This window comes from Tasmannia lanceolata, unplaced genomic scaffold (genome assembly GCF_043159265.1).
Source record: "Tasmannia lanceolata isolate RefF3 unplaced genomic scaffold, GAP_Taslan_0.1 ptg000018l, whole genome shotgun sequence".
NCBI lineage: Eukaryota > Viridiplantae > Streptophyta > Magnoliopsida > Canellales > Winteraceae > Tasmannia > Tasmannia lanceolata.
The window spans coordinates 54,907,790-55,046,768 of NW_027518695.1; the positions used below are offsets into that span (position 1 = coordinate 54,907,790).

General features: G+C 37.3%; 2 protein-coding genes, 1 long non-coding RNA gene and 1 pseudogene across 11 annotated transcripts; 2 read left to right on the plus strand and 2 right to left on the minus strand.

Annotated features, from left to right (window-relative positions):
* Positions 1–26,614: 26,614 nt before the first annotated feature.
* Positions 26,615–113,269, plus strand: LOC143850941 (putative disease resistance protein RGA3). Of its 6 annotated transcripts, none has more exons than XM_077360232.1 (4): positions 26,615–30,558; positions 33,378–33,475; positions 34,219–34,347; positions 35,497–35,787. In XM_077360232.1, the coding sequence occupies exon 1, from the start codon at positions 26,741–26,743 to the stop codon at positions 30,539–30,541; it is 3,801 nt and encodes a 1,266-aa protein (XP_077216347.1). In that variant the 5' UTR covers positions 26,615–26,740; the 3' UTR covers positions 30,542–30,558; positions 33,378–33,475; positions 34,219–34,347; positions 35,497–35,787. The 6 variants fall into 6 exon arrangements, 4 of the variants coding, with proteins under 4 accessions (XP_077216347.1, XP_077216348.1, XP_077216345.1 ...); XM_077360233.1 differs by having other exon boundaries at positions 34,230–34,347; XM_077360230.1 differs by lacking the exons at positions 33,378–33,475; positions 34,219–34,347; positions 35,497–35,787 and adding exons at positions 111,406–111,498; positions 112,975–113,269.
* LOC143850475 (uncharacterized) lies at positions 62,876–66,363 on the plus strand. Its single transcript, XM_077359724.1, has 4 exons — positions 62,876–63,067; positions 63,127–63,586; positions 63,740–64,810; positions 65,729–66,363. Exons 1-4 carry the CDS (start codon positions 62,876–62,878, stop codon positions 66,361–66,363), a joined length of 2,358 nt encoding a protein of 785 aa, XP_077215839.1.
* On the minus strand, positions 80,066–80,536 carry LOC143850476 (putative mitochondrial protein AtMg00860 pseudogene; annotated as a pseudogene).
* A 1,902-nt stretch (positions 113,270–115,171) lies between the features above and the next one.
* Positions 115,172–117,239, minus strand: LOC143851346 (uncharacterized). 4 transcript variants are annotated; one of them, XR_013236296.1, is made up of 6 exons: positions 116,975–117,239; positions 116,723–116,807; positions 116,490–116,625; positions 116,257–116,401; positions 115,512–115,627; positions 115,172–115,389 (listed from the first exon to the last, which is right to left on the minus strand). It is a non-coding gene; the product is annotated as an uncharacterized LOC143851346 (long non-coding RNA). The 4 variants fall into 4 exon arrangements; XR_013236295.1 differs by having other exon boundaries at positions 116,511–116,625; positions 116,975–117,235; XR_013236294.1 differs by having other exon boundaries at positions 116,552–116,625; positions 116,975–117,226.
* Positions 117,240–138,979: the final 21,740 nt, after the last annotated feature.

Genomic DNA, 138,979 nt, shown 5'->3' on the forward strand with positions numbered 1-138,979 from the left:
ATATGTAGAATAACTGTGGTAGAACAAGTCTACTCACCTGTGGTACTTGTTTGATTTGTCTCCCACGAACAAGGTCTTTTAAATCACTGTGTAGTATCACCTATAGTCCATATTAATCACCAATTAACGTTTTGGATCAATATTTATGTCCTCCAGGACAGATCTGTGCCCTCGAAACTTATTGGAAAAATCTTCAAAAATCAACCCTTCCTGGTGCGTTCGGGCGTCCGAACCGAGCGTTCGTGGACCCCCCTTCGGGTGTCCGAGCCACCCCCTCGGGCGCCTCTGAGATTTTTCTCCTCTCGGATACCTCTCGGGTATTCGTATTCCGGCGCCCGACCCTTGCCCTTCGGGCGTCCGAACCTTGCGATCTGAGTTTTTCTAAAACCTGTGAGAACACAAGTTTTCTTTCAGATTTTCTACCCAAAAACCCTACTTTCTTATTCCTTTAAACATGCCACATACGTTAACAAGTTATTTATTAATCTCTTTAATTGATTAAGGCATCTAACGCGAAAGAACGAGAAAATCTTCGAGGAAAAACTAATTCTCCTCCACCATAATCAATGGTTCTTCAATCGAAGAACACACGGCTTGATTTAATCACCATAAATATACTATAATCTTTATTCTATTTGAATCTCTTTAGAGAATAAAAATAAACCACAACTATATTTACATACCTCCTAGAAGATAGATTCCCCAAGCTTTTCTTGATCTCCTCTCCCAAAAGCTCCACACACTTTTTCTCCTTAGGGTTTAGAGTTCCAAAAATCTGTAGCCTTAAAAGTTTATTTATAGACTCTTGCTTTTAAGAGTCCTAATTTAACAGGCTTTTGGAAACCCTAACTCATTCTGACTAGGAAACTAACTTGTTTCTAATTTAATTTAATATTTTATAATTTAATATTCCGGGACTAAAATACCCTCTCCCCCTAAACGTTTCCACGTTTGGGGACGTTTGGGGTATTTCAAGAAACCCTAGCAGAGAGCAAAATTCCCAAATCTGAAACCCTAACCCTCATTCTCCATTTTTTCCGGCGAGAACTCTTCTTCTCTGGTGAGCTCCGGCCGCCATATTTCCGCCCTACTTATGCTTATTTTCATCTAGATCCCTGGTTTCCACCTTGATTCATCAATTTTTTTAAGATCAGCTCTTTCTTATTAGATCTCTCAAGTTCAAACCCTACCTTTCCTTAAACCATAGATCTGTGATTTTTTTTTGAGGTTAAGAGGCTTTAGATTTATTGCAATTTCGAGTCTGTCTGCGATTTCAGATCCAAGCTTTTAAACTTTAGATTTCTAGCTCAAAGTTTCCGATCAGCTGCAGAAATCAATTGCATTAACAAGGATAATAAGAAAGAAAAATCATCTTCGGAATTCGCATAAAAGGTATTTCTTATTTCAATTGATTAGACTTTAGATTTGTTTGTTTAAAGTGTTCTGAATGAAATATTAAGTTGTAGATTTCAATTAACTAGTTTATTTTTAAATGATAAAGTTTACTTTTGTTGTGATTTGCTTATTTCAAGTATTTAATATCGATCTAATCTATACACATCTGTTTGTCTTGTATGCGTTCATGAAAGATTTTTATTTTTGATTTGATTTTGGTTTGCTTTTATTATTCTCATTTTTTTTCGATTTTAGATGGATGAGACCTATGAAGCTTTTGTTTTTTTTATATACTCTGTTCTTATGATCGAGTGATGGTTCAATGATCAGGATTTCCTTATATTCTCAGCTCCAGTTGAGTGATTATACTATTTTTTTTTTGTCTACATCTGGAAGAAAATATAGTGCCTGAACTGATATATTGGATGGCTAATTGCACTCATGTTTCAATTGTTTTGAATTCATCTCTTCTTTAGATTGAATAAGTCACAATCTTTATTTTAAAAAATCAAAATAATTTGAAATGATTTTTTTAATTACAGATAATGGGAGCTGGTGTGTTTTTATATATAATAACATTAGGGAATTAATATTTGTATTATTGAATCATGGCAAAGATGTTACTAATGATATTATAAAGAAGATGATGTTTAAAATGAATATAGTAGTATAAATGGGAATCTTTTTTACAGTTTTCATTTGTTTGTTGCATTAAAACTGGTTGTTTCCAAAAGTTATCCTAAGGTTTGCACAAAGGATTTTAATAAAAAAAGAGGGGCGGTGGGGGGGGGGGGGGGGGGCTGTAAAATGATTTTGAATGATTCATTGAATGGTAGCAGATTACTATTGATCATTATTTAGGTATTTCTTTTGGCACTCGGTTATATTTATCACATAAATTTGTGAAAAATGAAAATGGAACACACTTTATACTTGTAACTATATAGAAAAGTGTCTGCTCCATTATGAACTTTAGATTTTTTCAAGTCATGTTTTATAGAACAAGAAGGAACTGTTGTCTTAATAAGATTATTTTAAAATTGGATTACTTAAGGCTGTTAATAGTATAGGCTGAAATGATCTTTAATGTATTCAAATCATGAACTTACTAATGCATTATGTTACTGTTGTGGTTATCATTGAATTCTGGTTAAAGAACAGGTTTGATTCAGTTTTCTTTATACTTTGCTTTGACTCCTAGTAAATAAGTTGGTCAAAAGGAGAAGAATTATTGTTGCTATTTTTTTATGACTTCCCTCTAAACTATAATGTTTAGGATGTACATAGTATTTTGGTACTCTTATTTTCATTTTTTTTGGGATCATTTGCAGCTCCAGAAAGGCTTTTCTCGTGCTTCGATTGAAGGATATTGTAAAGTGAAGATTTCAGTAGTTATTGACTTTAATTGCTTAGTGGACGATATTCTATATTTCCTACATTTTTTATTTCATCCTAGCAACTAACCGATAAGAACAATGCTTTAAGGGCATTAAATAAGGCTGAGGAAATAAAGTTGATTTTTTTTAATAGCTTTGAAGTATTCATATAATTTGTGTTTGGAGGTTGAATGTTGATATTTCAATAATTCAGTCTACCTGGTCTGAAGTGTCTTTTAGCAAAGTGATTTGAATTTATTTATTGAATAATGATGCTTCAGGATGGTGTTTTTCATGTACAAGTGAATATAGGATACCAAAGTGATGTAATCTGTTTGGAAATTAACCCATTTTAATACATTTTATAATGGTCTGTTTGTTTTGAGAAGTTAATGACGTTTGTCCTGTAGAAATTGATTCTTTTAAGAAATGCCCTGTAGCAAGATTACAACATCACAATTCTTTGAAAATGAATCTGTTATTTGGAATGCATGACATGTTTGTAATATCAAGGTGCTTATTTCTGGCTTGAATATCATCACTATGATATCATGTTTAAACGCTCATATTATGATGGATTTCTTCTCAATTTTCACTTACTTAGCTCTGCTTATCCTCTGTTCTTGATTGTCATAATTCTGATTATCTTTTGAGGTTTTCAATAATACTATGCAATTTTTACTTTTGTTCTATAAGCTCTATTGCTTGGAAGTTGTTTATTTTTTGGGAGATTAAAGCAATAGGGACAGAGTTAGCACAATTCTAGTATAAGTAGATTATCAGTGCTATCATGACCCTGTTTTGATGGTATTAACAACTGTTTCTGATGGCACTAAATAAATGAAAAAGTGTAGGCTGAATAGTTGTTGAATATTTTTCATGGTAAACATCAGGTTTTAGGAGGCAAGAATATATAGACATATATTTTCATCTGAGAGTCCAGAATAGTGCCGCAATTTTTCCTCATGTTCTAATGATCATATTTCATTTCCTTTAGCCCTGCATTGTTATAATATATAAGTTTGTCAGGCTCCAAAGTTAAGAGTATTTTTTTTTAGATTAGCTAAGGTGATGGTAGTAGTTTTTTTTAATGCACTTATCATATTATCCTTACTTAGAAGATTAAAAAAAAAATGATGAGAGACTTGTCCAAAAAACTGTGATGAGTTGGTCCAAATCTTAGAGATATTGAATTGTGATTTTGGAAAGTTCTCCTCTTGAAGAATGGTAGAGAAAAAAAATTATTGGTTGGTTAACTTGTTTAAAGAAGAGAGAGGTTCTTGTTTCACTTAAAATTCCCATTGTCACAGATAAAGAAGCTATTATACTTGATATTTTAAGACTCTTTCAGGGTCTGATATTCATGTATTTACATTTTGGGGGCAGCATTTACCTTGGAAATTCTTAGTGTTGATATTCTTTCACATTTTTTCCCTTCCAGTAAGGGCTATGATGGCGCTAGCTGGAGCCTCCCCTCTTAGGAGACATGCTTTGTCTCTTTAGTTAGATTTCCACCATTAAGAGACCATCTTGGTCTTATTAGAGAGTCATCCTATATGATGCATGCCTTGCCTCGTTTATAGAGCCCTCTCTAAGTTGTACCCCCTACTTAGTAGAAGACTAACTTAGTGTTAGTTGTCTTATCCCTATTTATCATTGCAAGGGAATTGATAAGGATACTTGGAGCCCACTTTTGTGTGTAGGAGACTTGCTCAGCCTCACTAGCACCCTTGTTTATTTTCTTCTAGTAGACAGCCTTTGACTTATTTTCCCCCATTTTGGTAGCGTTATTAGCAAGTCTTTGACTTATTTGCCTCTATTTTTGTAGTGTTATTAGAGAATCTTTGACTTATTTACCCTTACTTTGGTAGCGTTATTAGAGAGAGTCTTTGACTTATTTACCCTTTGGTAGCATTATTAAGAGAGAGTCTTTGACTTATTTGCCCCCACCTTTAGTAGCATTTTTAAAGAGTATTTGACTTATTTATCCCTCCTCTTTAGAGTTGGTTGCTTAAGAGTCCATCTTATAGATTTTTAGTTTGCCCTATAGCTATAGGGTTTGTTTTTAGATAGTAGTTTGTCCTTTAATCTTGTTGTCACTTCTCTTTGTTAGGGACTAACTCGGTCTTATTAAAGCTTACCTACCTGAGATCTTAGATCATTTTTGTTAACTAACCAACTTCTCCAAAAGCATAAGCTATTGGAGAAAGGCAGTATTTATCTTTTATACTTTAACACTCCCCCGCACGTGTGGCCCACTTGGCAAACACGTGGCACATGTGGTCCCACTTTTGGCCGACCATCGTATGTGAATTTTTGCTATCCGGGAGGTTTGAACTCGAGACCTTTGGCTTTGATACCATGTTAACTAACCAAATTCTCCAAAAGCTTGGAGAAAGGCAGTATTTATCTTTTATACTTTAACGATTTTTACTTTCCTTGGGACACTAGTTTACTTGTTTTAGGATTTCCTCTCTTGCCCTAAGGTTTTACCCTCGGAGTGTTGCTTTGTATGTTCCCTTTGGTCTTTGACCAAAAGGGTGAAAACATTTTAAAACTCAAAAACAACAGAAATTTAAAACACCAAAAACATTTGAAAACCAGAAAATATTAAAACATCAGAAAATTTGAAATTCAAACAACATTGAAATATTTAAAAAAATTTAAGAGTTTTAGGAGCGTACTAGGAAAGTTTATTTCCGAACTACGTTGGCTTGATCCTCTTCCACGAGGTATGTAGGCAGCTTGGGATCTTTATCCCAAGTCTAGTAAAACTTTATAAATAAAATATTTAAAATCTTTTAAACCTTTTTAATAAACTATTTTCGAAAAGATCTTCCTTTAGAGTTAGAAGTTTGTCCTAAATGTCTAGAGAGTGTTTTAGAGTTAGGAGTTTGTCATAGAGTTAGGAGAGTCCTAGAGTTAGGAGCCCCTATGCGGTCAGTTTTGACTATGCAGTTTCGTACAGTTGACTGGTGGCTAGATTTAGGATTCACTTAGTGAGCCTATTGATTTTCCTATGACACAACCGAGTTGCACGTAGGATGTAAGGCCCACCTGTATTAGTTTAGGGCTAATTTGCATTTAGTTAGGGCATATAGGAAGTCTTAAAATCCACAATTCACTTCAACTTAACTAATCGTATTCAAGAAGCTTTACAAACTAGTCCGGTCTTTTGGGTCGAGTCTAGTTCAGTGGTCTAGGCACAATAGGCATTGTAGCTTAGAATAGGCCACAGAACTACATAAGCCTTGATTCCGAAAAGAGGCTTGGATACGTAGGCAGCTTGGATGGCTGGTCATCCAAGTCCAGGGGATACTATTGTCACATTTTTTATTTGTTTAGAGTTTTAGGAGTTAGTTGATTGGTATGTGTTATTATTGATTGCATAGGGACATGCTAGTGTGTTTATTCATTTCTTCTGATTATCTTTATTTCTTGCATTGCCTCACATGATTACACACACTTAGCTGTAGTGTTGAGTTGTTTCTTTATTGCTCTTCGCATATATAGCTGTAGTGTACTTATTCTTTTACTGTTTTCCTTACTGCTTATCCACATGTTTAGCTGTAGCATTTTTATTTCTTTATTATCTTACTTGCTTACTCACATGTTTAGCTGTAACATTTTATTTACTGCTTATCTTATTCATCTGCTTAGCTGTAGTTCTTTTACTACTTTTCCTGCTTATTCTAGCTTACCATATTTACTCATTATCCTGTTTAGTTGTAGCTATGCATGTGATTGTTTACTGCTTTCGTAGATGTGTTGAGTTAGGATTAGATGTGATGAGTTAGGACTTGGCTGTTTATTTTTCTTTTACCCATCCCCGGGACATGCATGTTTAGGTAGACGTATTCTCGGCGATATTTGTTCTCATTTCACATAATTTTTGCCCAAAACTCTTCAAAGTTAATAAAAAATTGCATAAGAGACCGAGTGCTCGGGCGAGTTGGATGCCTAACACCTTCCCAGCTCGTAATCAGGCACGAACCCTTTCTTCTCTGGTTATCCGTTGAAAACAGAGTATATTTGTTTTTGTTTCCATGGCCTATCCATGGATGGTGACTCTTGTCAGTTTTAGGTATGTCTTGGTTTTGAGCCCTGGCTCCGGATCAAGGGGTATCTCATTTATTGCCATACGGCGCTTTATTTCGAGAGTTCCTTAGTAGAGCTCTCCTTCATGTGGAGATCCAAAGGATGAGGGGATACTCGTTCCCTCGCCGCTCCTCGGATCAGGGTCCACACCATGCGAACAACGCCTGGCAAAATGGCCCCATGACACAAGGCATGATCAGGATTCAAATTTTTTGCAAAAAGATCGAAAAAGAAGAAAAACAATGAGATCGGTAAGTTTTCTTTGTACATATATTTCTTTTCATTTTTCATGTCAAAATCTACTAGAATTTCAAATTTTATGAATGGAAAAGCAAGAAAAAATGAATCTAAGAAAACCAGTCCAATCTGGTTTGATTTCCTAGGCATCTAAAAATGAGCTTCGAAGATCAAACACACTTGCACCAGCCACCTGCATCAGTGGCCTTCCTCGGGGCACTATTACCTGTTAGATTGTTAGAAGTGCAATCATTCTGCTGCAGTTGCATCATTGCTTCAATGCCTACCTGCCTACCGGCAACAAAAACATCTAGCAGATCTCGGTCAAACAGTTAAGTAATCTTTAGCATTTCATAGTATCTGAAGCTTCTTCACTTATTAATCTCGCTATCACACATCTTCTTGATGATGACTTACATATTTTCTCTTCAATTGTTCCTTATTTTGGTTTCCGCAGAAGATTCATGGGTGATGGGTATTCTCATCCCGTACTCATTTTAGTCTTGCCCTTATTTGTTCTTCCATTAGATCTCTTCATATTTCTTATTTTATGCTATTCATAGTATCCAAAAAGTTACTGTTTGTACCTTAGTTTAACTCACAAATTCCCTATTAATTAGACTTTTCTCCTTGAGTTCTTGTGTTGTATTTGTGTATGGGGAGGCTTACTGTCAAAGTAGTGACTACATAAGCTAGCTTTCAATTCCTAGTGGAAGAAAACGGTCACCCGAAGAACAATCCTTTTGTGCACTTGACAAGAGAGAGAGAGAGGAGGAAGAATGGTAAGAGGGTACCCGTGAAACCCTAGAAATAAATCAGTTTTGTTTACTTCAACTCTTAAAAGATAACATCGATATGCAAAACCTGATAAAAAAAAGTCCCCAAATCATCCATCAGATAGCTTATTTTATTTTTATATCTGAGGTATCCCTTAGATAGCTTATTTGAGCTAGCGACTAGAAATAGGACATCAACCCATCTTGTTTGAGTCATCCAATGCATTCATTCCTGTAACGACCCGGATTTTTTGATAACTCTAAACCCGGACCGTTAACAAAAGACATCAATTTTTTTTCTTAAAAAAAACTCAATTAAAAGCTTACTAAAGAGTCTAACAAGAGGATTTGACATAATAACCAAAAACAAAAACAAACTAAGAATAAGATGCATAGCTGCCAAGGCCACACGGCCACACCAATTACTCTATCTTCGCTCTTGCACACCCCTTTTTATTCTCGATTTCCTCATTAGCATTTGTCTCAATGTCATCAATTGTAGCAAAACCTGTGGGGAATTTTTGGTGTTAGTTCAAAGAACTATATAGATTCATTCAGTAATAAACATACACACTTAAACAACTTTTGAATTTAAAGCATACAACTGAATTCATTAGGTGTGCACGTAACAACAATTATCTCTAATGAAAGCCTGAAACATTAAGGGATCATGCTATGGCATTTAAACAATGTGAAACAGTTATTCTAGCAAGGCAAACAACGTTTTACAAGTAAGAAACTTCTGTTTGTTATTATTATTTGTGATGCATGAGACGACTCATCCAAGACAATCAAGCTCCCTTAGCTTACTGTCCCACCCCTAATACGTTCCACTACCCTCGTCTACGGGTAGTGGGCATGAGGGACTTTTTATGACGTGCTTAATAGCCACTCCGGCTCCTGACATCATGGTCTAAGAGGATGCATTTACCGCTAAGGGGGTGCGCTAAAACCCAAGGCCGGTACGGAATTTCATTATTCCTGGACGACTCATACCACCGCCCAATCCACCAAATCATATTTCTCAATGCCATTTATTTCATTTATTTATTACCAGTTTTTCTGGTATGTCATCCATTTCCAATATCCTTAAGATATTCATTAGCAATTTTCTTGCTTTCAAAGTATTTTTCTTTAACAAGGAATCATAGTATTCCATCATTTGTGAGCATTAGCATCTCATTATTTATGGGCATAGCATCATTATTAAATTGATTGCATGCTACTAATATGGAAAAACATGAGAGGAAAATATATATCATTTAACAACAGTTATGTATACAAGTCATTATCATGAACCACTAAGAATCTTCATTGCATACGATTAAATTAATCATTGTCCAAGAGTGTGAGTTTAGAGTACCGTCACCTACCTATTATTTGTGATGCGAGAGAGTGAGAAATCCTTAATGTCAGAGTCGAATGTGCTACCAAATCTGAAATAAAAATCATATACGCACAATAAGTTTCCTGTTAAATTATACTTTAACTCGACCCTAGGATAGTTGGAGAGTCATAACTTTTTAGGTTTTGTTCTTTAAATTCTATTCCCAAAGATTTCAGTGTCATACATCTAAAAGATACACTCATGGGTATTAATACCTATGCGTAATTCATATACTGATCAGATTCTAAATTATTTGCATCATATATATATATATATATATATATATATGTTTGTATGTATATATGTACTTGGGAAACAATTTATACAAACAATAGGTCTTTCTTCGAAAGAAAAATAATTATATGATTTATCAAGCATATCTCCTACAGGCTGATTTTTGAAGGACATGATTTTTACATCAAATAAATCACACTGTTTGGAAGAAAAATAATTGCTATTTCATATTCAAATCACACACATACTTTGATATATACTTAACTTAACTCAACAAAGCCTTTGTCCCAAGCTATTTGGGGTCGGCTAAATGAATCCTTTAAAAAAAAATTCACGAAGAAGGTAAAAGGGATCTACCCGGCTCTAATCCTAGTTCTAGTTGGGTTCTTCTACGTGGATCATTTTCTTCCATTCTATCCTATCCAAGGTTATGTTCTTGTTATGTTCCTAGCTATCAAGTCTTTCTTCATTGTTTCTACTCATGTTATTTTCGGTCTTTCCTCATTTTCTTCCATTGTTTCCTACATACTTTGATATATGTAGGAAACAATTCTTTAGTGTATATATATATATATATATATATATAGCATGCAAATGATGAAATTTGTGGAAAACCAAAGCTTCTATTATATTTATATCATATGTATATAGTAATGCAAGTAGGGACCCCTGGTCCCCAATGTAATTTTCATAGTATCAATGAAATTGTCAATTTTCAAAAAAAATATCATAAGTATATATATATATATATATATATATATATATATATATATATATCTGATTTTAAAAGAACATCTTTACTACATGATACTCATTATAGGCATGCTGATTTTATGAAAAAACAGCCATAGGGCTTAATATAGGACACACATGATCTGATTTTTATAAAAAAAATCATATATATATATATATATATATATATATATATATATATATTTATACACACTACGGATCATGCACATGAATTGTGTTCCAAGAAAATCGTCTTTTACATATAAAGATCATAAGAAAATCTTGATTTGAAGGAAAAACAGCTTTGAACCCTAATTCGAAAGAGATTTAACGAATAAAAAATCAAACACCATGAATCACAAGCAAAAAACACAGAGAGAAAGATTTTAGGCACTTACTCGAAACAAGATTATGGTTTGAAGATCAATCCCTATTCTCCTTTTCCTTTTCTTTTCTTCTTTTTTCTCTCTTCTTTCTCTCTCTCTGTCTCGGTTTTTTTGACGTGCACAAGTAGGGTTGCAAAATCCCATGTTTTGGGTTTTTAATAGCTAATAAGTTTTGTGCTTAAAGTGGGTTTCCCAATTAGATTTAATGTTAAAGGTTAGTTTCTTAATCCAAGTCTTCTACAATTAGCAAGAGTCCATCTTTATTAAACTCTCTATGGGTGTACTTATCAAATTTAACAAGTAAACTAAAGTTTTTAAATAAAAATAAAAACCCAAAAGTTTTCTAATAAGACAAAACTCGTAACTATGCCTAACCCTGGCAGAAAAAGGGTTATAACTTGCTCAAATCACGTCCGAATCACTGAATCTTGGAGCTTCAAGAGAATGATTCGGAGTTCTTGCAGAGTGGAACCATGCAGTACCAGACACGAGATAGATCTTCCAAAGAACAAAGCTTTTTTCGAATAAGCCAATTCATTTGGGTCCGTTAGATAGGTATTCGAAAATACCCATCTACTGGGACCAAAATCATGTCGAACGGACAAGATTTGATGCCCCAAAAATTGGTTCTATTAAAAAAATGAAAATACACTATGATTTTTGGTCGGGGATCTATGGTCCAGATTTAATTAAGGTTATTAACCTTTTAGGCCCGTGTGGGGCTGGGTCTTTACAATTCCATAGGACCTAACATGGATAGGGTGTTCCTAAAAAATAGATAGGATCATCCTAACCATTCGCTTTGTAGAGGCACAAAATGGACCATTTTATATCCGTCCCGTTTAAACCTCCACAAATCAGGGGTTAGCGTCATCCTATGACATTATTTTCCAGGAAGACCCTATCTATGTTAGGTCCTATGGAATCAATACCTAGCATCACCCAAACGACATAGGCACCTACCCTATTTCCGAGCGTAGCTCAAATAAGCTATCTGAGGGATACATCAGATAATTTTATCTAATATTTTATATATATATATATATATATATTTAAATTTTTTATTTTATTTAATAAAAATTACCGAATCCACGGATCTTACTTTTTGGGGTTTGCCGAATCTGATACCTCGAATCCTTGTCGGATCCCAACATGCGAATCTGAATCCATGCAACATATATTGTAAGCATCATCAATCAACTTTTCTAGCATTTCTCAAGGAAAATGGTACTTTATGGTGATCTTGTTGATGACTCAGCTTTCAAAGCACACCCTTCATGTGCTGTGACTACCGTCCTTCTTGGGTACCAACAAAGCAGGCACGACACACACACACAAATTGATGCTTTCACCAATATACTCCTTGTCAATCAAATCTTCTACTTGCCTCCACCATTCTTCATCTTCTTTAGGCGACATTTGGTATTATTGCTTGTCTGGAAACAAGACATCGAGATTGAGATCCATTTTATGCTATATATCTCACCGTAGGTAAACCCAATTGCAATCCATTTGGAAATACGCCTGAAAACTCTTCCACGATGGGCTTAGCATACTCCGAAACACTAGAAATGCCATCACCACTTTTTTATTGCGTTTAGACACTAGAGCGAATACAACATCATTGCCTTTCAGGGATTGTTCGAACTCAAGGCGAGACAAAGCACCATACTTAAGGCACTTTCTAGTCACCTTTAAATGGCACTTATATGAACTTCTTTTGATATATTAGAATAAAGGATTCAATGACGATTTCTTAATTTGGAATAGCATTATAATTTGTTTGAACGTCCTTCATTGCCTAGATATTCCATCAATTTTCTTAGTATCCGAAATACCTTTTTAGATTGTTGCAGGTGGTTCTTCCGGGTAATTCCACTAGTTGATAAGCCCCTCTTGTTTGGGTTGCTCCTGTTACTTCGAGATGTCAATATAATTGATTGAACCTGACTGACTCACTGGGTCTACTAGTTTCAGAACTGGAGCTGTTTGTGCTAGAGATTGTCAGCCATTTTTTTGTGATTTCATTGTACTCTCTTTTTCAAAATATGGCGTATAGTTGAGAGATCAATCACTGTTCACTCGTTGGCAGTTCCGATGAGGATGTGAGTTTAGTGTGTGGCACATCCTTGGAGGTTTTCTGCTAAATGATCAGTGGAAAATAAAGACATGAATATTGCACTGAAGGGGGCATTTCTGAAACTTAAACAGTTATGAAAACCATGTTTTTAAATGAAAAAAATCAAGTGACATGGAATTTATGGTCTATTTTTATCTAATTTTGATGTGCAAAGTTGGTGGATGTTAAAAGTTCTGAAATGGATGCTGGTGGATGTTAAAGGACACTACTATTTTTATCTATTTTGAGAAGCTTGATATCTTGCTATGAAAGAACAAAGAAACTTATAAAGATTATACCCATTTCTGAACTAGTTTTACACTTTTGCTGGATATAGCCTATACTCTCTAGCAAATTTCATCAGCATCCATTTCAGAAGTTTTTTGAGAAACAAAGGAATTCATAAAATTAATAGCATTTTCGTTTTTGTTCAATTAATTGAAGAAGAAAATGTTTTTTCTTGGAAATGCAAGAAGTGTTTGAAGGTTTCATATGCTACTTGAATTGAAAAAAAAAAAGATAATACACAAACATGCTGTATCTTAAACTATGATTCTGATTTTGAAAGAAAGATATACAGAAACAGATGAATTTATGCCAGTCTTTTACTATTTTATCTGTCAGAGAATTCCAAATCTGAGCCTTCTCAATAGGCCACCCTTCCATTGTCTTATACTTAAACTTCTACCAGGATTTAGCTAATGCACTTTGCTCACATTGAAGAACACAGCTACTACATTATGACATGTGCATTTAATAGAAACGGGTTCAGGCTAATAAACAGAGATGTTCTATCATGGATGTAAAATATAAAAGCTGTTCTCCATTGCTGGAAGAGAAAATCCACAAAATTCAAATACTAAAACTCTCCTTTTAAAGAGGGTGAAAGTGTGTACCATTTGGATCATAGTTTTAAATCTACACGGTCATCTTCAACTGCCCAGTCGACTCTCTTTTTCTATGGCCGTGTTCTTGTTCGAGTCAATCTTTTGCCCTACAAATTAAATTAAAACTTCTTTCAGTCTCTCCAGTTATGACCAGGTCAATCAGTGCATCAACCGGGTACTCGACTGCTTGACTAGATTTACTTTGGCAATGTTTTGACTCTCATGTGCATTTTAAAACACTGGTTTGAATTGTTCTTAGCAAAGATATTGTTACCCTTTATCGATTTCCTTGTGTAACTGATGTGGACTATGTCCCCGATCAAAGTGATTGGGTATTGGTAGCAAAGGTAGTCATAGTACTTTTTGTTATAGCGGGGGCATTCTTGTAATTTTGTTAATAATAGTGTAGCAATTAGGGGCTACTATGGTAATTATAGAGAATAATGAAGGGGAAATTGTAGTGACATTTTATTGTAATATGGAATAGGAAAGAAGTGAATTGTACAAAGAAGAGGACCACAAAGGAAAGGCCCATACTCTTCAAGCATGACACATGCCCACTTGGGGACCACTTGTGTAACTAACCACCCATGTGATTGGGTGATAAATGTCCTTGGGACCACTTACAAGTGGCAACCAAGGAAGATATAATCTCTCTCATTATGCCAAGTGTCCTAGGGACCACAAGAAAGAAGAGGACAAGTTTCAACACTTATTTGGCTACTAGTCCAACCCTCTCCCCATAAGGGTCTACTTTCCCACTCTATTTTACTAGTAGGTCGAAGTAGTTAGTTGATCTTTCTTTGAATTCTCCTAGTAAAGCTTAGGAAATCAACTAACAAATATCGAATAGGTTATTCTCAGAAATGCTAAGCTGGAAATTCCCGTGTGGATACCTCGTAGATTATAGATTCAACTAGATCTTAGATCTAGCTAGATCTGCAGTCAATATAAGTTTTCTGTCACTGTTGCATTCAAGAGTGACTCCACTCAATAAGTTCCCCACTGAGAAACTGGTTAGCTTCTAGAATTACAGCAAAACCTATTGATCATTTCTCTTCAACAGTTCCTCTCTGTAAACTGGTTAAAGCCAAAGATCTCAGCCACTGAAGTACCTTAATTCACTGATCCAAAGACTGAAGATAGATGATTTGTTTTCTTTAACAAGTTACTGTAACTTCCATCAGCTTCATCATTGAGCGTTGTTCAAAATCTGACGAAACTCGTCTACAGCTTTTCTCCTTTCTGTTAGTTTGATTTTCGTGTGCCTCTCAATTATTAGCCTACCAGGATCAGTGTCAAGAAGAATTGAATCTTTTGAAACCTGCAACAACCTTACTATTTGAACTTCAAATAGTTTGTGAATCCTTAATCTGATCTGGTTGAGATCTGTTGGAAACTTGTGTTGATCAAGGCGTCATCGGTTGATCTTGAGTTTTCACCGATAACTTCTCAACTATCCTTCCCTGAGTTGCTTGCTTGTTCCTTTCCTACCTGAACCACATCAGCCAAGACCTTGTGTCAGTTACAGAAGCAACAAGTCCGGCTCAAGCATCTTCTATTCCTACATCTGAAGTTGATATCACATATGTAGAGACTGATGGTGAGGGCCCACTTAAGGATGCGTTGACAGAGCATATAGAGGATCCTATTTATGTTAAGGGCCGAAGAGAGGTTGAGGCGTCTACTACAAATGGGGATTCATTTGAGGCACCAATAGAGGAGCCTATTGATATAATGATTCTTTGGATATTCATGATGAGCAGGAAGAGTCCGTTAATCTGGACGAGCGTGAGACAGAGATCGCAGTGGATGATTATGGCGAGGCAGTGGACAGATTTTCACCAACAGGAGGTACCTTGGACTTCGCCTTGGTAGAGTTGGACCAGTTTATTGAGCTGAGCTTATGGTAGATGGGCAAAATACATATCGATGGAGACAGATAGGAACTATCGCCAAGATAGGCAAAATACACATCTACAGAGACAGATAGGAACCATCGCCATTTAGATTGAGATGGTGGTGGATCCTTGCACAGAGATGTCTCCTCGCAAAGACAAATGGGCCGTTGGTGAAGGGCCTTGCCTTGGCTACTTACATTTTTGACCCCGGCATCGTAGTTTTGTTGCCTTTGGCTTGTTAGTGAGAGACAGTATCCTTGCCTGCCCATGACTTGAGTCTACACCTCCAATAGAGGAGTTAAGCTTCAGGACAAGCTCTTTTTAAAAAGGGGGGAGGGGAAGTTTGATATAGACCAAGTCCCTAGTTAGAGCTTATGGGGCGGGACCTCTTTGATAGAGTTGTGGTAATTAGTTTGCAGTTTGCTTGTATTGATTAGGGGTATTTTATAATAATTGTGAGATGAGGGGAATATGTGTAGTGAGGACAAGATTGTAATTAGAGAGAGAAGTGTGGGAGATTCTGTAGTGAGGGAATGTTTGTAAATTAGAAGAATAGAAGAGGTAAAGGATGTGGGCGATGAGGTCTGTATTAGAAGCACGAAGCGGGTGCAAGAACGGGGGTGAGGAAGCATAGGGGCGAAGAAGAGTTTAGGGTTGGGAGTACCGTGGGAACGTTTATGTAATATTTTCTTTATATGATTTTCAAAATTCAAGTACATAAAAAAATAGTAATTTCTAACTGTCTTCACATATATCTTTCAAATTTTAAGTATGTCTAAAATTAATAATTTCTAACCATCTTCATTTTGTACCATCTTTCCTCGTGCCTTCTGAAGATGCCTTTGGGCTTGCTCCAATGAAGTACTTTCAAGAGTTAGAGGAGTTTGATACACGGAAGTTGGTGATAGTGGACTGATGGTTAATAGGAGTAGGTTGGGAGCACCATGGGAGTGGTTCCCGTCTCTTCGGGAGCGTCATGGGAGCGGCACCCATGAGAAAGGTTCTTGCTTCTAAGGGATGGGACCACACCTTTGTCACTCGGAGAGCTCCCATGCTTGCACAAGACGGAGACCACTCAAGGAAATTTCATGGGCCACCACTTGTCAGCTGATCCACAAAATTAGGGGGGGGGGGCGCTGCAACAAACAAGTCATTTGAAGACACATGGCAGCGAATGCGACAAGTGGCCTCTACGATTGCCAATTGTACTCAGGACCAGTGGAACATGGGACACATGCAACATCTATATTCATCTTTTTTCCTTGCTTGACAAGTGTCTATGAGGAAACAAGACACTTGTCAAGTTATCAGCCCATCAAGGAGCTCAACCCTCTACTATAATTTGGCGTGAAGTCCTTGCCATCCAAAAAATAAGTGCTCTCATTTCAGTAGTTTTGAAGATGAAAATTTGAAATGGTTTTGGAAATTTGGAGGAAGGCTTGGACAAATTCCAGCCCCCCTTTTCTTGTAGTTTGTTTGTTTTCCTATGGACTTACTTTTGAATTTGCAAGGAGTCCTCTCGGCTTGTAAGAGTCCTTTCCCATCCCTCTACTTGTGCTTCAAAGGATTATAATGGTGAGTGTTGAGTGTAAAATCTGGCCTTCAGCTGTAGCCAGCCGACCTGAGCTAGCCAGAGTGGCCTCTTTTAGAGATGAACAACTTTTGGCTTTAATTGTGTTATCAATGACTTTCATTGTGAATGGTATTGATGTCCTCTTTTATTCAATTGGGATTTTAGCTTGGTAATTTGTACTTACTTGGCTCTGAGATGATAGCTAAGATTTCAATATAGTATAGCAATGGGAATCTTCTATAGTCCAGATGATATTAAGACAGAGTAAGATCATTCTGTAGGAACATATTTTTTTCAATGACATTGAAAGATTTGATTTAATAAGCGCAAACACATCTTCTCATATCAGAGAAAGATGATACATCGAGTTTATATTGTATTGAAGGGAAAGTATACCCTGATGGAAAGTGACCAAAATAACCTTAATTCTGATACATAAATAGACCCAAGAGCTCATAGATGCATAGTTTTCTTTTAATTCTATGTGAAATCGATGGGTTGAACTCTGTTTTAGGTTACCCATCCATATATGCTGGCTATGTTTCCTCTCTAGAAGAACTGTGCCATCATAAACACTTACATGAATTATCCATTCAATTTAGAGGTATTGTTCCCAAAGATGGCTTCAGAGGTTTCTTTTGTGGGACTGGTGCAACACTTTGCCGTGAAGTTTCTTTCTATGTTGCTGGAATGAGACTATGCAGAAGCCAAAAGTATGAAGATTATCTTGCATGTAAGTGCTGTACATTAGCTTGTTTTGTGTGCAAGATGGCTTGTCTTCTTTAATCATTCAATCTAAATTACCAGATTTTCCATTCCATTTGTTGAAGTGTGGCTAGTTTTGTGTTGGAATTATGAACAATCTTGGGTTCCGATCAACCAACTACAACCTAGATTTCATTGCCCCAAATATTTGTTGCCTAAAAATATTACAAGAATTTATTTGTCTAAGCTTTTCACTCATGGTGGTCATGTTTCTCAGGTTTCTTGCAACTTTCTGTTGCATTTTAGTAGAAAATGAGAAGCATGCCTTCTTGGACATATCCCAAGTCACAATAGTACCCTCCAGTTGTTATATGTGCTGGTTAGTTAAGACATTACACGGCATACAAAGTACCTCCTAGATGGCCTAAAACAGGTGCAAAATGCTTCTAAAGCCTCATAATCATGGATGAGTGTTTCATCATTGTATAGAAATAACAAAAACCCTCTTCACTCACCTAAAACATAGAAATCTTCTTACTGGATTAGATCTATGGAGCCCTCCTAAAACAAAAAACCTCCTCAATCTCCCCTAACATTGTTGAATTTCTTTTGTGAGAATACTCAGTAAGTGAGAAAGCTCTCATCTTTCTTGAATTATAATTTCTCGAGTACCTGCATCTGGGTAGCTCAAATTTCATGTTTTGCTTATCTTATTTGCCATGCCGAGTGTTTGAATGTTTATTTGTTCTTGTACGCCGATGCCTCAAGACATGTGATTCTGGTAAACTACACACTTTATCACCAATAAGCTAAACTATGCTCTCAGGGTATGCAGGTATGCAAACAGATGCTTCAATTATAAGGTCAAATCTTACCTTTAACATGACATTGAGTTATGCTTAATAGTAGCGATTGTGTTCATGTTCTAATGATTTTTGTATGTTCTGTTGAATTTGATATATGTGCTACATCAACCTCACGATCGGAGCAGGTTAATTCTCGCATCAACCTATAGCTCAATTGGATGGAGTGAATGCCTCTCCTTTGAGGTCAAAAAAGGAAAAAGTTCCTCCATTTGCCAAATGAGTTGCAAGTTTTGTAGGACTTATGCCACTTCATTTCTAGGACTTCAAATAACCATGTGAACAAATGACTAGATGTCATTAGTGAATATTTGTTTTGGGAACAATGTTTCCTAGAGGCCACAAAATAGGAAGGTCAAGTCTCAATTCTGGAAAGCATTATACTGAAATTAATTTGGGGAGTAGGCAAGTATCTATGATTGGGCTAGAATCTCTACCTCATCTGCTTGCTATATCGCCACATAAGTTTCTGCACTATGCCTGTGTAGCATCATTGTTTTACAATCTCAATTTTGTGTGCTCTCTATCCTATGCATTTTCATTTACCTATGTGTAGCATCATGATTTTTCATCCCCAATTTTGAGTGCTTTCTTTGTGTGCTATTTCAGTTATATATCATAAATTAAGTGAGATGATATGGCAGTTCATTTCTTGTTTTCTTTTCTTTTCTTTTCTTTTTTTGTTGTGCGCTGGTAATCCTCAGGGAAAACATTAGCCGACAGTTCTAATGATGCCGGTGTTGATGACTACCGGACAAAAGCTAAGTTGGTGGTGTTGTTCGGTAGACCTCCCAAACGTTAAGGACCAAAAAATGAGGGTAAAACAACTATAAATAAATACATAATTCACAAATTACAACATGAAAGATATTTGGAAATAGATAAGCTAAAGGAGGGGGGAAAAACCAAATCATGGAGCAAATGTTCTTTGAAAGTACCACGACCGAGTAACATGTGCTTATAGTCCCAAAGTTAAATTGCCCATTGTAACTTACAGATATGGGTGCCTGTGATGTACAAGAACAACCAAAAATTAGTGTCAGTTTCTCCTTTGCAGAATGGATGATACGGGCTTGGGTCAGGTCGGTTGAGCTTTTGCTAACCTAAACCTTACCCGATTTTAAGGTAAAAGGTTGACTCGAATTCTAAAAAATCGACCCGAGTTGCACCCCTAAATTGGATGAGCTCCACAACCCAAAAGTGGGGCATATGTTAACCAACAGAACAAAAACATATGATGTGATCCAAGTAGCACACAGGTTCTTTAAATTCGAGGATGACAAAGGAATATGAAGTAAAAGGGGGAGAACTCTCAATAATCAAACTCAGTGTACGAACAAGTTATCATTCATGTATGTGTACCGATGAACTTGAAACAGTTGTAAGAACATAAGAATGAAAATCATAAAAAAGAGAAGTCTCTCACAGTGAAGAGCCATACATTTCAGAATGATAGAATTAAAGAGAAAGGAAACTGTGACAAATAAATGATGCAACAGCCAGAATACATTGGGAAATATACAAAGGCTTTATAAGGTTTAGGACTAGGAAATCTTATTCAAGCTCATTATAAACTAATTCAGTCTCAGTTCAATCTGCATAATCAGCAATTTGTTATATTTCTGATGGATTCAATAGAAAAAAAGCCTTAATTAACCACCCAACTTCATCGGTTTGGAACAATTTTTGTAAACTCCAACTTAGACCAAGTATGGTAAAAGATACGGTTGAACCAATGATTGATGCAGCGAGTTTCTTATAAACATGTAAGAGAAGTTTCCTATTGACTTAATATGGCCAAAACCAAGTCGACTCGGTGAGTCAATAACTGACTTAAAATTTTCTAAACAGTGGTGCAGAATTCGGTGTGGGTTGAATGGGTGAAGATTTGTAGTGCATTTAATAGTGGAAGTGAGATGAGACCCCCATAATTTAGTAGGTGGTCTCATCACTTCCACCAATAAGGAAGTGCTTGTTATTGAAGGGAATATTAGGCCTAGCCTTGAGAACTGCAACTTTGACAAAGATCAGTCGCAAAGGCCATACCTTAAGGATGTGAGTAGACACAGGAAAATATGCTTGAACAGTTTCAAAAATACAATACAAGTTTCATCAAATAATTCATAGTTGAATTTCAGCCAAAAAATGCACCAAGATACAAAAAGGAAACAAATAGAGAAACATTTATATGTTGTAGTGCTCATTGCCGCTCACCCACACACAGCCCCACGGTTGTGTGCATTTACCTGTATAGCACAAAATATCCACAATAATCTAATAGAAATATAAATTAAACCATAATTATTCCAAATGAATAAGTCTCCACGATTCACGAACAACAACTGTCTGCCATAAACAATAACTGTATCCGTAAAACAAAAAGGGCGAGAGGATTTCAACATACACTTGGGATTGAATCTCAAGATTGGTTCTTAGTATCTTCATCCTTCAATCCGTGCAACTCAAGGAGCCACTACTACAACTTCTAAAGAGTTTGTGTTTCAGAAACACCAAACACCAGGTAGTGAGTGGATCAAGTAGTGCTTATCTTTTCGATAATCTTGGGGTAAAGTTCTCTTAAACTTTTGAATTTCAATTCGTCACCATCAGAATCTAGTAACTACGATCTTGGCTTAAGGTCGTTGGGAAGAAGAAAATTTGTTTTATGTGATTGAAAGATTCTGCCGCACATAATTCTTCCCATGACACCTTCTACCCTCTGCATTGTAGTGAAGAGAAAGCATACATTTATCAGAATGTAATGCAATTCCAAATGATAAATGAAGTTCAATGAGAATTGTTGTACTGATAGATTTCTTAACATAGATAGCTTTGAAAGTTTTAATGGCAACTATCCTATCAATGCATTCGAGGAAAGATGATTGCGAAGAAGTATATCAAACTATAAGATAGATATAGAGAAGAGAAGAAAAGAAATAAAAGTAAAAAAGGAAGGTCAGTTGCATCTTACTGTCTTAGAGGAGGGCTTTTATAAATGCAAAATTTCACGTCTAGATTCATTTCTCTTGTTGGCACCAAGTTTCTCTAAAAAGGAAGCTCAGCTACATCTTACTGGTTTTGAGGAGGGTTTTTACAAATACAAAATTTCACCTCTGGGTTCATTTCTCTTGTTGGCACCAAGTTTTTCCTCATTGCACTTGTTGGCGCAAATTCCTTAAGCATAAGTACTTCCAAAATAGCTATATGATTGTAAACCAAAACTGAAAACTAAAATCCACACTAATAAACAATCAATATTCCTTAAAACACATGAAGAATTCACAATTCAAATATATTAAAACACCAAAAATTCATCTTATACATATTTTAACAAAAAAAAAGTTAAACACAAACACCAAAACAATAGAAAGTCAAACCAAATCAAACACCACACTCAAACCAAATTCAAAATTCAAAAAATAAAAAAGTACGACTCAATTGGATTACATTGAACCTACGAACAAAATAAACCAAAAAAAAAATATATTGATAAAGAATTATTCATGCAAATAAAGGCTCATCATGCATCAATAAGTAAATGAACATTACTTACAAATGCATAAACCCAAGCGACATTTGCTCCAACGACATCTCTTATGGTTTTGAACCTTCCATACGGTCTTACAAAAGGTTCATCATGAACCAAGGGTACTTTAATACAGACTACACAGAATCCGTGTCCGAATGGTGTGCCCCTAAGGGTGTCAATTTTGGCTCGGGCTCGGAAGCTCGCTCGAGCTCGGCTCGAAAAAAGCTCGGCTTGAATCCTTAACGAGCCGAGCCGAGCCCGATTTAGGCCAGGCTCGGCTCGGCTCGTTAAGGCTCGTTAAGAATTTAATATATTTAAATATATATATATATATTATATATTAATATATACATTAAAAGAGTTGTCCATGGAGTGAAAGGGGGGGGGGGCAAAATATGTCACTTCATTTTTGGAACCCCATTTGTTACTAGGACCACCCCCCATAGTGTAAAAAAAGTAGTCAAATTACACTAGTAGGGCTGTCCAGGGAAGATGAGGGGTGTGAACTTAATATAACCCGAGCTCGGTAAGGCTCGCGAGCCTGGCCGAGCCTGACTGAGCCGGGCTTTTGAGCTTAACGAGCCGAGCCGAGCCGAGCCTGGCCAAGCTCGGCTCGGCTCGTTTACACCCCTATGTGCCCCCAGCTTCTGCCATTGGATCTTCTGTCTAAAGAAAATATTGTGTGCCACTTCCACATCATGTCGTGTGAGGCCCAACACAACAACCTGAGCAATTGAGGGTATATGATGATGGTTATTTAAGATAACTAATCATACCTGTCAAGTACTGACATTATTCTTGGTGAAAATATCAACATATATACCTCGATGGGGGAGGGAACTGCATGACTTGTAGAGGAGAGTGGTGCATCTAACCATCGAGTAGCAGCGTTCGGAACTTAACATATAATAAGATGGGATTTCCTAAGGACAATCGCATATGGCATTTCATGTACAGAGTGTTGCATGAGAGAGCGACCACGTAGGATGAATTAAATGAATAAGAAGAAAAGAGAGCCTATGTGGTGGCTCTCTCATGCAACAGCCAGTCCGCGAAATGCCTTTTGTGATGGCCCCTAGCAAATCCCTAATAAGATAGATGCATTAATTAATATGTAAAATAACAAATTTTAAACTTAATCACACTAAACATAATTAAAATATTAACTGATTGTTACCCCATAAATTTAATAGAATATTTGCCCATTGTTCTTGCATCTGTGCGCTGCTATTCTAGTTCATTTGTCTTTTGAGCTTCTACAGTCTTTCTCTAGCACTCTATACGGCTCCATACTCGGCCATGTCTCTCCTCTCCCATAACCTGAGAGAATACATCATCTCTTGTAGCTACTCGTCGAATAGGCGGGATGTTGAGTCTGGTGGTCCATGAACGAAGACTGAAAATGATGAAACCTGATGTCAAATTTGTCTATATAAACAAATTAGTGTATGAAACTTAAAATTTATGTAGTTTTAGTTGCGGGCTCACATGATAGTATAATAGGGCTTTACTTGTGAGCCGATATGATTGTATTAGTGGAGCCTACTTGTGATGGTCAAATGAGATAGTGAATTAGGGTTACTTGTAAAGGCTACATGGCAGTAAACTGGGGCCAATATGTGAAACCTATTGTAAGTAGAAGTGCATCTCAAATATCTAATACACTTTTTTATCATTTTGTAAATCTCAAATACATAAGTTGAAACGTCTCATATAAATGCAATATATTAGATTGACAATGATATGTGTAACGACATAATTTTTAACACCTTCATCAATATATCCATATCAAAGGTATGTCGTTGCATATATATATATATATATATATATATATATATATATATATATATATATATATATGTGTGTCAATGTATCAATTGATACACCCCGATTTATAAACTGTGAGGGGCCTACTCTGGATGGGATCTGGCCCTTGTTATGGCTAGGCCATGCAACAAAATCAACTCTTATTGCGCGATTCTAACCTTCCCATGTGAGAACATAATTCGTTGCTTCTTTGTTTTTTCACTGCCCACTAACAACCCCATTGGAGTATGAGAATTTTTCAGCGTAAGTAGAATTTGATGCATGCTCCATCGCAACTAGGCCTAACAAATAAATTATTTGGATCATTGAACGGGTTCCACTTCACCGGCTCATAATTTTTCTTTAAATGGTTTGTCTATGCATCATATAGAAACTCTCAAATGTGCGGTTTGCAAGTTGTCTCAGGGGAAAAAAATGCAAAGAAACCTTAAAATGTGATATTTTACGCTTAGATTTTTTTCAAGGAAAAACATCAGTAGAAAAGGTATATTAAAAGTGGGTGGTCCAACCATTCGGTGATCAAAACAATCTATCTATTGGTCCTGGTTGATGCTGGAATCTGGACTTCAGCCTAGGTTGGGTGTTGAGAATTCGTTAAAGGGCCCGGTGTTTGGACACGGGGGCACACTCCGATGCTCAAGTCAGAATGGAGTACCAAACAGTATAAATTAAAAGCTAAAGGCAGGGAGAGCTTGAAGAGAAGCAAATGGTGCGGTAGTGTGATGCATACTTTGGAGTTTGGTCCCCCTTTGGTAGACTAGTCCCTGTTAGTTTGGAAAACTTAGCTTTAATGGAGTCCTTGTGATTGGCCTACTTGACTAAGAAGTCGGTTTCCTTACTTATCCTCGCAGCCAGCTAGGCTTCCTATTAGGGCACAGGTTCTATGATTTTCTTCTGGAAGAGGTACGAAATGACTCTTGTGCCCTCGGTTGCCACTATGTGAACCTGAACGATATGTCTAGTTGGCATACGCGGTCCTAGCCTCGTGCTGAACGAACATCCCAATCAACAACTTTTTAGTAGGTCAGATCAATGGATCCTATCATATGAACGTTGCACATTAAAAAAGAGCCTAAGAGACACCATCTAGCAATTTCTTTCTCTTAACTCTAGGTTTGCAAACTACACATCTTGTCCATAAGATTAAGGCCTATGAAATCAATAGTTTAGGCACCTTGTCTTTTGGATTTTGAGAATTGACCGAGTCCAAAATTGCTTATCGAACTAAAATCTTAACTCCGTTCTGAGTCCAATAATAAGTTTTCGGACTCAATCACTTCTCAAAATCCCCTGTTTGTATTGGATTATGTCCTGTTTGTATTGGATTAGCACCCAAAATTGATTATGCCCTGTTTGTATTGGATTTTGAGTACTGATTGTGGGTCCAAAACTGATTAATGGACTAAAAATTAAACATGAATTTGAGTCCAATAATCAGTTTTGGACTCACAATCGGTTCTCAAAATACAAAATTGAGCCTTAGAGTTCTAATCTTGTTTTGGAGGTTCTCAATCGATCAATACTTTTTTCTATGTGTGGTGCCTCGGTGGCTAGAACACGTAAATCATGAAGAATAATTATCGCTTCTTTGTCTTTTATGTAATGTGGGCACAATCAAGCTTGCTTTTCATTAAGTCGGTTACTATAGTGTGATGCTCCTTGTCGGCCATGACCGTAAGTACACACCACTTTTCAAGTCTACAAGAAGGGCTCTGTTTGGTTGCAGGCAATTACCTAGTAGATTAGTGGTGTAAGTAGTCAATAAGGAGGAGGAGAGCCTTGGATTTACCTGGAACTTACCTCATAGAATATTGGTAGGTAGTTTTTGATTGTCAACCAAGTGGAGTACTGGTAGGATGTGTCATTACCAATATATAGATAGAGAAAAAAGTAAGAGAGAGAGAGAGGGAGCATCATTCCCAAACAAACTTTGATTCTTGAGCACGTGAGTGTGGTAGACGAATTATTTCATCTTTGATTCTTAAAGTGGCCCAATCAAACTTTACTTTTCTTAAACTGGGTTGCTATTGTTTGATTCTCCTTGTCGGCCACAATCAAACTTTACTTTTCTTAAAGTGGGTTGCTATTGTTTGATTCTCCTTGTCGGCCACACGGAACAATAACATTAACTAGTGCTTAAATGCTTAAATGGGCCCCATTTGATAGTAAAAATCTCCCCATCAAATGAATGACAATATGGGTCCCATCATTAACTAATCAGAGCCATTCATTTGATGCGTCCCGCTATTTTTTACAGTCTATGTGATGTCAAGATGGAAAGATTTGTATGATTTTTGGGGCATATATAAAGGAGATTCAAGGCAAGGTCAATCAAGTGAACGGTTAAGATCAATTAACTATTGGGCATACTATGAGATCACTAGAGCATTTTGGGTCCCATCTTTAACTTATCAGAGCCATCCATTTCATACCAGTCCACGTGATATTAAGAATCGACGATTTGCAATAATTTTGGGGCATGGAGATCCAAAGCAAGGCCCAACGGTTCAGATCAATCTATATCCGATTGCTGGTCATTATTTCTTAGATTTCTTAGATTACTTGTTTTTCCTCACTGCAGGAGGCTCTCTGTGCTAAAAAAAACAGAGGCGTTTTGAGTTCATAGTGCTCTAAGCTTGCTTTTTCTTTTTGAATCACGATTTGTTAGTTCGTTGCTTCTTTCTCTGGTTCTTCTCTCCAATACGGGAAGAAGGTATGGCCGATCTATTACTGTCTCCTCTTGTTGATACAATCGTTGGCAAATTGATGGATTCAGTCATACAAGAGATTACATTACTATGGGGTGTTGATGAAGAGGTCGAAAACCTATCCACCACATTATCTGCAATTCAAGCTGTGCTTCAAGACGCTGAAGAACAGCAAGTAAGCAGTAATGCAGTGAAAGTTTGGCTTCGGAAGCTCAAGGATGTTGCTTACGATGCAGATGATGTAGTGGACGAGTTTACAACTGAAGTGCTCCGATCAAAATTGGAAGGAAATATCCAAACCAGTAACAGGAAGCAGGTGCGCAGCTTATGCTTCTCTTGTTTTACTTCCAACCCAGTTAAGTTTCGACATGAGCTCGGACATAAGATAAAAGAAATTAGGGAGAGATTGGATAAGATTGGACAGGATAGGCATCACTTTCATCTGAAACAAGGAGATGCAGGGAGGCGGCGTGAAATAAAAAGGCAACAGGTGACTAGCTCCTTAATAAACGAATCAAATGTATTCGGTCGGGATAACGATAAAGAGAAGATAGTAAAATTGCTACTGGATGAATCTGCATCGTCGTCATCATCCAAGGATATATCTGTTATTCCGATTGTCGGCATTGGGGGCCTTGGAAAGACAACTCTTGCCCAGTTTCTTTACAATGATAAACGGGTGGGGGATCATTTTCCAGTTCGAGGATGGGTCTGCGTCTCTGAAGAGTTTGATATGTGTAGAATAACAAAAGCAATTATGGAATCAGTGACAAAGAAACGTTGTGATCATAATGAATTCGACCCACTTCAAGTTAGCCTCAAGGAAGAATTGAGTGGCAAGAGATTTCTACTCGTCCTAGATGATGTATGGCATGACAATCCTAATGACTGGCAGAGGCTACAGTCCCCATTCAGTTTTGGGGCAAAAGGGAGCAAAATTCTAGTTACTACGCGGAGTTCTAGAGTTTCTAGAATCATGGGCACAATCCCCACCTATAATTTGGGTTGTTTAGACGAGCACGACGGCTGGTCCTTGTTTACACAACGGGCATTCATTGTGGGAAGCTCAGATGTATCTTTGAACTTAGTAGGAATTGGAAAAGAGATTGTGAAAAAGTGCAATGGCTTGCCTTTAGCAATAGAAGCTCTTGGAGGTCTCTTATGTTCAAATACTGATGAGAACAAGTGGAAGAATATCCTTGAAAGTGATATGTGGGAAATATCAGAGATGAAAGAGGATATTATTCCAATATTAAAGGTTAGCTATGATCACTTACCTGCATGTCTGAAACAATGCTTTGTGTATTGCTCGTTGTTTCAAAAGGATTATGTATTTGCCAAAGACACTCTAATCCAACTATGGGTTGCAGAAGGATTTATCCAACCGGAAGGAAGGAAGCGATTGGAAGACATAGGTTCTGAGTATTTTGATGACTTGACATGGAGGTCGTTCTTTAAATATTCTCGAGGGTCTTACAAGATGCATGACTTAATTCATGACCTTGCACGATCCATTTCTGGTGATGAATACTTCAGAATAAAAAGTAGCGTTGACTCTTGGAATATCGCTGCAAAGGTTCGTCGTGCATCAATATGGCAATGCAATGAACACTCACGAATTTTCGAGTCCTTTCATGAATCTGAGAGGCTGCGCACATTTCTGCTACCGCCAAGGTACGAAACACTCACTAAGCAAGTTGCTCATGATTTCTTCCTAAAATTGAGATGCTTACGGGTGTTAGATTTGAGTCATATCTGTGTAAGAGATTTGCCGGATTCTATTGGAGAATCAAAATATTTGAGGTACCTTGATCTCTCTTTTACGAATATTGCAACCTTGCCTGAATCAATTGCTAGCCTCTATAATCTGCAAACACTGAAACTTTGCTATTGCAAGCAACTTGCTGAGCTACCAAAGTCCACTAGCAACCTAATTAACTTACGGCATCTCGCTTTGGAGGGTTGTAAGATTTCTACGCCGCCGGAACTTGGGAAATTAATAAGTCTTCAAACACTGACTATATTTGTTGTGGGCAAAGAAAGTGGATGTGGAATAAGGGAGTTAAAGAACTTGACAGAGTTGAGGGGAACTATTCACATTTCAAATTTAGAGAATGTGATAGATGGGAACGAATGCAAGGAAGCCAATTTGAAGAAGAAAGAGTACCTTGATAAGTTGACGTTGGAATGGAGAAATAATAATCCACGAGGTGTTGCAGTTGATGAGGAGGTACTTGAAGCCCTCCAACCTCACTCCAACCTCAAAACCCTAAAGATTTTATCATATGGTGGTGTTAGTTTCCCAAGGTGGATGATGAGCGGTAATTTGACGAATCTGAACACTGTTAGTCTCGTTCAATGTTTGAATTGCCAACAGCTTCCACCCCTTGGGCAGCTACCTTCCCTCAAGAAGCTCCAGATTTATGGAATGGATGGATTGAAACATATTGAAGGTGAGTTTATTGGTGGGTCCAATAAGGTTATTAAGGGTTTTCCATCATTGGAGGAGTTGGAGCTTGTAGACATGCCGAATTTGGAGGAATGGTGTGGAGCAAGGGAAGGGGACATGCCATGCCTTGGTACACTAATAATATCAAATTGTCCTAAGCTGCAGAGATTTCCCCACCTCCCATCCATTAATAATTTGGTATTACGAGACTGTAATGAGATGGTATTGGCCTCGGTTCCTTGCCTCACTACTCTAAAGTCATTACAAATTCGCTCTATTGAAGGCTTGATATCCTTACCCCCTGGATTTCTTCAACCCTTAACCGCACTTGAGAAATTGGCGGTCAGTCTCTGTAATGAGTTGGTGTCTTGGCCAAAGGAGGTCGGGTTGCATGACCTTCCTTCTCTCCAATATTTAAGAATTGAGTGGTGTCCTAAACTCGAGTCATTGGGAGACGACGAGGAGGGCCTTCCCATCACGCTTAGATCTCTCGAGATATCCTACGGTTGTGATAGCCTCAAGTGTACGCCTACAAGGGGGTTAGGAAAACTGAGTTCCCTCCAACATCTGGACTTGGTTACTCAATGCCCATTCTTACCAGCGGAGGAACTGCCCATCACTCTTCATTCCCTTCAAATATTCTCATGTTCTAATATCAAATCCATGTCCAAGGGGATTTTCAACAACTTTACATCCCTCAAAATATTGTTAATTAAAAATTGTCCACAATTGGAGTCATTGGCAGGCGAGGAGGAGCTACCCACCACGCTTACATTACTCAGGATCTCCGACTGTCCTAATCTCAAGTCCCTAGCCAAGGGGATGCGTAATAACCTCACCTCCCTCGAAGAATTAGACATTAATGAGTGTCCACAACTAGAGTCATTGCCAAACATCATCGGCCTCCGTACAATGACAATTAAAAAGTGCCCTCTAATGCAGCAGTTTCCAGAGGGAATGCTCGACATGCTTACACTTCTCTCAGTTGATAATGTTGAGATCTTTTCTAAAAACCTTACATCCCTCCAAACCTTGGATATTTTTAAATGTTCACAACTCGAATTCTCTCCAAGCATGCTACTGCCCCCCACGCTTAAAACCCTCAGTTTCAATTCGTGTGATAATCTGAAATCCCTGCCCAAGGGGATGTTGAAGAACCTCAACTCCCTCAAAAAATTGACCATTATTCTGTGTCCTCAACTCCTTTCCTTGCCAGAGGAAGGGCTGCCCACCACGCTTCAGGAATTATGTATTTATGGCTGTCCGGAAGTACAGAAACAGTGTCAAAAGGACGGAGGCCAATATTGGCCCAATATCTCACACATCCCCCAAATATGGATAAATGGCTCGAGGGTTTGAAGACTACTCTGGAGAAGGTACACGACTGTCTCTCCTCTTGACTTTTGTTTTATTTTTTTGGTCTGTAAGATGGGATTGAACCTCCAGGTTGATGAAAAAGCCTTAACCATTGAGCTAGAGGTTCAATCCCAAATTAGGGCTCTTGGATTTTATTAATCATATGAATAGATTTCAATCCATTATTTATTTTAAAGAATAGTAAACCTCAATTTCTCTCTATCTCTTTTCATTTCCTCATTTTCTCTCTTTCAAAACAAAACAAAGGAAACAGTTAATTTTACTGGAATTCCAGGCTTCATTGAATTTATGCTCTGTTTTGAACTCTATGGTATCATTCATATTAATTGATCTTGTAGCAACTCTTCAAATCTTCTTTCTTTTTATTTAGCATTGGTTTGCTTTAAATGTTATTTGATTGATGATTTCATTTGCAATTGATTGATGATTAGCATCAAAACTATGTTAATTTTTCATCTTGAATCTACCCCTCACACACACACACACACACACACACACATTTTATTGGAATTTCAAGGTCATAAAGAAAGTGCACCTATCCATGAAAAATGAAAACAATAAGACAAAGCAAAAATCCAATGACTTTCTTCTCCAACCCAAACATTAACTGATTTTCTCATTAAATCTCAAATTATTTACTAATATCTCAGCCCCTTTTCTTCTTATTTTTTATAACAGTACACAAAAATGGTTTAAAGCCCATTATGTTGCATGTGCTCAATTTTTTCTAATTTTCTTTTTTTTTATTTCTTATTTTCTAAGAAAATAGATACACTTCAATCACCACACGTTTGGGTTATATTTCTTACTTCTAATTAAGATAGTTTCACTAATGCATAAGTATTTTAAGATTAGGAGGTGCTAAATCAGTCACCAAAGACAACCTCCATCTGCTAATTTGTAGGGATATCAGACTTCGCTATTTGTTGATCCTGACAGATACAATTATCATTCATGCATTTTGGTTTTGTGTATATTCGAAGACTTTTTCATTTACACTTCTTTTACTCCAGTTTGATCTGACAACAGCTGTTGAATGTACCTAAGCGTTCATGCAGTAGAAACTTTTGAAATTCTTGATCAATAAAATGTGGGAGCCCCATTAGTGCACGTAAAATCTCAAGAGACAAGACAAGGACCACATACATGCCTAACATTCAAATTAGTAATGCTTAAGAACCTCAAAAGAGATTAAAAAATGAATGCATTGATAAAGATGCATACTTCTATTACTTACAGTCAGTAAACAGAAAATTCGAAACTCTCTATTCTAGTTTTTTAGCCTAGTATGGAACACCATGATGCTGGCAAACACATAAACTCAAAAAAATTGCAGTTCCAAAACAAAATTATGTTTTACATAGTTCAAAGGAGGTTTAAATGCGGTATGTCTAGGTTGAGATATTTTAATCTAAAATCAAATTCGAAATTAGTTGATTTGATGGTAGTAGAATGCTCTTTGTTCTAGTTCTATGGATTAGGATGGAACAACATGATGCTGGAAAAAAATCTACTCCAAGAAATTTTAGATGCCCTTACAAAATTCTATCTTACATGGTTCGAAGTAGGTTAAATGTTTTTCTTTGTTGTATGTTTGGGTTGAATTTTTCTTCTCTAAAATCAAATCTGACATTAGTTGATGATGCTAAAAGAGTGGTTCGTACATTCTTCGCCATTTATTTTCAAATTTACTTACCTAGTAGACTACAATAAATTGTTTCCTTTTTTGTAACAAAAAGAATCCAACTGGGATGAATTTACTGAGTACCCATCGCTGAATTTAAGCACTGTTCTGGCTGCTTTGGTTCTTATGGGATTTCCTTTTGTTTTCCTTTAGGGGCTTTTTCCCTTGGTGCAGTATTTGTTTTATTTTTCTATGTTCTCCTTTTTCAATTAGTTTCAGTCTCTCAAGAAGAAAAGAACTGTCTGTATTAAGAATTTGATCAATGTGTGTAACTAAGATCTATGCACAGTTAACTTTAACAATGTCAAACAAGCCAGCATGGATTTTTATTGAACTTTCTATTCATTGGTCGTTACTTGTCATCATTTCTTTGTATCTTTTTTATTGGTGATTTAGTTTGCAAATAGTTACATTCCATATGCTTATAAGAAGATGGAGTGGTGTCTAAAGGTTTCTCTTTTGCATTTGTTACACCAACTTCTATTAGAACTTAGCATCAACATTTAATTAATTTTCCAACTTGCATGTACCTCTTTCTCTATCTCTCCCTTTTCCTCACACACGCACACACGCACATTGATTTTTTTTGCTAAATAAGGAAAAATAAAAATACAGACACACAAACACACTGGCATATTGACTTCTTTTTTGTTAAATAAGAAATACTTAAAAGCGCACACACACAAACATACATGTTAACTTAAAATGCTTTATTGGACCTTTCTTAGTTGCAACTTTTTACTGCCCTAAAGTTTCTCCAATTTATTTCAAAATCTCACGTAGTCTTTTAGTTTAGGCCTACCAAATAAAGAATGATAAAGAAGTTGGAGGTTATATCCTAGCTTACCTTTAAAAAAAAAAGAATGATCCCTACCTGTTTCCATATGTTTCCCCTTCTCCATGATTTTTGGATGCCTTTATCCATTCACCGAGGTTAGTCAAAAGTATCAGTTGGGACTAAAGAATAGTAAACCTCAATTTCTCTCTATCTCTTTAAATTTGAGTTTTCTGAAATTAATTTTCCGTTTCAGACGAGGTATTTAATTTTGATCCACTTATCCTTTTGGTCACTGATGATATTTTATTTACAACTTAAATCTTTTTATCTTATTATATGTATGTGTCCTTTTGCAGATTTTCAATGATTTTGTTCTTTGGAAGACCTATTTCCTAGCAAGAGTCTGGCAGAAGGTTTCAAGAGGGTTCAGGCCCTCTGAATTCTTTCTCAACAGGTAAAACGTGAAAGCCTTTGGAACTGCATCAGGTTTGATCATGGTTTATTTGACATTCTTCATGCTATTAGCCAATAATGAGAACTACACAGCCGTAGCATATAGCTCTTATTAATTTTCAGTTAACTGGTATTTTTTACATTGTTAAGGACATCAATTCTGCATCTCTGTTTGATATAGTTCACAATGCCTCTTAATGTTGTTTAGAACATTCGCAATGCCATGTCGCCCGCTGGTTTGTGGCATATGAATGATCCGTGTGAGCCGAAGAATGTTTTCACAATTATTCTTCTCTTTCATTTTTCTTGACCCTCATAGTTCTTTCTACCAGAATATGTCAAGTTCTTGAGGTTTAGGTTTGTGGTTAGTAAAAGTGGCACCAAAATGTCAGCCTTTTGAGAAAAAAAATAAAAGGTTTCCTTGTTTCATTACATATTTATTTCTTGAGTAATCCTCATACTAGAAGGTGATATGAATTATGTTACTATTATAATGCTCGGATATATTGTTTAAGCTAAGAGCTCATCTGACAGACATCTGTTTCTATAACTGAATCTATTCATTCTGGTACTTCACATTCCTCCATTTATAGTTTATGATATAGTGTCTTCTAATATTATTTAGTTATATGTAGTTATTCTACTGCACTCTAGATGATTTTGTGCTTGCAATTACACTTTTTGAAAGCTATGTAACATGCTTGCTGTCATTTCCTATTTCTAACTGAATTGTTATTGTCTTAGACGCTATACAGACTATATTGTGTCTCCATTGTTGTTGGGAATCCCCCGAGGCCTTATCATATCGACATGGATCATGGGAGTGATTTAACGTGGATGTAGCATGACGCTCCATGCACTAGCTGTGCCAAGGTACTCTCCAATTGGCAGTTCAAGATTCTTATCAAATTCCAATTTCTTCATTTAATTGTTCAGGTGGTCAAACTCGTAAACATTATTTTTTTTGTCCATCGGGACACCATGGTGTCTAATGGTGTCAATGATGAACTAGCACTCAATAGGTGATATCACACTCTCTAAGATTTAATTCCACGATTGCTTTGTTGCAAGCATGATAATCTTTGATAGTGAGAAGAATGATGGCCACATTTGAACCAATTTATCAGCCTTATCCTCTTTTATAGGTCCCTGTGTACACTCTGGATATGCATGGTCTGTCTTGCTTGTTTTGTTAGGCTTGTACAAGTATTGTTTACTTCGTCTCTCGCTTGTCTGAGTTGACAGGTAAAATGTAGACATGGTCTTCTTGCGATAATTGGTTGCAGAAAAAAAAAAAAAAAACATCACTCATACTCTAATGGAGACAATTTATGTAGGGACCACATCCTCTTTAAAGGCATACCAAAGGGAAAATAGTGACCGCGAGGGATTCTTTGAGTTCAAATTTCAAAGAAATCAGAATCATGGATATTGTCTCTTGTCAAGGCGACTATGCGATGGAATATTCAGATAATAGCTCCTCCATGGATCATTAAATGAAAGTTAATTCATGTATTAGTTTGCAATATTCATTTATAGGTGTGCATATGGTCAGCAAGGTCAAGTTTTTGTCTCTTCTGCAATGACTGATGCGATTATTGGACTTAGCGGACCAGCACATAGCTTCACTTCTTAGCTGGCAAGTCAATGTATCATCATCAATATGGGATACTTGGACTTAGCTTAGTTTCAATGTATATTTTGATGTGATATATAAGGGAGATGAATTGAATGAGCCTATTTCTTGACTCTTGCATTACATGAAACAAAATATATAATCTACCCAATGTGTCTCTTTTGTAAATATGGCCATTGATGTTTTTAATATTACTTGTGTTTCTTGTGGTCGTATAAATGTGCAATGCATGCATTTTTTCTACTATATGTTGTAGTTGTTTCCGTATCATTCATTTTGAAGATCACTCATTCTGAAAGCGTAATGTATGCTGTGTATTCTTGTATATATAATTTTTGCGGAGAATCAGCTAAGAACTTCATTCTTTTTAACTTTTTGTTTGGCAGCATATGTCACATACCGTTGCTCCTAAAGAGGTTCAGTGCCTGCACAGCCATCCATCTCAAAGAGTCCAACATTCAACTGAAAATCACATGGAGTTCTGTAGTAATTGATGATGAGGATCGAGGAGATGATGAGGACATGATGAAGATGGTGTTATATCAATCATTAGATGATGAATGTTTAACAATGCTGTATTTTGTCAAGTTCAGCTGAGGGAACAATATCGAGACTTTTGTTATTAATGAATTTTTGTATTTTTAAAAATATTCAATTAAAATAGTTAAGTTTTTATATATTTGTATATTTTGGGGGAAAGTGGATGTTATAACTGTGGAAATTTTGATGTTATATATAATGTCTGTGAATGTACAGATCCACTAGGTCACAAAGAATTGATATTTAATGGATTAAAAAGATAGGAAAGGCTATCCCTACGGATTTAATGTTGAAATTCAGTAGGGAAAAGCACATTTTCCCTACGGATTTATTGTTGAAATTCAGTAGGAAAAAGCACAATTTCCCTACGGCTTTTTTTTTTTTTTTTGAAATTCTGTAGGGAAAAGAACATTTCCCTACTGATTATTTTGAAATTCCGTAGAGACAAGGCTGTCCCTACGGATTTTTTTTTTGAAATTTTGTGGGGAAAAGCACAATTTTCCCTACGGATGTTTTTGAAATTCCGTAGGGAAATGTGATCTATGCCTACGGAAAAAGCCGTAGGGAAAAGTACAATTTACCTACAGTATTTATTAACTTCCGCAGGTAAAAGGCTTTCCCTACCCTCACCTAGCCTACGGAAGTTGTGCAAGCTAAAATCCGTAGGGAAAAACCATTGCCTACGGATTTTGGTACTTTTCCCTACGGATTTGTCCGGAAGTTTCAGGTATCATGGGCACAATGCATGTCTATAATTTGGATGGCTCAGCGGAGGATGATAGCTGGTCCTTATTTACACAATGAGCATTCACAGTGGGAAGCTCAGATGTACCTCCAACCTTAATAGCAATTGGTAAAGACATTGGAAAAAAGTGCAAAGGCTTGCCTTTGGCAATGGAAGTTCTGGGAGGTCTCTTACGCCCAAAGTGACATGTGGGAAATATCAGAGATGGAAAAGAATATTATTCCAATTCTAAAAGTTAGATATGATAACTTACCTGCATTTCTGAAACAATGCTTTGTGTACTGTTCTTTATATCCAAAGGATTATAAGTTTGAGAAAGACACTCTAATCCAGCTATGGATTGCAGAAGGATTTATCCAACCTGAAGGAAGGAAGTGATTGTAAGATATAGGTTCCGAGTATTTTGATGAATTGACGTGGAGGTCCTTTACAAGATGCATGACTTGATTCATGACCTTGCACAATCCATTTCTGGCAATGAATATGTTAGAATGGAGGACATTAACTCTTGCAATACCCGTGCAAATGTTGCATTCCTTAGTGATGTGGCCCCACGACGACTTCTCACAAAATTTTGAGACCTTTCATGAATCGAAGAGATTGCACACATTTTTTATATTGCTTTACAAACCACGACACTTATCTCCCAAGACCATCAGTTGTGGTAATCTCATGTCCCTGTCCAATGATTTGCTCAACCTCACATCCTTCAATCAATTGCATATTGCTGAGTGTCCACAACTGGAGTCATTGGAGAGGCTACCCGCTACGCTTACATCTCTCGATATCTTCAGTTGCGATAATCTCAAATCCCTTGATGAGGCATCGCAAAACTTTACCGATTGGAAATTAAAAAGTGTCCTCAAATAAAGTCGTTGCCAGAGGGGATGCTCAACAAGCTTACACACCTTGTAATTGATAATATCGAGATCTTGCCCAACAACCTCACCTCCATCCAATATCTGAAAATTCATGATTGTCTGCAACTTGTGTCCTTACCAGGAGAACTGCTTCCTACCATGCTTATAAAACTCGCTATTCGCTCATGTCATAATCTCAAATCCCTTCCCAAGGGGATGCTGAAGAACCTCACCTCCCAACATCTCACACAGCACCCAAATATGGATAAATCACAAGCTGATTTAAAGGCTACTCTGCTAAAGGTACATGTCTGTCTCTCCTCTTGGCCTTTAATAATTTTATAAAGGGTTTTCACTCCATTATTTATTTTTAAAGAAAAGTAAACTTACACAGTCTCTGTATCTACTTTCACTTCCTCATTTTTTCACTTTCTTGTTCTTACAAAACAAAGGAAATAATTAATTTTACTTGAATTTCAGGTGCATAAAGAAAGGATACTTGTCCATGAAAAATGTAAAATATGAGACCAAGCGAAAATTGCACCAATTTCTTCTCCGACCCAAAAATTACCAGATTTTCTCATTAAATCTCAAAAAAAAATTATCTTAATCTTCCCTAATCTACCATTGATTATTAATCATTTGAGGAAAAGAGGAACTCTAATTTGGACCAATTTACCTTGTATACTTCGTTGAATTTATGCTCCGTTTTGGATTCTATGGTTACTTCTTATGAGATTTCTTTTTTTGTTTTTTACCATTACGAGCTTTTTCCGTTGGTAGAGTGTTTGTTTTATTTTTGTTGTGATCCTTTTTCAATAATTTTCAGCTTATCCTGAAAAAAGAAGAAAAATCTTTGTATAAATTACTTGAGAATTTGATCAATGTATGAAAGTAAGGTCTATGCACAGTTAACTTAACAAAATTAAACCAGCCACCATGATTTTTATTGACCTTATTAATCACTGGCTGTTCCTTGTCATCATTTCTTGGTATATTTCATATATTTGATCATGTAACTGAAATTTCAGACATTCAACTTCTCAATTCTTCTTCCTTTCTTAGTGTTGGTTTGCTTTAAATGGTATTTGACTGATGATTTCGTTTGCAACTGGTTACATTCTCTATACTCATAAGTCATAATAAGATGAAATGCTATGAGAGGTTTCTGTGTTGCATTTATTACACAAACTTCTGTTAGAACTTAGCATTGGTAATTTTCCATCTTGCATGCACCTCTCTCCCTTTCTCACACACACATTGCCCTTCAATGATTCCTACGTTTTACGTATGTTTCCACTTCTCCATCCCTTTTGAATACCTTTATCCATTCATTGAGATTATTCAAAATTCTTGCTACTTTGGACTAAATGTGATAAAATTAGGAAAAAGCTTCTTCAACATCATGTTAGAAAAAATTTACAGAATCATAATCAATACGACGAGAGAGACAACAAGAAGTTAACCTTTTATCTATTCTCTGAAAGCATTTACAGCTGGAAGCCTATTTAAGAAATTATATTATGTTAGGATCAACGTGTTGTGTAGTTTCATATAAACTCTAACTCATTTTAGATAGTTTCAACATATTGAATATGTTTTCAAGCCTCTTGGTTGGAATCACTGCATTTCATATTGGGATCCATAATATGGTTCTATCTTGGGATTTCAGTCCAATGACTAATATGCTTATGAAATCATGTGCCAAGTTGTTTTGAATTTTGCTTGAGCCTAAACTATCTGCCACCCCATCCGATAATAACCAAACTGATCATCTTGCAGAAGTTGAGGGAATTTTTTTTTTTTTTTATCATGGTTCTTCCATATTCAGCCTAGAAAAAAATTTCTTGAAGCAGAGACCACACAATTTTAATAAGAGAAGTTTTCCATTGTTCAAACCTTTAAATTCCCAAAATTTTTGTTCACGGATATGACTTTCTAGCTTACCCAACAGGGATATCATTGTGGCAGTTTATTATTTTTGTATTATTGGAATCAGAACCTTGGGTTCTAATTATCTAATTTTCCTTTTGGAAGGAAGATTATAACATGATCACTTCATATTCAAAAACAGAATTTATCTTCCATGACAACAGATAAAAATCAAGCTACATTGGAAGGGACTGATCGTCCCACTTTCCACATTTGTTCACTGATCTCAGCCCTTGTGTAGATACTTGAAAGTTTGCTTTATTTGATTCCCAAAATCATAGAAATTCATGCAGGAATTTAAAATAAAAATTCCCAAAATCATTAACTACATTTTTTAGCTTCAAGAAAACATGTTCAATAAAATAGGTAATCAAGAACTGTTCCATTCAACCCTACGGGTGAAATATGTAAAATCTTGGCACAAGAAGCTTCTTCTAAAGTGTAAGCTATAATTGTCTAATCCTAGACCAATATTGCTTTCTAAATAAACCCAAAACACATTTCCTATGTACTCTAAATTTCTAAAGTTTAGTACGTAAGAGTTGTTTTGGCCTAAAAAACTCAAAAGAGAAGCAATTTCTAACCTCTTAAAACGATTAAATTTAGACTTCCTACTTCCGAAAAACAAACAACGATTGTTTCTCCTATTGCAAGTTACGAATCTCATCATACATACAGTACTTCCCAATTAAGAAAAAATCCCAATTTAGAAAGACCAGAGATTTTGTGCAAGTAGTTCGTAGACTATTAGCAACTTTAGGGCTTTAAGAACTAGTTTAGAAACTATTATGAGTCCCTCTAACTAAAAAGGAGATCAACATGAAGCCCTACTCAACCCAATTGCATTTATTATCTCCAAAATTTCTTTTTGGAATCTTTCAAACTGGAAAAGCTCATGATTGCCGGTTCATAAACTTACTAATTTGAGCATTTTTAAAAAATAATCAAAATTGGTTTTAAAATGTTTTGAAAATTTAGCATACATCAAAGTAGATAGGAATGATGAGGAATGGAAAGTTTTAGTTGTTTGATGAGGTTGGGAGTTATTACTGACATCAACATGACAACATAATGTTTCATCAGTAAGGGTCGCTTCTGGATCCATGTTTCCTACCACACCTTTCTTCATAATTTGTATGGAAGTTTAAACAATTCCTTGGGACTGTTGAGCTTTACATTTGTATATCACTATCATACATCTTGTCGTATAATTGTTTTGTATTTCTTGAACTTGCTGAATCTTCGATTGTTTAATTTGCATTTGAGTGTTACTTGATTATTTATTTATGTAATGTACTAAGTCTCTACATCCCATTGTTATAGATTAATGTACTAAGTCTCTACATCCCATTGTTATAGATTAATATACCTCATTGAAGTGCTATCATGTTTGTGATTGGTGACTGTACTGGCTTAGTCTTCACTATATTTTCAGGCTAGGAGCCTCATGTCTTAACTAACCAACTTCTTGAATATATTCATGGGTAATTCTTGCAGCCTGGTATCGAAAACTTTATGGTAAGTCTTCCTCTTGATATTTTATGTCTAGGAACCACTTCATGCCTTAATTCAACAAGTATTCAAAAACTTTACTACCATATCCTCCCATAACATAATAGTATGGAAGAACTAGCACCATTTTCATAAAACCCTTAGCATAAAAATTTTCTTCAATCTAGCAGAACCATTAAGCCTCTTTGGTTCTAGTTCCTATAAGGAAAAGGTTATAATAGTGGAAATATTTAATGTCGTTTGCTAATTGTGTAAGTTTTTTTTTCTTGATAGGTTGCTAATTGTGTAAGTTGAAGATAGGGAAGAAGTGCTTCATTTCTTATGCATCCATAAAAAATTCATTAAGACATCCTCTTGGCCAAGAATTTTGTTTCACTAAAAAGTTTAGAGAAACAGGCATATGAGTTTTATTTTATTTTGAATGATAAAATAAGCATATGGATATTGTGTTCATCTATGAGTTTCACATTGATATTACTTCCATTTTTTCCCTTATGAAGATCTTTGCTTTAATCAAAGCATTTAAATAGGTTTTAATGTGAATTTGCCACTAGAATAACAAATGCAGCTACCACCACCTTTTGTTTTACTCTCTCAATAGACAAATATGAGTTAAATATATGGATTGTTGATTTTTCCTTACCTGATAATAAGACATTAATATTATTTTGGTTCTTCTAGAAATCTTATGGCAGTTGGAATTACCTGTAGTTTGTGAAAACATGCTGTTCAACAGTGTATCATATCCTTCAAATCTCAAACTTGTGCTTGGGAGGTGGAACTTAGATTTTAACTTGAATACATTGCAATGTTACCAATGCCTCTCTATGTGTTCCATCTATCAGTTGTTAAATTGCTTGAAAATAAATGAATTTGTCCATGACCTTTTCCCATTCATTGGTGACATTAGAACCACAAGCTAGATTCAGACAAGGAGCGGTAGGTTTATTCTATTATCATCCTTTATGGGCTATCTGCGAACATTTGTAATAGGGATTTTTGCATATTGGCACCTGTACTGTGACATCCCCAATGTCATTACAAGTACATTAACAAAATTTGATAATTAAAAGATCAAATACACTTTACGATAGCAAAAAGGAGCTAACTTAAAACTTTTCACATTTTTATACAAAAACATGTCCAAGTAAGAATTATACAAGTCAAGCTTTTACATCCCACAAAAGTTTCATTCTTTTACTTTATGCAATAGTCCTTCAACATAAGGATTTTACAAAAAAACTACAAATCCTAAGAAAACACAAACAACCTGACTCGTCCTTGTAATTCCCAAAACCAGCTCTCACGTTCGATGCTCCTCAGTATCACTGACCTGTAAAATAGTCATAAGACATGGGATAGGCGACACAGCTTAATAGATGCTCAACTTACTCAAAAAGTGAAGTACACCTTTGAGGTTGAGTGAAAAATCAATATTACACGATCAAAAGCATGAATTCTATGATATAGGAATCCAAAAGTTCAATGATAAGATACTAGGCGGTAAGTACGATATGATATTAATGACAAGGAGTGGAAGCATGTTAAGCAATTCCTTTAGCAATCATAGTCATTGATTCACTTTTGAGTCAAGACAATACACTTCGAGTACAATTCAAGGGTTTAAACACTTGCATATTTATCCTGACAATACTTCAATATTTTATCCTCCTACACACCCGCTAGCCAACACTCCAAGCAATTAGGCAAAGCCCCTTTTTCCATACATAAACCTGTAACACTTCAGAATAAGCACTTCAATATTTCTATCCTCCTACTCACCTGCCAGCCAACACTCCAATAAACACTTCAATATTGATATGCTCCTACGCACCCGCCAGCCAACACTCCATGCAATCAAGATTTCTACAATCTACAACCACACTATCAAGTCCTAAAGAACCCCGGGATTGAGAAGAGTACAACACTTCAATATATATAACTAACACACCAATAAACACATCAATATTTATACAACAAAATTTCAACATTTCAACCCAAGTCACTTTAATTTGATACATTCCAATTTCAAGAGAGAATAACAAAAAAGATTTTTATCACTAAGTTTGATCGTAAACAAATATATAGCAAATGACATTCAAAAATTATGAAACCAGGTCCATATGAAAGATAATTGAGTGTACATTAAAATATATGAAGACATCATTCTCAGATAATAACTACATAAGTAGCAATAAGGTCAGACTATACAAAGGTCAAATTCAAGCTCAACACAGGGATTTTCTGACCATTCGCTATATTAGAAAATTTTCAGAAAAATATGCACTCAAATTTTAACATCTAGATTACATATTTTTAATCAACACATAAAAAATTGGGATTCAAATTGCACAAAAATAACAGAAATTCAATCAATACGGACCAGACTTAAGATTCTGTCCTTAAACTTGAGTTGAGTCAAAACTATAGTAAATGGTGTCCAAAATTTATAAAATTTGTACCTTTCAAAGATATTTTCATGTACTAAAATCTTGTAGAGACATGATTTCAATTTGATAACAATAGAATTACTACATGCATTAGATTTCAATGAATTCTGATAATTACAACAAAAATTCTACAGACAAATCCTGTGATCCAAATACTCTGAAATTTTTACCACATTTCTAGATATCACATATGATTCTCTGTTAAAATTTTCAAAGTAAAATTCAAACGAAAACTATTTTTCCAGTATTTAATAAAAACGGGTAAAAATAGGAATCTTTGTAAACTAGATTTCTAGTAAGGAAAACCATAGGACTTTAAGAACAAAATCATACAAGGAGGTCACTTCATCATAAAGTTATAATTCATTAGTATAATTTATACTTTAATTAAAAGTGACACAATATAGTTATGGTAGTATAACTAAAAGTATGAAAATATGTAATTAATAATGCATGTTAAACGACAATTAAAATCCTAGGTTCTCACATGTACTTAGATCTTTTCTTAGAAAAACTCCTCAACGGCACAACTATCATTTTTAACATAATGACACCTATTTGTGTTTACTTTGCAGAGAAACCATCTTAAATTAATAATCATACTGAAATTTTAAACAGATCATTGGTTTTTGTTAGAGAAAGAATAGATTTTCCATGTTCTTAAACTTAATTTTCTTTTCTCGTTGTTTACTTAGGGTGTGTTCTTTAACGATTCTCCTTATTCTCATTCTGGAAGCCAGAATCAATTCTTATTCTTTGGAGTGCTTCTTGAATCAGAATCACGTTTCTGAACTCATTTCAGACAATTTTTTTTTCAATATTTTTAGAATAAAATTACATTCTCGTAATTGGAAAACAATTGAAAGAAATTTGCAGATCAGGTCATGCCACCATTTTGTGACCGAAATGCCTATGACAGATTTTTTTTTTACTCAAGTGCCATGCTTTGGTGTGTTAGTCCATTCCAACAATAAGTCACAACAGAGAACTCCCAAAAATTTACTAAAATAATAAAACAATTCTGGATTTTTCTTAACTTCCCAGGAAAGAGATTATAAATCAAAGCAATGGTCAGCAGAGAGCATCAAGGAACAAGAAAACCAAAAAGATCAAAGAAACCAAAAAACAAAACCAAGTGGAAAAACACACAAATTGGAACATTATATTATGAATTCAAGTCATAAACCAACAAACAGTTCAAGTTCCAGGCTACGAATAACACAGAGGAACAAATCTAGAATTTGCTTTGATATCTAGCAATGTTAGACCACTGGAAAATTAACAATTTACAAGTGTTACACTTTCAGAGAAAAACATCAACCAATACAATGTAAAAATCACAACAATAACATTCTCAAACATTTGGTGTGCAAATAATACAGTGGGGAGAAGATGGAAGACAGTCTGGTTGTCTTCTTGAAGAAAAAAAAATGTAAAAAAAAAATACAGGGAACAAAGAGACCTAGGTCGGATGGTCATCATCTTGAGGTAATAAACAAAAAACATGTTAAAGAAAAGATTCAAAGCGGAGAAAAAATGTTTTAGATGAAGAACATAAATTTTGGATTGGTCACGGAATCGTTCTAAGCGCTCTCACGGCTCCTCTCCGTTAGTCACTACCACTGGTTTTCTTAGATGAAGCCCTATGAACAATGATATTTGTTGAGACGGGAGAAGATTGAGAGGAATAGCTGAAGATTCGGTCTGGGCGATGATGGGCATAGAAACGTGAAGAGAGTTGTGAGAGGAGAGAATGAATGTGCCGAGGAATCACTCCACATCCGTTGAAGCAAGAAAAAATTGCTCCCAAAAATAATGCCAAAAAATAAGGACGATTTTTTTTAAGTGGATATTAAAGTAGTTACAAAACGACATTCTTTCCGATTTTTATTCCCAGGGAGCGAAATATGCGAGAATTCATTCCCAAGAAATGTTAAAGAATGCACCCTTATTTTCTTTGTAGATGATCCTAAACTAACAAACCTCTTTCCTCTTTCCTTCATCTCTTTTGTTGCAAGTTGAACGGTTGTCTCTCTCTTTATTTCTCACAAAGAATTAAACAACCATTTCTTCGGAGATTTAGTTCTAATTTCATCGCCATAATCAGTTCATGTGCCTTTTCTTTGCATTGATACTGATTCATCAGTTGACTAGATGATACAAAAAAAGAATATATGGTTTCTATTAAAGGATATTTTTGTCTTTGTAATATATGCATCATATAAATATGAAATTGTGTGGAAGAAAACTCTAATCTCTCACGCCATTCTCCATTTCTTCTTTTTTTCTCTACCTCATCATCACGTAAGAACTTAACAGTTCCCATGATAGCAGTTTAGTAATACATTTTTTTATCAGTAGTTTAGTAATACATTTGAAGCACTAAGAGGTTTACTTTTCATTATTTTCATCACGAGGAAACCCTCTTCGGGCTACAGCTCAGTTGATTTTATAAAACTAGCTGTTCTTAATTTTCTATGTTGAATTAGAATCCCCATCATAAGAACCAATCTCCTAGAGTGTAAGATCTTCAACATTATTCACGATTTCAAGAACAATATCCAACAAAGATGCATCATTCAAAAAATATATCCAACAAAAATATTATTAGTGATATCCTAACATCTGTGAGTGAAAGAAAGAGAAGAGAGAAGAGAGAAGAGATGGGGAGGAAAGAGATGGGAGAGTTCAATGTCTTTGCCTCTCAAAACATGTATTATATATGTGTAACTAAAGTTCACGAATAGTGACTAAAAATGTTAAGTCTATGTCACTGACAATGTCTTGGGGCACTCTCCCTAATGGAAGAATAGTCTCGACCATAACCAGGAACTTTTAAGGTCTACAAGGAACCGGGATACCATGTCTCCTTGCTCCTTAGGATCTATGAATCCTTGAGCATGGTATTCCTACATTGCTACCTAGGGATGAATATGTGTCAAATAATACGCACATCACACATATTCAATTAGATAATAGCCAATATATGTCATGGAATGAAACCTTTATAAATACTTAAATGACAATGTACTGGCTTTTCAGGCACTGACTCTAACAGCCGTGTACATTTATAGCAAGATTTCTGGGATACGACAGAGCTTTTGTTTGTTAGGATATGGTGGAGTCCCTTAGGTGGTGACAATATTGAGATTTGTCTCTTGCGAAATCTCCTATGAACTGGTGGAGTACATATTTTCTTGCCACCTTCGGATATTTCTCTATCTTGTGCCACGTGTTGCGATCTTGGATGATCGAATCCCACCCTCATCAGTCATCTTGATTGACCTGGAGATTATATTCAAGTGAGAATTTATTTCAATTCCACACATGTTTTTAAGGAGACTTGCCATTGTCGTATGCGAACCTGAGAAGTGAGATTTTTGGGCTACCTCTTGAGAATTAAACTGGTTTTACCTTCTCCAACTCTGCTAGCTTAGATAACTGAGAAGATAACACTTCGTCACATAAGATGTAAAGAAGAGAGGGAATCCCCTTGTAAGAGTCATTTACGCTTGGATTATTTTACCATGAGGGGTTCCTCGGGCATGTTCGGTAACACTTCCCATTCTCTCCCGAAAAATCAGGTGGAAATAGATTAATGAGAATCTTCGAAGTGGTTCTGACTCGCTCTAAAAAATTTCATTATTTTGTCGGCAGAAAAAAAAAGAGAAAAGAAGGAAATCAACTCTGTGGACGGAATGAGATTCACAAGATTTTTTTATTGCCTTGTCGAACACGTCCTTAGGGAGCGTTTGGATGACTCGAATGAGGAATCAAAATTAGCATCATATATTGATTCCTATCCAAATTCACCCGAAAATGAAATGAAAAAATTGAATAAAAATTTTAAATACAAATTTCAATCCAATTGGGCCGGGTTGAGAATATAATCTCTTGGGACAGGAAACAGATTCAAAGCATTCCCCCATTTAATTCCCCCTTAATGTCATTTTTGCCTCTTGGTTTTTTGTTCAGGTTTTTAAATCAAATGCCCGGTAGAATAGGAATGGGGTGCCAATTCCAACCTTGATTCCTGCAATCCAAACAAGGTCCTCATTGGATTGCAAGAATTTTTTGGAAGAAGTTTGGAAAGGAAAAATATTTCTAAAATTTCCTACTTTTGTACCCGTGTAAAAAAGATAAAATAAACCAACCCTATTCAATTTTCAGTTAGAGGGACCTTAATATCCCTCTAAATTAACCATAATAATCTAATTTCCTTCTAAATCATTGAAAGAAAAAATTTCCCATGAAAAAATTAAAAAATGTTTTCTTGGTACGGGACTAGGGATGATCTCCCAATACGCCATAAGATGAACGGTTTGGATCACTTGCCCTTGTGCCTTTTCTCACACGTGCAATTTGAGGCTCCATCGAAACAAACAGGCGGGAGATTTTCACCCCTCTTCGCGCTTCTTAAACCCCCCCCCTCTGTTCCAACGTCAAAACCCTAAAAATCCTCAATACTCCATGTTAGGGCTTCATCTCTACAAACCCTAATGGACATCCACAAAGGCTCATGGATTCTCGAATTCCTCCTTCACCAACCAATCGAAGACTGGGGTACTCAACAGACTCATCTCAATTCTCCCCACTTGCAGACAAGATCTCCGTTTAAAGAAAACAATACTCTTGAGAAGAATCTGTACATCACTTTTGAAATGTTCAATCACAGAGAAAGTTCTCGATTCCTTGGAATCAATCTAATGGATCGACCGTGGAATCGGAATTAGGGTTTCGGAATCGATGAAGGCTGCATACTGCGCAGTGGCAGTGGAATGCGCAGCGAAGTTTTTCCGGGAGAATTGTGTTAATTCTGTTGAGAGAATTTGGAAAATTAGGGGTTTTGAGATGGAGGGTTTTGGTTTGTGTTCGGAATGGTTGAGGGAATCGAGGGATGAGATAATAGAGGCGATTGGGAATGAGAGTGTTTGTGATAATTTTTTGATGAAGGATACGCGAAAGGATGCTTTCGAATGTGTTTGGGTTTTTTTGGAGGAAGCAGTGGGAGAATTGGGTCCTTCTTTTTTGGAATTTTTGGCGGAAATGGTTTGTACTAAGGAGGAAAATGGTTGGATTTTGGATGGAAATGTTAGTGTAATTGAGTTAGGGGATGGTGTCTGTGGCATGGAATTGGATCCCCCTGTTGAGATGGAGAAGGAAACTGTGCTTGAACCAGCACAGATAGGTTGGTTGTCTGATGGTTAATTTTAATTTTCTGAACTGGAATTGCTTTTTCTCAAGGATACTGATACTGGCACTACCATGTTTTAATAATTGCACAAACTCAGATTGTCTTCTCTTCTTTAATTGGCTTCCAAGAGCTTTTTGGGAACTATAATAACCTTTTACATCTGTTTAAACAATAAAATTCAATATGAATTAGTGCAATTATAAAAACAATTAATGTTTTCTAACTTGAAATTGCTTTTTCTAAATCATCCTGTTTAATTGTCATTTTGTGCTGGTTGGATATTCTGACTGTTACGTGCTTAATTGGCCATAAGGCCATAACACAAATAAACAAAGGAAAAGACAAAAAAAGAAGAGGGGGTAGATAGGTTGATTCAAGACAACCGGACCTCCTAACGGTTCAATTCGAGAGGAACCATAACTCTCCTGGCAACCGGATCTCCTAACGGGTTCAATTCGAGAGGAACCATAACTCTCCTGAAACATAAGCTGCTGCTTTGGTTGCAAATTCTCTACATTTTCATTGAAATACAAGAACTTAAAATACTAGCACAAAAAGAGTGCCAAATCATTAGCTCATTTACCCACTACCATGACACATAATCAAACCTAACACCCACGACCTTGACATAAATAACTATCTGATAACTACTTTGTAACTGAAGCATATACTCTATAACATTTATTGGTTACAAACTTGAATCAGTTCGCAACATGATTGATCTTCTTAGTGGGAAGATCAACCTCTGGACCCACTTCGAGTCAAGGTTCTATGCGTAGAAACACAGTTTTGAGTTTGGAATTATTCATTAATTCGGAAAATACTACTTGCATGTTATTGATAAATAGAGAACCTACTTGACCACTTCCTCTATGACTTCTTTCCAAGAAAATCTAGATAACCCTTATCTCTAAGACTCCTATCCATACCAAACAACTAGGCAGAGATTTCCACAAGCTATTAAAAATATAAATTAATTTATTCTACTCTAAGTGGGACCGTCTAGGCACACAACAGTTATCTGTTTTTGTTATTTTTTTGTCCTGGCAAGTTTTCTTATCAATCTTCATTTTGAAATAAAAAATTAAGCAATTGCATGATTGTAACTTATGAGTTATATTCTTCATGTTTTGTTTCATTGTTTTGGTGCTAATACACTATGCTTGTTTGTTATTTTTTCTTTCTGAATTCCACAATCAATCTAAGAAAGTTTTCTTTTGACGTATATTTTCTAGATAAATGTAAAGGGAGTTCACAGCCTAGAGAGAAAGATGTACCCATTGAAGAAATAACTTATACTGAGGAAACAGAGAAGCCTAGAGAGAAAGATTTAACCCATTCAAGACATAAATTCTACTGAGGAAAGAGAGATTGCAATGTCAAAAGAAGTGGGCATTTCTCACGTTGTGAATCTGGGTAGCTGTGTAATGGGGAATAAATATGATGGCCTGTCCACACCCGATGTAAATAAGGTACGAAAGGACCTTAAATCCAGCTGTATAAATCTGCAAACAGTTGTGGAAGATCCTCTTCCGGATTCTTTGAAAATGGCTGAAAGAATATTAGTAAATATGCCAACTGAACAAATAAATCAGGAAGGTCCTGAATAAAATCATAATCTGGTAGATGCAGATGTGTGCAATTCTTCTGTTGATAAGGGTGTTGAAGCTACTCATGTCAGGGAAATTAATACAGCAAACCAGATTGACAGACAGGATGGAACATCGTGGCCTGGATTTATGGTTCGGAATAGGACTGCCCATACTTATGAGGTAATGATTGCATTGTCCTTTGTTTTGTTATTCGTCATTTCTTTTCTGTTTGCACTGTTTTTAAGCTTATCGATTAGATATTGCTGCTTTGTAAATGTCATTTAAATATGCAGGGGACTTGAAATTCATATTCCTGCTGATCATAATTTTTTTTGTTGGAATATGGCCTTCTCAGGCCTTCATCTATATTAGACAATATACATAAGGGGGAAACATGGGTTTCCATGCCTATCTCCCCACGCCATTTAGAAACTTTTGAAGCCATTTATCTATCTATATCCATCCCTATACCAATTATGACTAGAATGTTTGAGTTGCCATGAACAATCCCTATCTCTAATACCAAATGCAAATAAAATAAATGAAAATTTAGGTTGTTTTGTATCTCTCTATCAAGCCCCTAGGTTATTTAAAACCCTAGATATGCAAATCTCTCTCTATTAATCATCTAGGCTATTTAAAAATCTATAAATGTGAGTCTATCTCTGTTAGGTTCTTAGCTATTCAAAAGATTCAAAACCATATAAATGTAAATCTCTCTCTATTAAGCCTGTTAAAGTATAAAAGATTAAATAGTGCCCTTCTCCAACAGCTTAAGCTTTTGGAGAATTCGGTAAGTTTCTAACATGGTATTAGAGCCAAAGGTCTCGATTTCAAACCTCCCCGATGTCAAAAAAAAAAAAAATCTACATGCAATGGTCGGCCTAAGGTGGGACCACTTGTGCCACGTGTTTGCCAAGTGGGGCACACGTGAGGGGGAGTGTTAAGCTTTTGGAGACATGGTATCAGAGCCAAGGTCTCGAGTTCAAACCTCCCCGATGTAAAAAAAAAAATCCACATGCAATGGTCGGCCCAAGGTGGGACCACATGTGCCACGTGTTTGACAATTGGACCACATGTGAGGGGGAGTGTTACAGTATAAAAGATTAAATACTGCCCTTCTCCAAGAGCTTAAGCTTTTGAAGAAGTCGGTAAGTTTCTAACAAAGCCCTTAGGCTATTTTGATCTTTACGTATTAGATATATAATATGTTATTTAACCCTTATAACTGTAAATTTATATATTAATAATAAATACCTTGCACTCATAAACAATACTATGATGTGATTTAAATGCATGCACATAATAAAGAAAAAAAAAAGGAAAGGTGGCTCTAGGCCCCATGCATGTCACATATATGTCAATAAAAACTCCTTTGACTCTCCCCGATTTTTTACCGCATCAACCGAGTACTCGACTGTGTTGTTCCGAGTTGACTAGAATTTTCTTCGGACCGGTTTTGACCGACATCTGCGTTTTGAAACATAGTTTTGAACCACAGTAATGAGTATGGGTCAGCATTAAAGGAAGAGAGAAGCTTTTGAAGAAATGGCTTACAACCCGTCTATGACAGATTTCAAAAAAGTTGGAAGGCCCGCCTCTTTTACTAAGACAAGGTTTCCATATTGATCAATTCCATATCTGTACCTACTCACTAATCTTCACGTTCTCTTTGATTTTGCCTTGTGAATCTGATGCCCTAATTTGTACTATCATTTCTCTGCCCTTTTTGTACTCAATTTTTAAGCAGATTTTTACATTTGTTTCTTGAGAAATAGTTTGTGAACGTGCATCTTGAACAGAACCAGCCGCCTGCTCCATTCTCCTCAATCCTAGTTTTTAATCGTTCTCTTTTGATATTTTGTCTTTACCTTGTTCTTTATTTCTTCTTTTTCAGTCATCTTTCTTGCCCCGAACTTCAAGCACTCTCTCAAAACCTCAATATCGGACCAAATTACGTCTCTATAGCTGATTCAATCCATAAAAAAACCTTAGGTGTACTCCATAAGATCAATTAAGCTTGGAACTTATGCTTAACAACACTCCAAGGTAGTGGCCACTTCCTCAACAGATCGCTACCATGGACTTACCTTTCCTTTTCATCCATCGTCCTTTGATCCAGTCTTGGCGTAGAATTTACTCTGCATCAATCCCTCCCTATTAGAGAGAATTCGACTTTGAGCTCGGAGAGCTGTACTGAATAAATTCTTCCGTAAAGTCAAATACTCAAAGGGAATGTGCAGATTCCCTTGTTAATTATGTCGGTTTCGTAGCCGAGGCCCATATGAGTTTCCGTTGGCCTTCTTGGTGTTGCTATTATGGTTGTGCTTTATTAATATATTTCACTTGTTCAAAAAAAAAAAAAAAACTTGAAGTAGACGCCGTCTTGATTTTTATGACTTTTATATCTAAGATGAATACTTTTTTGCTTAGGAGTTTCCTCAAACAGTTGTACTGCCTTTTCAACTGGATCAAGATTCATGTGAGCATTAGCAATATCACACTAATAACCAAGCCTCTGTTTTGCATTTTATCAAACAATTGATGTACACATGTCCAGCCATAGGCTTTGTTTTATGATTACTATTTAGTTACGACGGTGTTCCTCCTTTTTCTTGTAGCTTATAAAGAAACCTAGATACTCCCCATAATTCTCGTAGACATCAAATCCTTGTAGAATTTTGGTTGGTGCATCTCTTCATTTGGATATTCATCATAATCAGACTCATAAAAAATATCTGACAAGGCTGTCATTTTCAGAAATGTCAATTTCTTCTTTTTCACAACCTACTTTCTCCCCCTTTATCTCTCCTATATTTTGTTTCAGAACATGTTGTTTTGATGCCAAGCCTTCCTTGCTGCTTCTGTTTGTACTCTCCTTCCCATAAAAAGTCGGTTGTAAACTTTTCATTCTTGATGATACCACTCCGTGTATCTTTAATGACTTCAAAATATATAGTAAATTTGTGAATTAGCCGAGCTTTGCTCAATGTTATTCTCCCATTGGAAGATAACTTTTTTCCCATGATGCTAGCGTTCCCCATACACAAACACTAAGGGGCCGTTTGGATACGCGGATTTTAGAATCCAGGATTTCTTCAAAATTGTAGCTAAGAGACGAGAAGAAGTGGACCGGCCGTCGTTTTTGACCTCTCTCCCTTCTTTCCGTTAGCAAGAGAGTAGTAGATCCTCCCATATTTCCAGGTTTTAGAAATCTCAGGATGCAGGAGAGATTTTTAAAACCCGAATTTCTCATTTAAAATCCAAGAAATGCTGTCGGGAGAGCATACATCAGCTTGATCATGAACCCTCTTTTACACTGTTTTCAAACTAAAAACCTAGATTCTAAAATCCGCGTATCCAAACGACCCCTAAGATGACAAATTGGAAGTTGGAGAGTGAGGGAAAAACAATAGGGTGCCAGTGTATTTTTTATTTTTATTTTTCTATGACGTGGCTTAGAGCCACACCTTAGTAAATAGGTTGAGAAGAACCACGTGAGAAAGATTACATAATACTTGTTGAAATTGATGTGTCAATGAGATATCATTATATTAAAAGCCATTGTATAATGTTCTTCATTTCTCTTCTTTTATTTTTCGTAATTCCTATTCATCATCAGGATAAAATAACACTGGTTGATGTTTAACACATTTGTTCTACTCCAACTTTTGCACATTTGAAATCTCAAGTTATGGACTTATGTTACACATTTTTTTTTAATTGAGTTGGTAGTTTTTTCTCCATGCAGTGGGATGAAGATTCGATTGAGTCCTTGTCAAAAAATTCACTAAATCGTTCGAGGGGAATTTGTTTGCCTAGCCCAAAGAACAATGCAATATCTCCTTTGAATAAGCGAGGTGGGACGAGATATAGGAGAAAAAATAAGAGGTGGAGTTTACAGGAAGAAGAGGCTTTAAGAGATGCTGTCCAAAAGTAGGTAGTTGTTTGGGCTAGGAAAAATAGCATCCGAAAATTCCTGTTTATTTTCGATTATTCTTTAATAATTATTGTTAATTGTAGTTTTTGTGTCCATTATAAAGTCATGTTGTAAGTTTACCATCCGTACCTTGACATGATTATGTCTATTATTAGAATATAATATACAAAAAGACGGGTTGGGCCTCTAGCTCATTGGGTAAGGCTTTGTTCTTTGACTTTGAGGCCGGTGGTTCAATCCCAGCTTACCTGCCAAAAAAAGAAAAAAAATTGATTGTGTCTGTATGTTCAATTATCTTGAGTTCTCTATCTATTGCTTTGTCTTCTCATTTTCTTGAATAGATTGATGAGGGTTAACCTTTGTACGCACTCATGTTTTCTTTTTTCCTGTGAAGGCATGGCACGGGGAGATGGGCATTCATTTTGAATCGCTATACTGAAAACTTCGAGGGGAGAACACCGGTAATTATGACGTCATATGCTCATTTAAAATCTCTTATGATGTTCTATTTCAAAAAAAAATAAAATCTCTTATGCTGTTTTTGTATTCTTGATGGAAGTGAGTTTGATAATGAACGCTCGCATTGCACAGATTGATTTGAAGGACAAGTGGGGAAATATGGTGCATTAGCTTATTTGATATGCATTTTGTGGTCCTTCCACTTATCAGGTACATTGTCTATTTTTCGTATTTATTTGTTCATTCTCGCTTTTCGTATGCTGGTTGTCTGCTAAAGTCCTATTATTGCTGAAAAAGGTATTATAAGTATTTTTGGAATTGGCCAAACTTCTTATTATCTATTGGAATCTTTTGCTCTGTAAATGCTCAGTTCCTAATATTTGATTGGTCAACATGCAATCCCTTCAATGCGTCTGTAATTACGGAAGTTACCAAGACATCACTTTGTTAGTTTTAAGCAAATCGTTGAGGTTAATCTATTAGTCTTGCTTTTGGTTCTCTAACCTTTGGTTGCATCTTTGTGTGTTGATGCAATCGTTAGCCCCTTGAAGAAGAAGCATTGACATCTCTCTCTTTTCCTTTTTGTTCTTAAGGGGGTGGGGGTGGAGGTGTTTCTTTTAGTTCTATGGGTTTTGGATTTTTCATCATGTTGGTTTTGGGATTTTCATCATGTTGCTGACTTTTCATTTGTAATGACTTAAGATTGTAGGGACCATCCACTTAAGTTAACCCCTTATAACTAAAGTGATCTTTTAAGTTATATGTGGTGGCGACCATCATTTTAAGTAGTTTACATTATGTTAGTCACTTATGAAGGATTGTAGGGTTCTCATTCAAAAAAAAAAAGAAGGAAGGAAGGATTGTACAGTTATATTAGAATAGGTTCAAGGGTTACTTGAGTATTAGAATGGGTTTTGTGTTGTAAATTGAACAATTTTTTTACAGTATTGAAATTTGTGAATGAGCTTTTTCTGCAGTCTGCACTAAGATGCTGCACAAACAGTAGCAACACCACTCTTGGTGATTTCAATCTCTCTCTCTTACTATTGCCCTTGAAAAGCTTGAACTTCCCCCTGAAGGGAAAGAGCTCTTGATTCGCTCAGACAAACCTACTCAAAAGAGTGGTTCTGACTTAGCTTTGCTCAAGAGACACTTCTCTTCGAGCCACAAATATTCACTTTTTCCTTCTGGTGGTATCGTGCTTTATGCCTGCCCGGATCCAAAAGTTTGTGATCTAAAGGGATGGGGTGAATTAGAGGATTGGGAGGTGAATTAGAGGATGGTTAGTGAAGAGGACTTGATCTAAAGGGCGGAGGAATTACGATGAGGTTACTGATTTTTCGGGAAGATTCATGCCAAAGCCTTACCGTGATTAGGAATCAATCACAGAGTTATTTTTAATGGAAATCAATGACAGAAGAAAGAAATGTGCTCTTTGTGAAACTGAAATTGAAAGAGTTGTGCTTGAGTTTTGGAAGAGGGTTGAAGAGCAATGCATCAGACAAGTGAGGCCTAAGATTCGCACCTGGGAACATATGAGGGCTAAGATGAGGAAGCAATTTCTCCCTGCTGATTTCTGATTACATATTATGAATCTATGATGTATCAACATTTTCATAGTTTAATTCAACGTGAAATGAGAGTAGAAGTATAGACATCGGAGTTCAACAACCTGTTCATAAGGGTAGGTCATCAAGAAAGTGACGAACAACTCGATGCAAGTTATTTATCCTGGCTCAAGCTGCTGACTCAGGATCAGATGATAGTTATGTGGCTGACTAACCTTGAAGATGCACATCAATATGGTCTTTGGGTAGGAGAAAGTGTGATCCATTATGGCCCTAAGTTTAATATGATTGGACATAAGCCTACATCTGAAAACTCAATGGGTTATAGTGTCGTTGGGGTGTCAAGGATTGACTAAACAGCTACTAGAAGCGATCATGCATCTCTTTTATCAAATTCAACAAGTCCCAGGACTGTTGAAGGGGTTGACCGGACTGTTAAATGAAAGGAACCAGCGCTCATCGGGTCGATGATTCAATGTTTCTCTTGTGGGGAATTAGGACATGCATCCTATTCTTACCCATAAGAGTGTTGACTTTGCTAAAGGTGATGACGACGAAGAGGATCAAATATGGCATATTTCTGACCGGTATCAAGACAAAGATGAGGAAATTAACATGATGCCTGTTCGGAACTAGAATTTGGTGGTTCATGAGGAAGTCCTTGCAGTTGTACCACACTATCACAAACACTCAATCCAAGAACATCCTCGCTAATGAACTAGGTATCACTAGCAAAATCTTCGACAGGTGTCCTTACTTTGAACGTCTATGGAAAGTTGCGAAGCGATGTGTGAATTGTTAAAGTAAAAAAGATTAAATAATGCCATATACAACAGCTTAAGCTTTTGGAGTAATTGGTTGTTTCACATGGTATCAGAGCAATTGCTTTGGGTTCAAAACTCCTTAACATTAAAAAACTCCACATGTAATGACCAACCCAAAAGAGGGGCTACATGGGCCACGTGTAGGCCAACCCTAGAAAAGAGGGGGCCACATGAAGGGGAGTGTTAAAGTATAAAAGATTAAATAAAACCATCTACAACAGCTTAAGCTTTTGGAGTAATTGGTTGTTTCACATGATCATGATGATATGCTCCAATCACAAACCGATACACTTCGAAGGAACCCCATCTCTAGATCCTCCATGCTATAGAAATGATCTCTATGACAGTGATCAATGGAAGCCTCGTTCCTCTCAATACTTGGTTGCAAACTCTCTAACATCTCTCGATTTACCTCTTTGATGTAGTGGACGAAGGCGTCGGCCTTAGTGATGCACTTCCCAGTATAGAGCACATGTGTATGATCTAGAAGGTGTGGAAGGAGATGGCCACGGGTGGTCTCAAAAGAACGAACCAAATTATATAAACTCGTTCTACTGGTGATGGTCCACTCTAGCTAAGCATTTCAGCAAATGCCCTAAGCTATAATTGATCACTTATATCTGTCCATATGCTCGAGAGTGGTATGTGCGGCTGAATTAAAGCATAATCCTATTTTAATCCATAAAATATGTGCTATGTGGACAATCAGATGATCTATGACCCCATTCATTACTGTTGGAACATTTGAAGGTAGTGGTACTATGTAATATGGGTCGTAGAAGTCCATGATCCATGTTCTTCTCACCCACATGTGGTCTGTTAGCAATGTTATTAGGAGGAAAAGTGGAGTTCAAATGACTAGCCACGTAATCTCTAATAACTGAACTAGTTGAGTCTCAGTCAATGCCCTTTTGCCTCGCCTCACCTTGCCTTGCTTAGCTAGGCAGGGCGTGCATTCCAAGGGACCACGACATTTCCGATAATCCCAAGCCTAATGCGTTTGCTAATGCGATTCAAGGCAACTCTGATCTTGGCTAAGATTTCCGAGTGATGGTCCAACGTAGCTTGAGTACAATGTCTCTAGGCCTCTCGGGACTGGGCTCGCTCTTGCCCTTGATGTGGTGCATTGGCCATATTAGTCATAGTTTGTACATGTGTGATCGATGTGCAAGACAACCCTACATAATCGTGGGGTGTACTAAGACACATTAAAAGAAAATAGACGGGCTAAGACTAGGAAGTTGACACCTAACTGATCTGAAGTAGACGCTAAGATATAGGGCAGCCCTAAGAAACTCAAATATTATCCAAGGATCCATAAAAGACAATTTTAATGAACCTAGACTCTAAAGGAGAATTTTAGAGTCTAATGCATATAACTAAGAGAGACTCCATCAGGACTTTATCCAACAATTTGAGGGCAAGATCCAAGGCTAGAACTGAGGAAGAGTCTATCGGTCATTATCGAACACCTAGGTGTCTTTAATTGAAGGGACCCTACAAGTGTTTGAGCTCTGAGTTTTGATACCAAATTGGTGCAAACCTTGGGGTCTGCAGGTTGATTTCTGAGAATTTAGGTGCACGAATGAGGTGTTCTAATTTAATATGGCAGCAAATTATATATTCAAATATAGATTAAACATCATATAAAATCTAATTCCAACTAGGTATTGTAGGAAAGCATAGCCTTCGAAATTCTTTCATCAAATAGTAAATAATTCAGCCCCATGCAGGTTCTGTACATCAAATCCATAAACAAAACAACTAGCGATCGGAAATATGGAAATAATGTATGATAAGATTCATATATATGAAATAATCTATTTTTTTTAAATGAATATGAAATAATCCAATATATGGCTCAAATAATACCTAAGGGTGACTAGGGTGTGGTAATACTGTAATAGGCAATGACTCAGGGCAAGGTGATGGGAAAAGTAATAGGATCTGGGAGGGGAATGCAAGAAAAAGATGAGAAAGGTTCAAGGGGTAGAGAATATGGGCTTAGTTTATTGAAAATAAAGTGAATGTGATCTGTACCTTAGAGTGATATGTCGGTCTTCATGCCTTGATCGTTCGCTGCAAGTAATGTCCAAGAGGAAGAGGAGAAAGAGAGAAAGAGAGAGAGAGAGAAGGTAAGAAGAGAAAGAGAAGAGGCAGTTGCACAAGGCCGATAGGGACAGAAAGAGGAGAGGAGGAAACAAAGAAAAAAAGGGCAATAAAGAGGGAGGCACTCTATGCAAGGGTGTGTTTTCTTTCTCGTCGATTCAAAATTAGGATTTATAGAAGGGTGTTGGTTTTTAAAGAGAGCGGTATGGATAACTGTTGGGCCATAAGGAGGCTGGCCTATAGAAAATAAGAAGAGGGGCTTAAGGGGTTAAGTAGTGGGCCATAGGGGGGTTAGCCAATAGGATATAAGAAAGGGGTTGGAGGTTTAAGTCGTTATAAGACCTTTTATGTGAGTTTGAGAATGGGTTTATAGTGGCGGGTCATGGTTAATAGGCAAGTAAAGTGAGCCATAGGTTGATGTGGACATCCTACCACGTCTAGGACTAATAAAATATGAATTAAAATATTAAATAAAATTTAAATAAAGAAAAAATAAAGGTGTATTACTACTCTAAATCACATCACTTAGACTTGAAATAATTAAAATAGAACAATAAATGGACACGATACCTTGGGCCCTCCACCTAAAAAATAACTAAATACCACCCAGGGGAATGTGGGGCCAAATCCCTCTCCTTTTGAATGCTGACTTAGCTCCCTCTTTTCTTCCACCTGTTTTTTCAACTCTTTTGGTACGATGAACCGCATCACACAATGACCCTCTTTCTCCGTTTTGCTTAAAATTGGGCTAAATCTTTAAGTTGAATCGTGGATAAATCTGTATGTTCGCAACAAATTTCACATGCATGAAAAAGAGCATCACACACAAAATGTATTGGTATCAAATTTCCCTCTTGCGAGAAGAGGTTTTATTAATTTTGGTAGGGATCGTACACATTCGGCTTTATTAGCCGTTAATTACATTTCTTGAAGAAAAAGAGAATACCTCTGATTATCCATCAATAGGTTCCCTATCTAAGTACAAATTTTTAATTAATTTATCCCCCAGAAAGATTTAATTTTTGTTAACAGATCTTCTCGGAGGAAATTTCATCTTCTCAAACTTTCTTCATTTTTTTCCTTCGGAGAAATGTCATCTTTATCGTCTTTCTTCGTTTAGAAAGTCCTTGGAAGAGACTTTAAAGGGAGTCTTCTGATTTGATTTGGTAGGGCCAGCCACTATACTCTTATTTTGATAGAATAGGTCCCACCTACTATGCACTCCACTATGCACCGAGTAGGCCTTACCATCACCAAAGGCTATGCTTAAGGTGGGGCCACTATTCCAGAACAAATGCTGACATTCTTTTTTTCACTGGATGCTTTGATGAGGGCATTATTTTACACTTGTTCCTATGAAGTGGGCCATCTGAATACATGCAGAATCCTAGTTTCACTAGGGTAATGGAGATATGATAAGCATGGAAGGATTATTTCATGAAATATAATTGGATGAAAATCAGGGATCGTAAGAGGCGTGTGATACTCTTTAAGAATTCATTCGGGAAAGGAGATAAGTATGCACAGATCATATGATAATCCTTGTTTCATAGGGAAAGGAAGATAAATACGAAAGACTCATGTAATTGGATGAGACTCCCATAAGGATTGATAATTTTCTCCCTGTTCTTGTATATAAAGACTGGGGCTCTTTTTTTTTGTTTTTTAATGTAAACAGCTTAAGGGCAAGGAGACACAGAGTGAGAGAGAGAGGAAATAAAAGCTTTGCCTTCCCCTCATCAGCATGGGCTTCATGGACTCCCGCAAGTCACTCATTTTCCCATGTTTAGTTTTTCTGTTCTCTCCTCTGGAAAAGATGACATATGTATGGATTTGTGGGATGTTTTCCCTCATCTTCATGATTGTACTGCAAGAACTCTACCACTTGAAGGAGTAAATTCTGGAGCCTTTTCTGCTGCGTTCATGTCTTTACAGATCTTTTTTTTTTTTTTTTTTAACTCTTTTCCAAGTACAAACCAGCACATGGAAGTTTCAAAGATTTCGTTGGGAACTATCTTTGCTCGCCATATGTTTGACACAACTCCCCACTGGTTTGACCACTGCGGGTGTAATTTATTGTTTGAGGGAATGCTTGATCTTAAGCTTTCTCTGCATCTTGGTCTTTTTATGTTGCTGCTACAACATTAAGGGCTCCATTGTATCTGAGAGTTGATTCCATCTTTACTCTTTTTCTATTGTTGTTGTTTCAAGATCACCTTGTGAATGGTTCGTTTGTGACGATCCGGGCACATTTACTCGTTGCTTCGTCATCCAGGTAATTTTAATTCTTAGGCTTTTTCACCATATTAGTAGAACATAACAGCCTTCTTCTCTGTTAGAAACATTTCTTGTGATTAGAGTTCTCCAATCTTCCCAAGCAGTTGTCTGTGTTGGAGTTAAAATTATGGTTTCACAACTGCAATCTCCCCTCAATCCAAGAGAACCCAAACCTCCAGGACCCAGGAGGAAAATCTTCAAAAGAAGAGGAGGGAAGGTTCTGGCCTTTCCAATCTCAACCCCAGCACAGTTTTTTCAACCTATTAAAGTCCTTTTAACTGCCCCATTGATCCCAACCCCTGGGACTAGCTCCCTCTTGTCTGTCTCTCCGACATTTTCTGAAAAAAGCCCTCCTCATTCTGAAATCTGGAGCACGATGAAAGAATATTGGCCAAATGAAAAGTTACCCATTGAAAGTTACCCTGCTCAGAAAGTTCGATCCCCCCCCTATATTCCCCCAAGCTGATCTAGAACTGGATGCTTGCACCCACTAGCCACTACAAGAAAGGAACTCATACCCACGAAATCTTTGAAAAACCAGTGAAACCTGTTTCTCCCTCACATAAAACTACCCAAAATCGAAGGCAAAGTCACCCATACCATAGACCCCAACCGGTTCTAGACCTTGATTCATTACCCTATCTGAAACCTCCCCCTCCGGCAAACCTTTCATATTTCATCCCCATGGGGGAAAAGCTTCTGAACCTCCTGGAGGAAGTTACTGGGGGAAACTCAGTAAAACATGGTGACTCAGTGAATGACTCAGTTGTCCTAACAAATGACTCATCTTTGACAATCCAAGTCAACTCTCCCAACCATCCCATCCTATACTCACCAATCTCATCAGGCCCACCCCCAAACCCAAAGCTAGTTAGAGCAGGAAAATTTGAAATCCTCTCTAGTCTTCAAAATGGGAGCCAAAACTTGTTTGAAAGTACAAATGGAACATTTTCAAAAATTGAAGCCCCCATTCTCCCACCCATCCCAAACTCACCAAATCAGGGAACCACAAGCACTCAAACCTGAAGACTTCCAAACCTTCCCCCATCCCATGCCCCCCCTCGGCCCACCACATTCTCAAACCTACGATATATCAAAACCCCCCAAGATTCTAGTTTGCCCACCCTTGCAATCCGAAAGATCCTGCTAAGCCAAGCCCTTTGTGGAACTCCTTGGTCACCCAACCAAAACCAAATGTGGTGGACACAAAGATAGAATTTCATACCCTGATTGAGGACGATCCTGGGCCAAAAAGAGCAAACTTTGAAAAAGAAGACTTCAAAAAAGCAAAAACCATGTGGAACCACTGTCTTCTAGGGTACTTCCTGGGGAGAAGACCATATTATCTAACCCTAAAGGAGCAACTGCTGAGGAAATGGAAGCCTAAAGGTGACTTTTCCCTCATGGCTCTCCCTAACAGCTATTTTCTCTTCAGATTTAGCAATGAGGAGGATAGCACAAAGGTATTAGAAACTCCAACAACCTATGGTGGTCGCACTCTCATTATTCAGAAATGGACTCCAGATTGTGCTCTTGAGAAGAAAAAATTAAAATCAATCCCTCTCTGGATAAAATCCCATGCCTACATTTAAAATTCTGGACCCCCACGGGGTTAGGCAAACTTGCAAGTTTAATTGGCCGGCCTCTCTACATGGACTCTCAAACTGCTGAAGGAACCAGACTCACCTTTGCTAGGGTGTGTATTGAGATTTCAGTTGAAGATTCTCTTCCAGACATTATCCACGTTCAAACTCCAACCGGAAATGAAAACACAAGAGGTAGAGTATGATTGGAGGCCAAGGGCCTGTAGCTTCTGCAAAGAATTCGGTCACACCACTGAACGCTGCAACCTAAACCAACCCAAAGTCAGCCAAAAACAGAAATCAAGAAGAGAATGGGTCCCAAAAGCAGTTCCTGATGAGAATGCCGGATCAAAGGAGGCAGACATACCACAGGTTACTACAGAAAACCCACCTGAGAGTCACAACCTATAATGCTTTTGAAATTCTGATAGAGGTTGAAGAAGATCCAGCCCTCACCTCCAAATTGCCCAGCCACCCCACACATTCCCCTTCCATGGCCTACAGATGTGGAGGACAAAATGAACAGCCCAAAAGATTCAGAATCTGTACCCAAAAAAACCTCCTCCTCCCCCCTTGTCAACCAAAAGCAACCTGTTGCCTCCCCAAACTCCCCCAAAGCTACCAGAAATAAAAAGAAGAACAGTCAAAAAGCTCCATTACAGCAAGTTACAACCATCCCTCCATCACCCCTTGACCTTCAAACGACCACCCCCTTCCAATCCCCTTCAACCACCTCCCCCTCCCAAAGCACCCAAAATCCTGAACTTGTCTCTTCTGATGATCCTGAACCAGTAATGATCAAGCCTAATTACAACCTTGTAGTTAGCCCTTCCTCTCCTCAAAATGTCTCCTTGAGAGCCCACTCCCCTCAAACCTATGTGCAAAATGAAAGTAATTAACGTCTGGAATGTCAGGGGTCTTTGCTCTAACTCAAAGAGGAAAGAAGTGAGTTAATCAGAAAATCCAGAGCTCCCATCTACTGCCTCACTGAAACAAAAGCAAAAATTCAAAAATTACAAGAGTATACCTCTTTCATTTGTGAAGGTTGGCAAGCCCACGGTGATTACTCTGCTGTGATAAAAGGCCATATCTGGATTCTATGGAATCCAAAGATTGTGGATATCACCATTCTTGAAGAATCAAGTCAGCACATTCATACTGAGGTACGAATGCTCCGAACAAATTATTGTTTTAACCTCACTACAATCTATGCTCACAATTACTACATTTCTCGTAGAGCTCTTTGGTCCAACCTCGAAACTTTAGAACCCCAGATAAACCTCCCCTGGCTTCTGACTGGAGATTTTAATGTTGTTAGATTTGCAAATGAGAGAATTGGAAATACAAATCATCATTTAAATGAAATGGAGGAATTCAATGAATGCATTTCAAACTGTGATCTTTCAGATCTGAGATCAAATAACCAAAGCTGGACTTTGCACAACAGATCCTCGGAAAACAGGAAACTGGCAAAGCTAGATAGGTCGTTGGTTAATGATCTCTGGCTTCACCACTTCCCACTACCCTTTGCTGAATTCCTCCCCCCTGGTATCTCGGATCATTGCCCAATATCCATCTCCATTGAACCCCATCAAAGCCTTGGTCCAAAACCCTTCAAATTCATGAACATGTGGCTGGAAGATCAGTCCATTTATCCAATTGTGGAAAGAGCCTGGAGCATAAAAGTTAAAGGAAACCCCATGTACCAACTCTGCCAGAAACTAAAGGAGGTAAAAGCTCATCTGAAAGAATGGAACAAAGACACTTTCGGCTGGATCGACTTCAGTAGTCCTCTGACCCGATTCCAGCTTGAAGAAACTCAGAGGCTTCTACAATCTAGCCCCCTTGATCCATCTCTCATAGCTCAAGAAGACAAACTCAGAACAGATTACATAAAAGCATCAAATCTTGAAGAGTCTCTATATCAGCAGAAATCCAAGGTCCAATGGTTGCAGTTAGGGGACTCCAACATAAGATTCTTCCATTTGGCCCTCAAAGCTCGTCAGCATCTAAACAGTATCATGGCCATTCACAGAGCTGATAATTCCCAGTCTACAGATCAGAGTGAGATAGCAAACTCATTTGTTCAGTATTTCAGTCGAATTCTAAACAATGGTAAGTCCAATTTGCATAACACCCCATGTCCAATCAGGAAACTAACGCCTGAAGAAGCCTCCCATCTATCAAGACCCATTTCCATTGAAGAAATTAGCAAGGCGGTAAAATTGGCCAGCAAGAGATAAGGTCCCCGGGCTGGATGGATTCAATGCTGCTTTCTTTCAGGCTTTCTGGTATGTCATTGCAGATGATTTTAATAAAGCTATCATTAACTTCTTCAAAAAAGGCACCCTTCTATCTGAAATCAACTCCACCTCTGTTGCCCTCATTCCCAAGTGCATAGATGCTACCTCCCCGGATAGATTCCGCCCCATTTCATTGTGCAATTTTGTATGTAAAACCATCTCCAAAATCCTTTCTGAAAGCCTGAAGACTGTTATGGGCAACCTTATCCATCCGGCTTAATCAGCCTTCAGTAGAGGGAGACAAATCCAAGACAATATTCTTCTTACTCATGATTTGTTGCATAATTTCCATTCCCCTTCATCCCCAAAATCCATGTGTTTAAACCTGGACCTTGCCAAAGCTTTTGACAAAGTTGATAGGACTTCCTTACTGAATTTCATGTGGAAACAAGGATTTGATGACAGATGGATCAACTGGATAACTGAATGTATAAACAAACCCACTTTCTCCATCTTCATAAATGGTACACCTCATGGATATTTCACCACCACAAACGGTCTAAGACAAGGAGATCCTTTATCCCCCCTCTTATTCTGTATTGCAATGGAAATGCTATCCATTCTTTTTGATGAATCCCTCTCTCAAAAAAAATTGAAACTCCTAACAGTAAAGGTGATGTCTCTATCACTCACCTCCTGTATGCAGACGACCTGATGGTGTTCACAAAGGGAAACATGAAGTGTGCATCTGAAATTCTGAACTGTTTGAGTCATTTCTCTTAAATTACAGGTCTTGACATTAACAAAGAAAAGAGTGAAGTTTTCTTTGCAGGTACTGGCCGTGGAACTAGAAGGCAAATCTCAAATGCTCTTTTTATCAGAGAGGGAAAATTACCCATCCGTTATTTGGGGTTACCTCTAATCTCTTCTCGTCTTTCTGCAAATGATTGTACCCCTCTCATCTCCAAAGTCAGGAAGAAAATGCAGCAATGGAATTGCAAAAACCTCAGTCAAGCTTGCAGAATTGAGTTAGTGAAATCTGTCTCGAGTACCTTTCACATATACTGGGCCTCTGCATTTGCTCTCCTGAAGGGAATCCTCCATAAGCTCGAGCAAATTTTTCGGGATTTTATTTGGGGTGGTTTGGACTCTGAAAAAAAATTCCATTCTGTCAACTGGAATGAGTTATGTAAGCCAAAAAATGAAGGGGAAGTTGGGATCAGAAAGTTGGATGAGATAAGTAAAGCTCTCCATATAAAGCTACTATGGAACCTGCTAAACCGTTCTTCATCCCTTTGGTCGAGATGGGTGTATAAGAAATACTGTAAAGGCAGGAACATCTGGACATTTCCAATGCCTTCGAAGCCATCGTCGTTGTTGCTTGCCCTTGCCCATTCGAACCATGTACAATGTAAGACCCACTAGGACACTCTGATGGACGGTCTCATGTGAAATTGATCGTGACCAAGACATGGGAAGTAGGATTATGACCAACACACGGGAAGAAGTAGGATATGACCAACACACGGGAAGAAGTAGGATATGACAAACACACTGGATCTGAAAAACACATTGGATCCAATCCGATCGATAAGGGATTTGAATGGATCGTGACTAGGACATATGTAGATCCGATCCAAAGTGGATCTGTTGGCACCCGTAGTTAACTTCTGATGGGAAGTTCCACCCGTGGTTTTAAGAATTCTGTGCGACTAATCCCTGTTGTAAAACAAGATGCGCAAGACAAAGTAGTTGATACCACTTTTGATTGATCTGAACCACCCACTTGATAATCCTTGTTTAAGCTCTCGTATTGTCCAAAACTCATGCCATTTATCCATGCCAAACAGGAAGTAATTGTTACTGAAGATGGGATTGCATGATTGGTGTGGTTTTTATCCAAAGCAATTCCTATAAAATGAATGGTTCAGATCAATTTAAGGTGGTTCACGCTCTGCTCTATTGGGCATGTCTTGGAAATAAATACAATTTTCTGTTCGCTGTGCCGGCTGATTATATGACTGGTTTACATTACATCAGTAGGCTGATAAAATGGATGGTTTGACCACATCTCCAGGGTCATAAACTGAATGGCTAGGATCATCTAATGCCATGTGGGTGGGTATAAATTATGCTTCTAATGTTCTCTTATTAAGCCTTCTAAAGGAATATGAATTAGGGCATTTTCCAACTACTACTCATTCTCTCTCCAAAAAAGTTTGGAAGAGGTAAACCCTAACCCTAACTAGGGATTTTTAATTGAAATTCAGTACTTTTGGATGGGTGCTTGGAATTACATAATCAGATTCAATTGTTTTGACTTCTAACTGAAGCAAAAATATGGTGAGGTTGGTTGGATTCGACCTGCATATCTAGTTTAGTTCACCCACTCGTTCCACTCTTTTTTCTACAGTACTTTTGCTTATTAGTGTTTGAGAATTTAAGTATCCAGGGAGATAGGGATCCTAAGATATCCAGGGATTTCATATCTCCACCCATTGTTTTTTGCAACTGTCCAATTACTCCCTTTATTTAGAAGTTCTCATCATCTAAAGAATGTAAACAAATGTTCAAGGGACCAAAACCCAGAGGTTGAAGAGAAATTGAGAGGCAAGAGTAGTAGTTATATGTAAACTATTAAGAAGTGAGAGTCGTAATAGGATAAGAAATACTTGTGCAAATTAAAAATGGGCAATAATATCCCCATTCCCTTGTTTTGATATGGCAATCCTTTTGAGTGATAAATCGACTCCCAAATATGATAAATCGACTCCCCATGTGTCTTTCTCTCTCCTCTGGGTTAGACAGAGAAAGAGGAGAGAGATAGACACTTGGGGAGTCGATTTATCATTTTGGGGGGTCAATTTATCACTGCTCTTTTTTAATCCTTGTAAGCTCTACCAGGATTGAGAAATACTTGTGCAAATTTATATGAGGGAAGTAAAAATTTAAATAAGGGAAGTGATATATCCTCCCCCTTTGATTACTTGGGACACCGAGCAACAGTGTATCAATGGCTGCATAAGGGTTGATGTACTTCACGTCAGAAGGATTCAATGGGCCTAGATTGTCACGTACAGTGCTGCTGGGTGTCCCAAGTAATCAAAAGGGGCAGATATATCACTTCCCTTATATACCCCCTTTTTTTAATATGGGACTCCTTTATTAAGCACATTTTTTTATTGGCTGTTAATATGTTTTTTGTTAATTGGAACTGCATTTAATAACTAGTTAGAAAATAGGAGATTTTATGTGGTGAGCGTGCGTGAAGTCCAGTATTATTTAAAAATTAATGATCCAAACCGTTCATTTGTTGGGCCACAACATAAATAGGTTGTACCCCGTAGATCATCCTATGGAAATTATCTACGGGGTGCTGCATATTTACGATGTGGCCCGACAAATGAACGGCTTAGGTCATCCTATGTAGTGAACGGTTTCGATCATCTTGTACTTTTGAAAAAAATATTGGATTTCACGCGCTGTGTGGTGCTGCCACATGTCCGCCCCTCCTCTATCCCGCAATTTAAAAAAGTCTAAATTCCAAAAGACTTTAATAAAAAAGCAGCCCCTCCTTTATACATTTTTAAAGAAGAAAAGTACGGAATGCGGGCTAATATTTGGAGTGATTACGTATTGCGGGCACCTTTTAAAACAAGAACAAAAAACAGGCTAATCTTTAAAATCAGATTGGAAAAAGACCCTGGTACCCTTCTGACATCGACAGAAACGTCATTCAACTTCCTTTTTCATTACTGCCCATTAAATTGGCGCTTCACGGGGCTTCTTTTGGTTCATATGACCGCGTATTTGAACCGAAAGAACCTTGGGTTCGTTTCTATCTTGGCCGTCAGAAATAACTAGAGACGGATGGATGCTTGACACGTGTTGAAAAACTTTTTGGACGCTGACAACCCAAAGTCAATCATTATCTTTTCTCACTTCTCTTTTGGCTTAGAATGGTAATGTTATTGAATATGTCTCTTTTGGCTTTGGGTTCGTTTCTATCTTTTCACTTCTCTTTTGGTCCTCACTTCTCTTTTGGTTTATAACGGTAAAATTATTGAATACGCCTCTTTTGGCTTAGAACTATGACGTTATTGAATATTTTATTATTTCTCATGTCTCTTTTGGCTAAGAACGCCGCCCGATTCAGGAGTACACCGCCGGAATATTAAGGGGTGCGCCAACGGAAATAAGGTGTAAGCCGGCGGAAATAAAGGGGTACGCAGAAAGCGTAAATAAAGGGTAAGCTGGCGTAAATAATGAGGACCAAAAGATAAGGGAAAAGATTCTAAGCCAAAAGAGAAATAGGGTGTACTCCGGCAGAATTCATGGGTACGCCAGCGGAAATAATGGGTATGCCGGCGAAAATAATGGGGTACGCCAGCTGAAAACATACATAATGAGGTAAGCCGGCCTAAATAATGAGGACCAAAAGAGAAGGAAAAAGATTCTAAGGCAAAAGAGAAATAGGGTGTACGCCGGCGTAAATAATGGGGTAAGTCGGTGTAAATAATGAGGACCAAATGAGAAGGGAAAAGATTCTAAGCCAAAAGAGAAATAGGGTGTACACCGGCGGAATTCATGGGTACGCCAGCGGAAATAATGGGTACGCTGGCGGAAAGCGTAAATAATGAGGTAAGACGGTGTAAATAATGAGGACCAAAAGAGAAGAGAAAAGATTCTAAGCCAAAAGAGAAATAATGGGGTAGGTCGGCGTAAATAATGACGACCAAAAGAGAAGGAAAAATATTCTAAGCCAAAAGAGAAATAATGGGTACGCCGGCGGAAAGCGTAAATAATGAGATAAGCCGGCGTAAATAATGAGGACCAAAAGAGAAGGGAAAAGATTCTAAGCCAAAAGAGAAATAGGGGGTACGCCGGTGTAAATAATGGGGTAAGTCGGCGTAAATAATGAGGACCAAAAGAGAAGGGAAAAGATTCTAAGCCAAAAAGAGAAATAATGGGTACGCCGGCGGAAAGCGTAAATAATGGGGTAAGCCGGCGTAAATAATGAGGACCAAAAGAGAAGGGAAAAGATTCTAAGCCAAAAGAGAAATAATGGGTACGCTGGCGTATATAATGGGGTACGCCGGCGGAAATAGGGTGTATGCCGGCGGGATTCATGGGTACGCGGGCATAATTAATGGGTAAGCCAGCATTAAATAATGGGGTAAGCCGGCATTAATAATGAGAACCAAAAGAGAAGGGAAAATATTCTAAGCCAAAAAAGATGTATTCAATAACGTTACCATTCTAAGCCCAAAGAGAAGTGAGAAAAGGTAACGCTGCTCAGTAAAGTATCCAATAATGTTAACGTTCCAAAAAGTTTAAGTTTTCCAACACGTGTCAAGCATCCATCCGTCTCTAGTTATTTCCGACGGCCAAGATAGAAACGAACCCAAGGTTCTTTCGGTTCAAATACCCATTCAAACGAACCAAAAGAATCCTCGTGAAGTGTGCCAATTTAATAGGCAGTAATGAAAAATAAGGACTTTGTCGATGCCAGAAGGGTGTCAGGGTCTTTTGACCACTCGATTTTGAAGATTAGCCCTTTTTTGTTCTTATTTTAAAAGGTGCCCACAATCCATAATTACTCGAAACATCAGCCCCCATTCTGTACTTTTCTCTTTTTAAAGCTCATATCTCTCTCTCTTATTACAAATTGCACCGTGTCCAAAGCCTAAGAATAAAGAAAATCGTTTCTTATTCCAAGTCACCTCATCAATCTCTCGTTTGCCAAATCATCCACTAAATACTACTTTTAATTTCCTCATATTAATCACTTTTTCAGCTATTTTCTCTTTTGGTTAGTGGTACATCTGCTGCTTAAATACGAGCGAACATCTGTTGCTTATCTCAAAATCGTTTCATATCCCCATTCCTCTCCACCATCTGATACTTCCATACCATTTATGTTGATGAAAAACAATTAATGGCGATGGCTGTCTTGTAGCCGTAGGTAATTTTAAAGGCCACCCTTCCTCCCGCGGCCCTTCATCTAGCATGACCCTTGGTCTTTATAATGCCCGAGCCTTCTTCTCTAAAATGAACAAGCATTTATCTTCTAAGGATTCCAAGTAAGTTTTTTCTCTTTTTTATCTCGCCATCTTCTCTGTTTCAACAGCAGCCCTAGTTGCAGATTTATCCTCCTTTTTTTATTTTTAGTTCTCGGGTTTGCCGGTGAAAGATCAGATCAATCAAGGACCCTCCTTTGTCAACAAACTGTAATGTTGCTGCTATTCCGAAGATGATCGGTCCTCCATCGCCAGATGCTTATCAGTCAGTGCTGAAAACCTTCATCTGATTCCTGTGATGCTAACCAGACATGATCTTTGGATTACTTATTTGAACACTGGCAAGAAGTTATTATCGTCGTCTTCTAATCAGCTCCATCAGGCTTCACTAATCCAATTCTCTTTTCTTCCTGACTTTTGGTACTATACATTCTTTGGGTGTATCTTCATAGCTTCACTAACCCAGATTTCCATTTCGGGATGGATAATCTTACATAGTGAACACTTCAAAAGGGCATCTTTCTAATGCATTTAAAGTATAAAAGGGCATCTTTCTAATGCAATTAAAGTATGGGTATGCCCAAATATGTCAGAACTCCAATTGTTTCCTTTTTTTTAAATCATAAAATGAGATGCTTTCATTTCAGAGATTTTGTATTTAGCAATGGTTAATATGGAAGGGTGCTTAAATTTGCCTTGTTAGGCTCACAATTGCTTCCTAAAATCCAAAATTAGTTGTTTGAACCATAGTTCAAATTAAAATAAAATATGGAAATCAAATTGGTATATCACTCGATATTTGATTTATGAGTTATTATATGATGTCTGTCCGTAGCTGCCTACAATTTAAGAAACATGCTAGGCTCACAGTTTTGCTTACAAGGTCAGAGATTGTACAATAGGACCCAAATAAACAGGTTTTGCAACTTTTAAATAAACTCGGAACATGTAAGTTATTCTATTTCCATACAAAAATCACAAAAAAGAGAACTAAATTAGGAAAAAAGCGTCAAAACATCATAAAAATGTAAAGGATACTGTCATGATGTGTTAAATATAATGGAAGCATTGCCTTAATGATGAACCCCACTGAAATGTGACAGAAGGTAGCCCAATATTTGAGGATGGTGAACTAAGTATCTTTGGAAGTCAATTGAGATGGCCATCTATATAAAACATATATTACTTGGAAAATCAAATAAATAGGAGAAAACATGATCGGTGGTTCGTTGAAATTGGGAATTAGGCTTTAGATGATGTTATTACTCATTGCAACACGTTGTTGTTCTCTTTTCTAGAAAAGCATGGGAGGTTTAGCCCCTCTCTCTCATCCAAGAGGATGCCCATGACATGGTGTGTTCACTGAGAAGGAAATTGTATTATTTTGATACTAAGTGGGATACTTATGATGGGTTTGAGTTTTCATTTGGGATGCTTAAGGGTGCTATTTGTTTGTATTATTCTTATGCCTTTTTCTTATTTTTCTAAGAGAGGGAGATTTGTGAAGAAAAGGATGAAAGATAGTTAATTCGATTTTTCGTATTGTTTTTCTTAGTTTGTGACTGAGTGGCCAATTATGGTCAAATTCCTTTTTTTGTAGTTTGTGACAGGATTTTTATGCAATACTATTTCATTTTGGAAGAGGATTTGTTTGAACATGGATTTAAGTTAATTAATTGATGTGGAAATTCCGGCCCCTTGTAACCTGGCTAGCTCTGTTTCTAAGCCCTTCCAAGATACCCCTTCTGACATTCTTTCTCCCAACCCTTATGCTGCTCTTGTCTTGGATGATCCAGAAGAGCCCGAATCTTCCCAACCTTCTCAAAACTCTTAAATCATCTCCCCAACATCTCCTTTAGAACCATCAAAACCCATTTCAAACTCCAACCCAATCCCACAGAAAATTCAAAACCAGTCATCCCCTGACCCAACAAAACACATTTCAAACCCCAACCCGATCCCACAGAAAATTCAAAAACAGTCCTCCCTGACCCAACAAATGACTTCAGTCAAGTCCCACAAAATTCTCTCAACTCAGGTGCCCAATGAATATTCTATGAGCGTGGAATATTAGAGGTTTGTGCTCTGATACAAAAAGGAAGGAAGTGAAACATTTCTTAACCTCAAATCGTATCCCCCTTCGTTGCCTAATGGAAACTAAAGCCAAGGTTGATAAATTGGCTGATTATTCAAAAGAAATCAATGATGAATAGGTTGCTCATGGCAACTATGATCATGTCAGTAAAGGAAGAATTTGGACATGTGGGATCCATTCAAAGTTGCAGTTAATATTTTGAAGGAATCTAACCAGCTTATTCACTATGAAATCCACCTGTTACAAATCAATCAGAAATTTCTTTTGACCTCAGTATATGGCCTTAACTATGGAGGTGCTAGAAGATCTCTCTGGGATGATTTAGAACAAATTGCTGGTTCTGTCACCTCCCCCTGGATTGTCCTAGGGGATTTCAATGCTATACGGTTTTCTGAGGAAAGAGTCGGAATGGCCTCTGTTTACCCTTCTTACATGGAAGAATTTAATAGTTGCATTGCCAACTGTTCTCTGGTGGATATGCGATCGGATGGTCAAAGTTTATCATGGAACAATAGGAGCTCAGAAGACAAGAAACTGGCTCGACTAGACAGAACTCTGGTAAATGACTCTTGGATCAGTGTATACCCTCTTTCTTACACAACATATAAACCTGCTGGCATTTTCTGATCACAATCCGATGGTTATCAGTTTTGAAAATCAAGTGAGGATGGGCCCAAGACCATTCTGATTCATGAATATGTGGCTAGAAGACACTTCCTTATATCCCGTTGTGGAAGAGGCCTGGAATATAAAGATTCTGGGAAATCCGATGTATAGGCTCTCTCAAAAACTTAAAGAAGTCAAAAGAAGAATAGAAATCTGGAACAAAAATGTTTTTGGTCGGATTGATGTTAAGCTTCCAATCATCAGATCCTCTCTCCATCTGACAGAAATCTTATTAAGGAGGAACACAAGCTGAGAGATGAGTTCTCCAGAGTTGCTCATTTGGAAGAAAATATGACTCGTCAGAAAGCCAGAGTTGATTGGTTGAATCTTGGAGATTCAAACTCCAGCTTTTTCCATTCAGCAATCAAGTCCAGACTACACAGAAACCACATCGTTTCCATGGAAAATACTCAAGGTACTACGACCAACGACCCTCATCAGATCTCTGAAATCCTTGTTGAACATTTCCACAAACTTCTCAACAATGGCAAATCTGGTTGCCACCCTCTCCCTCATCCATTCAGCACCCTCACTTCTGATGAGGCAGCAATGCTTTCTGCACCTGTGTCTTCGGAGGAAATCGAAAATGCAGTTTTCAGCATGAAGGGAGATAAAGCTCCTGGACCCGATAGATTTAATGGCCGATTCTTTCACAAGTTCTGGTACTTGGTTGGTTCTGAATTCTCTACTGCAAGAAAAAACATTTTTGAAAAGAAAAAAATGCTGAAGGAAATAAATGCAACATTTGTTGCATTGATTCCAAAAGGAATTGATGCTACCTCCCCTTCAAAATTTAGACCCATTTCCTTATGTAATTTTGTTTACAAAACTATCACCAAAATTCTTGCCCTCAGAATGAAATTGGTGATAGGAAAACTTGTTAGCCCTTCTCAATCAGCTTTCATTCATGGTAGACAGATTCAAGAAAATATCCTTCTAACCCATGATTTGCTTCATAATTTCCATCATCCATCTAGAAAACCAAAAATGTGTCTCAAAATTGATTTGGCAAAAGCATTTGACAAAGTAAATCGAGAAGCTTTGCTCTCTTTCATGTCCCTGCAAGGTTTTGACCAGACATGGTGTTCTTGGATTGATGAGTGCAGTAATACCCCCTCTTTCTCTATCCTTTTCAATGGCACTCCTCAGGGTCACTTGAAATCTACCAATGGTTTAAGACAAGGAGATCCCTTATCCCCCCTCTTATTCTACCTTGCAATGGAAATCCTATCCAGATTAATTGAATCAGCTATTATCCTTAAGAAAATCACCCCTGCTTTTTCCAAAGGAAATCTAACAATCTCCCACCTTCTTTTTGCTGATGACCTCATGATCTTTGCCTCTGCTGATGATCACTCAACCCAAGGCATCCTGGATTGTCTCCTTGAATTTGAAAATTGCACTGGCCTTAAAGCTAACCTTTCCAAAAGTGAAATTTTCTTTTCAGGTACCTTCTCCTGAGACAATCGAAGAATTACTCAAAAAATGGGGATCTCCCATTAAATACCTTGGCCTTCCCCTTATCTCTGGGAGGTTGACAACTGCGGATTGTATGCCCATTGTTGGAAAAATCAGACAAAGAATTCAAGCCCGGTCATATCAGTCTCTCTCTAAGCTGGTCGAGTAGAGCTTGTAAAATCTGTTTTATCTTCTTTCAACCTCTATTGGTCATCCGCCTTCAAGCTTCCCAAAGGAATCATTGTCAGAATTGAAAAGCTAATGCGAGATTTCATTTGGAGTGGTCCTGACCTGAAGAAGAAGATTCATACTGTCTCCTGGGATGATATTTGTCTCCCCCAATGTGAAGGTGGTTTGGGTCTAAGAAAAATTGAACAAATCAACACTGCTCTTCAAATTAAGCTACTTTGGAATATTTTGCAAGATAGCAAGTCCTTATGGAGACAATGGCTCAATTCAAAATATATCCAAAAGCAGAGTATCTGGACCATAAAGATGCCGTCCAAGCCTTCTTGGGGTCTAAGAAGTGTTCTTCAAGCCCGTGATATTGCAGTGAATTACATTTGCTATGCAGTTGGGAAAGAAGATGAAATTGACTTGTGGCACTTCCCCTGGCACCCTGATGGAAAAATCTCCACTCAAATACCTAAGTCTACAACAGACCCCTGTCTTGCAGACGCAAAAATGCCCAGTGATATCCGGAGAAGTGATGGATGGCACGCTATACTGGATAATGACTCTCTGCGTGAGGAGAAACTTCTTCTTAACAGAGGTATTTTTATTCATGATAGTAAAAATATTCCTATTTGGAAGCCATCTTTGGACGGCAGTTTCTCTACTCACAGTGCTTGAGATAACATCCGTCACCACTCGCCTAAGATTCCATGGTTCAAAACCTGCTGGTTCATTGGCCATATCCCAAAGCATTCTCTGACTGTTTGGCGAGCCCTCCAAAACAAACTCCTCACAAAGGAAAAATTGCGTACCAACCTTCCTCAGATTGATACCAGATGCAACCTGTGTCAGGCACATGCCGAAACTGTCGACCATCTTTTCTTTCAATGTGGATACTCTTGTTGGGTTTGGCATTTCGTGCTCTGGAAATTCAACAGCAGAAGAAAACCTTGTGTTACTCTGAAAGATGAAGAAGAATGGATTCGAATTAACAGAACAGGAAAAGGTCAAGCCGTTACTGCTCTAAAAATTGCTTTTGCTTCAGCAATCTTCAGAATTTGGAAAGAAAGTAACTACAGGCAATTTCATAATAAAAAACTTCACAAATCAGTGATCCTTCGGATGATCATTGCAGATGTCAAAGAAAGAATAAGCTGGCTGCAATTCCAAGATGAAGATTCTGAAGAGAAAAGAAATACTGCCCTGCTGTTTGGGTACAAGTTCAATGCAAAGAAACCATCGGAAAAAACGTGCACCTAGAAACCCCCAACCTCTGAAGTGTTCAAGCTGAACACTGATGCCTCCCTTAATTCCGATGGTGGAGGCTTGGGGGGCCTCATTCGAAATGATGAAGGGATGCTGCTATCGATGTTCTCTTTGAATACAATAAAAAAGGAGATTTTCAAGTTGGAAATCTGGGCTATCTACAAAGGTCTCAAGGAGGTCATTATCAGAGACATTCGGAGAATTTGGATTGAATCTGACTCAAGTTACGTTGTGGAAGTCATTAATGGAAAGATAAAGCCCCCATGGAGATTGGTTAACCTCATCTTCCACATTAGGAAAATTCTGTCCACTTTCCGTTCCTAGAGGATCTCTCATGTTTGGAGAGAAGCTAATCCTGCTGCTGATCTTTTATCTATAAGATCTTGTCCATGGAAAGACAACTCCATCCCTCTTCCTCTTTGCCCTCAGAATCTCTTAACTTGTTTAAATTTGGACAGAGATGGACATATCTACCATAGAATGTAATTTGCTTCTTCTACTGTTGATGATGCTGCTGGAAGACTGCTCCTCTGTGCTCCACTTCTTGGTGCCGCCTCATTGGGTTGTAACGATAAATCCCTCTTCTAGAAGTTGCTACCCCCCCACATCCTTGCTCCCTGCTGAAGACTTTTGGTTTGATGGCTTATCTACCTGGCTCTTGGTGCAGAATGCCTTATTCTGTCTGGCCCTTGACTTTTTTCAATTGTATTGTTTTCTCCTGTAGTGGGCTGTGCTGGATTCTTATCCCCAAATTGTTGGCTTTTGAGCCTCCTTGATTTTATTCTTTTTTTTTATGAATTCTGGTAGGGGTCTGCCTAACCCTAGCTTACCAATAAAAATAATAAAAAAAAAAAAACAGTAACAGAAGCATTTGAATCTTTTCACTTGTAAAGAACATATATGGACGTTTGGAATATGAAAAAGGGGACTTTTTTTGGACGTTTGATAAATTCCACACTATCTTCTTGTGTTACGGTTTTCTTTTGAAAAATCGTGGATCAAGTGTGGAAAGTTTATTTGAGTTCTGGTTATTGCAATTTCTTATTCTTCCGCTCTCATTACATACGAGAGCCAAAATAAGGCCAACCTAGTGGACGGATTGGATCAGTGCAGGTTCAACCAGGCTGTATCGCACATTTTGTTGTTTTTACCATGGTTGCTCACCAGTGAATGAAGCAGTTCTTTTTACCAATAGTATCATTGCCATTGTAGGCCATATAACATTGCAATCTTCGCTTATTATGAACTCCCCTTACCTCTTGTCTTTACCTCATTTCCAGAACCTACCACGGACATCTTCCTCAGATGAACATTCTAGATCATATAACAGTGGCTAGTTCTTATATTCCAATACGCGTGGGTACCACATGAGTGATCCAAACCCTTTATCTCTGGGCCACACACTATGCTCTAAGTTCCTAACCATCCGATCAATCGAAGTTTTTCACACTGTAACCTTGCTGGGTCTACATCATCCAAAGGTTGGAGATCCTTGACTGTGGGGCCCACGAAAATGAATGGTTTTGGATCATGTGACATGTTACACCCAGCGGCGCACGTCAGTGTCACGCAGCTCCTCCTCTTCTATTTTACGCAGTTCAGTCCTTTTCTCATTTCTTTGTACAGAAGAAAGAATGCAAAAAGCAAAAACATAACAGGAGGTGATTTTTTCACCCCCACTGTAGGATTATGCTCGCCCCTTTTTTTAAGGTGAATTCTGGCAGAGTTTAACACTTTTTGATGTCAAATCATGTTAGGGAGGGGGGGGGGGGCGCATAATCCTACAGGGGGGTGTGAAAAAATCATCTCCCAGACATAACGCGTTCTCTCTATTTGGTAAGAGCCTCTGTGAAGACCATTTACCTTCAGATTTTAAACAAGAGTAAGGCAAAAGGGAAGAAGGCTATTGTTAGGGTTTCAAAAGCTTTGTTTAAGGCTTTAGGCTATAGAGGTACTTGGAGGAGTTTTTTTTTTTGTTCTTTTTCTCTTTCTTATAGGGTTTTTGATGATTTTGTTGTTTCCTCTCTTGTTTATTGATAGGATCCAAATAGAGTTAAATAGAAACTAAACAAAAATAGATGAGTTCGTCCGTTTCGAGGGGGACGATGCCTCCTTACAAAAGCTTTGTTGAGAAAAACCAATCTGTCTTCTCCTTCCTTCTATTGAAACTTGTAAACATGATCCCACAAACTACAACTGCCAAACTTAACAACAAATTACAATACGACAACACATACGACACCTAACCTGCTAATAACTGTAAAAGAACAGAACACACATTTTACATAACTGAAAATACATGTGACCCTATCATTCCACCCCATTTAATGTCAACCTTGTCCTCAAGGTTGAAAATGAGGGAACCTTTCTTGAAATTGCTGAAAGTTCTCCCATGTAGCATCATGCCGTGGAAGATTCGCCCACTCTACTAAGACTTCTGTTGTAGCTCTATTATTTCTTTTCACCATCCTCCGGTCAAGAATAACTGATGGTTCAGGCTGTAGTGTTCCGACTGCTTTAACTGGTGCTAGCAATGGATATGCCACTGAATGAGCCCCAATTTTTCTTTTAAGTAGTGAAACGTGAAAAACTGGATGGAGTTTAGAATCAGCTGGTAAGTCCAGTTTATATGCTACTGGTCCAATTCGATGTAACACTTGAATGGGCCAAAAAAACATGGGGATAGTTTCAGGTTGGATCTGTGTGATACCGATGTCTGTCTGTATGGTTGGTGGCGAAGATATACCATGTCTCCTTCATTAGATTCTCTCTCAGTGCGATGTTTGTCAGCTTGCATTTTTGAGCTTGTAGTAAATTTTCCTTCAAGTCGAGCAAGATCTGATCTCTGCTCTTCAGTTCCTTGTCTAAAGCATCAACCTTGGTGGATTCCGGCAGGTATGTAGTGATTGTAGGAGGTGGCCTTCCATATGCAGCTTCAAATGGTATCATTTTGGTTGAAGCATGGTATGTGGTATTATACCACCATTCAGCCCACGGAAGCCATTTTGTCCTTTGTTTAGGATGAAATCCTGTGAAACACTGAAGATAAGTTTCTAAGCATCTGTTTACTACCTCCGTTTGGTCATCCGTTTGTGGATGGCATGCTGTACTCATGAGAAGCTCGCTGCCTTGAAGTTTAAAATATTCTTGCCAAAATTGACTGGTAAAGACGGGGTCACGGTCAGAGACTATGGATCATGGCATTCCATAGGAAATTGAGGCATAGAAATGGCATTGAAACAGTTGCTGTCATTTTGTCGAGACAAAGCATCGGCAACCACATTTTCCTTCCCTTTCCGGTATACTATTTCATAGTCATATCCCAACAATTTGGATACCCACTTTTGTTGCTCAAGGGTGGATACTCGCTGCTCCAAAAAGAATTTTAAGCTGCGGTGATCTGTCAGGATTTTGAAATGCTGACCTATGAGGTAGGGTCGCCACTTCGTTACTGCATGCAAGATGGCAAGCATCTTCTTTTCATAAATTGATATGCCGAAGTTTTTCCAGATAATGCTCTGCTAGTGAAGGCGATAGGTCTTCCCTCCTGCATCAATACTGCACCAATGCCACTCCCTGACACATCACACTCGATAAGAAATGTCTTGGAAAAATTTGGTAGAGCCAATACGGGTGTTGTGGTCATAGCTACTTTTAAATCTGAAAAGGCTTTCTCTGCTTCAGGACCCCAATGAAACGAGTCTTTTCGAAGAAGAGCAGTTAGGGGAGCACTAATTTTTCCATAATCTTTGACAAATTTTCTGTAGTACCCCGTGACTCCCAAGAACCCACGTAGGCCCTTCACGGTACTTGGTCGAGGCCATTCAACCATGCTCGCAATTTTGTTTGGATCTGCTGCTACACCTTCTTGCGATATTATGTGACCAAGATATTCGACATCTTTTCTTCCAATGCACATTTAGACCTTTTGATAAAAAGTTGGTTGGCCTGGAGTACCTCCAGGGTCTTTTTTAAATGTAGCAAATTTTCTTCCCAATTGGTGCTATACACTAATATATCATCAAAAAATACTAGTACGAACTTCCGTAGATATGGTCTAAAAATGCATTCATGAGTGACTGAAAAGTAGATGGTGCATTTGACAGTCCAAAGGGCAATACCAGAAATTCATAATGTCTGTCATGTGTGCGAAATGCAGTCTTTGGAATCTCAGGTTCATACACACGAATTTGATGATATCCGGATCACAAGCCAAGCTTGGAAAAATAGCATTATATCTGTGCAATTCGTCGAGAAGCTCATCAATCACCGGTATTGGAAACTTGTCTTTCACTGTCACTTGATTTAATGCTCTATAATCGATGCAGAGTTGCCATGTTTCATCTTTTTTCTTAACCATTAGCACTGGAGAAGAATAAGGGCTCACACTAGGTCTTATAATCCCAACTTGCAACATTTCTTGCACAATCTTTTTTATTTCGGATTTTTGGAAATGTGGGTACCTATAAGGTCTCACATTGATGGGATGAACTCCAGTTTTAATCGGTATCTTATGGTCTTGTGATCTAGGAGGGGGCAATTTACTTGGTTCAACGAAAAGGTCTGAAAAATCCTTAAGCAATTTAGAAAGGTTAGAAGGTTCAAGTTCGTTCATACCAGTATCAATAATGGGTCTGAGTTGTGCTACCACACCTGATTGCTGACTGCGTAAGAGCTTTTCAATGCTATTCAAAAGTTGCCAATTTTGTCACTCCAGATGTTTGCCCAATGATGTAATATTCACGATCGCCAATTGAATAGTTCATAGACATCTTAGAGAAGTCCCATACAATAGGACCCAACATTCTAAGCCATTGGATACCCAAAACTACATCGGATCCTTTCATGGGTAATAAATACATGTCTGTGCTTAGTGTGTATTGTTGGATTTGCAGGTGTACATTGGAGCACCGTCCTTGACATTTTATCTTTTTACCGTCTGCAACTGCCACTTTAAATGTTGGATGCTCTATCACTGGATATCCTAATCTTGAAGCTAAGCGAGCATTCAAAAAATTATGGGTACTTCCAGAGTCGATCAAGATGGAGACAGTTAGTCTCCTGATTTGGCCAGACACCCGCATGGTTTGCGGTGGACTCAGTCCAGATAGAGCATGGATAGAAATCTCCAGCACTTCTGATTCCTCAGATGCTTCAAGTGCTTCATCTGCTTCTTCTTTCTCGTTATCAGATCCTCCATCTAAGAGAAATAACTGTTGTCTTTTACACTGGTGACCTGGAGCGAATTTTTCATCGCAATTGTAACAAAGCCCTTTGTCACGTCTCTCTTGCATTTCACCCGGTGTCATCCTTTTTATGGGCAGTCCAGTGGATTTTGGAGTTGATTAACTCGGAGTGTTCTTCAAATGCCTTAGCCGTTGTAATTTCTCTTCTTGCATTCGTGCTAGACCTATGGCAGTGGTCATAGTTTTGGGTTGAAACATACGCACTTCAGCACCAATTTCTTCTTTTACACCACTAACAAAACATCCTATGAGAGCCTTTTCAGTCCAACCCTGTACACGATTGGCCAACCTCTCAAATTGAGTTTGGTATTCCCGCAATGTCCCTTGTTGGCGTAGTTTTGATAATGCAGCGTCAAAATCCTCATATTCGGTCGGACCAAATTGAACACAAATGGCTTCAGTTACATCTGTCCAGGTTAAGTGTTGTTGAGTCCGTTCATACCATTGAAACCACTGACTAGCTCACCCTCCAAGTGAAATGAAGCCAACAACACTCGTTGGTTGATCGTCGGCGATCTGATGATAACGGAAAAATTGTTCTACGCGGTAAATCCAACCAGTGGGGTCATCTCCATTGAATTTTGGAAAATCCAACCGAGTGTATCGTGGCTGGAATGAATTGGAAAAATTATCAGATCTGCCATAGTCTCTCCCTAGATTTCCTCCTTGCCCTGCATCATGATTACTAGTCTGTTGTTCTTCATTTACTGTATTTATAGTTGATGCTAAATGATCATATTTAGCATTTACAGCCACCAATGATTGTCGGATCTCTTCCAAAGTTTCTTCTAATCGATCCATCCTTTCATCATTTTTCGTCGTCATTTTGCAAGATCGTAACTGCTTTGATACCAGATGATAGGATCCAAATAGAGTTAAATAGAAATTAAACAGAAATAGATGAGTTCGTCCGTTTCAAGGGGGACGATGCCTCCTTACAAAAGCTTTGTTGAGAAAAACCAGTCTGTCTTCTCCTTTCCTTCTATTGAAACTTATAAACATGATCCCACAAACTACAACTGCCAAACTTAACAACAAATTACAATACGACAACACATACGACACCTAACCTGCTAATAACTGTAAAAGAACAGAACACACATTTTTCATAACTGAAAATACATGTGACCCTATCATTTATGCTCTTGTTCTGATAGATTTGAGGTTTTTATAGGGGGTTTTGGTTTTTTCTTTCTTCACGAGGAAAAATCTACATTGGTTATTTGTTTTTTTTTCTTGGATGTGGAAAATTTTGGCTCGTGATTGAGGGGTTGCCGATTTATTAGTAATCTCTGTTATTGATGCTATTGGTCTACGAATTAGTGTTTTTATGAGCTTAAGTTTCGATATGTACGATTTTCTAGGGTTTCACGTCTACAGTTTCGATGGATTTTGGCTTTATTTGTTCCCTCTTTCTTTCATCAGAAGATTTGGGTTTTTTTTTTTTTTGGGCATTTTTGGATTTTTAGATTATGAAATTGTTGGATTTTTATATGTAATGCATGTGATGTTAGTATAGATTTTGTGAACTCATTGATATTCGTCTTGGAAATATAATGGTAACTGACTTTTCTATGCTTAGGCAAAAAATCTCATTGACTGCACTGCTACTTTTATTACATTATCTTAGGCCCTGCTTGTATTGCAAGAAAAACATTTCTGATGGAAAACATATTTTTGGGAAATTTGTTTCAATCCACAATCTAGAGGGAAATGATATGATTATGGTTAATGTGGACGGATATTACCATAAACTATTTGTCCCTCTAATGAAAATTTGAATAGAGCTGGTTTCAATTAAGAAAAGTGGTAAATTTCAGAAATATTTTTCCTTCCCAAACTTGTGCACAAAATTATTGCCATCCAAACAGGGCCTTAGTTTACTTATCATATGCTTTATTACATTCATCTAGATTCCCTTGCATCAATAAGTTCTAGGCTACAAAGCATTTTCGAGCTAGTGGAATTTGATCTTGTTTCATCTGGATCTCTATGCAACGGTTGTGATGTTAGTAGAAATTATAATTATAGTATTTTCAGACCTTTGTAAACCTATTGGTGTAGTTAGTAAAGGTCATGAATTCACTGATCTTCATCTTGGGAAATGTTCTGATAGCTTAGTTTCTAGACTATGTTCTTGATTTTTTTTTTCATTCTTTAGTTCAAAAGTTGATTGATTTTATGTAATGTTTTGTTGAGTTCAATTAGATATTCATTGGAATAATAAGTATCATATTTAAGAGTCTTTGCATTCATGTAATGACGAGAAGTGTGGAAAATAGTAATTTCTTAGAAATATTGTAATTCCTTAACATTCATTTTATTTGTACTGGATTTTTCATATTGAGATGATAATTTACATTGCCTGGTGTGTACATTCTATAATTAGCTTGTTAGATCTGGACCACATTTTTTACTTTCTTGCAGTATGGTTTCCTTTTGGAGAATTTACACAAAGGTCATATTATTTGAACTTTCTGAAAGATGCCTCTGTCTTTGAAACTTTTAGGTCATATTTATATAAGCGTTTCACGTTTTTCTTATTCACTGTCTTGGTCTTTCTGTTCCATTGATTTTCTGGAACTAATGTGTTCTGCTTTTAGTCAAAACATTCGTTAATGCTCTTACTTTTGGTAGACATCCATATTTTCTTTAGTTTGGTATTTTGTTGTTGTTTGGTAACACATATCGTTTTTTGTTAAATATGTTATCAGCTAACTGATGCTTCTCACTAATATTAAGAAGAGGTGGAGGAGGAGAGGTTAGTCACCAATTGCTAAATTTTGAGGAAGGTGAGGTGAGGTTATTCAACATCCCCTTTGGAGGTGGCTAATCTGTAAGCGTAGTGGGTAGTAGCTTTCCTTGAAAGGGACTTGAGTCCTTTCCAGGAAAGCTACTGCCACCACGCTTACAGGCCTCTATAACATAGGGTGGGATAATCTGAAATCCTTTCCCAAGGGGATGTTGAAGAACCTTACCCCCTCAACAGGTTGGCCATTGGTGACTGTCCTTAACTACTTTCTTTGCCGGAGGATGGGCTACCCACAGTGCTTCAACGATTAAGTATTTGTGGATGTGTGGAAGTAGAGAAACAATGCAGAAAGGAAGGAGGCCAATATTGGCCTAGTATCTCACGCATCCCGAAATATGGGTAACTCACTCGAGGTTTTGTAGACTACACTAGTGAAGGTACACGGATATCTCTCATCTTGGCTTTTATTAATTATATGAATGATTTTCGCTCCATTATTTATCTTAAAGAATAGTAACTCTCACATTTTCTGTATCCCCTTTCACTTGCTCATTTTTTCTCTTTCACTTTCTTACAAAACAAAACAAATAGTTAAATTTACTGGAATTTTAGGTTCATTAAGAAAGGACACTCGTTCAAAAAAATGAAAGACATAAGACAAAGTGAAATTATGCTTTGGTTGCATCATATGAGATTTTTTTTTTTGCCTTATGGGGCCTTGTCCCTGGCTGGAATGTTTATTGTATTTCTGTCTATTCTCCTTTTTCAATAAGTTTCAACTAATCCTAAAAAAAAGGAATAAATATCTTTGCGTACATTACTTGAGAATTTGATCAATGTATGGATGTAGGATCTATCCACAATTAACTTTAACAAAGTCAAACCAGCTCTCATGGATTTTTATCGGCCTTAATACTCATTGGTTGTTACTTGTCATGATTTCTTGGTATCTTTCATATTAATTGATCTTGTGGATGAAATTTTAGACATTCAACTAGTCAAATGTTCTTCCTTTTTATTTAGTACCGGCTTGCTTTAAATATTATTTGATTGATGATTTCATTTGCATTTAATTACATTCCCTATATTTATAATAAGATGAAGTTATGTCTAAAGGTTTCCCTTTTACATTTACATAAACTTATGTTAGAACTTAGCATCAAAACTCCGTTAATTTTCCATCTTGCATGCACCCATATCTCTCTCACATACATATTGACCTTTTGTTTTGCTAAATAAGCAATAATTAAACAAACACACACACAGACTCCTTTTCTTTCTAGATAAGTAAGAACTAAACGCCAACACATGTTGACTTAAAATACTTATTTTATTCTTTCTTAGTTACAACTTTTTACTGCCCTCAGATTTCTCCATTTTATGTCGAAGTCCCATCCACTCTTTTGGTTTAGGCCTACCAAATAAACAATGATCCCTACCTTTTACATATGCTTACACTTTGCCATCCTTTTTGGAGACCTTTATCCATTCATTGAGGTTATTCGAAAATTTCGGTACTTAGGACCAAATGTGATTGCATTATGCAAAACTGTTTCCAGAAGAAGTTAACCTTTTATCTCTTCTTAGAAAGCATTTCCTGTTGAGATCCTATTTAAGAAATTATATTATGTTAGAAATTATATTTCACGTTTGGGCTACCTCAACTGTTGAAACCCTAGGAAACCTTTTTCGCCGTGTCTTGGAGGTAAAAATGGAAGGAAGCCATAAACAATGTATGAGCTTTGTATCCGCTAAAATCCTCACTCCATGGAGGAAACTGCCCCCTTCCCTTGCTCCAATCCGGATCTTGGGCTAGTACTTCACAGTCAGAATCGAAGTTCAGAAATCACAGCCGGGTTCCGATGCTGCTCCTTTGGAGCCAGACCGTTGTTTGGAACCTTCCCCTTTACTGGTTAAGGATAATCTAATTTTGGATAGCCAGCCCTCGGCGACGATGCTGGGGCCTCCTTTCCGCCTCTGGACCTTCAGGGAAGGAGAGCTGTTCTCCTAGGGCCTGGTTCTCTGATTTCAAATTTCACTGCTCAACAGCAGTGTTTGGCAATATTCAAGAAGATCTCCCCCCGGTTCAATCCGTCTTGCGACTGATGGATGTTCCTTGGGATCATCAAATTTTCATCGTATTCAAGCCAGCCATATACCCACTGTTTTGGACCCCAGTGAGGAAGAGCTCAGACTGAAGGATCCTTATCAACCATCTAGGCATATTAGGAGTGCTAGTTTGGCATGCTATCTGACCCGGAAGGAGAGTCTTGCGAAATTAAGGAAAGGCTTGGGTTAAGCTTGGGATTCCTGGGCCTCTTCTCTTCTGGGGTATCCTTTTCGTTAGAACCCAGACCTCGAAAATGGAAACCTAGCTTTGCATGGAGGCAAAAATCTAAGGGGATGGATTCGGCCATCATAAGGGGAACCACCGAGGAAAGCCTACTTTGAAATCCATGGATGCACTCACTAAACCTCCTTCCGTAGGGCTAAAGAATAAAAAGACAAATGTGGCTGCGACCCTTGTGAATCCTGAAAGGTTTTCTCAAATCCCAAAGGTAAGTGTTGCGTGCGGATAAAGTCTATTTGGGACCCCCCAAAATCTCGATGGTTGGTTTTGGGAGGGATCCGGAGAAGGTATATTTGCGCTGGTTTTGTACCCATCCATTGGCAGTATCGATGAGCTTTTAAGGCAGATGTCACTAAGGAATAATCATCTTTAATTTGAGGAAGGATAGGGGTATCCTTCTTTTGGGAGAAGCATTTAAAGAAGTTCAAAACTATTTCAATAACTAATGATCTCGCGAAAGTTTCCCTCATCATGGGAAGTCGAAAAGGTTTCCTCGATTTGGGCCGGACGCCAATGAGTAATTCGACGCCATTAATGTGCATTTATGGCAGGAAGAGTTTTCTGAATGCAAAGAGGAGCACGAATTTGGACACCTGTCCCTTGGTCAGAGGTCCCTTAGTGGCGGCGATCTACATATTAAGGAATTATCGTCTTTTCGATTGAAAACAGAGTGATAAGAAAACATTTGAGATAATCAATGAAAAAATTGAACGATACTTCTTCACCCCAGTCCTCTTCCATGGTGGGACGGAAGAGGAAGCACCCTATGGAGTTACCAGAGATAGAGGAAACATTAAAAAGGATCCAGGCAATGGTTTATTCTGAAGAAGTGGCTTCTAAAGTAGTGCCAACACTGAGAGAAATCATCAGAGACTTCTTAAAAAGGCAATGCAAACTTTTCAAAGAGGCCGCTAATAGGAGTCCTGATTTATTCTTTACTATATCTGGGTCACGTAACGTTAAGGAAACCCACTCTTCGATGCATAAGCATCCCTTCTTCATCAAGGTTTTGGAGGAGGAAAAATCGTCAAGGCAGTCAAGATGGGAAGAAAACAAGGAATCAGGAATCAAGAAACTGGAGGCGATGATCAATAAAAAAAGAGCCCCTGAGGCATTAGACCGAGTACTAAAGAAGCACCGGCTTCTAACCTTAATGAGGAGGTTTTTAGTGCTGCGATAGAAGGACTTTTGTCTGATCTAAAGAGATGCTCATCATAGGGAGAGCATTAAGAAATTTGGTAGTAGGTCCGGGCCTATGAGAAGGGGGATCATTTTGAGAATTTGAAAATGACCCAATAGTTTTCAAGATCTTTGGTGAAGATCGCAATGGTTTTAGTAGTATTTTTTGAAACTGCATGGATATGGGAAGTTCTCTTTGTTGAAGTTTTTGGGGAGTGATGAATTCAAATCTACTTTTGGTGGACATGGGAGACGGTTGGGGGGGGCCAATCGTTGATTTTATAATTATCTTTTTGGTTTTTTTCGACCTGGATTAATCTAGGTTTTCATACATTGTAATACTTGGGGGACTACTGCTCCCCCATGCTTGTATTCTTCGTATGATCTTAATATACTTCTGTCATCTTTCAAAAAAAACATATTGTTTCTTTTCATATAAACTCGGTTCATGTAGATGCTTGATAGTTGATTGTATGTGATTATTCTATTATTTTTTTAAATTCTTTCGTTCAATTTTTTCTTCCCATTTTGTGAAAAGACAGTCCGCCTAAACTTCACACAGTAACATTGCTTCTCATCCTTTTTGGAAATATTAGTTCCAACTCATCCTCTTCCAAAATATTAATTCCATTTCATTCTCTGACTTTCCTGAAACTTCAAACAATTAATAAGAACCCACCTATCTAGTTGTCAAGATTTATCTATAATTAATGCAAACCAAAAGCAAGCCCAACACAAACTGCATGATCGAACTAGAGGAAAATTCAACTTCTTGAAAGGATTTCAAAATATTAGTAATAGATGCAAGAATTGAAAATAGAAAATTCTAAAGTCATGAGCTGCTTTTTTTAGCAATAAGAAAACAGTTTCTTTAAAGTGAGTACATATGAACTTTCCATTAAACCCTATCTATGAGATATGTAGAGTTCTTGCACATGAAGCTTCTTCCAGAGTGTAAACCATATCTTTCTAATTTTAGACTAATAGTACTTTCTAAATCAACTCAAAAGCAACTCTTTTGTGCTCTAAATTGCTAAAACTTAAGTAACTAAAAGTAGTTTTTGCATAGAAAACTCAAAAGATAAAAAAAGCTATCATAAAACTACTACATTTAGACTTCCTACTTCCAAAAAATAAATGGAGACTATTTCTCCTAATACAAGTTACTAATCTCATCCTAAGGACAATACTTTCCAATTGAGTAAATGTTCCAGTTTAGAAAGTAAACAGATTGTGTACATTTTAGTTCTGGTTCATACACTATCGACAACTTGAGGGATTTACGGAATTGGTTTATAAACTATTAGTAGTCTCTTTAACTCAAAAGGAGACCTTCTAACATGAAGCCCTACTCAAATGAACTCCCATTCCCCTTTTTGGAACCTTTTAAAGTGGAAAAGCTCAAAATTGTCAGTCTATAAATTACTAATTTGAGATTTAAAAAGTATAATCAAAATTAGTTGTAAAATGTCTTAAAAAATCAGCATACATCGAAGTAGATAGGAATGGTCTGAAATGGAAGTTTTGGTTCTTGGTTGTACTTGGGAGTCATTTCTGACATCAACAAGAGACTCTTTGGACCCACATTTCCTACCGCACCTTTCTTCATCCTTGTATGCATGTTTAAATAATTCTTTGGGACTTTTGGGTTTTATGATTTGCATCACTAATTTTACATCCTGGCATACAAATATTTTCTTTTTTCTGCAACTTTTCTAATCTGGGGATGTTAAATTTGCATTTGAGTATATTTGATTAAATATTTGTGCAATGTGCTAAGTTTCTGCAAACCTTTTTCATAGATTAATATACCTCACTAAAGTTCTTTTATTGTGACTAGATGACTCTCTTGACCTAGTCTTTCAATTTTTAAACTATGAAACTCATGTGTTAATTAACTACTTGCTTGAATATGTTCATAGATAATTTTTGCAGCATGTTATTGAAAAGTTTACTATCATATCCTCTGTTGGATATCGTAGTATATGTGCGCACCCTCTTTATGGGGGGTATTTATGTCTTCACATGTATATGAGCTACATATATATAAATAAATATGTGCGTGAGGTAGAACTCTCTCATTCACGATTTCTCCCCAAAACCTTCTTCTCTTCTCTCTTTTACATGTTCGATGTAGCCGTAACATGGTATCAGAGCCAAAGGTCTCGAGTTCAAACCTCCCGGATAGAAAAAATCCACATGCAATGGTCGGCCCAAAGTGGGACCACATGTGCCACGTGCTTGCCAAGTGGGCCAAACACGTGCGGGGGAGTGTTAAAGTATAAAAGATAAATAACGCATTTCTCCAACAGCTTAAGCTATTGGAGAAGTTGGTAAGTTAACATCCTCTATTAGCACAACTGGATGGAAGGACTAGTACTTCTGTCACAAGAACCTTGTATTTGTAAAGATTTCTTAGAGAGAACAACTGGTTGGGTCTCTCTTGCCCATTTCTCTCCTCTTTCTCCAAAAAATGTCTCTGAAAGAAATTATTCCCTTCCTTTATTTTTAATCTCCTTTGTTAGTATTTCCTCAGATATAAAAGAAAAGAAAATCTGAAATCCTTAACTATTAGAATTGAGGGTTCTCCTATCTTTCCAATATTCATCTTCTCTCTTCTTTATCATGGAAACATCCTCCTCTTTGTTCCCTTCTTCCCTCGTTGTCTTCCTTTTCTTTGATCCCTCGCCAAGTCATTATCAAATTCTCAAAAGAGATCCCTCACCTAGTCAGTATCAAATTCTCAAAAGAGATCCCTGGCCTAGTCAGTATCAAATTCTCATAATAACTTCCTAGCTTTGGAGAGATACATCCTCCCAAGACTCAGAGCTCACGGCGAGCTCATGGCATCCCTGGCCATCTTGTTGATCTTGCTTTTCCTACTGCCGAATATAGTAAAAGGATCGAAAAGATAGTGGAGGATGGAGATTGTATTGAAGAAAAAGCTCCCTGTTTAGGAAAAAATCACAAATTTTGATTCTTGACATGCCAATGATCTACTCATTATTGCGTGGATTAATTCCAAACTCACAGCTTATTTCCTGGATCAAGTATTATACATTTTATAATTCTAAGGATCTCTTGAATTTGCTTCATAATTCATATTCTTGAGAATTTGAATCTTGCATTATGCAGCTGAAAGTAGAATTAGATGATTTCAATAAAAGGGATCTCATTGATTCGAGAGTACTTGATGTGGATCAGCGATGAGAGCATGGAAATTACCAGATCAAGGGAGGTTGATTTCGAAAGTATTAGTAATTTGGTAGAAGCTTGCTAGGACTTGGATGAAATTTTGCTAGTATTTTTCGAGACTTTAACAAAAAGAAATCTACGCACTAATACTAGATATACGAAAGAAATTCAAATGGAAAACATAAATAACAAGATAGGGAAGGGAAATAGTTTCTACCATTGAACTCATTGTAGAAAGACAAGTAGGAGAGTAGAGCCCTTACACTTTCCGGGACCCCTCCCTTCTTCTCATGACTATTTCCCCTCTATTTTCCTAGAAAAATGCAATGAGAAACCTAGAATTCCCGGCTACACTCTCAAAAATCCATCACTAAAAGTGCCTTGCATGTTGCCTCCCCCCTCCCCTATATATAGGAAGAGGAAGGGGTCTAGAAGCTTCTTGCAAGTGGTCCACTGACACTTGTCATTCGATGAAGCATGGAGTCATGACGTGGCTACAAGTGTCCTCTTGGTCTGGTCCCCACGAGACACTTGTCGAATGATCAGAGAATAAAGCCTTAGCCCATGACAAGTGTCCGGTCCCCAATTACCACTTGTCGCTTAGCTTGAATCTTGTGCTAGTGACAAGGGTCATGCTCCCTACTTAGCTTCCACATGATTGATTGCCATGTATCCCTGGTCCCCACCTTTTCAATTACAACGACCTCTTCCATCCCCTTAGTTACAAATAAGCCTTCACTGCATACCCTTTCTACACCCTCAATTTACAACCATGCCAATACACATTATTTACATTTTTACCTCTAGCAGCCTTCATGCATTGTTACTTAAGCTTTCCGACCTTCGCAGTGTCGTGGGATTCTGAAAACTAATAATTTTATCCTCTCTTTTATGCCTCATCCAGGATGGGGTCTACATCTTTAGATGGGGTTGAAGTCCACATCAAACTCCCCCCTTAGAAAAGAGCTTGTCCTCAAGATCGATCCTTCTTCTATAGAATGAAGCAAAAATGCAAACACCTTGTTGTTGCTAGAACGATTGCAGTGAAATCAGAATTTTGGTTGGCTAGTGATACATTCTACTTTAGTTTGATTCCTTATTTCATTCCTTCACATATTGAAATTCTTCTGCTCTCTGTTGAAACTCTTTTCTTTGTCGAACCCAATGGAATAATAGCACTCTAATTTGAATAGTAGCAACCTTCAAGAACTCTGATCTGATCTTAGCGTGTATATCTTCTAGGAGGAGGCAAAGAAGCCACAAACAGTATTCAAGTCCATCATCTTTTCTTTTTCAATCTAGTGCAGGGAGCATTCTTGGTACATCCAACCAACTGGTCTATAATTAGAGATCAGGCTACACATCTGCTTATATGCCAAATACTTATGCCCTCACTTGTACTTGGCCAAGCCTGCATGCTACTAGCTTAAGCAAAGGTTTTCTTGAACCCCACAATTGAACTTCTGCTCCAATGAAATAACTGGACAACGTGGACCCCGTAGGTTCAACAGATTTAATATGCTACTGAGAATGAACCATCCGGAGCTCATCATGCATATTTTCTCTAGCAGACAGGTATAGGGATTAGGGAGGCATTTTCCAGGAAATATACCAACAGTAGTAAGGCTGTAAGTAATTGCTCGAAGCTGATCCGAACCTTTTGGATATAGACATGACTTCATTTCAACATCTGAGTGAAGCAGCATTCTCTCATCAAAAGCAATTGATGACAAATTGTCCAGGGTAGTAATGTCTTTATCATATACCTATAGAGTATAGACTCACAACATGATACCCTTGTATGCAACTCGCAAAATAAAACAGCTTCATTTCAACCTCAAATCCTCTTCTCTGAAGATATCAATTACAAGTACACATAGCCTTGTGGGGATCTCAAAATTGAACCAAGACAGTGCTGTTTCTGATCTGTTGGAGCACAGTTACTTTAAACATTGGGAAGCCTTACTAAAGTGTGATGATGTGTTGTGAGTTTGAGATACTGGCTTGCATGTTGGATCTCAGGATTTCAACATTGTGATGGCTCTTCAACTTGATTCAATGACAGAATTCTACAAATGTTCCATGTTCTATGGAAAAGTTGAGAACTGGTAGATGAATTGGCCATTACTGAAGCACAACCTTTTGTCTAAAGAAAACAACATTCGCAGTGGCAGAGGATGTGAATTGATGCTTTTAGTCAGAGGCTTTGCTTTGTTAACAACAACCCTATCTGATGGCACAAGCAAGAACTTTGCTTTCGAAACTTCTTTCAAGCCGTGTAACCAGAACATCCAAGATGAACGGTACAGAGACCAAGCAGACAGTACTTAAACACGGTCAAAGATCCATTTGTGTTCTTGCTCGATTTGCCGGAAAATTTCATGTAGCTTGTTAAAACAAGAAGATCACGGCAGGATTAGATTGAAGAACCATCAGATCTGTTCTGCCAAGCTCAAAATCTGCAATGGAGCTTCTTCTCTTGAATTCAGAATTAGAACAAAAAGAAAATTTGTTCTGCTGCACAGGAGATGCCCACAGCCACTTGAATAGCTACTGGATCTGGCTAATGTTGTGTTCTTCACAATAGATCAAATGATTCATTGAAACAAACTGGAACCAAAAACATTTATGATTGTGTGTTATGGTCTTTAGCGGGGGCCCTCCTATGTATGGGACTGGGTGGGACACAGCCTGTTATGGGACTGGCTTAAAGGGCCTTGCCTAACGCGTTCCATCAGCTCTATAGTTTTTGGCGTATTGTTAAGGTACCAAACATTTGGTATCAGAGAAACCATCACGTCCCGTGTTCGAGTCACGGAAGGGTCGACATGTGGAGAGGGCTACCTAGAAAAAAAGCCAGAGTGAAAGCTGTCACAGAGTGACAGGCCGCCGAGGACGACGGATGGAGAAGCGTGGTGGTATGTTATGGTCCGGAGTGGGGGCTCGCCTGGGCATGGGACTGGGTGGGACCTAGACTGGTATGTGATAGGTTTAAAGGGCCTTACCTAATATGTTCCATTAGCTCTGGAGCGTTTGGCATATTGGTACGGTTCCTAACATAGTGTTATTTGGTTCTTAGACAGCATACACATGAAGGAAGAACCCGAATTTACTCTAAATGTAATTCATATGGATTTAAGCCTTGGCTCAGGACAGATCCAAGTCAGAGAAAACATAAAACCGGACTGATGGACTTTATCAACTAACCAGTGTTGCTTAATTCTTTGTTTCGGCAATCATCTGCAACCGTATCGCTTCTTGAGTAGCAAGTTAGTCGGCTGGTACTTCTCCCAAACTGAATCCGATTTCTCAGATATAGATGAATATTGGAAATTGACTTCGTTGCAGAAGCAATCTCTACAATAAAACTGAGAAAACTGAGATCTGAGTAACTTCTTGATTTTTTTAGGTGCTGCTTAGGGGTCAATCAAGATGCAGAAAACTCTGATCTTTATACAGCACAACAATCTTTATAAATCACAACAAGCACGAATCAAGAATTTCCAACTACAATTACGCAAAGAAACATTATTGGATCACGGAGAACAAATCACATCCTCAATCATGTTGTATAGAAATCTCAGGAGCGTAGGAAGAACAAGATCTATGGGAGGTTAATTTCCAAAGTATTAGCAGTTCGGGAGAAGTTTGCGAGGACATGAATGGAATTTTGCTAGTATTTTATGAGAATTTAACAAAAATAAAATGCAGAAGTACAAGTAGGAGAGTAGAGCCCTTAAACTAAAAGAAATTCAAATGAAAAACTGAAAGAAATTCAAATGGAAAACTTAAATAACTAGAGAGGGAAGGGAAATAGTTTCTACCATTGAACTCAATGTAGAAGAACAAGTAGGAGAGTAGAGCCCTTAAACTTTTCAAGAGCTCTCCCTTCTTCTCACGAATACTTCCCCTCTATTTTCCTAAGAAAATGCAAGGACAATCGTCCTCAGAGTAGGTAAGGCCAATCTATCACATATTCATGCTCTTCTCGCTACTCTGGGAAGATCCCCCCATTTCCAGTACTTGCCTGTTATCTTTGAGTAAAACACCCCTCATTGTCCAAGGCGTCAGCCGTTCCGTTCGCATCCTCAGATTAGTTCACTACCAACTTGTTTAGGAATTCAAGACTCTGAATTAACAGACGCTTGGACTGGCAACGAAACAGATTAAAAGTCTTAAAGTTCTGCTTCTTTATGGGCCCAATCGGCAGCAAATACTCAGACCAGTTATAGCCAGATCTGGTCTATAAACGTTGAACTAGTTCAAGATCACTTGAACGGAGCACAATGCTGCTGCTCTGTTCAGTTTAGAACTACAATGAACAGTATCTCTATAGTTGTGCTGAACTGAAACACAACTAATCAGCATTATTCTGTTCAGTACATGAACAGACCTAGTTCAGAACAATGTTGAACAATGCTGAACAATGCTGGAGTTTCAGAACTAGTAAAATCAAGAGCCAGTGATCATGTTTCAGATCTGATTTGTGAATCAGGAGACAATGTTATAAACTGCAGAAATTTGCAGTTATTTTAATAGGAGCTAAAGGTCTGCAGCTATTTAAGAAATGGACTGTCTTCTGGCAGAAATTTCAGATCAGCATTTGGATTCCAATTCAACAAGCTAACAAACAATAAATATGTAATCAAATGTCTTTGACTTGCAACTGAACATTGAAGTTATAGATTTAGAAATGACACTTAAATGTACAGTCATCTATAGAGCTGTACTTTTTATACACAACTACTGAAGCAAATCATATTTTCTGATTCAGCTAGGATCGGAACTATAGAAGTTAAGCTAACATAATAGGACTAACTAAAGTACTTTCAAGAAGTCAGTTTCGATTCCAACACACCATGAATAGAACTGAATTGTTACAGTTCAAAATTGTTCTGATTCTGGTGACAGTGAAACTCAGATTGAGAGAGAATCAGAAATCGTCCCTACTAGCTTCCGCATGGTTGATTGCCATCTGTTCTTGGTCCCCACCTGTATAATTACAATGACCTCTTTCATCCCCTTATTTACAAATAAGCCTTCACTGCATACCCTTTTTACACACTCAATTTACAACCATGACAATACACATAATTTAATCTTTAATCCCTAGTGGCATTCATGCATTGTTCCTTAAGCTTTTCCGACCTTTGCAGTGTCATGGGATGCTGAAAACTAATATTTGTTTTTTAACAATAGCAGATTTCATTCAATAAAAAGGGCGATTGAGAAAGTACGACCCAAAGGAACAAACAAGAACAAAAGATAGAATACAGGAAAAACAAAGCAACAAAGATACAGCACACTTATGGAGGAAGGAAATCAAAAATCTCTAAACTTTGTTTCTCTACTCCCTCCCTAGCTAATTTATCTGCAACCCCATTGGCCAATCTTCTTACGTGCATAAAAGATAAAGAGGCGTCATTTGATCTATCACAGATCTCATGGGGAACATATGAACCTCTAAGCCCTCTAATTACATTAAGGGAATCACCTTTGACAATCACATGATCCATAATCTCCCTTTGGAGATGAATAATCCCCTGATGAGCGGCCCGAACCTCCGCTTCAGTCGCATATGTTACCCCAACATGCCCAGAAAAAGCCCAAATAACTTCACCCCTGGAATCTCTTAGAGTTCCTCCTATGCCTGCCTGCCCCAGGTTACCCATACTAGAGCCATCAAAATTGAGTTTCATCATCCCATGAGGAGTTTGCCATTGTTGTACTATAGCAGACCTATTCTCTACACTGGAACAAATCTCCCATAAGGAAAAAGCCGGTGTAAAGAGGAATATAGGAAGGGATTTTGCCCAAGCTATGGTTAAGGCAATTACTTTAACGAACAGGAAGTGAGATGATTTGGAAATTAAAACTAATAATTTTCTTCTCTCTTTTCTGCCTTTTCCAAGATGGGGTCTACAACATTAGATGCGTTGATGTCCACATCAATACTTGAACAAGCGTAAGTATTTCTATAATCAATTTGCTTCCATCCAATACCCTCTTTGAAGGATAAGTGCATTTTTCTCTCAACAGTCTTGGCAATGACTCCATGATCTTTAGCTCTTTTGTCCTCACCTAGGCTTCACCTCCTACATTCTCTAAACATCGAGGTCTCTTAATCCAATATAGTGGGGTTGTGACCTCTCGAGCTAAGTCCAAGTTTACCACTACACAACTGTCCTTAGGGAAATCCTTGTGATATTCTTTATGCTTTTGGTCCTCTACTCAAGGGCATTGATGTGGTAGCTGTCATGGTCATCATCTAAAACCATCAACAACATTGGTTCCCTCACCCAGACATTGACCAGTGGCCAATGTCCCTTGTCCTGAATAAGCTTAATAGTAGAGAGGATTTTTTTTCCCAGCCCACCTCACCTAGATTTTGCTTTCTCCTCTTATCCTTGTGCTACTAGGATCCCTGCTCCTCATTCATGACGGTGGCTGATGCAGCTTGACATGTAGATTGCACTAGCCTAGGGTTAGTGTTAGTGTTTTGTCTTTAGTAATAGTCATTAGTTGTAATTTCCCTTGTAAGTGATGTCTTTTTTGTCATTTTAAATAGATTAATTATGTTGGTTTTGTGGTTGTTAGTTCGGCTGCCCATGATAAAGCCAATACTTACGTCATTTTCATATGTTTTTGTTGATTCAGAATTTGTAGACATTCTTCTTTTGTGTGAGATTTGAGAGAGAGCTTGGCTCTTCTCATTTCTTCTCCATGTTTTTCCCTTGAGTTTTTGGATATTGGAAATTAGAGTTATAATATTTTGTTCATGTCTTTCATCCTATCTTTCTGTCCTGTTGAATGCAAGAATCCACCAACGACTCTCCGTGGTTGATCTGTTCTTTCGTGTCCCATTGCTTGAAGTGTCACGAGCAATCAGTCTGAGGACGAGGTCCATGTGACACTTGATTTGTCTTGTTACAAAGCAAGTAAGCCTGTTAAGGTTGGAAGGCTTAAACATACGAAGCAGAGTACAGAAGAGAGCTAAGTTCACTAGCACGCAAGAAGCATTGGGGCACAACATTGGGGCACAAACAGGCAAACATTAATCTTTATTGATGAATCATGAGTGAAGTACAATAGAATGTTGTAACAGTCTACAAATCCTAAGGGGCTCAGGCACCCGTTGACTAGAACTAAATCCTTGCTAGGATATGCACTAGCAAGCACCACTCGATGGCCAAGCAAGCTTCCAGGGTAAAGGGGTGGAGCAACCTACCCCTTTGGCTAAGACTGATTTTCACAAGTCTTGGAATTACACTCTTTAAGATGCAACGACACTTTTGGGGCCCTTGGCCTTACATGCTTATGTGCACACAATACAAGTAACGGGCTAGGCCATGCGAACAACGCTGGACGAAATGGCCCCGTGACAGAAGGCACGATCAAGATTCGAATTTTCTGCAAAAAGATCGAAAAAGAAGAAACACAATGAGATCGGTAAGTTTTCTTTGTACATATATTTCTTTTCATGTTTCATGTCAAAATCTACTAGAATTTCAAAATTTATGAATGGAAAAGCAAGAAAAAATAAGATCTGTTACGTATCTGATCTGAATCTAAGAAAACCAGTCCAATTTGGTTTGATATCCTAGGCTTCTAAAAACGAGCTTCGAAGATCAAACACACTTGCACCAGCCACCCGCATCAGTGGCCTTCCTTGGGGCACTATTACTTGTTAGATTGTTAGAAGTGCAATCATTCTGCTGCAGTTGCATCATCGCTTCAATGCCTACCAGCAACAAAAACATCTAGCAGATCTCGGTCAAACAATTAGGTAATCTTTAGCTTTTCATAGTATCTGAAGCTTCTTCACTTATTAATATCATTGTCACACATCTACTTGATGACTTACGTATTTTCTCTTCAATTGTTCCTTATTTTGGTTTCCGCAGAAGATTCATGGGTGATGGGTATTCTCATCCCATACTCATTTTAGTCTTGCCTTTATTTTTTCTTCCATTAGATCTCTTCATATTTCTTATTTTATGTTGTTCATAGTATCCAAAAAGTTATTGTCTGTACCTTAGTTTAACTCACAAATTCGCTATAATTTGACTTTTCTCCTTGAGTTCTTGTGCTGTATTTGTGTATGGGGAAGCTTATTGTCAAAGTAGTGCCTACATAAGCTAGCTTTCAATTCCAGTGGAAGAAAACAGTCACCCGAAGAACAATCCTTTTATGCACTTGACAAGAGAAAGAGAAAGAGAAGAGGAAGAGTGTGGGTACACGTGAAACCCTAGAAATAAATCAGTTCTGTTTACTTCAACTCTTAAAAGATAACATCGAAATGCAAAAACTGATAAAAATAAGTCCCCAAATCATCCAAAAAGAAAAGGAGTACCCAATTACTTCTACGCAAAGGTAATTGCACGGAAATGTACCCCCGAATCAACAAGGAAGCATTTAAGCAAAATATGAAAAATAAAAATAAAATTTGCTAAATATTGTGTTGTTGCTACTATTCCCCATTGTCCATCGATCGATAGCTGGATTTTTCGATCAAGGACCAATTCTTTCGATTGATGATTTGGCCATTTGATCGATGTTTTGTCCAGTCGATCGAGCTATTGTCTATATCACATAAACAATGTCATATTATGATTCAATTCCTTTGATCTTAGGTGCTTTTGCATGGCCAAGATGGTTTAGAAAGTCCTCTTCAATTTGTTCTATTTTACTCAACCCTCCTTCGAAAGAACCCGGCCTGGAGTTCAAAGTACATTCTCTCCATAGTAAGGAGATGAATGCATAACATGAGTGTCACTAATGTTCATCCTAGGCTTTACACATACATTGTAAGCTGTGTGGCATGGATTCTTTGTCCCCTATGTTGAATCCATGTTGACACGTTTCAACACTTGAATCGAACATGGATTCGCGTGGGATACATCTGGATTCTTGTTGTAGATGTGTCCCGTTTGAATCCTATTTTTTTCAGGAGAATCTAACACATCGTTGTCCCTTTTAAAATGTGAATCTCATATATTTTCATTTAAATGTGTGTTCTTCTCAATTGTTTTTTTACAAATGGAAAACCCATCATCTCTTAATAAAAACCCTAGCGCCTCGATCATCCACCCTCGAACATCGACCCCGTTCCCCTTCCTTCCTCGACTCTCTTAATAAAACCCTCCACCTCAAAATTTTCATGAATGTGGTGTGTGTATGTGTGTGTGTGTGTGTCTAATATATATGGGAGCGATGTATCTGAGGTATCCCTCATATAGCTTATTTGTGCTAGCGACTAGAAATAGGGCATCAACCCATCTTGTTTGAGTCATCCAACCCATTCATTCCATAGGACCTAACGTTGATAGGGTGTTCCTAAAAAATAGATAGGATCATCCTAACCATTCGCTTTGTAGAGGCACAAAATGGACCCATTTTATATCTGTCCCGTTTAAACCTCCACAAATCAAGGGTTAGCGTCATCCTATGGACATGATTTTTTAGGATCACCCTATCTATGTTAGTTCCTACGGAATCAATGCCTAGCATCACCCAAACGACATAGGCACCTACCCTATTTCCGAGCGTAGCTCAAATAAGCTATCTGAGGGATACATCAGATAATTTTAACTTATATATATATATATATTTATATATATATATAGAGGAATAAGATTGTGCGGTCGACCGCACCAAGCTTAGGTGCGGTCGAGGGCCCCAAACTCATGTGGGCCCACTTTGTTAGGATGATCCAAAGCATTCATTTGAAAGGCCCATACATAGATGAGGTATGTACAAAAAATCAGCTCCATAGGATCATCCTAACCCATCCATTTGTGGAGGTCAAAATGGACAGACACCGTTTGCCACAAATTTGCCCATTTTTGCCCTCCACTTTTGGAGGGGTTAGGATGATCCAATGGAGCTGATTTTTTGTACACACCCTATCTATGATGGGGCCTTGCAAGTGAATGGTTTTCATCAACACAAAAAATGTGGGACCCATGTGTTTGGGCCCTCGACCGCACCTAAGATTAGGTGCGCTCGACCGCACACTCCTTTTCCTCATATATATATATATATATATATATATATAGAGGAAAGTGAAGCTACACCGCCGGTGTAGCTAACTTAGCTACACCGCCGGCTTAAAATACAATGGGCCCACATTGTTTTGGTGATCCAAAGAATTCATTTGATTGGCCCTCACATAGATAGGGTGTCCACCAAAAATCAGCTCCATAGGATCATCCCAACCCTACAAACTGTGGAGGCAAAAATGGACAAATTTGTGAAGGTTTTTACACGTTCATTTTTGCCTCCACAAATCGTAGGGTTGGAATGATCCTATGGAGCTGATTTTTGGTGGACACCCTATCTATGTGAGGGCCAATCAAATGAATTCTTTGGATCACCAAAACAATGTGGGCCCATTGTATATATATATATATATATATATATATATATATCAGGAATATTTTATTTTATTTAATAAAAATTACTGAATCCACTGATCTTACTTTTTGGGGTTTACCGAATCTGACCCCTCGTATCCGTGTCGGATCCCAACATGCGAATCCGAATCCATGCAACATATATTGTAAGCATCATCAATCAACTTTTCTAGCACTTTGCAAGGAAAATGGTACTTTATGGTGATCTTGTTGATGACTCAGCTTTCAAAGCACACCCTTCATGTACTGTGACTACCGTCCTTCTTGGGTACCAACAAAGCAGGCAGGACACACACACACACACAAATTGATGCTTTCACCAATATACTCCTCGTCAATCAAATCTTCTACTTGCCTCCACCATTCTTCATCTTCTTTAGGCGACATCCGGTATTATTGCTTGTCTGGAAACAAGACATCGAGAATGAGATCCATTTTATGCTATATATCTCATCGTAGGTAAACCCAATTGCAAACCATTTGGAAATACACCTGAAAACTCTTCCACGATAGGCTTAGCATACTCCGAAACACTAGAAACGCCATCACCACTTTTTGAGTGCATTTAGACACTAGAGCGAATACAACATCATTGCCTTCCAGGGATTGTTCGAACTCAAGGCGAGACAAAGCACCATACTTAAGGCACTTTCTAGTCACCTTCAATTTTTTCTAATTTTTTTTTTTTTTTTTGTATTTCTTATTTTCTGAGAAAAGATATACACTTCAATCACCACAAGTTTGGGTTATATTTCTTACTTTAAGTTAGTTTCACTAATGCATAAGTATTTTAAGTTTAGGAGGTGCTAGATCAGGCTTGGCTATTTGTTGATCCCAACAGATACAATTATCGTTCATGCATTTTGGTTTTGTGTATATTAGAAGATTTTTTCATTTACACTTCCTTTACTCTAGTTTGATCTGATGATAGCTGTTGAATGTACCTATGCATTCATGCAGTAGAAACTTTTGAAATTCTTGATCAATAAAATACGGAAATCCCATTAGTGCATGTAAAATCTCAAGAGACGAGACAAGGAACACATACATGCCTAACATTCAAATTAGTAATGCTTAAGAACCTCAAAAGAGATAAAAAAATGAATGCATTGATATAGATGCATACTTCTATTACTTACAGTCAGTAAACAAAAACCCAAATTTGAAACTCTCTATTCTAGTTTTTTAGCTTAGTATGGAACAAAACAGGTTTAAACCAGGTTTAAATGCTTGCTCAACGTATGTCTGGGTTGAGATATTTTAATCTAAAATCAAATTCGAAATTAGTTGACGTGATGCTACTAGAATGCTCTTTGTTCTAGCTCTATGGATTAGGATGGAACAACATGATACTAGAAAAAACATCTACTCAAAGAAATTTTAGATGCCCATACAAAATTCTGTCTTACATGGTTCGAAGTAGGTTAAATGGTTTTCTTTGTTGTATGTCTGGGTGACTGGGTTGAATTTTTCTTCTCCCAAATCAAATCTCACATTAGTTGATATGATGCTAGTAGAGTGGTTTCTACATTTTCTTCATTTATTTTCAAATTTAGTTACCTAGTAGTCTACAATAAATTGTTACCTTTTTTTATAACAAAAAGAATCCAACTGGGATGAATTTACCGAGTACACATTGTTGAATTTAAGCATTGTTCAGGCTGATTTGGTTCTTATGTGATTTCCTTTTCTTTTCCTTTAGCGGCTTTGTGCCTTGGTGTAGTTTTTGTTTTATTTTTCTCTGTTCTCCTTTTTCAATTAGTTTCAGTTTATCCAAAAGAAAAGAAGTGTCTATATTAATACTTTGATCAATGTGTGTAACTATGATCTATGCACAATTAACTTTAACTAAGTCAAACAAACCAACATGGATTTTTATTCAGCTTTCTATTCATTAGTCGTTCCTTGACTTCATTTCATTCTATAAGAAGATGGAGTGGTATCTAAAGGATTCTCTTTTGCATTTATTGCACCAACTTCTATTAGAAATTAGCATCAACATTGAAATAATTTTCCAATTTGCCTGTGCCTCTGTCTCTATCTCTCCCCCTTTCTCACACACACAAATTGATTTTTATTTTTTTTGCTTATTAAGAAAAATTAAAAACACAGACATGCAAACAACAATGCCATATTGACTTCTTTTTTGATAAACACACACACACATGTTAACTTAAAATGCTTCATTGGATCTTTCTTAGTTGCAACGTATTATTGCCCTAAACTTTCTCCAATTTATTTCAAAAATCTCATCTACTGTTTTAGTTTGGGCATGCCAAATAAAGAATGATAAAGAGGTTGGAGGTTATATCCTAGCTTACCTACCCAAAAAAAAGAACGATCCCTGCATATGAATAGATTTCACTCCATTATTTATGTTAAAGAATAGTAAACCTCAATTTCTCTGTATCTCTTTTCATTTCCTCATTCTCTCTCTTACACTTTGTTACAAAACAAAGAAATAGTTAATTTTACTGAGATTTCAGGTTCATAAAGAAAGAACACTCATCCATGAAAATTAAAAGAAAAGACAAGGTGAAAATTACAGCACTTTCTTCTCCCCAATCCAATCATTTCTTTAATTTTTTCATTGAATCTCAAATTTTTTTGCCTAATATAAAGTAGATTATGACTTGTTTGAGACAACTTTTCCCCTCTTCATTGTATGCTTTGCTCTTTTGGAATGAATTGTTAATTTTCTCAAAAAAAAAGAGGACTTGTTTGAGGCAAAAGGAACCCTAACTAGGATGAATTTACCATAGATGCTTCATTGAATTTATGCTCTGTTTTGGGCCCTTTGATTTTTGTTCCTAGGTGGAGTGTTTGTTGTACTTTTCTTTGTTTTCCCTTTTCAATAAGTTTCAACTAATCCTTGAAAAAAGAAAAAAAAATCTTTGTATATGTATACATTACTTGAGAATTTGATCAATGTATGAATGTGAGATCTGTGCATAATTAACTTTAACAAAGTCAAACTAGCCACCATGGATTTTTATTTTCCTTACTACTCATTGGTTGTTCCATGTCATTATTTCTTGGTATCATTCATATTAATTGATCTTGTAGCTGAAATTTTAGGCATTCAACTCTGCAAATCTTCTTCCTTTTTATTAAGTGTTGGTTTGCTTTAAATGTTATTTGATTCATGATTTCATTTGCAATTGATTACATTCCCTATACTTATAAGAAGATGAAATCGTGTCTAAACTCTAAAGGTTTCCCTCTTGAATTTATTATACCAACTTCTGTTAGAACTGAGCATCAAAACTCTGTTAATTTTTCATCTTGCATGTACCTCTCACACACACACGGACACATTTTATTGGAATTTCAAGTTCATATAAACAAAAAGACAAAGCAAAAATTCCAGGACCTTCTTCTCCAACCCAAACATACTGATTTTCTCTTTAAATCTCAAAAACCACTTACTAATATCTCAGCCCCTCTTTTCTTCTCATTTTTTTATAACAATGGACAAAAATGATTTTAAGCCCATTATGTTGTATGGGCTCAATTTTTTCTTTTTTCTTTTTTTTTCTGATTTTATGAGAAAAGAGATACATTTCATTGCATTGAATTTTGAAAGAAGAAAATATTTCAGTCTCCACAAGTTTGGGTTATATGTCCTACACATAATTAAGTTAGTTTCACTAATGCATAAGTATTTTAAAGTTAGGAGGTGCTAAGTCAGTCACCATAGACAACTTCTATCTGCTAATGTTTAGGGATATCAGGCTTGGCTATTTGTTGATCCCGAGATATACAATTATTGTTCATGCATTTTGGTATTTTGGATATTAGAAGCCTTTTTCATTTACACTTCTTTTATTCCTAACATTCAAATTAGTAATGCTTAAGAACCTCAAAAGAGATTAAAAAAATGAATGCTTTAATACAATGCATACATCTATTACTTACAGTCAGTAAATAGAAACAAAAATTCGAAAACTCTCTAATCTAGTTTTTTTCAGCTTAGTATGGAACACCATGATAGTGGCAAACACATCTCTTCTCAAAGAAGTTATAGTTCCAAAACAAAATCATGTTTTACATAGTTCAAAGCAGGTTTAGATGCTTTTTTTATGGGTAAGCTGGGGTTAGGCGGGACCCCGACTAGAAGGTTTAGATGCTTTATTTGTTAGTATGTCTAGGTTGAGATATTTTAATCTAAAATCAAATTCCAAATTAGTTGATGTGATGCTAGTAGAATGCTCTTTGTTCTGGCTCTATAGATTAGGATGGAACAACATGATGCTGGAAAAAACATCTACTCAAAGAAAGTCTAGATGCCCTTACAAAATTCTGTCTTACATGGTTCAAAGTAGGTTAAATGTTTTTATTTGTTGTATGTCTGGGTTGAATTTTTCTTCTCTAAAAACAAATCTGACATTAGTTGATATGTTGCTAGTAGAGTGGCTCTTACATTTTTCTTCATTAATTTTCAAATTACTTACCTAGTAGTCTACAATAAATTATTACCTTTTTTGTAGCAAAAAAAATCCAACTGGGATGAATTTACCGAGTTCCCATCGCTGAATTTTAGCCCTGTTCAGACTGCTTTGGTTCCTATGTGATTTTCTTTTCTTTTCCTTTATTATTGGCTTCTTCCCTTGGTGCAGTATTTGTTTCGTTTTTCTCTGTTCTCCTTTTTCAATTAGTTTCAGTTTCTCTAGAAGAAAAGAATTGTATGTATTAAGAATTTGATCAATGTGTGTAACTAAGATCTATGCACAATTAACTTTATCAATATCAAACAAGCCACCATGGATTTTTATTGAGCTTTCTATTCATTGGTCGTTCCTTTTTATCATTTCTTTGTATCTTTTTTATTAGTGATTTGATTTGCAAATAGTTACATTCCATATGCTTATAACAAGATGGAGTGGTGTCTAAAGGTTTCTCTTTTGCATTTATTACACCAACTTCTATTAGAACTTAGCATCAACATTGAATTAATTTTCCAACTTGCTATACCTCTTTAGGACTCATTTCATAGAACTCATTTATAGAAGAGTGGCATATTTTTACGGCCGGTTGCCAACCTAACGCCAACCCTCCTCCTTTATCCTGGCTTGGGAAAGGCTGTTAAAAACACAGGCGTTCTGTGCGACCGTAAAATCTCTACCAAGTTGAGGGGAAAGTTTTATAAGACAGTTGTGAGGCCAATCATGCTGTACATGTTGTACGGCTCAGAATGTTAGGCCACCAAGAAGCAGCATGTGCATAAGATGATTGTAGCGGAGATGCGAATGCTTAGATGGATGTGTGGCCACACAAGGTTAGATAGAATTAAAAATAAAGACATTCGTAAAAAAGGTGGGGGTAGCACCAATTGAGGAGAAGATGAGAGAGCACCGCTTAAGATGGTTTGGACATATCCAATATAGGCCTTTGGATGTTCCAGTGGGAAGCGGTGACTCGTGCCAAATTGATAGAGTAAAAAGAGGTAGGGGCAGACCGAAAACAACTTGGGTAGAAACAGTGAGGAAAGACTTGACGGCTAGGAACATAACATAGAACATGACCTTGGATAGGATAGAATGGAAGAAAATGATCCACGTAGAAGAACCCAACTAGAGCCGGCGTTAGAGCCGAGTAGATTCCTTTCACCTTCTTCATGAAGTTTTTCTAAAGGATTCATTTTAGCCGACCCCAACAAGTTTGGGACAAAGGCTATGTTGAGTTGAGTTGAGTTCTTGCCTGTACCTCTATCTCTATCTCTCCCTCTTTCTCACACGTGCGCACACACATTGAATTTTTTTGCTAAATAATAAAAATTAAAAACACAGACACGCAAACACACTGGCATATTGACTTCTTTTTTGTTAGATAAGAAAGAGTTAAAAACACACACACATACATGTTAACTTAAAATGCTCCATTGGACCTTTCTTAGTTGCAGCTTTTTATTGCCCTGAACTTTCTCCAATTTCTTTCAAATCCTCGTCTACTCTTTTAGTTTAGGCCTACCAAATAAAGAATGATAAAGAAGTTGGAGGTTACATCCTAGCTTACCTACCCCAAAAAAAAAGAATGATCCCTGCCTGTTTCCATATGTTTCCCCTTCTCCGTCATTTTTGGATGCCTTTATCCATCCACCGAGGTTAGTCAAAAGTTTCGGTTGGGACTAAATGTGATTCGAAAGACTGTATCCATGATTTCTTGTACAAAAATAGGATAAATGGGGGATTTTGGTTTCTGGATTCAGAATTAATACAATATAGTAGACAACAAAAAGTTAACCTTTTACTTCTTCTTTGTAAAGAATTTCCTTTTGGGTGCCTATTTATGAAACAATATTATGTTAGAATAAGCTTATTATTTCCTTTCTATAGAGTGAAAATTTTCTCAAGCCAATTTGGTTGGGAAGAGTTCATTTCATTGGCATCCATACTAAGGTTCAATATAGGGATTTCAGTCAAATGACCAATTTGCTTTTGTAAAATCACATGCAAGGTTGTTTTGGATTTTTCTTGATCCTGAACTATCAACCACCCTATCCAATAATGTCAAGTCATCTTGCAACATCTAGAAAATTGTCTTTCTTCCATCATAGTAACTCCATATCCAAACTAGATTAAATTTCCTTGAAGCAGAGATCGGACAATTTTCATAAAGAAGGAAATATTCCATTATTCAAACCTCCAAATGCCCATACTATCTTCTCCTTTTTGGTTCACGGGGTTGACTCTCTGACTTACCCAACAGGAAGATCCTTGTTGCATTTTGTTATTTCTGCTACTATTAGAATCAGAACCTTGGGTTCAAACTATAATTTACCTTTTGGAAGGAGGATTATAGCATGATCCATTCATATTCATAAATAGAGTTCATCTTACATGAAAAATATAAAAATTAAGCTTCATTGGAAGGGAATCATCGTTCCTTTTTCCATATCTGTCTATTGATCTCAGCCTTAATGTATAAAAATTAATCTCAGTTGATTCATGCCAATCCTCCAGAGCCCAATATGAAAATATGATTGCTGAAACTTCAGACAGTTATTAGGAACATGCATATCTAGTAGTCATGATTAATGTATAACTGACGTAAATCAAAAGTAAACACAACATGAATTGGAAGATTTTTTTAATGTATGAAGAGAAACCAATGCTGCAGCCATCTATTTGTCAAAAACATGCTGCCCAAGGGGATGAACATCCCTCTCCCCATCATCCCCTCGAACTTTTTCATACTGTATCCATTGATAGATCAAGAGAGCATTATATACGATTATAATACTTTTCTTTCATAAATTCCCTGGTAGGGGTCCCCCAAACCCCAGCTTACCCACCCAAAAAACTTGAATTAGAACAATGAAGTAGAGAGATAAAAAATTTTAGTGATTCCTATAGAAATTTCCCAATAAATAAAAAAAGATCCAAAATCATGAACTTTTTTTTTCATAGAAGCAATAATAAAGATCCTTTAAAATTAGCAATCATGAATTGTTTGTGAATAAAAAGTTCCATTGAAGGGAATAATCATAAACTTTTCCATTGAAAACTTACCATTAATTATGTGGAGAGTACTTGTACAAAAAGTTTCTTCTAATGTCTACACCATAACTTTCTAGTCCTAGACTGATAGTACTTTCTAAATGAACCCCAAAAAATGTCTCCTTGGTACTCTATAACTATTGAAACTTAAGTAACTAATAATATTCTTTGCTTAGAAAACTCAGAAAAAGCAATTTCTAAACTATAAAAAAAACTACTAAATTTTGATTTACCTACTTCCGAGAAACAAACGATGACTATTTCTCATATTACATGTTTGATGAAAATTCAAAGCTATCCAAATACAAATAGATAGAACATAGGTACAAATCACAAAGAAGGATGTGGAGGAGATAAAGATAATATCAATGTTAATGATAACATATCATTTAACATCAACCAGAAGTTGAAGGGAAGAAAGGCTGCCTGTCATTTCTATATTCATCAAAATTACTAGTTTTCAATCTTACAAGTATAAATGTCATACCAATCAAAAGTTCCATACATGAACCAACTCCCTTATCTGATATAGGCTATCATTAAAGACTTCAAACAACTTACAAGGAGTAGCAAACTATGAAACGTAAAGTTATGCAACCTACAATGCATGGAAAATTCAAATACTAACTGCATTCATCCTAGAAACAATCTACAATGCATATAGGTCAACGATTGACAACTCACAACTACCATTTGGACCCGCAATATGTGGTCACAGTAGATTGACCGTCATTGTTTTCTCTATTCAAATTCCTTGTTTTTATGTTTTTTTTTTTTATAAAGGTAACAGTTTTTTTAATTGCTGTAAGAGTAAATACAACAGAGGGGACGAGACATCCCACAAGTGTAAAAAACCATACAGCCTGTAGCCTGAAACTTCCAGTCCACCCGTAATCATACCAACTGACAGCAGACTTACCAATATGCCTCCTTTTTATGTTAACTTCCTTTTCTACTCTTTCTTTTCAACTCAACTCAACTCAACTCAACAAAGCCTTTTCTACTCTTTCTTTTATTCTTTTTAATTTCGTCCACTTTTATCATGGTAAATGGCAAAGATGCCCTCCTCCTTGTGAACCATGTGACTTCTATTCTTTGGATGACTTCATTCTCCTCCGCTTGGAAAGAAAGTCGCCATCGGATTTTCATTCAAGTCACCATTTTAGAACGCCACACAAGTGAACATCTTGCCAAAAACCAAAACTAGATTGCATCAAAAGGCATCCAATGAGATTATCTTTTACCTTGAATGTGGTCTTTCCATTCATCACTTTGGATGACATCATTCTCCCCCTGCTTGGAAAGAAAGTTGCCATTGACTTGATTCGGATTTGATCTAGCCACTTTTTAGTTTGATTTTGTTGAACATTCTGCACTAGCGAGCATTTCAAACATGTCATCTATCTCTGTCTATCCCTGCATGTTAATTTCTGTTTATTATGGTATTTCAGTTTTTTGGTAAATTCTTTCATGGAAAATTCATTGTCAAGCTCATTAATAGAACAAAGAGAAACAGATTATTATCCCCTATGAAGGATCTCTCTCTCTCTCTCTCTCTCTCTCTCTCTCTCTCTCTCTCTTACATGACTATAGAAGATTTTACACCATTACATAGCATAGGGATCAAGTTCTCGTAACAAGGGATTTAGTTTAACCTCCTATTAGATGCACATTTTTCCTTCTTACACCCTTTGAAGCCATAGATCCTTCCTCCTCTTCGATATAGTTCTCAATTCTATCTTCTTTTCAAAACTCTAATCCATCTCTCTCATAAAAATGGAAATCCCACACAGATCATACTCCTCTTTCAAAAAATTTACTCAAAAATTTTGTTGTTGTCTCACTGTAGACTCTTCCAACAAATTATAACTAAGAGTACAAGGTCATTCAGTTTTATTATTCAGTTACGTTTTTGTGAATACCCATTATTGTTTGAATTATTTACTTGTTTAGATATTGCTTTAGTTGAACATGACAGCGAAAAAAAATTTCATCCTGTTATTTTTCTACAACTTTACATTCCATGACTTTATTTCTCTCAAAATTGTCATGTTTTTGTACTCCATCTAAGCAATAAATCAAATTCGCACCAAATTAATGTGAAGTTCAAGTAATATATATGTCAACTTACATGCTTATCTTTTCATTTCAGGTTAAGCAAATTCAACGGGCACCATTCTCTCATGGAACAATAGAAATGGCATATTATCTAAATATGCAGTCTGGAACGGATCTTGAACATCATGTAAGTATAGAATGTAATAACCAATACGCACCTCCGTACAAAGAAAGTTATGCTTGGTTACTATGAAATTCATTATTTCCTTCTTACCAACCACAGAGATAAATCTGCATACATTTTGATGCTGACAAACTATTTTTCGCTGTCTATGTAATAAGTGAAGAACACAGCATCTTCCATTAGCACGTTGTCCTTTCCTTTTGTATTGTTATATTGGTCTGAAGCTTCAGGACTTCCTAAAGGAGCCTCATGAACTGTCTTTCGACCAAATATGTGGTTCGCTTTTTGGAATAAAAAAAACAAGAAGAAGAAACAATTCCAGAGAGTTGAATTGCAATATTCTTAATAGCTACCACAAATTCAAATAGCGAATAATGAAATCTCCATTACCAATTCTATGTAAAATGCCTCTGGATGCACAGCCAAAATTGTTTTTTGAAGCTCCGTCTTTGTTAACAATTTTTCTTTGCTTTGCTAGAGTGTATTCTAAAGCGCAACTGTAGTATGCATTTCAACACCAAAACCATGTTTTGAAAGACTGATGCTTCAGATGCAACAGAGCAACTGTAGTATGCTTTTCAACACCAAAACCATGTTTTGTCCGGCCCTAGAAATCTTACTAGTTGAGCCCTTTTGGATTCTTCATCTGTTGAGCCCTACCACCAATTTATCTTCAATTGTGCATATTGGATGGTATGAATTTAAAGTTTGCATCATTTTATTGGAGGCTTTGGTCCCCTTAGATGAATAGGAGTTGTAGAAATCTGACAGGTGCCCATAAAAAAAAAGAAATCTGACAGGCCTAATTCTATCTCACGTACAAAAGGAACCCAAAAACTAATATAATGAAAACACAAGTGTTTTATGCGGTTTGCAAATGGTGCGTACATCCATGGGAGAGATGACAATCTTCTATTATATGAAAAACAGATAAACAAAGCCATAGATCTACATCCACTGGGTGGTCAATCAAATCAATTGGTGAAACTGCTGCTGGTCGGATAGATTTGCTCAACCTTTGTTGGATATTATCAAGGACGTCAAGAAAAAGTACAGAAGGCCATATATTGTTTTAATCTTCACTAAATAATAGTGGGGCCAAATAAGTTTCTTATCAGCAGCCTAACTGCCATTGCAAGTGTACTAGTGTATAACTTATTTTGAATAGAGATTGGTGGTGTTTAAATTCATTTTAATGTTGTTTCTCTATTGGGTACTTTCTTAAATATTCAGTTAGCGTTCCATTAAATACTCATTACTGTTTGAATTTGTCACTTGTTTGGATGTTGCTTCAGTTGAACATGAGGTGAAGAACTTGTCGTACTGTAGTTTTTTCTCCAACTTTACATTCCATGGAGTTATTTCTCTGGAAATTCTATGTTTATGTAATATAGCTATGCAGCAAATCAGGGATGTATCAATTTCAGCTAAAATTAAAGTAATATAAATTCAACTTACATGTTAATCTTTCCATTTCAGGTTAGCAAATCTTTCCATTTCAGGTTAGCGAATTTAGTCGGCACCCTTCTCTCGTTGGAAAAAGTACAAAATGTGAGATTATGTGTATCTGCAGCCCTCTGTCCAGGAGATAATAATGTATGGTTATGTTTTCCCCCTACAAACTTAGCTATGATTGGTTTGTATGCAATTCATGATTGCAATATAAATATGTATGTTGTTATTCTTTTTGTACTGTCATATTGGTTTTATACTTAAATGAGACTCATAGATTAGCCTGTGATTGAATTTATGAAATGAAAGAGCATGTTGTTCTTGTTTTTTAGCATAGAAAAAAGTCTAGACTGTTGCATTACAGTATTCTTAATATCAACAAAAAAAAAATCCAAAGAGCCAACAATGAAATTTCCATAAGCAATTCTATTTTGAATGCCTTTGGATGCACTACCCAATTTTTTTTGAAGCTCCATCCATACGAATTGTTTTTCTTTCCTTACTAGTGGGCAGCATTGATATCTTTGAACAAAAGCTAGAACATTGTTTGATCTTTTAGTCTTTTTCTTTCTTCGAGGTATATAGGCATGGATTGAACCCAAACCTTGTGGTTGCAACCCAAAGCCACAGTCTCAAGCCCTAAGTCCTACAATCATTGAAAGATTAAGCCTTGTGAAAATCAATCTTTAAATTTCTCTTGGGGAAATCCAAAAGGAGGCCTAATAAGTCAATGGATTTCTAACTATTGTGTTATGAGAAACCGGTTCTTTAACCATCCTATTGATTCCCATTCTTGACATCAGAATCATTTTTTATTCTTTGGAATTCTTTCTAGAATCAGAATCATGTTTCTTAACTCATTTCTGAGAATTATTAGTTTAATTTTTTTAGAATAAAATCATCTTTTCTGGTAATGAAATTTTTTTTATTCTAGAGTATATTTTGTGACAAACCTAATTTTATAGAATGAAAACATAAACTTCATAATTATGAAAGGGAAATGTTATCAGCACTGCTATAATGATCAGAGGGTTGGGATCAACCTATGGAAATAATTTTTGGGGCACATCCTATTTAGGCTGTGGCACATCTAATGGATGGTTTGGATCATCCTATGGTGCGGACCCAAATATTTAGGGACTAATTACAATTGTAGTTATCAAAACAACATGTGACAATTTATGAGTTTATAAATTAAAAAGTGGGTGTTATCAAAACAACATAATGCTAAGGCCCCGTTCCTTTCAACAACATAATGCTTGAAAACACTTATGTCTCCCTCCCATGTTATCAAAGTCCGGACCCAAAGGCTCATCGGACTCAAAATTTACCGGAGAAATGATATATTCACCCCGTTTTTTACTAGGGAAATAAAAAAGGGCTGAATATATCACTTCTCAAATTTCTTTTGCATTGGAAATAATTATTAGAATAAAACGGGTTTCTACCTTAGGCCCTGTTCGTTTTAGATTCTGAAAACCGATTGTGCGAGTCAAACAGATTATTTGACTTAATTTTGAATCCAATAATCGATTTGGAACCCACAATCGGTTGTCACAATCTCAAACAAACTGGGTGTTAGGGTTTTTATTCAAATAATAATTAATTTCCTTTTTTTCATTCCTATTCCGTTGAGGAATTATAAACTGAAGGGTGCCCTTGCAAAAAAATCATCTACAAGGGCACTTCCATTGGTCCATTTTAACAAACTGCAGTTAATTCTATATTTGTTCGAACCGTTTGACTTTGATAGTTTTCCATGTGATTATAAATGCACTTTGTGAGTTCAAAACTGTTTTTTGGCACCTTGGACTGGTCCAAAGAATTGCCTTCTTTGGAGACCCCTATACGTAAAGGCGCGTACCGCTTGACCACAAGACTTTATTCTGTATGAGTTGCCTGGTTTCTCTAAATAAATTAATCCATCCCCTCTGTTTTAGCTTACCGGATTAGCTCAAAATTAAACATAAATTTTAGCCCAACAATCAGTTTTGGAATGACAGCCAATTCTCATAATCCAATTTAAACCAAAAAAAAAAACTGAATAATCCGATTGTGAAATGGATACCTTGTCATATTGCCGAAATTTAAACCAAAAAACCTTTTTTTTTATTATTATTATAATATTTTACCAAAATTTCGGCCGAAATTTAATATTGAATAAAATACCATTTTCTTTGTGGTACTGGATTTCAACCGAAATTTCAGGGTCCGAAACCGGTACTGAAACCGAAATTTTAAACCATGGACATAACAACTTCAAATTAGTCCCATAAAATGAAAAAACATTGATGCAGCCACATCATCATAAAATTTAGTGTTATTCATTCAATGTATATGTCTGCACCATTTTCTCATCTTGAATTCTTGATAGGTGGTGAAATTGAGTAGGAAGTACCACCATGTAGGGAGGGCAGCCCATATAAATAATTGTATCAGATTCTGCAATATAATCATGTCAGTAAAGATTGCCAATTGGAGGAAAATAAAATAAAAATAGATACCAAAGATATTTGATCCAATACCAAAAAACATTGATAGAGATATGCCTAAATATTACGTACCCAGTTATGATAGTTGTCCATGTCAATTCATCTTTGTCAGGCATTCCATCCATTGAACATTTGACAGACATGATCCATCGACAACACCCATTACGTAACATGAACAAATGATAGCACTGAAGATAGAAACTATGGATTATGGCCAATTTACAGGAAAATAAAACCAAAACAGAAAACAACGAAACTCAATGAACTACTATGGTTAGCCAAACATTGATAGATTCCATTCCTCAATAAAATCTAGAATCAAAGCTACAGTTTTTTTGCATTGTATTTCAATTTTTTTTGGTCGGTAAGCTGGGTTTGAACCCCTGACCTCAGGGTGAAATAAATCAGCAACGTAAAAATGTGAGAAATTGAAAGTCAATAAGGCCCTGTTTGAACAAAGTTTGCCTCAGAGCTGACCATAAAGCTGTCAGCCCAGTCAATTTGGATTTGAATTGTATGGTACCCAAGTGCCAGATAAAGATTGAGGATTTTGTGCTATTCATGAATTTAAGCAGAAGAAATTATAGAGAATAAGTATGAAGCATGTGATAGCAGTTGAATTTAAAATTAAAAGAAACATGAAACAAAAGAAAAAGAAAAGAGAAAATCGTGAAAATGCTCAGCAAAAGTAAAAGATCTTATGATTATAATCTACTTTAATACTAGGAGAGATCCAAAGCAAGGTTCACCAATTGGACGGCTGAAATCAATTATAGTCTAGCACGAAGAACTACAAACTGCCTATTATTTGACTCACCACTGTAAGATATAAAAAACAACAAAATAATTGGAGGAAACATGAAATTCTCAGTTAACAGGCTCTGTTTCGAGGAATTTCTATGCCGCGAGATAACTTTTGACAGGCGATTCCTATGGAGGAGATGGTGTCTAATATTGTGAATCTGCAAATTTCAACATGAAAATATATCAAATTTTGAGCTTATAAATTGACTAATAAAAAAAACTGAAAGAAAAAAATTACATAAACACTTTTTGATTAAAAAACCCAACCAGATATTGATCTCGTTTTCATAAAATCTCTGAAACTTTACCGCAAAGTTCTGAATCTTCTTCCGTGCTATTCATGAATTTGCAAGCATATTATTGTGTTAATCCTAGGTTTTACCTACAAAAAAGGAGATTAAAACAGTGAGAAATTCATAAACCCTAAGTTAATGTTATTAGATGGACAATTAAAACAGTGAGAAAAAAATGTAATTAACTATACAAAACAGAAACTGGTGTTCTTATAACACATGTTCATTCAATCCTCAAAAACCACCCTCTCACTCTTCGTCGTTGCAGCACCTACACGACCGGAAAGAGGAGAAATTCATAAGCCCTAAGTTTTCTTTAAAAAGAGAAAGAAAAGGGGAAAATAAGAGGATATTGCAAAACACATTGAAAAAAACTACAGATATGAGAGAGAAATAAGAGATTGCAAAACACATATGAAGATGGCTGTAGAATTCCACCTGTCATTTGGTACGCCTTCATTAAAGAAGGACCATCATGGTGAGGTGATCGTTCAGGGCGTATTGTTTAGAGTAAGAAACTACGGGTTGTGTTGTTTACCCTTCCCCTAATATTAGAGTATCGTGTTATGTGTTTCTAAAGATGTGGAGACTGCCAGAGGAAGTTGCCCAGTTAAGAAACATTCTGTGGAAGTGAGAGAGATTTTAGGGATCGTTTTGCCTTTTTCAAAAAAAATTCCGTCTTTAAGAATGAGGGTGCCACGTAGATAAATAGCCGGATGGGGGAGCTGTCCATGTGAGCGTGAACAGTGAAACCCCCATCCTGCTATAATATAATAGATGGGGGCATGGTTTCTAAGCTCTAGCTCAAGTTGAGCTAGAGCTTAGAATATACCATCTCCCATAGTAGTTTGACTCATCCCACCCATTCAGTTTACACTACCTCACATAGATTGGGTGTTCCTAACAAACCAGCTCCATAACATAATCCTAACCATCCGATCTATAGAACCATAACCTTAGCATAACCTATAAACTAAATGGGTTGGATGACTCAACCAACTATGGGAGTAGTGATTTATGTGCTCTAGCTCAGGCTGAGCTCGAGCTCAAAAACCTTTTCCATATATATATATATATATATATATATATATATATATATATATATATATACACACACTTTTATTTTTGTGTTTCAGAAATGGGTCATGGGTGGAAGAAAGAGGGTTTCAAAAATGAGCGAGATGGAGACGACGACGATGGCCGGAGATGGCGACGGCAGTGGGGGCCGGAGATGACGACGGCGGTGGTGACCGTGATGAAGGAAATGGCGTAACCCTAATCTCTCTGCAAATGGCTTAAAACTAGTGACGAAGGTATTTCTGTCTTCAAAATATTAACCATGGTTAATTTAAGTAATTCCGGCAGGTTAAACTAACGGACCGTCAATGGAAGGGGTCTACTTAAAAATGTTAGAAAGATGAGGGGGTGTCTTTGGTGAAGTCGATACCACCGGGTCAGAAGTGGAATTTGGCCAAAGTTGAGGGGGTGTAAATGTAATTATCACCTTAATTTATTTTTAAAAATTCTCAATTTTGTGTGGCAGGTGACGTGGAAAATGTGGTTTCACCCTAAGTGGACATGTTTCACACTAGAAGTTGAGAGTGGAGAGAGAGGGGAAGATCATGACATAGCACCCAATTCTCTCTTAAGCGAAAACTTTTGCTACATAAAATAATTTCTAAAAATTAGGATGAATTCTTAGACGAGTTGTTGAAATTCCAAAAGAACAGAATTCTCATTTTTTAGGCTAAAACAATTGAAAATCGTTCTAAAAGAATGTTAAAGAACGCACCCTTAGTTTCCTCAATTGCATTAGTTAACTATGTTTTCCAATTGGATTCAAATGTGAGATGACGGAATCTTATCGACATGGATTTAAATAGGGGCGAAGCTCGGTTCAATATTTGGGAATTCGGATTGACCCTTTATCATAAAGTCGGGTCAAGTTTGGGTTAATTCTCATTCATTTTTTCAAGCAAAACCTCAAATCGACCAATGCAAACTGCACCACTAGATTTAAATAATACTCCAAGTTTCACTACTCCGATAAGAGCATACCGCTTTGCCTAGTAGCACGATGCTTGTATTGCTCTCCCAATGTGACAAAATCATTGATTGGATTGTTTTGTGAAGGAAACCCAAAGATCTCTGATTTTTTTCCTCAATGTTTTGACTCTTTTTAAAGTGACACTATGTGTAACGAACTAGGAAGACTCACCAGTTGTAAGGAGGGTCAGTACTAGAAAGAGGGAAGTGCCAACAAGGCTTAAAGATTAGTTGCAACTAACCGATTCTGTTGGACAGACTAGAAAAGCAGTTAATGACAGTTAGCATCTTAACAGTTGAATAAAATAGACAAGAGGAGGAAATACAGGGCTTGTTTTTTGTGTAGAACAGGAGGTACTGGTGCCTCGAAGCCAGCTAAATTTCAACTTTTCTTTCAGCAATTCAAGATTCTTCTTCTTCTTCTTTAGTTCTGACTTTAATTTCTGAAACTACATCTAAGCTCCTAACAGTGGTGCTTTCATTGACTTCTCACCTTATGGCTGAGAATACAAGATTGAAGAGTTTAGATGATGCAATCAAGAAATTGATTGAGACTACATCTCTCCAAGAAACTTGTTTATAGAATTACCAGGAACTAGCCATGGAGCAAAGAGATTTCTTGCTTAAGATCTCCAATAAAATTACAGTTTTAGATGGCCAGGTAACCAATTTAACAAGAAGGGTTGAACAGGGAGAAACTCTTACTGGAACTGGAACGAGAGATGGTACTCAAGGAGGACTGCGAGATGGTACGAGTCTTGGGGGTTTTCTACAAGACAATTGCAATTAGAATTTTCCCAATTTGAGGGCACTGATCCAGCAGCTTGGATCTCGAAGGCTGAGAAGTTTTTTCGTTTTCAACACACTTCTGAAGAACTAAAGCTGGAAATAGCTTCTTTCCATCGGCTTTCCATCTCGATGGTAAAGCATATGATTGGTTTCAAGCAATGGAAAGGGAACAACCATTTGATTCATGGGAGAAACTCTCTGTAGCTTTACAAATCAGGTTTGGACCATCCATTTATGATAACCCTCAGGGCAAATTAGCTAAATTGATTCAACACTACTGTTGGCGATTACGAAGCTCAATTTGACGCTTTGGCCAATCGTACCAGTCATCTTCCTTCTCAATTTCTGGTAGATTGTTTTGTTTCTGGTTTAAAACCAGAGATCTGAAACGAGGTACAAATTCACTTACCAAATTCATTATCAAAAGCTGTAGGATTGGCTACAATGATCGAAGACAAGATTGATGATGCAAGAAAAATGACTTACAAAGGCAATTATAAGAATCCATTGCCTTCCATACCATGATATGGAGCTGAAAATTCTTCTGTGGCTTCTTCTTCAATGACTAACAAATTGCCTCAACAGGGCACTCCATTCAAGAAAGACGACCACAGCAGAATTGCAAGCAAAAAGGGATAAATGATTGTGCTATACTTGTGATGAAAAATACAATCCCGGTCATAAATATAAAAACAAGCAACTCTTTTTGCTTATTAATGAGGAGTATTAAGATACAGACGTAGAGGCCATGCGTCTGATGCAAGAGGAGACATGTTTCCCTCAAGTTCTTGAAAAATCTGACAAGCAACCAAAAATTTCTTATTACACCTTATCAGGACAAACTAATCCTAAAACCTTACGAGTTCAGGCCAACATTGGTGGACGGAAAATCATTGTATTAATTGATGGTGGTAGCTCTAATAATTTTGTTCAAGAACGATTAGTACAATAATTACAAATTCCAGTTATTCATGGCATACAAGTTCAAGTTATGGTCAGTAATGGGGAAAGGCTACAATGCTAAGGAATTTGCAGAAATGTCAGTTTGAGTATGCAAAATCATAAGTTACAAGTTGATCTCTTTGTACTTCCAATCATGGGGGCTGATATTATTCTTGGAGTTCAATGGTTAGAATTGGTGGGCCCAATTATTTTTCATTATAAGCGGCTCACCATGGATTTTCACTGGCAAGCTCAGGCGATTCATTTACAATGTGAAAGCCAAATCACAGAGGAGCCTATGCAATTACACAGTTTCAAACGTCTAGCTACAAAAGATGGGGTGGATTTTTGTTTAAAATTACAACTTCTTCAGTCCAAACTGAATGAAAGTTCTCTTCCAGTTAATACCGAATTGACCAAATTACTCGATGAATTTTCTGAAGTATTTGCAGAGCCCAACTCCCTACCTCCCATCAGATCACATGACCATGCCATTCCCCTAAAATTTGGCATTGGATCTGTTAAAGTAAGCATACAGATATCCTCATTTTCAGAAATCAGAAATTGAGAGATTGGTCAAAGAAATGCTTGACAATGGGGTTATTCAACCAAGCCATAGCCCTTTTCCATCCCCAATTATTTTAGTCAAAAAGAAGGATGGTACATGGCGGTTTTGTGTGGACTACAGAGCCCTAAATACTCTCACAATCCCTGGTCGTTTCCCAATTACAACAGTTGAAGAGCTTCTGGATGAACTACATGGTGCCAGATACTTTTCTAAACTGGATCTCAGATCAGGATACCATCAAATTCGAGTTAAGGTCGAAGATGTACCAAAAACTGCATTTAGGACTCATGATGGCTTATACGAATTCCTAGTTATGCCTTTTTGTCTTACAAATGCCCCATCCACATTTCAATCTTTGATGAATGATGTGTTTCGACCAGTTCTACGAAAATTTATTCTCGTTTTCTTCGATGATATTCTGGTTTATAACAAAACTTGGGAACATCATTTAGAACATCTAAAGATGACACTACACATCTTAAAAACTAATGAATTGTATGCAAAACAATCAAAATGCTCTTTTGGAGCAGCATCAGTGGAATATTTAGGGCATATTGTGTCAGCTGACGGGGTTGTTGTTAAAGTATAAAAGATTAAATACTGCCTTTCTCCAACAGCTTGAGCTATTGGAGAAGTTGGTAAGTTAACATGGTATCAGAGCAAATGCCTGGGTTCAAACCTCCTTGATAGCAAAATCCACATGCAATGGCTAAACCCAAAAGTGGGGCCACATGTGCCACGTGTAGGCCAACCCTAGAAAGTGGGGCCACACGTGAGGGGGAGTGTTAAAGTATAAAAGATTAAATACTGCCTTTCTCCAACAGCTTGAGCTATTGGAGAAGTTGGTAAGTTAACAGTTGTCGTAGACCAATCTAAGATCGACGCTATTCTTCAATGGCCAACTCCTAAATATCTTAAGGAACTTTGAGGATTTTTAGGATTAACAGGGTATTACAGAAGATTCACTATGTGCTACGCTCATATAGCAGCTCCAACGACAGAATTACTCTAGAAGGGGGCATTTTTATGGAATCCAGAAGCCAAACTTTCATTTGAAGAACTAAAACAAGCTGCATCTTCAACTCCTCTCCTTGCTCTTCCAAACTTTGCAAAACCATTTGTCTTAGAAACCGATGCCTCTGGGTATGGTATTGGTGTAGTTCTTTCTCAGGGATGCCATCTTATTGCCTACTACAGTCAAAAGCTTTCTTCCAAAATGCAATCATCTTCTACATATGTACGGGAAATGTCTGCAATCACAAAAGCTGTGTGAAAATGGAGGCAATATTTACTGGGACAGAAATTAATAATTCAAACTGATAAAAAAAGCCTCAAGTCTCTTCTCGACCAAACCATTCAAACACTTGTGCAGCAAAAATGGTTAACAAAACTAATGGGGTTTCAGTATGATATACACTATGGCTAGGAAAAGAAAACTTAGTGGCAGATGCTCTTTCAAGGAACCTACGATGGAGAATCAATACATGACTTTGTCAATACCATTATTTGATATAATGGATCAACTTAAACTGGAACATGCTTCTAATCCTCACATCCGAGAAATTCATGAGGAGATCCAACAAGAAGGAGCCGTTCCTAATACATATACTTGGAGACATGGATTATTGTTATGCAAAGGTAGAATAGTTATTCCAACTGATTCAGGGTTAAAAACAAAACTTTTACAAGAATTCCATTCATCACCGATTGGTGGTCATGCCGGTTTGACTCGAACAATGGCTAGGATCGCTCTCAATTTCCATTGGCAAGATTTGAGAAAAGATGTCAATATATTTGTTGCTGAATGTGTCATTTGCCAGCAAACCAAATCACAACATCTTGCCCCAGCAGGTCTTTTACAACCCCTACCAATACCTGACCAAATATTAGAAGATTGGGCCATGGATTTCATTACAGCCCTTCCAAATTCAGCTGGAAAAACTGTCGTTATAGTAGTCATAGACAGATTGAGCAAATACGCCCATGTTAGTCCCCTACGAAGCCCTATTACAGCTATATCAGTAGCTCAAACCTTTGTGAATGATGTCTGTAAACTCCATGGCATTCCTAAATCAATTGTAATAGAGATATAGTTTTCCTTAGTCGTTTCTGGCAGGAATTGTTTCGTTTGCAGGGTACTACTCTTGCCATGAGTAGTGCTTACCATCCCCAGTCTGATGGGCAATCCGAAGCCTTGAATCGTTGTTTAGAAATGTACCTCAGAAGTTATGTGTGTGATTGCCCTTCTCACTGGTCAAAATTTCTAGTACAATACAGCTTTTCATTCAGCTGCTCAGATGACACCGTTTGAAGCAGCTTTTACTAAGAAGCCACCTACAATTCTACGGTATGAACAAGGGACTTCACATTTGGAGGCTCTGGACCAAGAGTTATTGCAACGGGATAGCATTCTCCAACAGTTCAAAACCAATTTACACCGGGCTCAATTAAGGATGCAAAATCAGGCTAATAAGAATCGACGAGAAAAACATTTTGATGTAGGTGATTATGTACTTGTAAGGCAACAACCGTACAAACAAGCTTCAGTAGCACAACGACGCTCACACAAGTTTGGTCATAGATACTATGGTCCTTACTTGGTAATTGAACGGATAGGATCAGTAGCTTACAAATTACAGTTCCCTGAAGACGCTAAAATCCATCTAGTTTTCCATGTCTCACTACTTAAACAATTTACAGGGAACCCGTCTGTCACACAGGTTGCCTTACCCCAACTATCCACAGGAACACAACCACTTTGCTGACCTTTGGTTGTACTTGATCGGAGAGTCATTCAATGAAAAGGAGAGGAGGGCATTCACCAACTCCTTATCCAATGGGATGGGTTACCAGTCGAAGCTTCATCTTGGGAAGATCTATCTGTCCTCAAGCATGATTATCCTGATTTGAACCTTGAGGACAAGGTTCATTTTCATGGGGAGGCAACTGTAACGAACCAAGAAGACTCACCAGTTGTAAGGAGGGTCAGTACTAGAAAGAGGGAAGTGCCAGCAAGGCTTAAAGATTAGTTGCAACTACCGATTCTGTTGGACAGACTGGAAAAGCAGTTAATGACAGTTAGCATCTCAACAGCTGAATAAAATAGACAAGAGGGGGAAATACAGGGCATGTTTTTTGTGTAGAAATTTCCTTTTTCATTGTAACAGGAGGTACTGGTGCCTCGAACCAGCTAAATTTCAACTTTTCTTTCAGCAATTCAAGATTCTTCTTCTTCAGTTCTAACTTTAATTTCTGCAACTATATCTAAGATCCCAACACTATGACACTGGGTTGAAATTAGAAAATGAAAACAAGAATACAAAGGTGACCAGCTTTAGCCATAGGAACTCCTCTTTCGTTCAGGTGTATCTCTATTGTCTCTTATTCTTAGGGGTGCAACTCGGGTTGATTTTTGGGAATTCGGCTTGAGCTTTTAGTATACAATCGGGTCAGGTTCAAGTTGATTCCAATCATTTTTAGCAAATCTCAACCCGAACCGACCCGAGTAGCACCCCTATTCATTCTCTCTCCCATAAGTTAACGAGCAAGGTTCAGGACGGGACTAGAGTAGATAGTCATTGATGGGCAAAATCTCAAGAAGCGTACCAATCTATTCTCATCTACCTCAAAAAAATCCTAGGGCTTAGCATGGATTGGATTGCCCGACTGAAGCTGTGGGTTAAAAATGCCACTGCCCCATTCTGCTATTACATTGCAATGGCTTCAAACTTTGGGTCTTCTTAAAAGCCATCATGGATTGGCCTTTCTTTGAGTGTAGGAAATGAAAGACTGGTTGATTCTTGTTTTAGAACAAAAAAAACTCTTCATTATTCTATTTTAAGTGTGTTTTTTTTTTCATTTTGTAGATTTATCCTGAAAGACTTAAAATATATACTTTAGATCTCCTTGGTGATAACTTTGTTCTGAAATTACAGTGATAGTCTTTTCATCATTGAAAGCCTCAGAACTTCGGATGCAAGAACTTCGGATGCAACAGAGCAATTAGACATCCCTTTGCAGGAATGTTTCGTATCTAATGTGGACCATTTGGCATTTATTAGTGTGCAAGCTATCAATTTAACCGTTAGCATCATTTGTTAGGGAGACTTAAGGCCGTGGTCCACTACAGTAGGGCCCACTTTCGTACTGTGGGCCCTATGCATGTCATGTGGACATGATCGGGGCAGTCGATTCAGTCATTTCCGTTGGTCCCACCTTTATCAGGGATTATCCTAACCTCTTGATATGTAGGGTTTCTACAAAACAGTTTTCAGGGTATAAAATAATAAAATAATGTGGCGGTTAAGAAGGGCACTTTTCTAATGAGACAGGCTTATCTCCTAAAGATGGAATTTGCTATTGAGACAAAGCATGTCTCCTAAGAGGGGGGGGCTCTAGATGACTCTTTCATTGCCCTGGCAATGAAATGATCTATGGTTTAAGGTTACATATCTAATAGACTTGAAAAAGTCTTCTAAAGAAAAGGATAATAAGGGGGAAATGCTACAAGGACTATGCTAGTCCCCTAAAAGATGGGTAAGTAAAATTTCAAGCATTCAAAAAAAAAAAAAAAGAGCAAAGCATGTGTTTGTATATCGATTTTTACATAGGATCATGATAGTGTGTGTTCATTTCCTTGCTTACCTACCTGCTTAGTTGTAGCTCTTACCTGCTTAGCTGTAGTTCTCACATGCTTAGCTGTAATTCTCTATCTTTATTAGGTTACCGATTATTACCCTTTATTATCATCTACTGATGTTTGCTCATTGCACAGGTTTACCTTCTTAACTATAGCGTTTTACTGCTTTTACTGCAATTGCTATCTGTCATTTACTGCTTTCTAGATGAGATGTGTTAGGATTTTATATTAGGCGCTATGTATTCGCCCCATTGTAGATAGGCGCTATGTGCACGCCATAGGTTTTTATTATTGCAATTGCTATCTATCATTTACTGCTTTCTAGATGAGATGTGTTAGGATTTTATATTAAGCGCTATGTATTCGCCCCAATGTAGATAGGCGCTATGTGTACGCCATAGGTTTTATTTCATTCTTCTATTATTTGCCTGGCATTTTTGTTTGTTCCTTATTCCATTTACTATTCATGATCAACTGCTAATTTTAGATTTCCCTTCCTGTACAGACTTATACTTTAGCAGTAACATGCATGTGTTCGTCCACCAAAACTTAGACACTTATTAGGTATGTCACTCATAACCTAGCTGTGCTTAGGCGACACATCTTTCATTTTATTTTATATGTGTTTATTATTTCATCACCGAGTCATGCATGATTAGGTAGACGTTCACTCGGGGATATTTGTTCCCATTTCATATGATTTTCGCCCGAAACTCTTCGAGGTTACTAATAAATGGCATAAGAGACCAAGTGCTTACACTCGGACGAATTGGGGGTGCTCTTTGGACCTTCTCCATTCGTAATCAGGCACGGACCTTTTGTATCTCTGGTTATCCGTTGCAGACAGAGCATTTATTTTGGTTCTATGGCATATCCATGGATGGCGACTCTGAGTTATTTTTAGGTATATCTTGGTTTCGAGCCCTGGCTCCGGATCAGGATGTATCTCATTCGTTTTGTATCGCCACTCATGCTATGCTGTGAGAGTGGCACCTATTTTGAGAGTTCCTTGGTAGAACTCTCTTTCATGTGGAGATCCAGAGGATGTAGGGACTCGATTCCTCATCGTTCTCAGGATCGGGGTCCACATAATCAGTTAATATTTTAATTATGTTTAGTATGATTAAGTTTAAAATTTGTTATTTTACATATTGATTAATGCATCTATCTTATTAGGAATTTGCTAGGGGCCATCACAAAAGGCATTTCGAGGACTGGCGGTTGCATGAGAGAGCAACCACATAGGCTTTGTTTTCTTCTTATTCATTTAATTCATCCTAAGTGGCCGCTCTCTCATGCAACACCCGGTCCATGAAATGCCATATGCGATTGTCCTTAGGAAATCCCATCTTATTATATGGTAAGTTCCGAACGCTGCTACTCGGTGGTTAGATGAACCACTCTCTTCTGCAAGTCACGCAGTTCCCTCCCCTATCGAGATATATATGTTGATATTTTTACCTAGAATAATGTCAATACTTGACAAGTATGATTAATTATCTTAAATAACTATCATTATATACCCTCAATTGCTCAGGTTGTTGTGATGGGCCTCTGTGGAAGTGGCACACAATATTTTCTTTAGACAGAAGATCCAATGGCAGAAGTTGGGGGCACACCATTCGGCCACAGATTCTGTGTAGTCACTATTAAAGTACCCTTGGTTCATGATGAAGTAAGACCGTTTCGAAGGTTCAAAACCATAAGAGATGTCGTTGGAGCAAATGTCGCTTGGGTTTTTGCATTTTTAAGTAATGTTTATTTACTTATTGATGCATGATGAGCCTTTATTGACATGAATAATTATTTATCGATATATATATTTTTTTGGTTTATTTTGTTCGCAGGTTCAATGTAATCCAAGTAGTTGAGTCGTACTTTTTTATTTTTTGAGTTTTGATTTGGTTTTGAGTGTGGTGTTTGATTGGCTTTGACTATCAATTGTTTTGGTGTTTGTGTTTAGCTTTTTTTTGTTAAAATATGTATAAGATGATTTTTTGGTGGTTTAATATATTTGAATTGTGAATTCTTCATGTGTTTTAAGGAATATTGGCTCTATATTAGTGTGGATTTTAGTTTTTCAGTTTTGGTTTACATTCATATACCTATTTTGGAAGTACTTATGCTTGAGGAATTTGGGCCAACAAGTGCAATGAAGAAAGACTTGGTGCCAACAAGAGAAATGAACCAAGAGGTGAAATTTTGTATTTGTAAAAGCCCTCCTCAAAACCAGTAAGATGTAGCTGAGCTTCCTTTTTAGAGAAACTTGGTGCCAACAAGAGAAATGAACCTAGACGTGAAATTTTGCATTTGTAAAAGCCCTCCTCAAAGACAGTAAGATGCAACTGACCTTCCTTTTTTACTTTTATTTCTTCTCTTCTCTTCCCTATATCTATCTTATAGTTTGATATACTTCTTTGCAATCATCTTTCCTCGAATGCATTGATAGGAGAGTTGCCATTAAAACTTTCAAAGCTATCTATGCTAAGAAATCTATCAGTACAACAATTCTCATTGAACTTCACTTATCATTTGGAATTGTATTACTTTCTGATAATAAATTGTCTGATTTCTCTTCACTACAATGCAGAGGGTGGAAGGTGGCATGGGAAGAATTACGCGGCAGAATCTTTCGATCACATAAAATAAATTTTTTTCTTCCCAGACAAATTGAAATTCAGAAGTTTAAGAGAACTTTACCCCAAGATTATCGAAAAGATAAGCACTACTTGATCCACTCACCACTTGGTGTTTGGTGTTTCTGAAACACAAACTCTTTAGAAGTTGTAGTAGTGGCTCCTTGAGTTGCACGAATTGAAGGATGAAGATATTGAGAACCGATCTTGAGATCCAATCCCAAGTGTATGTTGAAATCCTTTCGCCCTTTTTGTTTTTCTCAAAACTAGAAGTGAGAGAGAGAGAGAGAGGGGAAATGGGAATTGTGTATGTAGTAGAGGAGGATGGACGTCTAAGAGCTATACAATTGCATATCCAACCCACTCTTTCCATTTTATAGGATTTCATGGTGAGAAATCGTTTCCCACTTGAATTCCTATTCTTTTAGAATAGGGAAAATGAACAATGGGGGACAAACTTTCACTAGAATTTTGAACGGTGGGGGTCCCAGGTTTTCAAAACCTATCCGATGGGTGACAAAGTACAGATTCTGACATGGACCATGACCAAAATGCCCTTTCACTTATGCTACACGGCTCTTCTTCTACTTTTTACTTTTCTACTTTTTTCCAACTATTTTCACGGTCTTCCTCCCGCCACTCCTCTTGCCAGCGTGTTGGAGCTCCAAGGAAAGTGAAAAGTAGGGTATTGCTGTATTTAGATTAGGTTTTTCAAGCCGTTCCACTGTTATTTGAGATTTGTTTTAGGGTTTTGCACTTTTTAGATTAGGTTTTTTACCTTTCTTTCAACTGTTAATGGAAGTCTGTTTTTTCATATTATTTAGGGTTTCTTAGTTGTATGTGGGAGAAAGAAGATGAAGAAAAAAAATGGATAGATTGTTAGGTTGTTTTTTCCGGTTTACTTCTCTCTCATATGATAACGGAAATATATTTTTGCATATTATTTAGGGTTTATTTGTTGTATGTGGGAGGAAGAAGAAGAAGGGAAAAAATGAAAAAAAATTAAAACTCCTAGATAGTGGACTATCGATACATAGTGCAATGTCTAGTTTTTAGTTTTTCTTTTTAAAAAAAAAAAAATCTTGGATAGTGGACTATCAATACATAGTGCACTGTCCAGGTATTCTTTTTTAAAAACAAACTCATGGACAGTGGACTATTGATCCATAGTGCACTGTCCAGTTATTCGACCCAAAACAGAGTAGGGCAAAATGGGGGTTGTCAATTCTATATTTTGGGTTATCAAATTACCTTAAAGGATTCATCATTTTGGGGTTATCAATTATCTTAAAGGGGGTTATCATGGGGTTTTCAAGTGTGTGAATGAGATTATTAATTCCTAAAATAAGGTTATTAATTAACCAAATGGGTTAAGAATGTACTTTTCTAAATTTGGGGTTTCTACCTTTTAGGATTATCTTCATGGGGTTATCAAATACAAGCTGTTGCAAATACTCTATTTACAAATCGCTTGCCAAAATGCATGTATACATAGTAGGTTTCAACTATGTAAAATGGGTTTATCAAATAAATTAATGGGGGGTTTTCAAGTATAATGGGGTTATTTAGCAGGGCTTACTAGGTATGTTAATGGGGTTTTCAAGTATGTTATTGGGGCTATCTAACTTCAGGCCGTGATAAAATATCAGAGAAGCAGTTAGAAATATGGAAGACGGTGAAAGCGCTTCTACATGTTAGACTTAAAGATATACCACGCGAAGCTATTAAGATGGCCTTATTACCATTTTGTCAAGACTTCCACTAGGTTATTCTCATTGTTGACATGATGTTTTAGGTGGAATTTATGGTGGAGTTTATGTGGATTTTTTGTAAAATTTTAAATGTGAATGGAGTTTATATGGAGTTGATGTGTACTCTTTGTAAATTTGTGTTTATGTGCATCAATTTATAAATAGGGTGGCATCAATTTGTATTTGATAACCCCATTCAGATATTTGAAAACCCCTTCTAAAGGGTTCAAAACCCACCCCATTTTATTACTGGATAACCCCATGCAGGTACACCTAGTAAGCCCAGCTAAGGCGGTTAATAACCCTTTCACATACTTGAAATCCCCCATTAATTCATTTGATAACCCCATTTACAATGTTGAAACCCCCAATTTAGATAAGCACATTGTTAAGCAATTTGTAAACAGAGTATTTGCATTTGATAACCCCATGAAGACATTTGGAAACCCCTTCTAGATGGATGAACACCCCATTTTAAGACTTGATAACCCCATGAAGATGCCTAGTGATGTGCTTATATAGGTATCTGCATGGGTTGATAACCCCATTAAAATACTTGATAATCCCCATTAATTCATTTGATAACCCCAGTTTACATTGTTGGAATCCCCATCTTAGATAAGTACATTCTTAACCCATTTAGATAATTGATAACCCTATTTTAGGAATTAATAACCACATTCACATACTTGTAACCCCATCATAACCCTCCTTTAGATAACTGATAACCCGAAATTTATGATCCCTTTTAGGTAATTTGATAACCTCAAATTTTGACTTGACAACCCCCCATTTTGCCCTAATGTGTTTTGGGTCGAATAACTGGACAGTGCATCATGATTAATAGTCCATTGTCCAAGAGTTTATGGTTGCTTTAAAAGTCCATTGTCCAAGAGTTTGTTTAATTTTTTAAATACCTTGACAATGCACTGTCCCAAAATCCTAATCTCGCCCTTGCTCTTCCCTAAACCCTAACGGCCAAACCCTCATGCCACTCTCTTTCCCAAACCCTAATCTTGCCCTCCCTCTAAAAAACTAAAAACTAAAAAAAAAGGTAAAAAAAAAAACTAAGAAAAAGCTATAAAAAAAGAGAGCAAAACTCTAAAAAACAAAAAAAAAAAAAAAAAAACTCACATAATAGAGTTCCTGTGAGGAGGACGGTAACCTTTCGATTGAAAAACTTCCCAGGAGGTAGCATATGCCAGCAAAGTCATATTCCCAGAGGGACGAAGGTGAAAAAGCAAGGAAGAATGGTGAAATGGGAAGAGAAAAATGGGCGGGAACATGTATAACGTGTTTCTTTTGTAACAGGACATTGTGATCATTTTTCTGTCAGAAACAGTAAATTGTCCCCTTCACTAAGCTTTTCAATTGATGGGACCCGGTGAAAATTCAGCAAAAAGTATGTCCCCCATCCGTCATTTTTTCTTTAGAATAAAACAACTTTTATTTAATTTGTTGATAAACACAAAACAATTAGGTATGGCCAAAATGTTTTTTTTTCAAATAAAACTCCTTCTATTTGGCAACATGAAAATTAAAAACCTTTTTTAATTAAATTTCTCTCTCTCCCTTTTATTTATCCAATAGGAATCAAGATAAAAACTAGCCAATAGGATTTCACTTAACCTCCAACCAATAGGATTTAAGTATCAATTTAGCATATGTTAATAAATATGCACCCACCATAAGTACTCCTTTCTAATAACTTGTGCACACTATATGTATAGTGTACCTCCTCCCTGTATCTCATACAGTGGATCATATCCATCCATGCAAACGATCAAATCCGGTACCAAGATCATCCAACGATCCATATGGGTCAAGGGAGTCATGTGTGGGATTGACGCAGGGATTCGATGGCTGACCCTGCAAAACCCACGAAAGGCCCCACTGCAATCTCATGCAAGTAGTCTAGTTACGATCGCATTAGGCAAGTAACCCCCACCAGGACATTACCCTAAAGAAGACCATCAGATCAACATACCCATAATCACATCCAATGTAATGTGTAAATTCTTCCTCTCATTCTCATTTTCCAGTTCGGGTCCAACGGAGGATGGACATCAATTACCCCTTGGGCCCACCCAATGGTATATTATTCCCAATGGTATATCATTCAATCTATCAGCTCGAACCTGCAAATGCATATCCAAATACATTTTGAAGACCACCATTGTTTTACGAAAACCATTTGATAAAAAATTATCAAAACTAGCTAGCCATCCATTATTGAAGGCCTTTACTAAGATCATAACTGTAAATGACTTTCCTCTACAAGACAGTTGGAGGACTCCTTGTTGGGTTGGAGGACTCCTTGTTGGGCATCACTATTAATATCATGGATTACCTGATGACGTAGCATTGCCCGTAAGTGATCCTAAACCAGGAACCACTCTTAGATAGACCAAAGCCATAAGGCTCGCCCATAGACTAAAAGGACATCTCAGGTTTAAGGACATATAAAGGGTCCTGACTGACGGAATAACCTTATCCATATCTTCGTCCACATGCTATTCTGTAAAGTGATCCGTTCAATGCATGAGTCATTCATCGTACCAATTCTATCTGCTTAGGGTCCACTACACCAGTGACCGAGATAAGTCACCCTAATGCGTGTATGGACGCAAGTTTTACTGATACAGTTATTGTTGATGGCAGACAGTTGTTGTTCGTGAATCGTGGAGACTTGTTCATTTGGAATAATTATGGTTTAATTTATATTTCTATTAGATTATTGTGGATATTTTGTGCTATGCAGGTAAATGCACACAGCGGTGGGGTTGGGTGCGGGTGAGCGGCAATGAGCACTACAACATATAAATGTTTCTCTATTTGTTTCATTTTTGTATCTTGGTGCAGTTTTTGGCTGAAATTCTACTGTGCATTATTTGATGAAACTTGTAGGGAAATGTTATCCGCACTACTGTATTTTGATGAGGGACTCCTCATTTTATTAGAAGTACGGTATGGCCCTCACTATAGGATGATCCAAACCGTCCATTAGATGGGCCACAGCCTAAATAGGTTGTGCCCCAAAAATCATTTCCATAGGTTGATCCTAACCTCCGATCTGAATGTTTGAGGGTTGATCCTAACCCTCTATAGATCTGAGAGTTACGATCAACCTATGGAAATATTTTTTAGGGCACAGCCTATTTAGGCTGTGGCCCATCTAATGGACGGTTTGGATCATCCTATGGTGCGGGCCATACCGTACTTTTAATAAAGTGAGGAGTGCCCTCATCAAAATACCGTAGTGCTGATAACATTTCCCAACTTGAATTGTATTTTTGAAATTTCAAGCATATTTTCCGGTGTCTACTCACATCTTAAGGTATGGCCTTTGCTATTGATCTTTGTCAAAGTTGCAGTTCTAAAAGCTAGGCCTAATATTCCCTTCAATAACATGCGCTTCCTTATTGGTGGAAGTGATGAGACCACCTACCATATTATGGGGGTTTCATATCACTTCCACTATTAAATGCACTACAAGCCTTCACCCATTCAACCCACACCGAATTCTGCACCACTGTTAGAAAATTTTAAGTCAGTTATTGACTCACCGAGTCGACTTGGTTTTGGCCATATTAAGTCAATAGAAAACTTCTCTTACATGTTTATAAGAAACTCGCTGCATCAATCATTGGTTCAACCGTATCTTTTACCATACTTGGTAAGTTGGAGTTTACAAAAATTGTTCCAAACCGATGAAGTTGGGTGGCTAATTTAGGCTTTTTTTCTATTGAATCCATCAGAAATATAACAAATTGCTGATTATGCAGATTGAACTGAGATTGAATTAGTTTATAATGAACTTGAATAAGATTTCCTAGTCCTAAACCTTATAAAGCCTTTGTATATTTCCCAATGTATTCTGGCTGTTGCATAGTTTATTTGTCACAATTTCCTTTCTCTTTAATTCTATCATTCTGAAATGTATGGCTCTTAACTGTGAGAGACTTCTCTTTTTTTATGATTTTCATTCTTATGTTCTTACAACTGTTTCAAGTTCATCGGTACACATACATGAATGATAACTTGTTCTTACACTGAGTTTGATTATTGAGAGTTCTCCCCCTTTTGCTTCATATTCCTTTGTCATCCTCGAATTTAAAGAACCTGTGTGCTACTTGGATCACATCATATGTTTTTGTTCTGCTGGTTAACATAAAATCTCAACCGATTCATGTTTTTGGGTTGTGGAGCTCATCCAATTTAGGGGTGCAACTCGGGTCGATTTTTCAAAATTCGAGTCAAGCTTTTACCTTAAAATTGGGTAAGGTTCAGGTTGATTCCAATTCATATTTTAGCAAAAGCTCAACCGACATGACCCAAGCCAGTATCATCCATTCTGCAAAGGAGAAACTGACACTAATTTTTGGTTGCTCTTGTACATCACAGGCACCCATATCTGTAAGTTACAATGGGCAATTTAACTTTGGGACTATAAGCACATGTTACTTGGTCGTGGTACTTTCAAAGAACATTTGCTCCATGATTTGGTTTTCCCCCCCTCCTTTAACTTAACTATTTCCAAATATCTTTCTAGTATATCAGCGGTAGAAACTTTTAAATTCTTGATAATCCTCTAATTGTTTCCCCTTCTTCACATGTTGTAATTTGTGAATTATGTATTTATTTATAGTTGTTTTACCCTTATTTTTTGGTCCTTAACGTTTGGGAGGTCGACCGAACAACACCACCAACTTAGCTTTTGTCCGGTAGTCATCAACACCGGCATCATTAGAACTGTCGGCTAATGTTTTCCCTGAGGATTACCATCGCACAACAAAAAAAGAAAAGAAAAAAAAAAAACAATTAGGCGGCGTTCGACGTTCCTGAACGTAGACGACGGTCATGCCGCCTATATTTTACACTGCCAAGGGTCTTGAATGGCGGCCAAAGTAAATGAAAATTATAAAAAAAAAAAAAAATAAATAAATTAGGGGCGGTCTGGCAATTCAGTTTTTGGAAAAAAAAAATACAATTAGAAGATAGGTAAATACAAAATTGGGATACAATGAATTACCTGTAAGCAATCCACAAACAGCAAATTCATTGGTTGTGCAACCAATAATAACAACAATTACTAGCTGGGTCAAGCGATGAAGTATTCCTTACAGAAAAGAGTGGAGTTATCCACAAACTGCAAATCCATTGGTTGTGGACCATTAAGTATATTTTACAGAAATGATGGTGCATTCACTATCAATAACATAAAATCTTGTGATTCTCACACTTGAAGAAATGAGATGCAGGACAGCATGGACTATGTTAGCTTCAAGAAATGAACTGCCATATCATCTCACTTAATTTGTGATATATAACTGAAATAGCACACACAGACGGCACTCAAAATTGGGGATGAAAAATCATGATGCTATACATAGGTAAATGAAATTGCATAGGATAGAGAGCACACAAAATTGAGATTGTAAAACAATGATGCTACACAGGCATAGTGTAGAAAACTTATGTGGCGATATAGCAAGAAGATGAGGTAGAGATTCTAGCCCAACCATAGATACTTGCCTACTCCCCAAATTAATTTCAGTATAATGGTTTCTAGAATTGAGACTTGACCTTCCTATTTTGTGGCCTCTAGGAAACATTGTTCCCAAAACAAATATTCACTAATGACATCTAGTCATTTGTTCACATGGTTATTTGAAGTCCTAGAAATGAAGTGGCATAAGTCCTACAAAACTTGCAACTCATTTGTCAAATGGAGGAATTTTTTCCTTTTTTGACCTCAGAGAGGCATTCACCTCCATCCAATTGAGCTATAGGTTGATGCGAGAATTAACCTGCTCCGATCGTGAGGTTGGTGTAGCACGTATATCAAATTCAATAGAACATACAAAAATCATTAGAACATGAACACAATCGCTACTATTAAGCATAACTCAATGGCATGTTAAAGGTAAGATTTGACCTTATAATTGAAGCATCTATTTGCATACCCTGAGAGAATAGTTTAGTGTATTGGTGATAAAGTGTGTAGTTTACCAGAATCACATGTCTTGAGGCATCAGCATACAAGAACAAATAAGCATTCAAACACTCGGCATGGCAAATAAGATGAGCAAAACATGAAATTTGAGCTACCCAGATGCAGCTACTCGAGAAATTATAATTGAAGAAAGATGAGATCTTTCTCATTTACTGAGTATTCTCACAAAAGAAATCCAACAATGTTAGGGGAGATTGAGGAGGTTTTTTGTTTTAGGAGGGCTCCATAGATCTAATCTAGTAAGAAGATTTCTAAATCTATGTTTTAGGAGAGTGAAGAGGGTTTTTGTTATTTCTACACAATGATGAAACACTCATCCATGATTCTGAGGCTTTAGAAGCATTTTGTTCCTGTTTTAGGCCATCTGGGAGGTACTTTCTATGCCTTGTAATGTCTTACCTAACCAGCAAATATAACAATTGAAGGTACTATTGTGACTTGGGATCTGTCCAAGAAGGCATGCTTCTCATTTTCTGCTAAAATGCAACAGAAAGTTGCAAGAAACCTGAGAAACACGCAACCACATGTGAAAAGTTTAGACAAATAGATTCTTGTAATCTTTTTAGCCAACAAATATTTGGGGCAATGAAATCTAAGTGTTAGTTGGTTGATTGACTCGGAACCCAAGATTGTTCATAATTCCAACACAAAACTAGCCACACTTCAACAAATGGAATGGAAAATCTGGTAAATTAGATTCAATGATTAAAGAAGACAAGCCATCTTGCACACAAAACAAGCTAATGTACAACACTTACATGCAAGCTAATCTTCATACTTTTGGCTTCTGCATAGTCTCATTCCAGCAACATAGAAAGAAACTTCACGGCAAAGTGTTGCACCAGTCCCACAAAAGAAACCTGTGAAGCCATCTTGGGGAACAGTACCTCTAAATTGAATGGATAATTCATTAAGTGTTTATGATGGCACAGTTCTTCTAGGAGGAAACATAGCCTGCATATATGAATGGGTAACTTAAAACAGAGTTCAACCCATCGATCGCACATAGAATAGAAAGCAAACTATGCATCTACGAGCTCTTGGGTTTATTTATGCTCATATGTATCAGAATTAAGGTTATTTTGGTCACTTTCCATCAGGGTATACTTTCCCTTCAATACAATATAAACTCGATGTATCATCTTTCTCAGATATGAGAAGATGTGTTTGCGCTTATTAAATCAAATCTTTCAATATCATTGAAAAAAATATGCTCCTACAGAATGATCTTACTCCGTCTTAATATCATCTCTACTATAGAAGATTCCCATTGCTATCCTATATTGAAATCTTAGCTATCATCTCAGGGCCAATTAAGTACAAATTACCAAGCTAAAATCCCAATTAAATAAAAGAGGACATCAATACCATTCACAATGAAAGCCATTGATAACACTATTAAAGCCAAAACTTTTTCATCTCTAAAATCACTAAAAGAGGGCATTCTGGCTAGCTCAGGTCAGCTGGCTATTGCTGAAGGTCAGATTTTACCCCCAACACTCACCGTTATAATCCTTTGAAGCCACAAGTAGAGGGATGGGAAAGGACTCTTACAAGCCGAGAGGACTCCTTGTTGCCAAATTCAAGAGTAAGTCCAAAGGAAAACAAACAAACTACAAGAAAAAAGGGGTAGAACTCGTCCAAGCCTGCCTCCAGATTTTGAAAACTATTTCAAATTTTCATCTTCAAAACTACTGAAATGAGAGGACATTTTTTTTTGAATGGCAAGGACTTCACCCCAAATTATAGTAGAGGGTTGAGGTCCTTGATGGGCTGAGAACTTGACAAGTGTCTTGTTTCCTCATGGACACTTGTCAAGCAAGGAAACAAGATGAATATAGATGTGGTATGTGTCCCAGGGTCCTGTGGTCCCGAGGACAATTGGCAATCATAGAGGCCACATGTCGCATTGGCAGCCATGAGTCTTTAAATGACTTGTTTATTGCAGGTCCCGTCCTAAATTTGTGGATTACCTGACAAGTGGCAGCCTAGGAAATTACCTTGAGTGGTCTCCCTCTTGTGCAAGCATGGGAGCTCTCCAAGTGACGAAGGTGTGGTCCCCTCCCTTAGAAGCAGGAACCTTCCTCATGGGTGCCACCTGTCCCATGATAAAACCGTGATTTGGAGGTCCTTTGGATGGGAACCGCTCCCATGGCAGTCCCAGAGAGACGGGAAATTACCTTGAGTGGTCTCCTTTGGATTTGGAGGTTCTTAGATTCAGATCAGATATGTAACAGATCTTATTTTTTCTTGCTTTTCCATTCATAAAATTTGAAATTCTAGTAGATTTTGACATGAAACATGAAACATGAAAAGAAATATATGTACAAAGAAAACTTACCGATCTCATTTTTTTTCTTCTTTTTCGATCTTTTTGTAGAAAATTTGAATCTTGATCGTGCCTTCTGTCATGGGGCCATTTCGTCCAGCGTTGTTCGCATGGCCTAGCCTAGCCCGTTACTTGTATTGTGTGCACATAAGCATGTAAGGCCAAGGGCCCCAAAAGTGTCTCGTTGCATCTTAAAGAGTGTAATTCCAAGACTTGTGAAAATCAGTCTTAGCCAAAGGGGTAGGTTGCTCCACCCCTTTACCCTGGAAGCTTGCTTGGCCATCGAGTGGTGCTTGCTAGTGCATATCCTAGCAAGGATTTAATTCTAGTCGACGGGTGCCTGAGCCCCTTAGGATTTGTAGACTCTTACAACATTCTATTGTACTTCACTCATGATTCATCAATAAAGATTCATGTTTGCCTGTTTGTGCCCCAATGTTGTGCCCCAATGCTTCTTGCGTGCTAGTGAACTTAGCTCCCTTCTGTACTCTACTTCATAGGTTTAAGCCTTCCAACCTTAACAGGCTGACTTGCTTTGTAACAAGACAAATCAAGCGTCAGATGGACCTCGTCCTCAGACTGATTGCTCGTGACACTTCAAGCAATGGGACGCGAAAGAACAGATCAAGCACGGAGAGTCGTTAGTGGATTCTTGCATTCAACAGGACAGAAAGATAGGATGAAAGACATGAACAAAATATTATAACTCTAATTTCCAATATCCAAA

Coding starts and splice junctions, on each gene's coding strand:
- LOC143850941 (XM_077360230.1), top strand. CDS start 26,741: ATGGCCGATCTATTACTGTCTCCTCTTGTTGATACAATCGTTGGCAAA.
- LOC143850475 (XM_077359724.1), top strand. CDS start 62,876: ATGAAAACACAAGAGGTAGAGTATGATTGGAGGCCAAGGGCCTGTAGC. Junction 63,068..63,126: donor AGGAGGCAGACATACCACAG/GTTACTACAGAA, acceptor AAATTCTGATAG/AGGTTGAAGAAGATCCAGCC. Junction 63,587..63,739: donor AACCTATGTGCAAAATGAAA/GTAATTAACGTC, acceptor TCATTTGTGAAG/GTTGGCAAGCCCACGGTGAT.